Below are 144,179 nucleotides of genomic sequence, written 5' to 3' on the forward strand. Positions count from 1 at the left end.
TGCGTCTGTATGAGGGAGAGGAAGACAGCGGAGTTCACGGAAAGATATGGTGAAGAAAGAAAGCAGTAAGGATAGTCTAAATGAGGAGAATGCTCAAGACTAGAAAAAGTGGAGGGAGGGAGTGTCACCATAGAAGGCATAGCTGAAGTTCTGCTGACGTCACTATTTCTAGGAGTTTAAAGGTAAAGACTAATTCTGGTTTTGCGATTGCATTGTGAAAGAAACGTGGAATCGATCAGAAAAGGTTGATCATCTTCTGAATTCATCAAAATTATATGAAATTTGGCCCAGTCTTGGTAAGTTACAAGCACTGTACACAGTAAGATGTATATGCGACTACACGATATCTATCCAGTCCGGATCAATATGATAATTTACCAAATATATCAATCAGTAGGCACTTGTCAAAGTAAAAGAGGCACCTCTCAGATTTGAATAGGGCAATTATCAGAGGTGGAGGAGGCCCTTATCAAAAGTAAAAAGGGGCAATTCTCGAACCTGAAAAGAGGCACTTACTAGAGATTAAAAAAAAAAACTTATGATAATGGAAAATGGACACTTATTGCAAAGGAAAATGGGAACTTGTCGAAGGAAAAGAGGCACATGTCAAAATAGAATGGGGCACTTATCAGAGGTGAAAAGGGGAACTGGCACTTTACCTATGTGAAAAGGCGCACTTTTCAGGTGCTTGAACAAGTAGGGGAGGGGGGCACTGCCGACATTACAAGTACTCGGCATTAAGCCATGATCGATGCCCGACTCTGTTTTTTGAATTCCCTATATAACACTGTTTTGTGATTTATCAACATAAAAATGACCTTATCTGTGAATTCTACACCACACACACAGCAAACAATATCTTACATGGAATATTCACCTTTTGAGGAAATAATCAAAATTGTAAGGTCATCCTATACTCTCATTTAGCCATGATGCCCGACTCTTTATTTGGAATTCCCTGTATATCATTGTTTTGTGATATTTCATTTTTTCATTTCATTTTATTCCATTCATCATATAAAAACAACATAATTATAACATTGATATAATACAGATAACTAAAGAACATACAAATAACATAACGAAAGATAAACATAAAATACAAATATATATAAGAATGAGGAACCAGCAAGAAAGAACAATTAAGTCTTATTTAGGGCTGGTCCCTTGTGACATAAAAAGAATTTTAACCTATAACACTTAACACTTTACAGCTAACACCTAACAACTAACATCTAACACCTGATTGCATATATATATATATATATATATATAAAAAATGATAAAATACTATTCATAAAAACGTAATTTTTTGTATCTCCTTTTAAATGTATTCAGAGTTGATATATATCAACATAAATATGACCATATCTGTGAATTCTACACCACACACACATCAAAGAATATCTTACATCATGGAATATGCACCTTTTGAGGAAGTAATTCAGATTATAAGGTATGCCTTTTTCATGTTGACTGATTAATCTTGAAACACTGTATCAACACTAAAGACATGATTTCTCCAGAAGAAAATTGATTCATTCCATAAATTACTTATCATGTCTTAAGAGCCAAAAGGGTATTAACTATGTATGCACTTTTGGCTCCAGAAGATAATGGTTTGTGCTTAACACTCATTTTATATAATAATGATATTGATAACAGTAATGATAAAAATAAAAGTAGTGGTTTGGTGAAGATAAATGCCGGTTCATTGATAGATTAACAACAACAAAACATTGCGATATAGCCGAATTGTGCGATGATTTGACAATGATAGAGTGCATACAAAAATGGCAATTTGCTGTGACAAAAGTAGATAGATACAAATTATAATCGACATTTATAGAGTTCTTACAAAAAATGTAAACAGCATTGACAAATATAACACACATTAATCAATAATAATAATGATAATAATTATAATACACAACATTCATTAGGGGCTTAATACGGATGTCTCTAAGCGCACCATTGTCTGACTAAAATTATTTACCAAAACTTATAATAAAGACACAAATCATAAATCTGTTCTTTATTCAATAAATCATGCATATATAATAAAAATAACAATGCGATCAAACATACACAAGGTCAAACATAGGATCTAACATAAGATCAAACAAACAAGAAATAAGACGGTGTGCACCTCCTTTGACTGACTCACAACTACAATTAATCAACAAATAACATTTTGTGTTATCACAATCTTTTGTATCAACTAATATGGCATGTGATTCATTATTCTACATGAAAATGGAAAGACAAAATATGATAATCTACAGACATAAGTTGATATCTTTATTTTTACAGCTGTTATCTGTGAAATTGATAATAATGATGATTATTCTACTGCTGCTGCTGCTTCCTACGATAATGCTCCTATTTACTTTTTCTATGATGCTTTTTAAGCTTGAAATTATTAGCCGGGCCTCAGCTCCGGTATCGACCAGGGTACAAAGAGTTTTGAAGAATACATTTGATCTAGTCCTAAATTACTGCGCAGTTTATGATAGGCACTTCTGTTACTATGATGGCTTCTTGAAGAAAAAAAGAAAGAAAATATCATTAAGGATCTATTTTATGAAAAGTTTAAGAAAGGAACAAAGTACTAATGAAATGTTGATTAAAGAGACCAGTTTCTAAATTATTCTTATCTTGATAATGTGAACTTCTTCCCAAACCCCAGAAAAACTAACCCTTTTTGAGGGCAAGGAAAAAGAAAAAAGACCGTTCCTTACTCAATTTTTTTTGATATTATACATTTAAGAGTAGTAATTTTGGTTATTTGTGGGTTAACAGGATAGACTTTGGCCCAAAAAACCTCGAAGAAACAAGTTGATTTGGAATATACAGTGTATATACATATTTCGAAAGAAAATGAAGGAGTAATGGTTGAGTAGCTTTAGCACCCCAATTGCTGTCCTCCATTTTGAAATATTTGAAAAGGTTGAAAAAAATATCTCCACTGGGATTCGAACCGGGATTTAAGCTACATTAAGTGTTGTTATACTGGTTCTATTCATTTGGGATCAGATCATTGGTCCTTAGGTTGATGGTCAGATTCTTTGCCAATTCCTTCCAGAAATATTCTTGACCTCTCACATCTTCAGTCCAGTAGAGGTAAGGTCTGCCGTCACTGAGGAACAACCTCGCCAAGAAAGGTATCTCATCATCTGGGATGTCTTCGAGGAAGACAACGACTACAAATTCGGTCTGGGTATCACTCACGTGATCCATGGCCGTACGAAACTTGAGCATGAACCAGCGATCACGCACAGCGGCTCTGCTTAGTAGAATGATGGTCTTGTAACTCCGGCTCACCACGTAGTCAACGGCTTCCAAGTAGTACATACCCGGTATAAGGCCTGCGTCACCAAAGACGTTCCTTTGAAACTGCGGTAGCTGGTCTTCCAGAGTTGGTCTCAGATTTTCGCGAATCCATTCTTCGTCGTCGTCATAGGAGATGATATTTACGTCAAACTCATAGTCGTTATGGTTGCGCGCGTCTAGCCTCTCCCTATACCCAATGACCGCCAGTTTTAGGAGGAAGAGTTTGTACTTCAGCTTCCATCGCTTGTAATAGACGAGCACGAGAAAGACAACCAATGATACGATGACAATTGGAATTAAACTGAAGGTGGCATAGTTGAACCGACAGAGTTCAGTGGGATTAAAATGAAGTAAAGGTTTCTCACGGAGAGGAGCCAATGAGGCTGCTGCACATAGAGTCTGTTCCTCATTGGCAAGGCTCACTGTTCTGTTCTGATTCAGCCAATCTAGAAGCCACTCGAGATCACATGTACAAACAAGTGGGTTCTGGGAAAGATCTACCAGTGAAAGAGAAGAATAGATTGGTCTAAATGTGTTCTCGTTTAGACTCGTTAGCTTGTTGTTTGCCAATGAAAGGCTTGTAAGCCTTGAGTTGTTCAAGAACGTTCCTTCATCAAGGTTTGCTAGAATGTTTTCATCAAGTGTAATGCTTCGTATTTGCCCTAACCCTGTGAGTACACCAGTACGAATCTGGTTAAGGTTATTACCTGATAGGTTCAGCTTCTGAAGTGATTCCAAACCTGTAAACACAAGAGGGTGAAGGTTTGAAATAGCACAGGCATCTAAACTGAGCTCCTGTAGAGCAGAGAGGTTATGGAAGATCCCAAGTTCCAGGCCTAATATGCCAATGCGCAGATTCTTACTCATATCCAATGTCGTAAGGTTGAACAGTCCTTCGAAGAGAGAAACATTTGTGGCTCGATCCCACAGATTAGAGGACGACACATCTGACTCTTGTAAGTCCAAATGAACAAGATTGATCGAGTTCTTGAAGGATTTCCCAGGGTGTAAAGGATTTCCAGAAAAAAAATTGTTGTTGTTTCTTTCCATACGAAGGGACTTTAATACCGGAGTGTAAAACTGCAAATACGTGATACTGCATCCTGACAAATCAACGGTGTGAATGTTATTTAGTCCTGTATAGGATGTCAAATAAATACTAGTAAGTCGTTTGTTATAGCTTAAGTCTAAAATGGTTAAATTTTGCAAACCAAGGAATGCAAATTGCGAAATTCCTGTCATTAAATTCCAGGATAAATACAACTCAATGAGGTTGATTGTCCAAGCATGATTACCAGTATTTATTCTCCTTACCTGATTGCCATTCATGTTCAGCACTTTCAGCGCCTGCATGCCGTCAAAAAAGTTCGGTTCGATTGTAGCTATTTTGTTATGACTGAGAACAAGTTGATCGAGCAGCGTCAGATTCGAGAAGACAAATGGATAGAGTGCATTCACTTTGTTGTTGGAGAAATCAAGAAGATGGAAGGAATAATCTCGCAATGGAGTAAAGACATCTCGCGGGAAAAAACTTAAATTAACAGCAGAGACTATAAGCCTCTTGATCTGCGAACGAGCGATTCCGATTGTTACGTTTCTCAGCATCTCGGGTGTCCAAGAGTGGCCTCCGGCATATCCGAGTTTCAGTGAGTGGGTATGTAGTGCAGCAATTGCAATGGGATCAATCAACTTGATGGGGTTTGCACTAAGGTCCAGACTATCAGTTTGACACGCAAAGGTGAAAGTTTCCTTCGTGAGCTGTTCAATGTTGTTAGCATCAAAGGAAGCATGTCCTACTGAGCCACAAGTGCTGATATTAATTAAAGTGAAGTAGTTGAAACCTAAATTCAGGTAGTCTATGTGTTGGTTCCATTTTAGGGTGTCGTTGGGAAGGGATTTCAAGTTTGATGCTGACAGGTCCAGGGAGGTCAGCTTACCGGCCCATCTGAATAAACCTGTAGGTGGGAGCACAAGACGGGGATTGGCCCGTATATGCAATTCTACCAACTTCTTGAGAGGGTGGAAAAGGGTGGGTTCTATCACCCTGATGTCGTTAGCTGTAATATCCAAGAAAGTGATCAGGGGGTATCTCTCAAACGAGGAATTCTGGAGGACAGTGATGTTGTTATATGACAAATCAAGTTTCTTAGTGTCTTCTGCAAGATTTTGAGGAACCGAATCAAGACCTCTGTTAATGCAGTAAATTTTTCTTTGCTCTAAGTCTTGGTAACATCCCTGACGAACGCTTCCTGTATGTAATCCTGAGGATATAGTCCCCATCGAGTCGCCTTGGAAGGCTTGAAGCATCAATGGCAAGAGAAAAGCCATGACCAATGATGGGAAAAGAGATGAATGGTGTTTGAAATGCATGATGTCCCTTTTTTCGTCTGTAAAGTGACAGAAAGATAATATCCTCCATTTGATTTAGCTGACCAATATCAGTACAACATAATTGATAATGATTTATGATGTATTTATTAGAGAGACAATGATTTATATTTAGCTATATGACATTCGCTACGAGTGCAATACTTATTTTGAAGATAATTAGTTAAACTGATTATGAAATAATCGTATGCATAAAGCTCGAAAAGGTGCGTGAGCGGATGATTATAAAATGTTTATTTGAAGCTTATACTTAAAACTTAAAGGTTATTTAAAAGTTTGCACACGAAGTGATCTTTCGTATTAAAGCTTCGGAATGGATATTCAGAAAGAGGATTACACTAATAGAAGTCCATGATCACGAATCGAGGACACATGCCATCACATGCGGATTTAAGGGGGATGGGTGGGGGCACAACCGGCCTGTACCCCCGTTTGAAACCTAAGTGGTAGATATTTAATACGAAAGTCTAAAAATGTGCTCCATCCCCTTTGCTCTAAAAAAAAAAATCGTTTGCTCGTCAGAAAATCTTTCCCTCTTTTACAAGAACCTGGATCCGCGCCTGCATGCATGCTATTAACTAAAGCAACAATATTGCGGTTTGTCTTTTTTTTCTTCTTTCTCTCTCTTCTGTTATTCCAGATGATAAAAATTATTTAAAAAGAAGTGAAAATACCTTACAATTGTAACGTACCTCTACTTTCTGGATACCGAGGAAATCACACACCACTTGAGATGAGTGGAATTGGTAAGCGTGTAAAATGAAAGCAGACCCGACTCAAATCACTGACTTGTAGCTTCTGCTATCTGCACACTCAAGCCAGTTTACGAGATATGACAATTGAACAGTTTAACCTCTGCCATTTCTGCCAGTTTTCCTTCCTTGTCAGTGTGTACATGGTTAAATTCATTTAGTGTGAAATGAATTATTAAAATGAATGCTTTAATTGTGAAAATCCATTAAGGAAGTGTGGGAGGGGAAGGGGCAACGAGGAGGAGCACGCGTTTCCCGCAGAAATTATTCTTGTTATTGTTCTTATAATTATCATCATTATTATTATTATCATTATTATTATTGTTATTATTATTTTTATCGTTATTATTGTTATCAATATTATGACGATGATGATGATGATGATTATTATGATTATTTTTAGTAGTAATATCATCATAACGGTTGTAATTATTATTCTTATCATTTTCATCGTTATTATTATTTTCATTATTATAGATATTGTCAATATTATTATTTTTATCGTTATTATTATGATTATTACTATCATTATTATTATTTTCACTATTGTTAAGCTCATTGTTGTTGTTTTTAAAGACTTGTTTAATGATCGCTATCCCCTTCCTATCTGATTTAAAAAAAATAGATTGAAGATGTTATTTTTGTCGAGCAAAACTTGACCCTGGAAACTAGTCATGATGATAAATTCATACATGAAATTGATTAAGACGGAAGAATGTATCTGAAACCGCCCCTTGTGACATTATTCAGCCCAATTTGTCTGCCTTCGGATTTTTTGTATGGCTTCGCCGTGGATTCTGACTACCAGGAATGTCGAAAGCAACCCTTCTCTCCACTCCATGCCCCTTCTCTTCCCCCCTCTCTCTGTCTTTCACAAACACAAACACACACTCCCACTAAACGCGGTTCTAGGACACCTACCCCCTGGACAACCACCCCCGGATAACGTCCCCTAGGCAGTGGCGTAATGAGCAAAATCTTTTTTTGGGTCAAAACATCTTTATCACCACCAAGTAGCATAATGCAGGGGCGGCGTCTTCAAAAATAGGGAAACATCAACAAAACCTAGACCATTTGTAGACATTGGTATATACCCCTACATCGTCATGATTGTGATTACACTACCAGGGATTATATCAATATTTGTTTCTTTCTTGACGTGAATGCTTAATTAACCAACATACTTTGCAGTTGGATGTGATGGTCTAAATATTCATTTTTCGATCGAGCGAAGCGAGCGAGCAAAAATTCTAAGATTTATGAGACCCCAGTGCGAAAATCTTATAAAGAAAACAACAACAAAAACCCTGATGAGTATTAAGCACAATCTAATGAAGAAAGACTGAAAAATTCTTTTATAAGTAACATAATTATAACATCTATAAATGCGAGCGAGCTTTGGGAAAAATTGAAGAAAAATTGGCTCTTAGTCGCCTTGAATCGATGGTGCATGTTACGGAGAAAGGAAAAGTAGGCACTTATCAAAAGGGAAAAGGACAGTTATTAGAAAAGAAAAGGTGCTTATGTCAAAGTAAAAAGGGCAATTATCAGAGCCTTCAGAGGTGAAAATGGCACATCTTGCACCTGAAAAGGGACACTCGAAATGAAAAAAGGCACTTGTGAAAATGGAAATGTAGAATCTGTTGAAGGAGAAGGGCACCTATAACAGTTTAATAGGGGAATTTATCAGATGTTAAAAGCGGCATTTTGAAAAGGGGGAAGGGCTCATATAAAAAAAAAGGGGGGGGGGGCACTTGTCCGAAGGAAATATGGTACTTATTAGTAAGGAAAATGGGCACGTGTCAAAATAAGAGCACATTTTGTGTGTGTGTGTCTCAAAATTTGAACATTTGGTCGATTGATATTTCGTTTCGTTGGGGGGGGGGGGAGTAAGGTCAGCTTTATAGGACACCCATTACCACAATTTTTTTTGAAATAATTATTATTTTTTTTAATTAAAAAAAAAGAAGGGGGGTTTCCTCAAAAACACACACATACAAAAAGTTAAAGGGGGACCCCCCCCTTCCTCCCCCTGCGAGCGCGTCTGGTCGGTTTCGTTGGCGTGACTGGGTTATCACGAGTCCAGAATCTGGCTGGTTCTTGATATTCCGTACAATTGATTCAAGCCGCCGAAGATGGCGTTATTAACGAACTCGTACGCTCACCAGCCAAGCTAAACAAAAATTCGCCGGGCGTCCTAATTTTGATCACGCCATCTTCGGCTGGCAGCAAGTCCAGTAAGTAGGGGAGGTCGCATATTGCGTTCGGGTGTGGTTGAGAGCAAAGTTAAATCGGCCCGCACTAGCAACTATTTGCACATATGATACACACACATACAAAATAATCCAATATGCTGAAAGAGGAAGGGAGGGGCGGGGGCGGGATGGGGAGTGGGGGAGAGGGAGAGAGTGAGTGAGAGAGAGAGAGAGAGAGAGGGAATGTGATTAAAGTTCTGAATGTAAGTAGGCCTACTTTTTTTTACTTACGTTAACTTACTTTCTTACAGAAACGCATTATTTTTTTCCTAATTGAACACTAAGCTTCTTATCTGCATATCAGCAGATTTGTAATTTATTTTAGAACTAGGGTTATCTAGGTTTCATATCGATATCATTCTAAGGGGAGGAAACATCCCATATAGCAATACGACGTTGAGCCAACGTTTGGCCAACATGGCCCAACGTTGTATAGCCAACCAATAATCACTGTTTATCAGTGAAAATTGAGACGATGGCCAAACGTTTAGCCAACGTTGGCCCAACGCCGTATAGCCAACCAATATCCACCGTTTATCAGCGAACAAATAGCGACGTTGGCCCAACCAGGCGCTGATCCACGGGGGGGGGGGGGGGGGGAGCGACGGGTCCAAGACCCCCCTTAGCCCCCAATACATTAGTATTTCTCTTACCCCCCCCCCCCCGCCGCTTAATATTTTTTCACGAATCCCCCCCCCCCTCTTGCCATTGGCTGGATCCGCCCCTGGGCCCAACGTCGTATTGTTATCCGGGATAGACACAATTAAGCTTAAAGGGATAGTTGAGTTCTGTTGCAGAGGGCGCTACACAAAATAATTTGTTGTGAGATAATGAAAAACTAAGTGTCAAATTTGAAAAAACATACAATTTAAATGACAAAATAATATTTGTTTGATCGAAATCGGTTCAGAGACGGCTGAAATATCCATAATTATAACGTTTTTTAATACTTGTGTACCGCCACAAATATTAGTGATTTGAAAAAGCCGTTGAAAAAACGAAATAGCGCCTTTCACGTCGTATTTCCGCCAATGCCGTTGTTAGCTTTTTTGTTGGCAATTTCGTGTTGGTTATATTACGCGCAACCAGCCAGCCTATGTATTGTTATTTTTAACTAAATAATTAATTAACGGTCACTATATTTTTTTGAAAGTGAAGCTGAATTGGTATGATCGTATTGGCTAAATTTCACACATTTTGGGGTCTAAAATTACCTTCATAGCAAGTTTAGGTTCTAAAGGGCACTACTAGACATGTCATAGATAAGAATAAGAGCAATAACCATGCACTTTGAAGGCATTTGCGGTCTGAAAATAGAACTCAACTATACCTTTAAAATTGGTGGCGGTCGCAGTTACGTTCATTATCGGGTTATTCCCATATCTCTTTGAAACCCGTATTTATTGATAAGATACCTTTTCTACAACGTTATCAGTTAAGTGGGTGGCAACACAATGATATCCATACAGGTATCATGATCCTGCATGGTCGTCTAGGCCTACAAGGCAATCATTGTTAAAATGAGTCACTAACTTAGGCATACCAGCGGAAATAAAGCAACAGGTAACCTTTTTTCGGGTATGAATTTTAGGTCTAGTTGCAATGCAATACAATACAAGGCAATATGCATAAGTAGAGCTTATACCTCTGTCTTCAAGAAATCATCTTTCCAACCAATGATGTATTTCAGCTTGACACTAGTTCGGATGTCCCTGAATATGCAACGACATTTGGATTTGTATTTCTCTGAATTTAAACTACAATTTCCGCAGATGAAGTTGCTAGATGTTTTTTTTTTGTTCGATTTGAAATATGCAAGGTCTTACTAAAATAGCAATATATTCCTCATTCTATCTTTCAACAAACTTATAAAATTTCATTCCACATCATACACCAAGTTTAGTCTTACACTGTCTTATGCAAAATAAATGCTCTTTTTCCGATTTGGTGGGCACTCTGTGTTGCCTATGGACTTCTTTCTTTGAAGATCATTGAGGCATGCACAAGGAGTGTATGCAAAAAATCTGGATCATAAATACAATACATGAACTGCGATCCTTCCAACAATAGAATATCTTTCCTACTCTGAGACCAGGAATGAACACAGGGTATAATATTTGGCGAGGATAATTTTGTATATACATGTATAGTTCACACGCAGACAGCCTTAATCAACGCACGTTTAGCACTAAGCAAACATCTTGGTCTCTTTATGTACTTGTAGCTAAAGTCATTCTCGCATCAAGGTGCATAGTCAGATTGGAGTTTCTCCTCAGACTTGGCTCTATTTTTAGAAACCTGAACTGCTCCTTGATCAGCTTATCCGCACATTTATTTACCTGGACATGGTCACCTCTCTGGTCTAACGATATACCGCCAGGCAACTTAACTTCTGCCACTCCCTTCGCACTACTTATGTGATTGAGGGACATCACTGCTCGCATTTACAGATATTTCCGCTTTATGTACCAGGCGCCTTCTTCGATTGATATAAGAACTTAGTGTGTAACAAAACCGATATCAAACAGTTTCATCAGACGGTAGTATACACGGAAGTTTATGGCTGTATTCTAAAAGACTTCAACAAGTGAGACAAGCTTTGGAGACACTGGGGAAATTCTGCCCCAAGTAAAGGAGCACAACTATTAGACCTGTATCACAGCCTGCATGTTTTCATAATTGACTTGTGACTTTATTTGCTGACGAGAATTTTTTCGAAGTATGGAGCTGTGCAGTTACCATTTAAGTATAACAAGGACGTATGTTTGGATTTGTGTGATTTTCTTCATTTTATGTAATGGAGCAAACGGCCAGGGTAAGTGAACTTTAATTAAGACCAAAATCTTTTATTGGTTTTAGTTTAAAATTAACAGGCAATCAGGCAGTACAAGAAAGACGAATGTCTATGAAAAAAACTGTTATCGTGAATATCTGCACTAATAAGCTATTATGTTTCCTAAATCATATTTTCTTATAAGCTATCTAATCGGTAAAATTTGCTATATAGTTTATTTTGAAATGAGAAAGAGTCATATTACTATAATGGTACAGACGGATAAACTTCTTTGTGAAACAGGTTGTATAAATATATTTTAGTTTTTCATTATTCTAAAAGACGGTCTATTCTATTTGTGGGAGGGCTTTGTGTTTCATTTCCTTTCCAATAATCAAAATGGACTCAGGGCATGAATATTATGATAGAAAATATCTATGAATAAAAATAGTGAAAAAGGTGACATTTTATAATATATCTCAAAGATAGTAAGCGGAAATTCGTCAGCAAACGTGGTATCAAAAGTCTGATTATTACAGGGTAATTTATTGAAAAAGAAAAAAAAAGGCATGATGTTTTAAATTATGTTCAGAGGTGATGTACGTATAATTACTCATTTATTATTGGTGGTATGAATAAACTAATAGTAATGTTTTTGTCAGTTATTGTCAGTTTTTGTAATTTTGGGGCCATCGAATTCCTGTTCTTTTGATGCCTGTTTATATTATCATATTTTGCTGTCGCTGTAATCATAAGTTAAAGAGCTGCATGCACTTCAAGAGCATGTTAACGCTACAGCTCTTTTGCATTTTGCTATTTCAATCGTTCCTAACATTTTGTTGCATAATTGTGTTATTCATTGTGATTCGAAAAAAAAATATTACCACTATGTACAAAATGTTCATATTGTTACTGATTAGTATTGCATGAAAAATGTAGAAATCAAATCAAATCAAATGACATATTTACTTATTAATGAAATTGAGATTTCTTTCTATTTATGGCGGATAATGACGTGATAACGAGATTTTTAAAACAGATAAAAAAATACTTTGATCATGGTATTTGAGATTGAGATTTCTCTCTATTAATGGCGGATAAATGACGTGATAACGAGATTTTACAAACAGATAAAAAAAAAAAAATTTGATCATGGTCTCTCGCTTTCGGCTTCATTGCTTATTTTTCACAAGGAATTTGATGTTAAAGAGTTTGCTTGATTTTTCACGAAAATATGATTAGTTTCATTGGGTTTGAGTTAGATAGCTAGCGGTTGGAAGTGAATTTAATGAGGGTCTTTATTCCGGGTAGTCAATGTGAATAACGAAGGGGGTGGTATTGTAGTAATTGTATTTGTTCGTATACTCTAGTATGGCAAATGATATTGGATCAGTCGTATTAATATGCTTTGGATCCCCAATTTTAAACGAAGTTATGAAAATGGGTTGGCGTCCAAATGCTTTATCAAGCAAGTAAACGCATGCCGGCGAGTAGGGGAATATTAAAAGTGGATTACAAAGTTTTCGACACAGAAACAATTCATTCAAATAACACTTTCAGCTGGTATGGATGCGTGGGGAGTAGTGAACGATATTTTTTTAGAAAGTGTGATTAATTAATCGGAAAGATTTTTGTTTTACTTGAGGGGCAGTGCTCATGTCAAATGATGTAATAATGCACCGATAACATAATCGGTAACTTGCCTTTGGTACCATCCTCCCCGATTCAGCCATGTTATGTTATTTAGTAGAGAAAAATCTAAAAACAGACGATAAGCGAAAATTATAAAGATTTCAACGTGGCATTCTTATATGTACCACGATCATGGTGATATCAATTGACATTTGTTCAGATCGTTACTCCATCAACGTGTTGAATACCGAGGAATAACCAACAAAAAAACGTTTCAATATTGACTATAACAAGAGAATCAATGAGACGAAAATAATGATCGGTCCAAAGTTCCCTCAATCTCTCATTTGAAAAAGAAATTCCGCCAAGTTGAATGGGGAGAGGTGTGCCAATAACTACCTTGTACAGCAACTTGGGATCAGTGATTTTTTACGGGTCATTCCTTTTCAAAATAAAGATTATGCATGCTTTTCATTGGTGAGACATACATTTATACAATATAAAAAATTAGATGGTTTCACCATGCCACTGGAAGGGTTCATGAAACGTGCAAAAATGAAAACAAGACAGTTATCTCATCATGTAAAAAGCCAAACGTCGTCACGTACCATTATAATCACCTCCATAATCCTTGTGCTATTTCCAGTCTCTCCAAGGTAAATCCATCAGCAAAAATTGTAGTTGCATTAATATAGCAATGATTATAACTCATGATTCATGTTAAGGGTTATGACATATAATGTTTTAAAGGTAGATGATACCCTGCTTTCCAATTTATGCCTTTGCTTTCTTTCTTTCATTCTACAGATGTGACTTGCAATTCCGTGGAATCGGAAAGATCCAACGTCTTTGCCACCTTCAACGTTGCCGTTTCTGGGACCGCTAACTATAACCTGATCTATGAACCCGCTGAATACGGTCCTAATGAAAGGTTGCCAGTAGGCACTAATGAGGTCACAGTGACGGCTTACCCGACGTCATCACCATCGACTGCGACAGGGAGCTGTATATTTAATGTCACTGTTAGTTGTAAGTATAATGCTTATGGAGGAGAGTCAATCATTAATTATTGACTACTAATTATTTACTTTTGATTCATTATTGTTAATTTGTAGTTTGTACGTTATAATAATTCATGTTTTGTTTCCTCGTGGTACTTATAGCAGGATGTAACGTCCACTTGAGCCTATAGAAACAGCAATGCCTCTCATAGCAGTCATTATATCTATAATAATTCTATTTCTTAATAATTCTTGTGTGTTTGGTGAGCCAACTACACAATGTAACATGCTTGTTTCCTTTTCACCCCACATGAGGTGAATTTTAACAAAAATTTTGATAATGTTTACTCAGGTGAAGTATATAGAATATAAACACTTACAATATTAATTAATATCAAGTAAATTTATTCCATGAATGATGCTAGAGCTGCTAGTCAATATATTAGATGAGGTAATCTTTGTTTTTTTCTCCTTCTAGAGGGTAGTTATAGTTGTAAGGAAGGTCATTGCTCTATTGGGAATAGTTGTCTTAGTGTGTTATGATGGTTACATGTCCAGAATGATATTCTAGGGGTATTTGTCGTTATACACAACAAATGCTCTTCCTAATGATATCAATATATATTCTACAACCTGATATAGGTAAACACTATCTGTGATAAGAAATAAAAAAAGATGGGTTAAGACAAAATAATTCCCAAATTTTGATCGCGGGATTATTGAGAAAAGATCGATCATTTTCAGATTCATTAAATGCATCAATCTTTATGTGATTCCAACTGTGTTGCATCGGGTGTGCAATATATACATGTATCATTTAGCTTATCATACTACAAGTACTATCATCATTAATGTATAATCATTGTTTGCAGGGAAAGACACACTTTTTGTAAATAAATGTAGATTTCCATTGCAATGGACAGATTTCGTACAAGCATTTCTATCTTTCCATCCATCAAAAAGAACTTCAGCTGTAAATAATTAAGTCCATCATTTATAAGTTCCTGTTGCCAAGTCTCCTCAACGAGTGTATGTAATGTGTATGTTGCAGGATGATTTGGAGAATGATGTTTTTTATTGTTGTAACCAGTGGCACAGATGCGGGGGAGTGGAGATAATCCTCTTCCCTCTTGATAGGCATATGTTTTTAAAGATCAGAGGGACCAACAACAAAAAAGAATAATAATAAAAATGATAGGACCCCCTCTCACGCTGAACATTATTTGGCCTTGTTAATTCGCATCTCATTCCCAAGTTAGATTGAAGTTAGTTGCGATGTACGTATTAAACTTAATTGCTGAGGAAAAATAATACAGATGATAATGCTGATTGACAATTTTTTTAGTTATATTTTTATTCAAATACCCGGAAGTACATGAAAGGAAATTTGACTGTTTGTCAAGAAAAAGCACCAAGAAATTTCGTAGAACATGTGAGTATTGTTTTTCCTAATCAGGGATTTTTATTTAAAAAAACATGCCCTGAGGACAGTTGGGGCCCAACTAATAACTTTGAATGTTATTTAGGGAGGTTAAAATCATTTTAGGAAGATAAATTGAACTTATTCCAAGCCTTTTTCGTCTTACTTTATATTGTGGGTTATATTTAAAATACATTTTCATGTGGTATAACATTATCTCTTACTACTTTTATACCTACAGTACAAGAGCTTCCAATCGTCTGCCCTGAACCCGTGGATCTAAATATCGGGACAGATTCTGGTGAACCTTTCTACACTTACCAAGACCCACAATTCAACGTCACGTATCTACCTGAGTCTACGACGTATGATCCCTATGGAAGTATCACGATGATGAGAACTTACGGTGGTAGCTCTAGCAGTCCCAGACTAGACATCTCACAAACAGCACACACTGTCACCGTTACGATAACAGATGGGACACTCTCAAAGGCATGTACAGAAGCAAGGGTATCTGTAGAAGGTAAGAATTCCGATTCCTGATATGAAGTCATAATGAAGTCGGTTTTAATACACACCTTGGTTTATATTACGATGGACTTCCAATCTGTCTGTCCAAACTAATCGATTTGTTACTTACAGGATTGGATACTTGTCTAGAGAGCTATACTTCCTCGTGTGATGTGTTTCACTACCCTGGTTTAGAGACTCAGTTTTGCAAAAACACGGTCAAGTAGCTAGTAGCTTCATTACATTTTCTGTTCAAAATTGATGCTGTAGGTATAAAAAATCACACTACCTCTTACATACTACAAGTAACATTTTCTGTTCAAAATTGATGCTGCAAGTAAATATCACACTACCTCTTACATGCTACAAGCAAATGTGATCTAAAGACGAGTTTCATTTCTTGACGTCATTGGGTGTGTTAAGATATGAACAATTTCTGAATTATTAAGTGTGACATCAAAAGAAAGCGTCATAATGGAATCAGATGCTATGATAAATATGTGTTCATTGTTTCCATATCACTAACAGATCGGGAGCCCCCTGTAATCGTCTGTCCAGATGACGTATACCAGGATCACACCTCAGTTGAATCCACGGCATTCCAGCTCAAAGGCATTTCCGATAACTCTGGCGAACTATATGCTACTGCAATTCAGCCCTTCATAAATCCAAGGGATGGTTATCCTGTAGGAACGACAACCTACACTTTCACTGTCTCTGACAGAGCTGGAAACGATGCGTCGTGTTCGTTCAACGTTACAATTGAAATAGGTATGCAAAATAACTTGAACTGATCTTTAACTTTAAACGTGGTCATTTGATGGTGTGCATAGTTATTACAAAACATGTATTTTTAGAATGACATGGTTCTACTGCTAGCGTATATCACTTTTCAAGAATTATAAATAAACAATAATGATTTATTGTTATGATTTATTTCATAACCAATTAGTAGTAGTTCATTTTTGTTTTGTTGATTTTTTACAGGTCCACAGACACCTACTTTACAAGGTAAGAACTCATTGTACACGTTCATGCATTTATTCATATTCATGTACTGCTTTTGCATTAAATGTTTCTTTGCAACTAACTCATTAACCATGTCTGTTTCATCCATGACGTCTTCTTCTACTCCATTCTCGTCTTCCATTCCTGTTACATCCTCTAAAAACCATTCCTGTCACGATCACATCTTTTACCCCAGTAGGAACTACGAATTCGAATTCCGACACGTTTGTGATAATAGTCCCGTCACGTCCATGACAACCACTTGAGTCACATCCGCGACTCTTATGTGAAACGACGACGGCATCTTTGAGAATTTCACAGACTCTGGGTTCTGTCACATTGAAATCCAATGAATTCAATTTCTTCCAGAAGCTGATGCTAAAAAACTTAATTACAAGTTTAAGCGGATGAGTTTAATCTTCAGAGATGTCCGTTCGTAGAGTCTGTTCAAGGGTTTATTTCTGATTTTGCAGTGCCTTGAAGTCATCATGATTTCTGATCAGTTTTGCTTCATGTTTCGATTGTTTTTCCCTTTCCTTTCCTTTCAACAGTTTTCTCTTGGACAGGAATTCACGGCGCTTCCTGTAAGATTTGACCTTCACGATGATGCCTTGGAGTCCATCTTCATTCTTTGGACCAACACAATGACTCCTTTCGATGTCTTCTAATATGAGATCAACTTCAATCTCTTTTGCTAGGTCAGGTACAATCTTATTGGTGTCTTACCCTTTTTTCTGGGCAACCAAGGACTCTTAGGCGGTTATGGTATCTTGTTTTCTAAGGCGCACACTTGATGAGCATATTCACTCTTTTTTTTTCTTCAGGTACATCATTTCTTTTTCCTTTCCTTCATATTTTACTTGCATATCCATGTGAACGCACCCTGTCCATCAATAGTGCTCTCAAGTTCTTAAATAATTCTTCTTTTTCTTCTTCCAGTATAGTACCGACAACCGTAGGCGTATACCATACCTTGTGCTTGTAAAGTGCCAAGTGTACAGTGCAAGTAAAAAGGCTCCGCAAGAACTCTTCGTGCAGCGAAAAACAGTCTGAAGCTCAACGGAGCATAGAGTGTTGCACCTTCTGCTTGAAAAGTTCTAAAGAGGTGTAATTGATGACAGCAGATGGTACGGACTTCCACAGTAGGATAGCATATGGGTAAAATGTGGTGTGGGATAGCAGAGTTGGAAGGGGACCTGGAACTTCTGTGGATTTCCACGGGTTCGTGTACCAACAACTGGTATAAAGTTATTTCAAATTCAGTCCGTTTTTATATAATTGTTTTTCTTCAATCATCTATGTTCCTCCTCCCTAATACACGCATCCCACACACAGCACGGTGTCTCCACTCATCGTGCTATCCCCCAAAACAACCATTAGAATAAGAGGCAAGGACTACCTTCACAGGTTCAGCGTTGAATGCGTGTTTTTTTCTCAGCTGATTAGGCGCGCGACACGGAAACAATCAAGACTGTGGACTAGTATGAAGTAAGTGACTGACTGGAATAATAACCATGCAGTGATGTATGCTGTAAACCGTGCATACTTTCAACTGCGCCCTTCTTTCCTGCAGACTTGCCCTTTGAAGTTGATTCAGCACGACTGTGACGGTGCTAGTCACCCAGGACGAAGCGTTCACAACGGCGTTGCACAATTTCCACCTTTCTGATGTTCTCCTGGGTGAATGGGCAGTGAATGGGTCCCGAAATATTGCAGCATACTCCATCACAGGAATTACTAATGTCTTGCACAACAACTCCTTTATCTTTGGTGGGCAGGCCGTCATGTTTTTTTGCAGGAAGCACCGTACAGAGTTGTTTTTTGGGAGAAGTGAGGGAAAATCACCCCCGGAAGATCACCTCCCCCACTCACACCCTACCCCGAGGACGATTAACCACGGAAAATTACCCTCGTGGACAATCATATCCCTCCCCGAGGACATTACCCCCTGTCCTAAAAAATAACCCCCTTGGACAATCATTTCCCTCCCATTCGACAATTATTCCCCCCCCCCAAACAAAATGTTTACCCTCTTGGACAATCACCCCTCTCCGAGGACAGTTACCCTCGTGGGTGGTTGTCCTTGGTTGTCCGGGGATGGGGGGGGGGGGAATTATCCTAGGGGTTATTTTCAAGGGTGGGGGTAATAGTCCTCGTGGATGGTTTTCCGGGGAAAGATCTTGAATAGTGAGGATAAGTTGGGCTGTGTAAGACCGTCTCTTCCGGAATTCATGTTGAGCATCTGACTGAATGTGAAAGTCATCAAGATACTCAAGGATACTGCTGCACACGATGTGTTCCAATGTCTTGCAGAAAGTAGATGTCAGTGACACAGGTCTGTAGTTGACTTCCTGGCACCGCTCTCCCTTCTTAAAGATGAGAGCTACGTCTGCCTTCGCCTAGTCCTCTGGAACGTCTCCTTGATTCAGTGAAGTTTAAAAAACATAGAAAATACTCGAGTTATTTGTAATGACAGCTCCTTTAGTAGTTGTATAGGAAGTTTGTCCAGTCCGGTAGCGTTATGTATCTGGAGAGAAAAACGCAGTTTGTAGACATCAGCTGGTTAGATCCGGAATTAATTCATGTCTGGAAATGGACTCGGTCCTTTATCCTTCATGGCTGACATGACTTCATTCCTATTAAATACTGATGTAAACTGGTGATTTAGTATGTTAGCCTTCTCCATGCTGTCTGAATCTGTCTCCCCATAGATGTCTTTTAGTGGGGCTGTTCCGGTACTGTCGTCCATCCTACTGTTCATGAAACTCCAGAATCGTTTGTGGTTTGCCGTGGAGTCGGGGCTGATGATGTTGTTGATGTATTCTTTGGAGGCTCGTTTGCAAGCTGCTTGAGTAATTGATTTCTTGATCTGACGATACCTGTTAAAATCCTCCTGTCTGCCAGTTGCTCGGGAATGTTTGAAGGCCCGCCTTTTCCTCCTTGATAATCGTTTCAACGACCTTGTGACTACTAAACCGAATGGATCTTGAAACAGTTCCACATCTCATGCACTGAGATCTGTTCAGTATATTTGTTCAGGAAATCTTGCTGAAACAGACGGCAGGTTCTGTTTTTTTCTTCTTCCAACAGGTGAGCTTTCTTCCATAGATACATTTTTCTTTTCACCGGCTTACTCCGTTTTGCTGTTACCTAAATCAACACCAACAATGTAATGATTAATGATCACCAATATCAGTTGGTAGAGTACATTTGTTGATCAGCGTTGGTATGTTGGTTAAAAAGAGATCAAATACATTATGTCCTAGTGTTGGAATGGTAACCATCTATTGGAAGTTGCAGTTCTGCATCATGTATATGAATCTCTTGTTGATAGAAACTGGGTTACTGTGACCATTCACAAATAAGTCTTCCCAATCAACGTCCGGTAGGTTGAAGTCACCTATCCACAAGACTGCCTTCCTGTTCTGGACAGAAAGTTGTTCAATCGTAATGCGTGTTGCTGTTGGGATGGAGATACGGTTAGGCTTTTCCGAATGACAATTTGATGTAACATGCTCTCCTTTGTCTCGTATTTGCAAGGTGTTGTATTTCGAGTCACTTCTTACTGCTAGTACGACTCCACCATGACCATCCTCTCGATCTTTTCGCACTACACTGTAGCTAGGCGGGAAAATCTCTGAGATGAAAATTGAGCTGTTGAGCCAGGTTTGAGCCCCAATGATGATACTGGGTTTTGTTGATTCTTAGACTATAAGAACAGCCGATTCCTCCTTCGTGTTCCTTATACTCTGGAAATTAAAATTTTTTCATGCTACGAAGTTGTTTCTCTGGCTTGGATACCTTTTTCCTGCGCTTCATGGGTGAGGATGTGTGCTGCGGTGGGCCAAAACTAGCAGCGGAAGAGGAAGAGCTGCTGAAGAGGTCCTGCTCGGCATCACTACCACTACAGCAGGTGGTGTTGTCAATTGATACAGCCAGCGTTTCAAAGATTTTGGACGTTTCAAGGCGAGTATGATAAAAGAAAAAAAAAAGAATGCACCATTTCGAGGTAAGCCAAATCTTCATACCCTCTGATCTGATAACCATTCATTCTAGTTTCAATCACGAATCTTAAGCTTAACATTTTACTTTTCATTGATACTAGAATTAGTTCTGTTGAGTGTAAAATAATACATTTTCTTTTATGTTGTTCAACATCATGAACAGATGATTAGAACCGCTACATTTTTTCCATTAGCATGATGCTACGTCAAGATAAAAAGGAATGTATATGCCAATAACTCTGTATAGTTATTATTATTATTATTATTACTCCATTTCGGGGTTGTTGCGGGCAGATTTTTGTCGTCATTTTAGTAATAACTTAGTTTGGCCGGTGGGGGCGTTTACCACTACGGACAGCAAATTCTTCTGTGAGTGGGAAGATTTACCCAGTGATTCCGCCGACTATTAATCAAGTCAATCCTGTCGAAGCCCAATGTTGTAAGTGTTAATTTATGTCAAATCCTGTAGTTGAGATGTTAAAGAGTAGTATGATTATTAATTTGTGATAATTTAAGGTGTATTAGTAACTGTATTTGATGAAAAGTGTTGTGGAATAGCTACATGGTTGGGCATTTCAAAATGGCTGCTCGCATGAGCATGTATAAACGAGTACATGTATATGAGTTGATAAAGGCCCGTTTGAAACATAAATAATGACATGTAAGGTTAGGGATATAAATGTTATGAGGTTTACAAGCAAGATAGCCGTAGGTAAATTACTTAGTAATGTGAAAGGATGATTTAGCCACAAAAACTGGCATGGTTAATTATGAGTTGTGTAGAATTTGACTCCTGACATTGACAGTCACTGGGTGGGAATGGACGTTTTGTATGAAATGTTCATGAATATTGATAAGTCAAGCTTATTAAAGCAGTTTAGTGGTAATAAGATTCAGCTATTTGTCTTACAATAGAGCAGTATTGGATAATGCTTGGGATTGTTGATTTGTGAGCGAGGTATTTATTATTGTTTATTTTTTGTTTGTTCATGTACAGATTGAACCACACTTCATGGTTACTTCACGTCACTTCGCTTCAGAAGTTCAGTCATTGTGCATTGCTTTGTGCTTTGCGCATTAAACGTCATGGTATCATAACACGGCATTGGCAGGACTCCTTTGTTTAAATAGACAGTTGGTGGATGAGGGTGCTTGTGCTGAATTAACGTCAACAGGGGTTGTATAGAAACTGCAATGATTAAATTTGGGTGCATGTACGATTAAAAAAATTCTGGAGGGAAAATAAAAATTCCGGATCTCGCAAGATACGCCACAGATTTGCCAATTTGTGTTTGATTAATCGCAATTTGAAAAATGTATTATTTTCTTATTTTTTTTACTCGGAATTGCTCAAACTTTGACTTACCTGCTCCTCTCAATTTCGTTATACCACAAAATACTACCATACATGGCTTTACACTTTTATTTCAAACGTAAACCATCATCATTAAAACATCGAAAAATCGGGAATGAAGGTACAACAAATAGTCTGATAACCGGGCATGTATAAACATGTCAGAGGAAGAGAGAGAAGACATTTAGACTGACTAAGATTTATTGTACAAAGCGGAATCGTTTCCTATACCAAGCACATGAATTTATACATTTGTTAAAGATGAAATGTCAGGTTTACAGTTCATACTAATTTGTTGATAACACTTTTGACCAATGGTAATTCAGTTTGAGATCGTATCCATCCGATTTACTTATACAGTCATGATTTATAATCAGCTAATAAATATTTTAGATTTGATTTTTTTTTGTTCATGTGCTTTACGTAGCTTAAGAAATAAAAGTAAACTGGTTAAATTATGTCATTTTCTGCATATTTTTGGACGCGAGCTTTAATATCATCCATTCACAAGAAATACGAATCTGGACAAATCTATTTTCCACATACATGTACTATAACAATTACACAATTTGGTCACTGTACAATCTTCACTCATTTTTTTAAAGAGAATGACAAATGATTAAAAAAAGGAAATTAATGTTGCTACGCATTTAACCAAGATAAAAAGACATAGGGCAGAATTGTGTGTGTGTGTGTGGGGGGGGGGGGGGGTGACCTCTTTTGTCAGAATAAAAACCTTATACTTTCCCAATGACGATCGAACATAAAAAATTAAACAATTTATTACGATTACAATAACATTTCGTCATCAAAATATACTAGGTATATACTAAGGCCATTAAAAAAAATGTTTAGCGTCCCCGCCCGCTTCCTTTCTGGGGGCCGCCTCCTATTTTTTTTTTTTTTTAATTTTTTTTTTTTTTAAAGAAAAAGTAAATAAAAAAAGCTGCTAAAATGGATCTATTTCTGATTTAAAAAAAAAGGGTCGGCGGCCATCTTGAAAAATAGCCCGACTGTCAGGAAAAATGTCCTGAGCTGCCATTTTGAAGAAAAAAAGGACCTCCTCCTTCCTATTTTTCAAAAAAGCAGGACGCTAAACATGTTTTTTTTTTTAATTTGGCCTAAGGCATTGGAGAGCATCAATAGATCACCCCGTAGCCCGTATATAAAGTGATGAATGCCATCTATTCTTCTTACTGGGGGAGGGCTGCAACCCCCTCCCCCTTCCCGCCCCTACGCCCATGACCATGATTCATGTAAACACACACACAATAGAAACACATTTCGACATATTTGCTATTCTATAAATGCGTTGATAATAGTTATACATGTCATAATAAAAGTAATAACTTGTCGATGTTGATCATAACGATTATGTTTTTGTTTAATTCAAGGATCTTCCCTCAATGCACCATTCTCTAAAATATTGTTATATTATTCATCCTTTAATTCCATTTAACATTGCATCTCATCATTTAAAACTTGTACTTGTGTCTCATTGATCACATTTTAATCTTTCAAATCTCAGTTCGTTTGACAATGTCATGGTTATCTGTATCTTTTGCTTTTAAACAGAGTTAAATTATTGTCAGATTCCCATACATCGGGTTCCCATGCATTTATGGACAATAGATTCTCTGCTTATTATATACTGATCATGAAAGTTGTTGGAATAAATTTTGTTACAATTTGCTGCTACTAAATCAATAAATATGAAACATTCTTCATTCACGCTTGCATAGTATTGGTAAACAAATAAAACACATCATCGAGGGCATTAGTAAGAATTACCCACACAAGGTACATTTGGAACAGCCTAAGGCCAAATAAAGAAAAAATGTTTAGCGTCCTGTTTTTTTGAAAAATAGGAAGGAGGCCCCTTTTTTCCCTTTTTTTCAAAATGGCCGCTCGGTACATTTTCCCTGACCGTCGGGCTATTTTTCAAAATGGCCACCGACATTTTTATCATCATTTTTTTTTTAAATCAGAAATATATCCATTTTAGCAGTGTTTTTCTTCTTTTTTTTCTTAAAAAAAATAAAAATAAAATAAAAATAAAAAAATAAATAATAGGAGGCGGCCCCAAAAAAGGAAGAGGGCGTGGACGCTAAACATGTATATTTCTTAAATGGCCTAACATCCCCGAGGCGGTAGACGAGGGTGTTTAGACTGTTTTGAAGGTACCGAGTGTGGGTAATTTTACTATTGCCCGAACAAAATGCTGTGTATTATTTGTTTTAAATGATTATGTTTTAATTGTTATATATAATGATGTTTTATAACATTATTTTACTAATGACCGGTCATTATCTAAATTACACGTTAGGCAGAATAAATGCCTGGTCACGTGTACGCTTTCAACCAATCTTTTGATTAGGATCCACGTCATCATGTTATAATAGGTCGTAATCAATGGCTTAGCGCCAGAGGCACGGGGGCACGTGCCCCCTCCCCATCGGAATAGCCAAAGGAGGGGGGGGGGGGGGTAAAAAGAGAGATTTTGTTGAAGGTGGGGAAAGGAATATGAGAAGACGAAAAGACCCCCCCCCCCCTACCTCTTACCCCTTACTCGATAGCCTTGCTCTCTCGCATTTCATCAACCTATGAAGACCACCCCCTCCCCGGAAACCAATAACTACTCAATGCCTGGACCTTACTATGCCACTAGTCATTAGGCCGGTACAACTTCCAAAAACATATTTGAATTTCATTGGATGAATATGATTGCACAATCTTTCAAGGAATTATTGCCATAGCCTATTTTTATATATTAATATTGAGCTACCATATGTGTTAATATATTAGATATAATATATATTTATATATGTAATCAATTTGCCAATAGTTCTGTAGATAGCGCTGTCACTTTATCTTTGTACCTGTCGTCAAAGAGACTCCTGCAAATAACAAAAAGAAAAGAAAGAAAGAAACATAGAAACATATATTAAGACAAAATAAATGCAGCATTACATTAGCATACCCAGAAATTGGTAAACAGGGAGGGGTGTCACCACCTCCCATATAAGATGGCGCGTTGTGTGTTGAATAATAAATTAATTTTCAGACGGAAAGCGGCAAAACTGTTGGCATAGGCGCACACATTGGCCTAATGCCTTGCTGGATAGGCCTGTGTAATATTCTTGAATACACATGTAATAATTGGTTTCGTGTTTGGCATGCCTATTCAATTTTTTATTTTCATTTTTCTAATATGTATTCACAGGGTAGCCCATTCAAAATCGATTAGTCTCACATGGGACCATGCGAGTAAAAACAATCATACAATTGGATTGGAATTTACCAATCAAATATATATTGGAGTTTATTGAAATCAAAACATAAAAAACCAAGAGCAAACCGTTCGAAGACTGACAACTGTCTTGGGCACAAAATAAAATTTAAATCAAATATACACAAAAGAATAGCAGTAATGAATAAACACATAAGTTACATAAGTTAAAATATCAAATAATTAAACTAACATCACTAAATATTGCAAGAAGGGCATATAAACAATAACAATAATACAACGTAAATACAAGAACTATTTAATGAAGGAATTCCTATCGTATGTTTAATTCAATTAGCCTGTACTCATTTGTTTATTTACTTACTACCCATTGTTTGTTTTTTTCTTTCTCTGTACTTTGTATTATTAGCTGAGGACACTGGAGCCCAGCCTTTGAAAGGCCAATGGCCTCTGCTGGCTCCTCCATATTCTTTGTATTATTTATATTTATATATTTGCTTATATGTATAATGTATTGTTAAATGTATTTTTATACGAGAAATGGAAATAAAATGAACTTGAACAATAATAAGTTTACATCATTAAAAATCGAATCAAAGCGACTCAAATAAATTCAACGCAATAAAATCCATAATTTTGGATTACCATCAATAAACGATTAATTTCAATAAAAAGGGCATATAAACAATAACAATAAGTTTACATCATTACAAATCGAATCAAAGCGACTCAAATAAACTCATCGCAATAAAATCCATAATTTTGGATTACCATCATTAAACAATTAATTTCAATAAACAGGTTAATTACGTATTTTCAAGGTTAAATACGTATTTTCAAAGTTAATTACAATTACAATTTAGGGTGTTAAATCATTTCTTGGTTGCTAATTAAATTCAGTTTCAATCCACTTGGCTTTGAAATTACACTAACCATAAACAATTATAACAGTGCAATTTCGATTTTCTTAACAGTAGTGCAAGTTTAAAAAGCGCCCCAAAACGCTAATATACAGTGAGAACTAAGAAGACTAAAACTGAAGCTAGCAGCCTATAATAATCTTGAGCACTATTCTGCACGATATCATTTACCTTTGACACTTAAAAGATTTATGGTGACTTGACATTTTCTGTTGAATAATCGTGTGATAATCTATCGTCATAATCCACAAAGTCATTAACAGAATTAATATGCAACTAGTGGCACTTGAAGGCGTACTATAAAAAAAGATCAACAAACAAATTGGATTTGTATCAGTGAGGCACTGTCTAAACTTTGGGGATTCCTCCGTGGAATTCCCCGAGTTCAAGATGGATCAGGAAATGAGGAAGGGAGGTTGGCAATGTGGCGACTTTTTTTATAAGAATGAAATAAAGAGTCTGTCAACAATGTTAAAGAAATTACATTTTTTTAAATGCTCGCTAATGATAAGCGTATGTCGGAGGGCTGGTGATATAATGGTTTGATTTTTAATTAAATTCGAAGAAAGATCAATGAACGTCAGATGGCGTTCTATCAAAAAGGATCAAATACAACTTTAATGTATCAGTCAGGCACTGTCTGAACTTTAGGGATTTCCCCGAGGAATTCCCCGAGCCTAGGTGGATCAGGAAATGAGGAAGGGAGGTTGGCCATATGGCATCCTTTTGTGTAAACAATGAGCAAAGACTCTGTCAACAATTTTAAAGAACAAAAAAAAAAGAACCCCATCACTTGATTTTATTTTAAAGAATGCTGAACTAAAATGGCTAATATTGGGATTCCAGTTGCGGATCCAGGATTTTTCGGCGGGGGTGGAGAGTAAAGGAGGCATACGTCTGTAAAGTCAGTAATAAGCAAAATAAATGTAGAAATATTTATTGGATAAATAAATACATGAATAAATAACTAAATCTATGGATAAATAAATAAGTATACATATAAATATGTAAGTTAATAAATGATAAATTAATTAATTGATAATTAATGGAATAGATAATAAAATGGATAAATAGATAATAATTAGAGATACCCATATAAATCTGCGATAAGTAATTACAAATATAAAACGGGTGATCACTCTTTTATGTGCATTTGGGAGTCCGAGATAGCAAAAGGGAGCACAACGCAGGGCATTTTGTTTGTTCTATAAATATATGGCCTGTTATATGCTAGATTGGATTCTGCCGGGAAGGGCATGTAACCTCTGCTCCCGTTGGATTAGCCAATTAATAATGTCTTACCAGTAGTTGAGATAGGAGAATATTTTGTAGAGTCTTTCCCTCTGTTCGAAGCCCTCTGCTTTGGGTATCAGTCTGTGATAAGCTGGAAAGAATTCTTGGTTGAAGTCGACATAGTCTCGGGTCGCTACCAGCTCCAACTCGTGATGCCCGTATAAACAGGCGGGATCGAAGATCACTGCAAAATGTATTATACTAGTCATAGTACTAGTAAAACCTTATAGTACCTCTCAGGGAAGACAAGAAAAGTGGTCTTCATGTACAGGTTTCAGTGAGAAATAATTTCAAGGGAAACGAAAATGGGGTCTGAAAAGACAGAAAGTCTTCCTATACAAGTTCTACTGTAGTAGTATTAGTAGTTATAATAGTAGTAGTAGTAGTAGTAGTAGTAGTAGTAGTAAAAGTAGAATAGTAGTAGTCGTTGTGGGTAATAGTAGTAGTAGTAGTAGTAGTAGTAGTAGAAGTATTAGTAGTAGTAATAGTACAATAGTAGAAGTGGTAATGGTGGTAGTAGTAGTAGTAGTAGTAGTAGTAGTTGTAGAAGTAAAGCAACATTAAACGTTCCTATGAAAAACATATAGACCTTGTACTTTGATGACAGTTGCTGCAAAATATATCCGCAGTCAATCTCTAACGTTAACGGTTTTCCAAACTAATAGATAGCCTTACATAATTTGGATAAAATATAATCGAAACCTTCGCCCTAATCCTTTATCAGTTAATGAAATAAAACAAAACAAACAGAATACAAAACAAATAATAAAACAAATAAAACTAAAACTAAGTCATATTTTTAAAGTTTTGCCAACAACCTATACAAAATCAAACTTTCTAACAGATAATATGTTATGGAAGGACGGGGGGGGGGGATGTCGTCACATATTCCCATATCTTGTAACAAAGCCCCCCCCCCCCCCCCTGCCAATCGCAACTCACCTGGGCCAGTCGCTGTTTCGGCAACGTTTGCCCCGTGTAGGTCGCCGTGCAGCAGGGCTGGGGTGATGCGGTCGATACTGCGGAATAAGCTCGGTATACGCCGTTCTATATGCGGCCACAGTTCAATCAGCGTTCGGTTCCCCGAGTTTTGTTCAATGCAATCCCACTTAGGCTTTAATCTTTGGCGGACGAAAAATTCCTGAGAATAGACAGAAAGAAAAGTCTTTTGATTTCATGAGTTATCCTGGTTAATGGGTGATTTCGTATTTGTTAAGCTGAGTAAGGATCCCCATAATCAAAGGCGGTGAATATTTCAAGATACAATAGTCATAATATTATTTTACTTCTTTCAACAATTAGGACAGTCACGGACACCCCCCCCCCTCAATGCATCACTGAGATATATATGCCTATGATAAGCAAGTTTGCTTTTGCATACTGATTCAGTGGCGGATCGTGAAACACGTTAATTTTACCTTTTTTTGGAGATGGCCCCCTCCCCTGGCGCTTAAGAGGGAGGGGGGGGGGGGGGGGTGCAATTTTTAAAATTTTCGAGGGCAAAAAGTGCTCACTCCCCCCCCCCCCTTGCTTGGATTTCACAATGAACCCCCCCCCCTCTCTCTCTCTCTCTCTCTCAATCCACCACTCTTAAGGCGCAGGGTCGTTCAGGCATGACGCGGTTAAATGGCGGCGGATTTTTTAATTTTGTTAATGATGACGTAGTGTGTAGTACGCTTTTCATTTCTGTATCTTATATCACAGAGCTCAGTGAATAGGCGCAAGCCCTTTGTCGCCCGCGGTTGTCATTTATTCACACGTAACAAAAAACACCGCGGCGGCCATTTTGCGGCGGTTTGTCGCGTCATGTCTGAGCAATTAACCTTTACGACCGACCAACCGGCTTACCACCCAATCATCGGACCATGTATTATCCAGAGCCAAGTATCCCAAGCAGGTGGTGGTACCGAATCCAAACTGAGAGACAGATCGTTGGGTTTCCTCTTCTTCCCTATTCTCCTCCAATGTCACGTGATGAGAACCACCTATCCTTCCGTCATTCTTTTCCTCTATCAACATGAGACGACTGTTGCGCAGATGCAACCTGGGTTGGATTGATTGATTTTATTTATTGAGTATTAAAAAAAGTATTAAAAAAGTATGATAATAAATTATTTAAAAGATTCACCCTGCTCAACTGTGCCATAACAGCACAGCTGTTGAGTAGAGGTGATCTAAATATTAAACAAGCAAACGAGAGAAAATGAGGTGCGAGGTAAAAATGTCAAGGTAAAACTGTCAGAGGTAATAATGTCAGAGGTACAAATGTCAAATGTAAAAATGTCAGAAGTAATAATGTGAGAGGTAAACATATTGGGTAAAAAATAAGGTAAGAAGGAGCCAGAGAAGTGAAGATTCTATTTTTTGTTTAAGGCTTGAAAGATGTACTCTGTGATTGATGGCCTTGGCGTTGAAGTTGGGGATAACCCCCCCCCCCCCCCCCCCCGCCTCCCCTCGGCAGTAATCGGGCGAAAAGTCACAATTTTGGGCGGAAAGGTAAATACAAGTGAAAGAAAGAAGAAAATAAAGCAGCGCTGAAATAATGGCTGCAGAGAATCCTCCGTTATTCGTTTTCGATAAGCGTAATATACAACCATTACCAATATTCGACTTGTAACATGTTTTTGTTTTGATATTTTTACAACTGACATTTTAACCTCTGACATTTTTACACCGAGCCGAAAATAAAATATCACAACATAAACTATTGACATAATATCAAGTACAATACACTTTATATCAAATAAAACTTACTTTAATAACATGCCCAGCCCAATCGAACCGAAATCAGACCTCAACACTTTCATTTTTAAAGGGAAACCTATTTCAAAGCGGTTCATTTATTGCCCTTATGGATTCATTGTAAGTTGGAAATTCTTGACAACAGTGGGTAAGACGTTAAAACGAAATGCCCCGATAAGAAAAAAACATGCGACATGATTCGGTCTGTGGTTTGGGAAAACACGAAGAAGATATCTAATAGAACGTAAGAATATTGATGATAAACAGGATTAATTGAATATTTCAAGTAAGAGGCACTAAGATGAAGAGGAATTTCAAAGACCACTGAATTGATATGTTTTAATTGACGACAATCCAATATTTCCCATTTTACCATCTGATGAACATCATAATTACCCGGTTAATTCAGGTATTTTCCCGAGGGAAAACAGCAGGTCATCCCAATGTCCCGATGAGAGGTGGTGCAGTACGGTGGTTCATCTCTTAGTTTTTAGTGGAGGGATGCCCCGTTTGCCCCCCCCCCACCCCACTATACGCTTTTTACTGTTTACATGGTTTACCTTGCGACAGCTTCACCCAACGCTGCACCCTGCTGGTCTAGATCTCTGAGATCAAGATGTTCCATAACGAAGATAGACCCCGGGCCATCACCGTTGTCATAGATGTCGTTAGGACTCGGACATGGAACCGTTCCCGTGGCTATAATGGCCTCCAAGCCCGCCTTCTCGCCTTCGAACATCGTCCTTGTCTGCAAAAATGAGATGGTGGATGATTATTACGCAATAATCCATCTCGTCTAAGGTAATGTCTATTTGGTTTCATATTCGGCTATCATCTAAAATTTTTGAATCAGAGCACCTTCTTCTTAAATTCGTTCAGCTAGAGAAAGTGAATAATGCAATAAAGCTAATTATGTCGTAATTGTCGTTCATCAATGAGAATATTTTACATTAACAAAAATATTGGGAACGTATAGCTTAAAGATAAAGTTGAGTTCTGGCCATGCATTGTGACAGAAAAGGTTGCTCATGTAGCATGTACTAAGTATTGGTGTGTATTGCAAGGTTCTAGAATCTTCAAAGAAAATTGGCCCAGTCTTGGTGAATTAACAAGCACCGTACACAGGCGCGTACGCACATTGTAGGTTGTATAAATGGATTCTTTGACCCTGATCACCTAGGTATATACAAACACAAAATCACACCTCTAAGATGGATATTCATGATGTATGGCTCTTCAGAGGTATTATAGCGGCCATAGTGGACGACACTGAGTGAATTAATTGATATAAGTCCGGATTATCATTATTAGTAGTAACTGTTAGTAATAGTAGTAGTAATAGTAGTATAGTAGTAGTGTAAGTGGGAGTATCGTGGTCTAGTGCTTTAAGGCGCTTGACTGGAGATGCAAAGGTCGAGGGTTGGAATCCCTTTGGCAAGATATTAACCTGCACTTGCTACTCTCCAACCGGTAGGATGCGAACGTCATTGTTGGTCATACAGCAAGTAACGCCTGGCTGCAATGCTCCCCAGTGAGTGGAGGTTGTGCACACGGTGTGTGCGGGCAAGCACTGAATCCAATGACCGAGGTAATAGTATATTTGTAAAGCGCTTAGAGACACTGTATTAAGCCCTTTATAAAAGCTAAATATTTTAATAGTAGTATTAGTAGTAGTAGTAGTAGTAGTATAGTAGTAGTAAAATATATTGTTTATTACTGTCACTACTTTCTGTATCATTATCATCATCATCATCATCATTAGAAAGCACAATTCCAAGAAACCCTACCTGGCTCAAGGTGTTCATCTTGACAAAGAGATTTCCCCTCTCTGTCTGGAAACTCTGGCATACGTTGGTGAGCCCTCCTTCACGGGTAGGGATGTTCACCAAAGTCCTCAGCCCCATCTGATCGCGAATAATCCTCTCCATCTCCGACAATCCTGGGGTTTAAATGGGTTTAAAACCTGAAAAAATAAGTTAAGAGCCTGGATGAGATCTGGGACTGTTCCATTCTGCCCGGATATCCATCAAAGCCTTCGTCATAATTATACAGACACATCTCACTATCTCCAGTACTCTGTAAGCTTATGGAGAGGATGGTTAAACACAGTTTGGCATTGTTTATTGAAAAATATGATGTTATTAATTACCTCGTTTCAATTGGGTTTCCGAAAAGATTATTCCCCATCATAATTCACACAAATTCCTAGGAATCTGGTTTAAATACAGATTAACTTGGGCCACTCATATTGATAGTGTTGTTGGAAAATGGAAAAAAACGCCTGAATTTTCAGGCTGTATAGCTGGTACGCAATGGTGTACGCTAATGGTATATAAAGACCTTGTCAGGCCTATTATAAACGGATGCGGATTATACTCCTCGCACTACTTCTTTGCATTTTATGAAACCAAATGTTTCTTTCGATATATTACATGATCAAGTGAAAAAGAAAGAGTCGGTTCCAATACAGCAGTTGAATTGTGCATTAGAAAAAGATTTCAACTATTTGAAAAATATACAGATGAATCCGAACTTGATGATGGTCTAACGGGTGCAGCTTTTGATATTCCAAAATTTAAGATAAGTAGAGGTTATAGAACCACCCCAGTAATGACTGCCGAACTGAGCGATCATCCTAGCCTTACAATGGATAGTGGAGTATCTCCCAATATATTATGTAGACTCTAGTAATATTATCAGATTCAATGTCAGCCATGAAGGCTTTTTAAAATATGGAAAAATATAGTATAATTATAGAAATCTCGGAGAAATTGACACAATTTGGTATATACATAAACTTTGAGTGGATACCTGCGCATTGTGAACTACAGAGCCAACAGTTTAGCTATAAAACAAGCGACTCAAAATGAACACATAGATAAAATTATATTCCACATACTAAGAATTTTGCTCTATGATTGGTCAAAGGTAAATCACGTGATGAAGGATAGTTCACCCATCATTGATGGGAGAAAAAAAGGTTCGTTACACTGTGTAGATCGTACTTCTATCTACACGTACAGTGCAATTCACTTCCACTGAAGATTTTATACCGTTGCGTATACGTACGCACGTAAATACTGCATGCACTGTACGTATCGCACACCGTTTGCTAGCTGTTAATTGATGACTTGTTGCTCTAAAATGACAGAAGAAATGAAATGTTTCCGGTGTGGAATATGAAACAAATAATCACCTTTTAGTTTCAGGCGATGGCAAACTATCACTCCCTCGCCGATCTGAATGTACACGCTATCTTTCCTCAGCTTCGCTTTGGAAAGACAGCTACATCCAGATCGCCTCGGAATAGATAGTTTGTCCCATCGCCTTCACCAACGGTAATTATTTGCATACAACGCAATAGATTTGAATGACCTTGTCGCAGGCGGACATCTTTTTTCTCCAGATTGGACAGCCTTAAAACTCAACAACGACAACAACAGCAACAAGCGACCTATTTTGATCAGAATACGGCGGGTGAACTTTAAAATGGAATGGGAAATGAGGGTCACAATGAAAGAGCAAGTGTCAACGTATGCCTGGTTGGATGTGATTTCCATGAACATCTAAACCGATTTTTTTTTACTTTTTTAAATATTTCTTTTAACGATTTTTGTGTGTAATAGTCAATAGGCTAACATGTTATGCTGCGGGAATCCTACAAAAGGCGACGTTTCGAACCTCAACAGAGTATTTTCAGAACCTGAACAAAATATATTGAAAGCGTGACCAAAATAGGCATCGAACCTCAACAGTGTATTTTGAGAACCTCAACGAAACAAGTTCAGGAGTTCAAAGCAGAATCAGAAATAAACATGTTACGAACCTGAACAAAATAATTTACCTCTAAAGCAAAAATATAATAACACTAATAATACTAATATTAATACAATTATTGGAAATGTTACCTTCCTGAGCTTTATACGCCTGTCCGTGTAAATACCTTGAGCAATCTCGGGATTAAACGTATCCGATGAATACTTTGTCCTTAAAGTTCCAGTTGTGTATATTTATATAAATATATCTATATATGTACAAACAGACGTTTCTTTCTTGCCAGAATGATGATTTTGATCCAAGTATTTTTTCACGATGCCATATAATATCTAGGTATACGCATTGACTTTAGCACTTGATTCCCAATTGCCTTGAAATGTTCAAATGACATCTGCACATGCCTAAAGATAGATTGTTCAATAGGAGTATATCATAGAGATGCATCTATCGAGCGATATGTCAGACAAATCATGAGCAAATAGTCCCTAGATTGATGACTGCGAATCCTACAATATAACAACATAATGAGGTTGTGGCATCAAGCTGAGTCATATACACGTTTAATAATGATATACCTGGGATGGATTGGTTATTGCGTAAATAATAGTTTGCAGTTGGGGAAAACCCGCTCGTTTCGCAATCGCCGTAGGCGTAATTTATGTGCGTCGTAATGCTCTATGTGATGCATGATTGGATTTTACATCAAAACAAGATATGAATAGCCAAAATAGATTGCAATGACATGTGTCATATTTTGTTGGGTATAAATATGTACACTCGTTTTGATCCGTTTTGTGTGCATTATCTATCAGAGTGCAATAAATGCACCATCGCCGAAGTGATCACGTTTCCTTTAATTTGTATGGCACTTTCGCCCCCTCTTCTAATATAAAAACTTCAACCATCCACTTTGTATATAATACTACAAACGTTTTGTTGTCACTGGTTATAGTCGTCCTCCAGTTTCACAGGTCTAGAGGTCTATTCATCATAACGGTTGTAGGACAATAACCCCCTAGACAACCACCCCCGGAAAAATACCCCTGAGGACAACCTCGCCAGGACAATTACCCCCGTAAAATTACCTTATAATAGTACAATACCCCGAAGGACAATTACCCCCTAAAATGTTTCCCTTGGACAATCACACCCTCCCCCCCCCCCCGAAAAAACTGCTTTTATTAAAACCAACTTATTATTAGGATAGACTTCCCCATTAATGAACAGGGGGTAATTTACGGGAGGGGGGGGGGGGTTATTGTTTTCGGGGGATGGTTGTCCTCGCGGGTAATTTTCTGCTGAGTTATTGTCCTGATACGCATCATAGCTAGTATAACGTGAATCCAGTGTGCTATTCCATTTTACGTAGTTCCTCCCCCCTCTCTCTATCTCTCTCTCTCTCTCTCTCTCATGTCCTCACTCTTATTCTTCCGTCCACTCTTTTGTTCTTGCTCTCTCTCTCTTTCTCTCTCTCTCTATCTCTCTCTTATGTCATCACTCTCATTCTTCCATCCACTCTTTTGTTCTCTCTCTCTCTCTCTCTCTCTCTCTCTCTCTCATGTCCTTAAAGATATCAGATCAATTTGTATCATTATGCCTGACATAATTTGAGTATGTTCTGTTTATACGGAATACATTCAAAGTGTGGCAGGAAGTTCATTCAAAGTTTACCAAAAGATTTTCAGTACAATAGAAGGGAAAATAACCCAAACAATGCACAAGTGTGTACATGTATATACTTCTGTGTATCTATGTTCTAGATATTTCCTGTAACAATACCTTTCTTCCTATTCAGAGGTCTCATGTACATGAATGTTATGAGTCATAAACTTAATATAACGGTGAAACTCGATTTTAGAAGAAAGGCATTTATTTGGTCAATATTAAAGTAACTGTTTCTTCAAATCGTATCATAACAAGTGTGCTCTTTAAACATATTTGGATTAAAGTACAGCGGTTTTTAATGATTTAGTCATTGTGCTCATGACTTTGTCAGGGCATAAAAATAGCTTTGTATTCAGTGAAATGTTTGAAGAGTTAGATGTCTGGTAACAAAATTATAATTTCTAGGTTTCTTCTAGTAAAACTAGAACCATGACAGTGTTGAAGGGTGCTACAATGCACATGTTTGGAATAAGAAGAAGTAATTTATAATAATTTGGCCATGGTGATAATGAACTGGTCTGACTCTGAACTCTGGAGTCAAAAATAGGATTGTATGTGTTCAATGGGAACAGAAGTAAGTGCTATTGAAAGAACAAGTGTTTTTTTTTAGACACAGTTTGTACGAACAAAGTATCATATTTTATTGACCATATTACAATTAATGTCAGGAAGAATATTTACATACACGAATGTTTCAGAAAACTGGCAATACATAGGCGTAAAATGTTTACGTAGTGATGCGTGTACTACTGTTAAGAGGCTAGGGAGCATATAGCTGTAACACCATTTCACCCCTCAATATTTGCCTGCGACATAGGCAAAGAACTAATGTAAAAAAGAGTATACATGATGGGAATTATTAGATTTAGTCCCACTCTGTCCCATGTGCAAGAGGATTCTATCATTGAAAAGGAATTACAGTTAAAGGGGAAATCCACCCTAAAAATAAGTAGGTTTGAACAGAGGCAGACAAAAAGATTAACAGGTCACTGAAAGTTCAGTGAGCAAATTCTGATAGAGATAAGAACGTTATGAATTTTAAAAGTTGTGATCAGTCAAATATAAATTTGCATCTCTGTGACGTATCATGCAAGCTCTCCTTCCCTTTAAGACTCGTTCAAATTTAATGCGGTAAATCTTAAACGTATAAATGAATGGTAACTACTCGCAATAAAGATTGATGATTGCCATCTATTCTTCTTACTGGGGGGGGGGGGGGGGGGGAGTTGCAACCCCTCCCCCCTAGGCCCATGACCATGATAATGTAAACACACACAATAGAAACACATTTCGACTTATTTGATATTTTATAAATGTGTTGATAATAGTTATAATAATAATGATAATAATATTTTCTCGATGTTGATCCTTATGATTAGCATTTAACAAAAAATCAAGGATATTCTATCAATGCCTTATTTTCTATAACAAAAATTCTAAAACATTGCATCTCAACATTTAAAACTTATATTTATGTCTCTTCGATCGTACCATAAACTTACGAATCTCAGTTCAATTAACAATTTCATGATTATCTTTATCTTTAGTTCTAAATCGTCTCAAATTATTTTTGGGCTTCCATACATTCATTTTGTCTTTATGAAAAATAGATACTCTTCGTCGATTTAACATTTTAAAATTGTGAATTTTGTAATTAGAGCAAAATAAACATGTTTGTTATCTACTGATAATTGAGGTTGTTGGATTAAATTTGAACACGATTTGCTGCTGCTACGTTAATAAATATGAAACATTCTTCATTTACGCTTGCATGTATTATTGGTAGGTCACAACTTTTATCGTTCCCGGGGAAACACGGGGGAATTTGCTCCCCCATTGGAACGGCGTAGGGGGGGGGGGGGGTTAAAAGAGAGCAATTTATTTTGAAGGTGGGGGAAAGGATTCCTCCTCAGCATCAATAATCCGTCAATGCTTGGACCTAACTACGCCACTGGTCATAAGGCAGATATAAATTCAATAAGATATTTGAATTTCATTGGATGACTATGATTGCACAACCCTTTCAAGGAATTAACGGTATATATTTAGATATTAATATTGAGCTGTCATAATGTGCTACTTATGAATATTATACATTATATATGTAATCAATTTGCAAATAGTTCCGTGGATAGCGCTATCACTTTATCTTTGTACTTTGGTCCAAAGTGACTCCTGCAAATGACAAGAAAGAAAAGAAGAAATATGTATTTAGACTAAATAAATGTAATAGTGCATCAGCATACCCCAAAATGGTAAGCAGGCAGAGAGGGGCGTAACCCCTTCCCCCTAATATAAGGTGGTGCGTTGTGTGTTCAACGCTCAGTTCATAGACGGAAAGCAGCAGCGCTGTTGGCATGGGACACACACATTGGCCTAATGCCTTGTATTATAGGGCTGTGTAATATGCTTTAATACGCATGTAATAATTGCTTTCGTCTTTTTCAAGCCTATTCCATTATTTAATGTTTATTCACAAGGTAGCCCATTCAAAATCAGTTGGTCTCCCATGGGGGCCTGTAAAAAAAATCATACAATTGGATTGGAATGTACCAGTCAAATCGAATCAAAGCGACTCAAATAAATTTATCGCAATAAAATCAATAATTTGGGATTACCATCATAAACGATTAATTTCAATAAACATGTTAAATTAGTATTTTTAATGTCAATTAAAAATAAAATTCAGGGTGATACATCATTTCTTGGTTACTTATTAAATTCAGTTTTATTCCACTTGGCTTTGTACTTACCCTAACCTTACAAAATTATAACAGGGAAATTTTGATTTTCTTTAAAGTAGTTAAAGTTCAAAAAGTGCCCAAAACGCTTATATCCAGTGAGAACAAAGGAGACTAAAACTGAAGTAAGCATCCTATAATAACGTCTGTAAAGTCAGTAATAAGCAAAATAAATATAGAAATATTTTAATTAATAAATAAATGCATGAATAAATAACTCAATAAATAAATTTATGGATGAATAAATAGATAAGTATATACAGGCCTATAAATATATAAGTAAATAAATAAATGAATTAATATATATTAAATAGATAAATAGAAAATAAATAAAAAAATATCCACCAAATTCTCTGATAATTGAGCAATTACAAACATAAAACGGATAATCACTCTTCATCTGCCTTTGGGAGTCTTTAGGAGCACAAAGCAGGGCATTGTATTTGTATGTATGGCCTGTTATGTGCTAGATTGGATTTTGCCGGGAGGGGGCATGTAAGCTCTGCCCCTCACCCCTCTGGATTAGCCAATGAATAATGTCGTACCAGTTAAAGAGATAGCAGAATATTTTGTAGAGTTTTTCCCGCTCGTCGAAGCCTTCTACTCTAGGAATCAGTCTGTGGTAGGCTGGAAAGAATTCTTGGTTGAAGTCGACAAAGTCTCGGGTCGCTGCCAGCTCCAACTCGTGATGCCCGTAGAAACAGGCGGGATCGTAGATCACTGAAAAATAAATTACATTAGTAGTAACACTACAGTAAAACCAGTAAAACCTTATGAAGACCGTTCAAGGAAGACCAGAAAAGTCGTCTTTGAAGGCAGGTTTCAGTGACAAATATATATCAAGGGAAACGAAAACTGCGTTGTCACACATTATAGCAAAGCCCCCCTGTCAAATCGTAACTCACCTGGGCCAGTCGCTGTTTCGGCAACGTTTCCCCCGTGTAGGTCGCCGTGCAGCAAGGCTGGGGTGATGCGGTCGATACCGCGGAATAACCGCGGTATATGCCGCACAAGACGCGGCCACAGTTCAATCAGCGTGCGGTCCCCCCATTTTTGCTCAATATAATCCACTTTAGGTTTTAATCTTTGGCGGACGAAAAAATCCTGAGAATAGACGGAAAGAAATATCGCTATTGCATGAGTTATCCTAGTTGAATGGGTGATTTCGGATTCACAAAGCTGAGTAAGAATCCCCCCATAAATAAAGGCGAGGAATATTTCAGAATACAACAGTCAAGATATTATTTTACTTCTTTCAACAATTAGGACAGTCACAGACAGGTCGATGAGCCACCCCCCCCCCTCCCCAGTGCACCACTGAGATAGATAGGCCCGCATACCATGTTTACTCACTATTCAACCCTGTGTCACTTGTTTTCTTAGGTCACTTTTCTGTTGTTGGTATGTTTGTTTCTTTATCTATGTATTCCTTTGTATTTTACAATGTACATTATTTTGTATTTGCATGTTTTTTTAAAACGTGAATGTAGAAAATAAATCAATGAAATGGAAATGAAATAAAGTGAAATTAAACATTATTGGCAAACTTGTCAATTGGCCGATGGTTGGACACTTTCTCCAGCAACGTTTACTCCGGGTTTATTTCATCAAAGGTATAGGGATAGGATTAGGGTCAGTGTGGCAAAAGGGTTTTAAAGGGGCACGTTCCCGCCAGTGTAGTTATCGGAACATGCCATCTGCGTAAGAGCCGTATTCTGTTGGTGTCAATAGGCAGCTATAGCGCCGTCCGCCAACGCTTACGTATTTTGAGCGCCCTCTGGAATACGGGGAACATTTCCCTTTAAGTATCAGGTTAAAATATGGATACAATTTCGTACACAAGCCGAACTTCTTATATTGTAAGAAGTTCGGCTTGTGTACGAAATTGAGTGATTTGCAGGCACAATTTTTTTTTCCTTTTTTTCTTAGGTCTTTCTTGTAAAAAATATTTTTTTCAAAAATATCTTTACAAAAAAAAAAAGTAATATGAGGGGGGATGGGGTAGTGAAATTTCGAATCTGTGTACGGAAATTGTGTCACTTGGATTTCACAATAGACCTCCCCCCTCTCAATCCAACACTCTTAAGGGGCAGGGTTTGAACAATTCTTTACGACCGACCGTCTTACCACCCAATCATCGGACCATGTATTATCCAGAGCCAAGTATCCCAAGCAGGTGGTGGTACCGAATCCAAACTGAGAGATAGATCGTTGGGTTTCCTCTTCTTCCCCATTCTCCTCCAACGACACGTGATGAGAACCACCTATTCTCCCATCATTCTTTTTCTCTCTCAACATGAGACGACTGTTGTGCAGATGCAAACTGGTTTTGATTGAATGATTTTATTTATCGAGTATTAAAAGAAGTATAATAACATTATGAAAATGATTTATTTATAAGATTCACCCTGCTCAGCTGTGCCATAACAGCACAGCTGATTTGTAGAGGAGATCTACAAATTACACAAGGAAACAATAGAAAATAAGGTGCCAGGTAAAAAGTCAGAGGTAATGATGTCAGAGGTGCAATTGTCAGAGGTAAAAATGTCAGAGGTTAAAATGTCTGATGTAAACATGCCAGAGGTAAAAAAAATGTCAGAGGTAATAATGACAGAGGTAAACATGTCAGAGTTAATAATGTCAGAGGTACAAATGAAATATCAGAGGTACACAAAAAATGTCGGGATAATATGTCAGAGGAAAAGATGTCAGAGGTAAAAATGTCAAAGGTAAAAATGTCAAAGATAAAAGTGTCAGACGTAATAATGTCAGAGATAAAAATGTCAGACGTAATAATGTCAGAGGTAAACATGTCAGAGGTACAAAAGAAATGTCAGAGGCACACAAAAAATGTCGGGGTTATAATGTCACAGGTAAAAATGTCAGAGATAAAAATGTCAGACGTAATAATATCAGAGATAAAAATGTCAGAGGTACAAAAAAATGTCAGAGGTTCAAACAAAATGTCGGGGTTATATTATTCGAGGTAAAACAATTAGAGGTAAAAATGACAAAGGTACAAAAAGTGTAAGAGGTACAAACAAAATGTCGGGGTTTTAATGTTAGAGGTAAAAAAGTCAGAGGTAAAAATGTTAGAAATAAAAATGTCAGAGGTAATAATGTCAGAGGTACAACAAAAATGTCAGAGGTACAAACCAAATGTCGGGATTATAACGTTAGAGGTAAAAATGTCAGAGGTAAAAATGACAAAGGTAAAAGTGTCAGAGATAAAAATGTCAGAGGTAATAATGTCAGAGGTAAAATGTCAGAGGTTAACAAAAATGTCAGAGGATAATACAATGTATTACAATAATACCCCCCCCCCCGAGCAAAAAAAAGGGTAAATTTCTTGTCAAAATTACCTTTGCCCCCTTCCCCCCCCCCTTTTTTGGGGGGGGGGGGGGGGGCTAGGCCCGCTGCCCCCCTGTATCCGCGCCTGCCAGTAACATGCTTTTGTTTTGATATTTTTTTGTTACCTCTGACATTTTTACCTCTAACATTATTACCTCTGACATTTTTACATCTTGCATTTTTACCTCTGACATTTTTTACACCGAGCCGAAAATAACATATCACAACCTAAACTCTTGACATATATCAAGTACAATACACTGTATATCAAATATAATTTACTCTAATAACATACCAGCCCAATCCAACCAAAATCATACCTCAACGCTTTCATTTTTTAAGGGAAACCTATTTCAAAGCGGTTCATTTTGTTGCCCTTATGGATTCAAAAAAAGTTGGACATGATTTTGCAACAGTGGGTAAGACGAAATGCCCCGATAAGAAAACCATACGACATGATTCAGTCTGTGGTTTGGGGGAAAAAAAAGATATCCAATAGAACGTAAAGAATATTGATGATAAACAGGATTAAATGAATATTTTAAGTAAGGGGCACTAAGATTAAAAGGAATTTCAAAGACCACTGAATTTGTATGTTTTAATTGACGACAAGCCAACATTTCCCAATTATCCATCTGATGAACATCATAATTACCGGGTTAATTCAGGTATTTTCCCGCGGGAATCCAGCAGGTCATCCCAATGTCCCGATAAAAGGGGTTTCAGTACGGTGGTTCATCTCTTAAAGGTAGGCGTTACTACTGCAGCTAGAAGGGATTAGACCACACAGCGAGCCAACGAGGTCACTGTGACAGGTGGCTATCTCATTAACTCAGCTCTCATTTAACATAAGAAAAAGAGGATCATGGGGGACCAACAGGCACCGATTTGGGAAGTTTTCTATATAGAGGGAGCAAGTAGCTACAAGTAGGACAGTGTGCCTTTAAAACATTTTCTTGTACGTTTTTTATTTTAAGTGGAGGGACATCCCGTTTCCACCCCCCCCCCACTTTACGCCTTGTACTGTTTACATGGTTTACCTTGCGACAGCTTCACCCAACGCTGCAGCGTGCTGGTCTAGATTTCTGAGATCAAGATGTTCCATAACGAAGATAGACCCCGGGCCATCATCGTTGTCATAAATATCGTAAGGCCTCGGACATGGAACCGTTCCCGTGGCTATAATGGCCTCCAAGCCCGCCTTCTCGCCCTCGAACATCGTCCTTGTCTGCAATAATGAGATGGTGGATAAGTATTACGCAATAATCCATCTCGTCTAAGGTAATCTATTTGGATTGATTTTAGGTTATCATCTCACATGTCTGAGTCAGAGCAACTTCTCCTCAAATTTGTTCAGCTAGATGAAGATGAATTAGTGAGTAACGCAATAGGCTATTATGTCGTTCATCAATGAGAATCTTTTACATTAAATTTGTATTGGTATGTACTACATGGCATCAAACTGATACAAAAAATTGACCGAATGTTGGTAAAGTAACAAGCACTGTACACATAAAGATGTATACGGGAATACACAAACTTGTGGCAAAACTATTGGGGTCTCATTTTTAAGCTGTTACTTGTCATATTTAGAATATGAAGGCATTTGAAGAGCCATGCTTTTCAGGGAACATTTGTATCTCTGATCTTCTTCCACATTTGCATAATAACAATGATAACGCTCACAAATTATTTGTCCCCTCTCCCCAAAACTCAACCTTATCTATTATGACTACAAGTTGTGTTTTAATCAAGTTAAAGAACTCATGGGCGAATCTCCGGGGTGACATTTTTCCGGGAAATGTGATTTCGGGAATCCAGTCGGCCTTCTCTTCACCCTTGGAAGAAGAAAGAAGAAGAAAAAAAAATCCCTAAATTGATATTCCCGCGGGAATCCCACCAACCCTAACGGGGCTTCGAAAGGGGGTCGCTGCCCCCCCCCCCGCCCTCTATTTCTGGACCTCTATGAAGAGCAGAGCCATTTTAATCATGGCTCTGAATAGAGCATTCTAGCCTTTTTTAATTCTTGATTTGTATATGTAAATTGTATTCTTGTATGTATTTGAATTTGTATACGAAAAAAAACCCGAACCAAACCAACCCAAACTGTTGCTACTTTCATTATCATGATCATCATTAGAAAGCACAATTCCAAGAAACCTTACCTGTCTCTTGGTGTTCATCTTGACACAGAAGTTTCCTCTCTCAGTCTGGAAACTCTTGCATTGGTTGATGCACCCTCCCCCACGGTTGGGGATTTCCTCTAAAGTCATCAACCCCATCTGATCGCGAATAATCTTCTCCATCTCCGACAATCCTCAACAAAATGGTTTAAAACCTGAACAAAATAGGTTAAGGGCCTGAATGATATCTGGGACAGAGCCATCCTGCCCGGTTACATGCCATAATTATTCTAATTCCACTTTTAAAAGCTGGAAGATATCCATCAAACCCCTCATCATATACAGACATATCTCACTATCTCCAGCTTATGGGGAGGATGGTTAAAACCGTTTGACATTGTTTATTTTAAAAATATTAAGTTATAGCCCCGTTACAATCGGGTTTCCGAAAAGTGAGGAGCATAATTCCAAAATCGACCAAATCATTAGTTTAGAGACCGATATTAATACGACCTTATTACATGAATAGTATACAATCGAAGTCTTCGTAGACTTAGAGAAAGCCTACGAGGTGCTATGGAAAACAGAATTACATAGGTGTATATAATATATATATTATAACATTTACGAAGCAGGTTTGAGAGGAAACATTTAAAAATGGGTCGAAGTGTTTTTCAGCCGGAGAACTGCTTAAAGGTAATACAAAGTTTTGGGAAATTTTGAAAATTGGGTGGGTAGTGAATCTTTACAATTTTGATATATTTGGATGCCCCTGTGGATGTATTATAAGCCCTCAAAAAAATTAGCCCCTAAAACACTTCTGTTTTCGAGAAAAATTGAATATAAAAATTTACCGGTGCTCCCGGTAAATTTTGATAAATTTCCAAAAGCGCCTATAGCCGTACAATGGTAGCTGCGACCATGAAAATCTCAGAATATATAGTTGGGATACATAATTTCCAAACGGGAATAGCTAATCGGTCGATTTTAGTAAAGAAACATTGTTTTATAGCTTAATTAATATCTTGACCTTGAGAGGGAGCTAAACAACATAAAGAGTTTATTATTTATAATTTCATAACTTTAGACTCGATTTCAACCGCGACAACGATCAATTTATATTGTAGGAACGCATATGCTTCCAATATGTTAATTTGAACCAAATTCATGACCCCATACCAAAACTTTGTAATACCTTTAAGTTAGAGTAGACGGGAAACTGTCAAACAGTAAGGAAGTACAAGGAATCTCTCAGGGAGTATAATCAGTCCACTGCTATTTACATTCATGTTGAATGATCATGATTTTTCAAAAACAAATAGCCAACGTTTCATTTTATGTGGATGATATTTGTATCTGGATTCTAACCAAAACCTAAAATTCACACTAAATAAAGTTCAATCGGCGTTGAAAGAGATAGAAAACTAGTGTAAAAGATGAGGAGTGTGCATTTCCTTTTCAAAGTCAACAACGGTCCTATTCGGTAGACGGGAAATAAAAGAAGTCAATCTAAAGATTAATGATTGTATAATACCCATCATAATTCACACAAATTCCAGGAATCTGGTTTGACTACAGATTACCTTTGGCAACTCATATTGATAGTATTGTTGGAAAATTGAAGGAAAAAAAAAACGCCTGAATTTATAACGCTGTATAGCTTATACGCAATGGGGTGCAACATCCTCTGTATGGCCATGCAATATGGCTCAAGGCATGGGCACACATAATTTTTTTTTTTTTTTTTTTTAGGGGGGGGGGGGAACGGGGAGAAATTCAATGATTTATTGATAATTTATTGCATTTTCTTTGTTAGTTTTTATTTGTGGGAACTGTCCCCTACCCTAGCCCCCGCTGCGTACAGTCATGGTTCAGTGGCAAAGCGATGGCCTCGTAACTGTGAGGCCCCAGGATCAAAACCGTGTCGATGTGCTATATTAGTGCCCTTTTGTGGGGCATTAATCCTCATTACTGTAATTTATGACTTAAGGGCGTAGGTCCCCTAGTTGATAAGCATAGTAGCATACACATGCTTTAGCAGTCGCGCAAAACAAACACTGGTACATTATTATTCAATAAAATCTGAGGATGTATACTATTATCTAGATCTATTAGGAATAAATCATTGTCAAAATAATTCCATAAATTGGGGTATAAAAAAAATACTCCAACGTTATGAGTGACAGTGTATTTAAAGCCTGACCAAAATAGGTATCGAACATCAACAGAGTAGTTTTAGAGCCTAAACAAAATAGGTTTAGAGCCTGAACGAAACGGGTTTAGGATCTGCTACAAAATAGGTTTAATTCGAACCTCAACAGAGTATTTTTCAGAACCTAAACAAAACAAGTTCAGTAGTTTAAAACAGAACCCGAAATAAACAGGTTAAGAACTTTAACAAAACAATTCAAGAAGCTTAATTTAAGTTCAGAACCTCAAAAGCAGAAATAATGATAATGATATCAATAACATTATTGAAAATTTTACCTTGCTGAGCTTTATACGCCTGTCCGTTTTAATACTTTGGCCAACTTCGGGATTAAACGTATCTGATGAATACTATATCGTTAAGTATTTTGTTACGGTGCCATGTAATATTCGGGTATACAAATTGAATTAGCACTTGAATCTCAATTTCCTCGACATCTGCACACGACTAAAGATGGTTTGTTCAATAGGAGTATATCATACAGATGCATTTATCGTGCTTATGTCAGACATGTAATGATCAAATAATCCATAGATTGATGCCTCCGAATCCTGCGATATATTATGTATGTATCTGGATTCTAACCAAAACCTAAAATTCACACTAAATCAAGTTCAATCGGCGTTGAAAGGGATAGAAAACTAGTGTAAAAGATGGGGAGTGTGCATTTCCTTTTCAAAGTCAACAACGGTCCTATTTGGTAGACGGGAAATAAAAGAAGTCAATCTAAAGATTAAAGATTGTATAATACCCATCATAATTCACACAAATTCCAGGAATCTGGTTTGACTACAGATTACCTTTGGCAACTCATATTGATAGTATTGTTGGAAAATTGAAGGAAAAAAAAACGCCTGAATTTATTACGCTGTATAGCTGGTACGCAATGGGGTGCAACATCCTCTGTATGGCCATGCAATATGGCTCAAGGCATGGGCACACATAATTTTTTTTTTTTTTTTTTTTTTAGGGGGGGGGGGGGAACGGGGAGAAATTCAATGATTTATTGATAATTTATTGCATTTTCTTTGTTAGTTTTTATTTGTGGGAACTGCCCCCTACCCTAGCCCCCGCTGCGTACAGTCATGGTTCAGTGGCAAAGCGATGGCCTCGTAACTGTGAGGCCCCAGGATCAAAACCGTGTCGATGTGCTATATTAGTGCCCTTTTGTGGGGCATTAATCCTCATTACTGTAATTTATGACTTAAGGGCGTAGGTCCCCTAGTTGATAAGCATAGTAGCATACACATGCTTAAGGCAGTCGCGCAAAACAAACACTGGTACATTATTATTCAATAAAATCTGAGAATGTATACTATTATCTAGATCTATTAGTAATAAATCATTGTCAAAATAATTCCATAAATTGGGGTATAAAAAAAATATTCCAACGTTATGAGTGACAGTGTATTTAAAGCCTGACCAAAAATAGGTATCGAACATCAACAGAGTAGTTTCAGAGCCTAAAAAATAGGTTTAGAGCCTGAACGACACGGGTTTAGGATCTGCTACATGATAGGTTTAATTCGAACCTCAACAGAGTATTTTTCAGAACTTAAACAAAACAGGTTCAGTAGTTCAAAACAGAACCCGAAATAAACACGTTAAGAACCTGAACAAAATCATTTAAGAAGCTTGAATAAGGTTTAGAACCTCAAAAGCAAAAATACAAAATTGAATAATAACAATAAGGATATTGATATTAATAACATTATTGGAAATTTTACCTTGCTGAGCTTTATACGCCTGTCCGTTTTAATACTTTGGCCAACCTCGGGATTAAGCAGATCTGATGAATACTTTCTCGTTAAGTATCTTGTTACGGTGCCATATAATATGCAGGTATACGAATTGAATTTAGCACTTGAATCTCAATTTCCTCGACATCTGCACATGACTAAAGATGGATTGTTCAATATGAGCATATCATACAGATGCATTTATCGTGCTATAATTATGTCAGACATGTCATGAACAAACAATCCATAGATTGATGCCTCCGAATCCTGCGATATATTATGTATACAACGAAATAAGATAGTGGCACTGAATAGGCCTACGTTTATTAAATAATTATACCCGAGCTAGATTTGGTTATTGCGTAAATAATAGTTTGCAGTTGGGGAAAACCCGCTCGTTTCGCAATCGCCGTAGGCGTAATTTATGTGTGTCGTAATGCTCTATGTGATGCATGATTGGATTTTACATCAAAACAAGACATGAATAGCCTAAATAGATTGCAATTACATGTGTCATATTTTGTTGGGTATAAATATGTACACTCGTTTTGTTCCGTTTTGTGTGCATTATCTATCAGAGTGCAATAAATGCACCATCGCCGAAGTGATCACGTTTCCTTTATTTTGTATGGCACGATCGCCCCCTCTTCTAATATAAAAACTTCAACCATCCTGTTTGTATATAATACTACAAACGTTTTGTTGTCACTGGATATAGTCGTCCTCCAGTTTCACAGGTCTAGAGGTCTATTCATCATAACAGTTGTAGGACAATTACCACCGGCAACCACCCCCGGAAAATAACCCCTGAGGACAACCACAGGATAATTACCCCCGTAAAACTACCCTATAGTACAATTACCCCCGAAGGACAATTACCCCCTAAACATTTTCCCTTCGACAATCACCCCCCCCCCCCCCGCCGGTTAATGTCTTCGGGGGATGGTTGTCCTTGGGGGGTAATTTTCCGCGGAGTTATTGTCCTTGGGGATAGTTTTCCGGGGGTAATTATCAGGGGGTGATTGTCCTGATACGCAGAATAGCTAGTATAACGTGCATCCAGTCTGCTATTCCATTATTACGAAGTTCCTCCCCTCCCCTCCTTTCCTCTCTCTCTCCCCCTCTCTCGTTCTCTTTCTCCCTCTATCCCTCTTAAATCCTCACTCTCATTCTTCCATCCACTGTTTTGTTCTCTCTCTCTTTCTCTCTCTCTCTTTCTCTTTCTCTCTTTCTCTTTTTATCTCTCTTAAGTCCTCACTCTCATTCTTCCATACACTTTTTTGTTCTCTCTCGCTCGCTCTCTCTCTCTCTCCCTATCTCTCTCTCTCTCTCTCTCTCATGTTCTTAAAGATATCAGATCAATGTTTGGCATTATGCCTAACATAATTTAAGTATGTACTTTTTATAATACGGAATAAATTCGAATGGTGGCAGGAAGTTCATTCAAAGTTTACCAAAAGATTTTCAGTACAATATGGGGAAATACCCCAAAAACAATGCACACGTGTTTACATGTATATATTTTTGTGTATCTATGTTCTAGATATTTCCTGTAACGATACCTTTCTTCCTATTCAGAGGTCTCATTTACATGACTGCTATGAGTCATAAACTTAATCTAATGGTGAAACTCGATTTTAAAAGAAAGGCATTTATTTGGTCAATATTAAAGTAACCGTTTCTTCAAATGTATCATAACAAGTGTGCTCTTTCCACATGTTTGGATTAAAGTCCAGCGGTTTCTAATAATTTAGTAATTTTGCTCATGACTTTTATCGGGTCATCAAACTAGCTTTGTATTCAGTGAAATGTTTGAAGAGTTTAGATGTCTGGTAACAGAAGTACAATTTCTAGGTTTCTTCTAGTAAAACTAGAACCATGACAAGTGTTGAAGGGTGCTACAATGCACATGTTTGGAATAAGAAGAAGTAATGTATAATAATTTGGCCATGGTGATAATGAACTGGTCTGACTCTGAACTCTGCATGGAGTCAAAACTAGGATTGTAAGTGCTCAGATGGGAATAAAAATAAATGCTATAGAAAGAACAAGTGTTTTTTTATACACGGATTTTCCAAACAAAGTATAAGATTTTATTGACCAAATTACAATTGATGTCAGGAAAAATATTTATAAACACGAATGTTTGAAAAAACTGGCAATACATAGGCGTAAAATGTTTACGTAGTGATGCGTGTATTACTGTTTAGAAGCTTGGGAGTATAGTTGTCACACCATATCACCCCTCAATATTTGCCTGCAATATAGGCAAAGAACTGATGCAAAACAGAGTGTACATGAAGGGAATTATTAGATTTCACACTCATGCGCAATTAGATGATTCTATCATTGAAAATAAATTACAGTTAAAGGGGAAATCCACCTAAAAATAAGTACGTTTGAATAGAGGCAGAAAAATAAGAGGAACAGGTAACTGACAGTTTAGTGAGAAAATTCTGATTAAAGATATTAAAAAAGATATAAATATTTTAAAGTTGTGATCAATCAAATACAAATTGGCATCTCTGTGACGTATCATGCGAGCTGTCCTTCCATTTGCTTTGCGGTCAAGCTTAATGGAATAAATGAATGGTTACTATGCGCAATAAAGATTGATGATTGCTATATATTCTTCTTACTGGGGGATGGCCGCAACCCCCTCCCTCCCCCTACGCCTATGACCATCATTCATGTAAACAAACACACAATAGAAACATATTTGATATTGAAAAATGATTGATTATAGTTATGATAATAATAATAATAATAATTTCTCGATTTTGATCCTTACGATTAGCAGAGAATTAAGGATTGTCTATCAATGCACAATTTTCTTAACTATTGTTTACTAAAAACTTGCATCTAAACATTTAAAATTTATACTTATGTATCATCGATCGTATCTTAAACTTTCGAATCTTAGTTCACTTAATAATTTCATGAATATCTGTATCTTTTACTTATAAGTTGACTCAAATTATTTCCGGGTTCCCATACATATATTTTTGTTATCTACTGATAATTGAGGTTGTTGGATTAAATTTAAACACGATTTGCTGCTGCTACGTTAATGAATATGAAACATTCTTCAATTATGCTTGCACAGTATTATTGGTAGATCACAAATTTTATCGTTCCCAACCTTTTTGCATTAATTGTGTTATTCATTGTGATTTGGAAAAATATTGTTACTATGTGCAAAATGTTCATATTGTGACTGATTATGATTGAATGCAAAATGCATAAATCAATGAATCACATCAAATCAAGTAATTAATTGCTCAGCGCCAGAGGCATTTGCTCCCCCATTTGAACGGTGAAAGGGGGGGAGGGGGATGAAAAGAGAGAAATTTTATTTGAAGATGAGGGAAAGGAATGTGAGCAGATGCAAAAGATCCCCTTACTCGGTAGCCTTGCTCTCTCGCATTTCACCAACCTAGGAAGACCGCCCCTCCCTCCCCAGCATCAATAACCCCTCAATGTTTGGACCTCACTATGCAACTGGTCATAAGGCAGACACAACTTCAATAACATATTTGAATTTCATTGGATGACTATGATTGCACAACCCATTCAAGAGATCAACGGTATATATTTATATATTAATCTTAAGCTGTCATAATATAACGGTATATATTTATATATTAATCTTGAGCTGGCATAATGTGCCACTATTATATTTTGTACATATATATATATATATAATCAATTTGCTAACAGTTCCGTGGATAGCGCTATCACCTCATCTTTGTACTTTGGTCCAAAGTGACTCCTGCAAATCACAAGAAAGAAAAGGAGAAACATGTATTTAGACTAAGTGCATCAGCATACCCCTAATATAAGGTGGCGCGTTGTGTGTTGAACGCTCAGTTCATAGACGGAAAGCAGCAGCGCTGTTGGCATGGGACACACACATTGGCATAATCTTGCATTATAGGGCTGTGTAATATGCTTTAATACGCATGTAATAATTGGTTTCGTCTTTTTCATGCCTATTCCATTATTTATGTTCATCTATTTATTCACAAGGTAGCCCATTGCCCAGTCCCATGGGGGAGTAAAAACAATCATAGAATTGGATTGGAATGTACCAGTCAAATCGAATCAAAGCGACTCAAATAAATTTATCGCAATAAAATCAATAATTTGGGATTACCATCATAAACGATTAATTTCAATAGATATGTTAAGTTAGTATTTTTAATGTCAATTAAAAATACAATTCAGGGTGATACATCATTTCTTGGTTACTTATTAAATTCAGTTTTATTCCACTTGGCTTTGTACTTACCCTAACCATACAAAATTATAACAGGGAAATTTTGATTTTCTTTAAGGTAGTTAAAGTTTAAAAAGTGCCCAAAACGTTTATATACAGTGAGAAAATGGAGACTAAAACTGAAGTTTATAGCATCCTTTAATAACGTCTGTAAAGTCTGTAATAAGCAAAATAAATATAGAATTATTTTAATTTATAAATGAATGCATACATAACTAAATCTATGGATAAATCTATAGATAAGTATATGCCCTATAAATATATAAGTAAAGAAATAAATGATTTAATATATATCAAATAAATAAATAGAAAATAAATAAAAAATATTCACCAAATTCTCTGATAATTAAGCAATTACAAACATAAAGCGGATAATCACTCTTTCATGTGCCTTTGGGAGTCTTTAGGAGCACAAAGCAGGGCATTGTATTTGTATGTATGGCCTGTTATATGCTAGATTGAATTTTGCCGGGAGGGGGCATGTAAGCTCTGCCCCTCACCCCTCTGGATTAGCCAATGAATAATGTCGTACCAGTAATTGAGATAGCAGAATATTTTGTAGAGTTTTTCCCGCTCGTCGAAGCCTTCTGCTCTAGGAATCAGTCTGTGATAGGCTGGAAAGAATTCTTGGTTGAAGTCGACAAAGTCTTGGGTCGCTGCCAGCTCCAACTCGTGATGCCCGTAGAAACAAGCGGGATCGTAGATCACTGCAAAATAAATTACATTAGTAGTAATAGTACAGTAAAAACAGTAAAACCTTATGAAGACCGTTCAAGGAAGACCAGAAAAGTCGTCTTTGAAGGCAGGTTTCAGTGAGAAATTATATCAAGGGAAACGAAAACTGCGTTGTCACACATTATAGCAAAGCCCCCCTGTCAAATCGTAACTCACCTGGGCCAGTCGCTGTTTCGGCAACGTTTCCCCCGTGTAGGTCGCCGTGCAGCAAGGCTGGGGTGATACGGTCGATACCGCGAAATAACCGCGGTATATGCCGCACAAGACGCGGCCACAGTTCAATCAGCGTGCGGTCCCCCCATTTTTGCTCAATGTAATCCACTTTAGGTTTTAATCTTTGGCGGACGAAAAAATCCTGAGAATAGACGGAAAGAAAAATCGCTATTGCATGAGTTATCCTGGTTGAATGGGTGAATTCGGATTTATTAAGCTAAGTAAGAATCCCCCCCCCCCCAAAAAAAAAAGTCAAAATATTATTTTGGTTCTTTCAACAATTAGGACCGTCACGGACAGGTCGGTGAGCCCCCCCCCCCATGCACCACTGAGATAGATAGGCCTGTGATATAGGGATAGGGTAAGGGTCTATGTGGCAAAAGGGTTTTAAGTTATACGTTAAATCTTATATGGATACATGTAAGAAGTGTTCGGCTTCTGTACGAAATTGAGTGATTTAAGGGCACAAATTAAAAGTAATTTTTTTTCTTAGGTCTTTCTTGTAATTATCTACACAAAAAAGTTGTAATATGAGGGGGGATGCGGAAGTGAAATTTCGAATTTGTGTTCGAAAAGTGTGTCACTTGGATTTCACAATAGACCTCCCCCCCCCCCCCTCTCAATCCAACACTCTTAAGGGGCAGGGTCTGAACAATTCTTTACGACCGACCGTCTTACCACCCAATCATCGGACCATGTATTATCCAGAGCCAAGTATCCCAAGCAGGTGGTGGTGCCGAATCCAAACTGAGAGACAGATCGTTGGGTTTCCTCTTCCTCCCCATTCTCCTCCAATGTCACGTGATGAGAACCACCTATTCTCCCATCATTCTTTTTCTCTCTCAACATGAGACGACTGTTGTGCAGATGCAAACTGGTTTTGATTGAATGATTTTATTTATCGAGTATTAAAAAAAAGTATAATAACATTATGAAAATAAATTATTTAAAAGATTCACCCTGCTCAGCTGTGCCATAACAGCACAGCTGATTTGTAGAGGGGATCTACAAATTACACAAGGAAATGATAGAAAATAAGGTGCCATGTAAAAATGTCAGAGGTTATTATGTCAGAGGTGCAATTGTCAGAGGTAAAAATGTCAGAGGTTAAAATGTCGGATGTAAACATGTCAGAGGTTAAAAAAAAAAAAAAAAGTCAGAGGTAATAATGTCAGAGGTACACACAGATATCAGTTCAGAGGTAATAAGGACAGAGGTAAACATGTCAGAGTTAATAATGTCAGAGGTAAAAATGTCAGAGGTACAAAAGAAATATCAGAGGTACACACAAAATGTCGGGATAATATGTTAGAGGTAAAGATGTCAGAGGTAAACATGTCAGAGGTTAAAAAAAATGTCAGAGGTTCAAACAAAATGTCGGGGTTATAATGTTAGAGGTAAAAATGACGAAGGTAAAAATGTCAGAGATAAAAATGTCAGAGGTAATAATGTCAGAGGTAAAAATGTCAGAGGTTCAAAAAAATGTCAGAGGATAATAAAATGTGGAAAATGAATTTGAAACTTATATTTTGTGATCAGGTTTGCATATACACTGTCGCTCATAACGTTGGAATATTTTTTTTACCCCAATTTATGGAATTGTTTGACAAAGTATACATTCTCAAATTTTATTGAATAGTAATATGCCAGTGTTTGTTTTTCGTTACTGCTTAAGCACGTGTATGCTAATATGCTTATCAACTAGGTAACCTACGCATATCGACACGGTTTTGATCATGGGGCCTCACAGTTACGAGGCCATCGTTTTGCCACTGAACCATGACTGTACGCAGCGGGGGCTAGGGTAGGGGGCCTTTCCCACAAATAAAAAAAAGAAAAAAAGGAAATGCAATAAATTATCAATAATTCATTGAATTCCCCCCGGTCCCCAACAGAAAAAAATCTTCTGTGTGCGGTTCATTTTTTTGCCCTTATGGATTCAAAAAAAGTTGGACATGATTTTGCAACAGTGGGTAAAACGAAATGCCCCGACATGATTCGGTCTGTGGTTTGGGGGGAAAAGAAAGATATCCAATAGAACGTAAAGAATATTGATGATAAACAGGATTAAATTAATATTTAAGTAAGAAGCAATAAGATCGAGAGGAATTTCAAAGACCACTGAATTGATATGTTTTAATTGACGACAAGCCAACATTTCCCAACTTACCATTTGATGAACAGCATAATTACCCGGTTAATTCAGGTATTTCCCCCCGGGAATCCAGTCGGTCATCACAATGTCCCGATAAGAGGGAATGCAGTACGGTGGTTCATCTCTTAAAATGTTTACTTGCACGTTTTAGTTTTTCATGGAGGGTTGCCCCGTTCGCCCCCCCCCCCACTTTACGCCTTGTACTGTTTACATGGTTTACCTTGCGACAGCTTCACCCAGCGCTGCAGCGTGCTGGTCTAGATTTCTGAGCTCAAGATGTTCCATAACGAAGATAGACCCCGGGCCATCACCGTTGTCATAAATGTTGTTGGGCCTCGGACATGGAACCGTTCCCGTGGCTATAATGGCCTCCAAGCCCGCCTTCTCGCCTTCGAACATCGTCCTTGTCTGCAATAAAGAGATGGTGGGGGATTATTACGCAATAATCCATCAAGGTAATCTATTTGGTTCGATATTCGGCTATCATCTCACATGTCTGAATCAGAGCACCTTCTTCTTAAATTCGTTCAGCTAAATGAAGTGAGTAACGCAATAAGCTATTATGTCGTTCATCAATGAGAATCTTTAACATTAAATTTGTTTGGGGAACGTAAAGCTTAAAGATAAAGTTGAATTCTGGTCATGCGATCGCATTGTGAAAGAAACTGTGTGGAATCGATCAGAAAAGGTTGATCAAGTAGCATATCAGTATTGGTGTGTATTACGAGGTTCTGGAGTGATCAAACTGAAGAAAATTGGTCGAATCTTGGTAAAGTAACAAGCACTGTACACTTGCATAATAACAATGATAACGCTCACAAATTATTTGTCACCTCTCCCCAAAACTTAACCTTCTCTTTATAGACTACAAGGTGTGTTATGATCAAGTTAAAGGACTCAGGGGCGAATCTCTAGGGTGATATTTTTCCAGGAAATGTGATTTCAGGAATCCAGTCGGCCTTCTCTTCACCCTTGGAATTTTTTTGTTAAATCCCTAAATCGATATTCCCGCGGGAATCCCACCAACCCTCACGGGGCTTCGGAAGGGGGTCGCTGCCCCCCCCCCCCCCGCCCTCTATTTCTGGACCTCTATGAAGAACAGAGCCATTTTAATAATGGCTCTGAATAGAGCATTCCAGCCGTTTTTAATTCTTAATTTGTATATGTAAATTGTATTCTTGTATGTATTTGAATTTGTATACGAAAAATAAAACCGAACCAAACCAACCCAATCTGTTGCTACTTTCATTATCATTATCATCATCAACATCACCATCATTAGAAAGCACAATTCCAAGAAACCTTACCTGTCTCTTGGTGTTCATCTTGACACAGAAGTTTCCTCTCGCAGTCTGGAAACTCTTGCATTGGTTGATGAACCCTCCCCCACGGTTGGGGATTTCCTCTAAAGTCATCAACCCCATCTGATCGCGTATAATCTTCTCCATTTCCGACAATCCTCAACGAAATGGTTTAAAACCTGAACAAAATAGGTTAAGGGCCTGAATGAGATCTGGGACAGTGCCATCCTGCCCGAATAAATGTTACATGTCATAATGATTCTAATCCCAGTTTTAAAAGCTGGAAGATATCCATCAAACCCCTCATCATATACAGACACATCTCACTATCTCCAGCTTATGGAGAGGATGGTTAAAACCGTTTGACATTGTTTATTTAAAAAATATTACGTTATAACCCTGTTACAATCGGGTTTCCGAAAAGTGAGGAGCATAATTCCACAATCGACCAAATCATTAGTTTTTTATTAAATAAATAGTATACAATCGTAGTCTTCGTAGAGAAAGCCTACGATGTACTATGGAGAAAAGAATTACATAGGTGTATATATATATATATATATATTTATATATATATATATATATTTATATATATATATATATATATATTATAACATGTACGAAGCAGGTTTGAGAGGAAACATTTTAAAATGGGTCGAAGTGTTTTTCAGCCGGAGAACTGCTTAAGTTAGAGTAAACGGGAAACTGTCAAACAATAAGGAAGTACGGAATTTCTCAGGAAGTATAATCAGTCCACGGCTATTTACATTCATGTTGAATGATCATCATTTTTTTAAAACAAATAGCCAACCCTTTATTTTATGCGGATGATATTTGTATCTGGATTCTAGCCGAAACTTAAAATTCGCACTAAATAAAGTTCAATCGGCGTTGAGAGAGGTAGAAAACTAGTGTAAAAGATGGGGAGTGTGCATTTCCTTTTCAAAGTCAACAACGGTCCTATTTGGTAGACGGCAAATAAAAGAAGTCAATCTAAAGATTAATGATTGTATAATATCCATCATAATTCACACAAATTCCAGGAATCTGGTTTGACTACAGATTACCTTGGGAAACTCATATTGATAGTATTGTTTGAAAATTGAAGAAAGAAAACGCCTGAAATTATTACGCTGTATAGCTGGTACGCAATGGGGTGCAACATCCTCTGTATGGCCATGCATTATGGCTCATGGTATGGGCACACAGAGGATTGTTTTATGTTGGGGACCGGGGGGGGGGGGGGAATTCAATAAATTATTGAAAATTTATTGCATTTTATTTGTATTTTTTTATTTATGGAAACTGCCTCCTACCCTAGCCCCCACTGCGTATATTCATGGTTCAGTGACAAAGCAATGGTCTCGTAAGTGTGAGGCCCCAGGATCAAAACCGTGTCGATGTGCTATATCATATAGTGCCCTTTTGTAGGGCATTAATCCTCATTACTGTCATTTATGACTTAAGGACGTAAGTCCCCTAGTTGATAAGCATAGTAGCATACACATGCTTTAGCAGTCGCGCAAAACAAACACTGGAATATTATTATTCCATAGAATCTGAGAATGTAAACTATTATCTAGATCTATTAGGAATAAATCATTGTCAAAATAATTCCATAAATTGGGGTATAAAAAAAATATTCCTACGTTATGAGTGACAGTGTATTTAAAGCCTGACCAAAATAGGTATCGAACATCAACAGAGTAGTTTTAGAGCCTAAACAAAATGGCCCGAATTCACAAAGCAAGGTTTGAGCTCAGACCAAGGTTTGAGCTCAAACCTCCTTTTGTTTCGCCAAACCTCCTTTTGTTATTTACAAACCTGGTTTGTAAATAACAAAGGGAGGTTTGGCGAAACAAAAGGAGGTTTGAGCTCAAACCTTGCTTTGTGAATTCGGGCCAATAGGTTTAGAGCCTGAACGAAACGGGTTTAGGATCTGCTACAAAATAGGTTTAATTCGAACCTCAACAGAGTATTTTTCAGAACCTAAACAAAACAAGTTCAGTAGTTCAAAACAGAACCCGAAATAAACAGGTTAAGAACTTTAACAAAACAATTCAAGAAGCTTAATTTAAGTTCAGAACCTCAAAAGCAGAAATAATGATAATGATATCAATAACATTATTGAAAATTTTACCTTGCTGAGCTTTATACGCCTGTCCGTTTTAATACTTTGGCCAACTTCGGGATTAAACGTATCTGATGAATACTATATCGTTAAGTATTTTGTTACGGTGCCATGTAATATTCGGGTATTCAAATTGAATTAGCACTTGAATCTCAATTTCCTCGACATCTGCACACGACTAAAGATGGTTTGTTCAATAGGAGTATATCATACAGATGCATTTATCGTGCTTATGTCAGACATGTAATGATCAAATAATCCATAGATTGATGCCTCCGAATCCTGCGATATATGTAGACCTCTATACAACAAATAAGACTGTCGCACTGAGCTGTATAGGCCTCCGTGTATTATATATACCCGGGCTAGATTTGGTTATTGGGTAAATAAAAGTTTTTAATTTGGGAAAACCCACTCGTTTCGCAATCGACGTAGGCGTAATGGTTTGTGTGTCGTAATGCTCTATTTGATGAATCATTGGATTTTACATCAAAACAAGATATGAATAGCCAACAAACAAACAAAAAGACAATAGAAATTGCAATGACGTGTGTCACATTTGTTGGGTGTATGTACACCGTTTCGTTCCGTATTAGAGTGTAATTATATGCACAAACACATAGTGATCACGTTAACATTATTTCTTATGGCACTTTCGCCCCCTCTTCTAATTTAAATACTTCAACCATCCATTTTGTGTATAATATTATGAACGTTTTGTTGTCACTGGATATAATCGCCCTCCTCTTTCACAAAATAGAGGTCTATTCATCATAACGGTTCTAGGACAATTACTCCCGGGACAATCATCCCCGGCCTATTACCAGCGGGACAATTACCCTCCAAGGACAATTACCCCCGGAAAAAACCTCACCCCGAGGACAATTATCACCGGAAAATTACCCCTAAGACAATTACCCCCAAGGACAAGTGCCCCTCCCCCTCTATCTCTCTCTTATGTCCTCACTCGCATTCTTTCATCCTCTCTCTCTCTCTCTAATGTCCTCGCCCTTATTCTAGTTTTCAGTCACAAACCCATGTGAGCCGTTGTGCGTAACAGTGTCTGCATTTTGAGACTAGGCTGATGGCAAACTTCATGGGCTCTGTACTGTGATCCACCCCCTCCATTAGACCACAAGACCAAGTCCAGGCAAGGTATTTGACACAGCCAGACCGACAGGCGACAGAGTTATATATATATATATATATATAGGCTCTACTTCTATGCCTGCAGACTACTTTCCCTCTCTCAATGTCCTTCCCCTCCCCTCCCCCCTTTTTTTCTCTCTCTCTTTCTCTATTTCTGTCTTTCGTCCCTGTTTCTCTTTTGTACTCTCTCTCTCTCTCTCTCTCTCTCTCTCTCTCTTATATAACCTCTCACCATAGTTTGCAGGCACAAACCCGTGTCACTTGCTATCAATGGCATAGAAACCGGCGGGGCAGGGGACGGTGTGGGGGGGGGGGGGGGGGGGGAGGTAATATCCTTCCGCCCCCCCCCCCCACTTTCCATGGCTGAAAATCCCTTACTTTGTGCATTTTTGTCATTCTAGATATCAGATCAATTTCTAGCATTATGCCTGCTATAATTTGAGTATGTTCTGTTTATTATGGCAGGAAGGTCATTTCAAGTTTACAAAAAGCTTCTCAGTACAATAGATCGGAAAATACCAACAAACGATGCACAATGTATTTATGTTCTAGATAGCTAACGTATTTCCTGTAGAAATGCCTTTCTTCATATTCAGAGGTCAAATCTACATGTTTTGAGTGATATACTTAATCTAATTGTTAAACTCAACTTTAAAATTTGTCAATAAGTAACTGTTTTTTTTTCAAATAAAAAATTATATCATGACGAGTGTTACAGGGGAAGTTCACCCTGAAAATAAGTATATTTGAATAGAAGCAGACAAATGAGAAGTACATATCAGTAAAGGCTTGAGAAGAAGAAAAAAATCGGGGAATAGAAATAAATGACAATTTTTAATTTTTTCAAAAATATATATATAGGCGTAAAATGTTTACGTAGTGATGCATGTATGACCACTGTTCAGAGGCTAGGAAGCAATATTTTAACACCATTACACCACTTAATATTTGCATGCAACATAGGCCAAGAACTGATACAAAACAGAGTGTACATGAAGGAAATTGTTATATTTTTACACTCTGTCCCATGCACAAGAGGATTCTATCATTGAAAAGAAATTACAGTTAAAGGGGAAATCCACCTAAAAATAAGTACATTTGAATAGAGGCAGAAAGATAAGAGAAACAGGTCACTGAACGTTTGAGCAAATTCTGATTAAAATAAGAAAGGTATACATTTTTGAAATTGTGATCAATCAAATACAAATTGGCAACTCTGTGACGTATCATGCGAGCTCTCCTTCCATTTGCTTTGTGCATAATATTCCATAAAATCACCTTTTCTTCGTTATTGACGATGGAATATATTTGTTAATTTCAGGGGTAGTATAGAAACATTTTTCCCCTTTTTTTTCTTCTTTGCCTTATCAGAGGATTTATTGATTATATATAGGTGGTTACATTCAAAGATACAATGTACTACAAATCAAATTTACATAATCACAAAAACATCATTATTGTCATGACAAAGAATTGAAATTAAGTTTCGCTTTGCAAAGCGATTGAGTCATAATTAACATAACAATTATACTGATAGTTTTGTTTCCCTCTCTTTTTTAGTATAGAAACATATTTGCAATTATTATATTTAGGGTGCATGTATGATTGAAAATTTTCTTGAGGGAAAATGAATATTTCTGATTTTTTTTAAATTTTAGTGCTGAGCAAAAGGGAGGTGAGCTCGCATGATACGTCACAGAGTTGCCCTACTTGGTATTTTTAATCCATAATGAATTGCTTGTTAATTGCTCTGAAAAGAATGTCCTAAAATGCAATAAAAATAAGGCTGATTATTGCACTAGAGCTTATTGCTCCCAGAGCTTCCAGGGCCCTTGAGCGGGCCGCGAATTTTTTTTCCGTACTCGAGAGAGCAAAAATCCCATGTGCGCATGCGCGTGGACTTATGATTTCTCTGCTACTTCCCATACGAAATGTACATGTATTCGCATGTACTGTGCACGATTCGCGTTCTACGAGTAAACGATGGCATAGTAGTCTTCAAACACAGACTCTGATTTGCCAGTTTGACAAATCAATATGCGTATGTGTCGCGATGTGCTTATTCAAGTCTGTGTAGTTGTATGATTCAGACCCAGTAGTGCATATGGAAATACATTGCAACTTGTATAGAATGGTATAGTAGTCTGCAAGCACAGACGCTAATCTGACAGTTTGACAACATACTAGTAGTGTGCTGAGAAGTACTTTATTCAAGTCGCCAACTTGTATAGAATGGTATAGTAGTCTGCAAGCACAGACGCTAATCTGACAGTTTGACAACATACTAGTAGTGTGCTGAGAAGTACTTTATTCAAGTCTGCGTAGATGTATGATTCAGACCCTACTGGTGCGTGCGTTAGAAATGCATCTCAATGTGTAGAGTGTAGTATAGTAGTCTGCAAGGACATAATAATATATTGTGTATTGATGAGTAGTGATTTTATGCAAGTTTGTGTAGTTTAATGATTCCAGACCCCATGGTAGGCCTGCAAATTTTTTTTCCGTACTCGAGAGGGCAAATACCCAGTATGTTGTCAAACTGTCAGATTAGCGTCTGTGCTTGCAGACTACTATACCATTCTATACAAGTTGCAATGTATTTCCATATGCACTACTGGGTCTGAATCATACAACTACACAGACTTGAATAAGCACATCGCGACACATATTACGCATATTGATTTGTCAAACTGGCAAATCAGAGTCTGTGTTTGAAGACTACTATGCCATCGTTTACTCGTAGAACGCGAATCGTGCACAGTACATGCGAATACATGTACATTTCGTATGGGAAGTAGCAGAGAAATCCACGCGCATGCGCACATGGGATTTTTGCTCTCTCGAGTACGGAAAAAAAATTCGCGAGCGGGCCCTGGACCCTAGTCTGTAAATCAAGACCCCTTTTTTAAAAAAGCCCCAATCTGTGCCGCATAAAAAAATAACGCACCCCGGCGGCAAATGAACTCGCGCTTGCTATGCGTAAATGTGTTTACACAGTGAGACTAGGCTAACATCATACTGCATGTGCTGTATTAAGCTGCTGACACAACAAGAGTCTGTGCCTGCAGACTACGAGTCTCACCCCCCTTCCCCTTATCTGCCTTTTAAATAAACTTCATGAAACTGAGGAAAATTAAATATATAACAAAACAATCATGGCCATCATTTCCCACTATTTATTTCTTCTTGCATATCCATCCACTTGTAGAGTTTGCATTTTCTTAAAAGAATTGATCTATTTATCAACCTCTGCCTGACCAAATGAATGTTAGACTTTAACAAAGAACATTTTTATTGCCACGAAGAGTATGAGCTAGGAAAGAAATGCAAAGAAATGCTTAAATGTTTTAAGCGGGAGAGGTCGAAGAGGGGGAGGGGGGGGGGGGGTGTGTCTTCAGATTATCATTCCACCGCCCTAAAATTACAGTGGCGTATCGTGAGTCCACCCATTAAGGGGGTACGTAAATATGGGGGCACATACCTGTGGGGGAAGGGCCCGGCGGGCGGGGACACGGGTCTTAAGACTTTTAAATATACTGCGGTAAATCTTAAACGTATAAATGAATGACTACGCTCAACAAAGATTGACGATTGCCATCCATTCTTCTTACTGGGGGAGGACTGGAACCCCCACTCCCCCCCCCCCTACGTCCATAACCATGATCCATTGTAAGCACACACACAATAGAAACACAGTCAGACTTATTTAATATTTTATAAATGCGTTGATAATAATTATAATAATAATAATGATAATAATAATTTCTGGATGTTAATCCTTACGATTAGCATTTAACAAAAAATCAGGGATTTTCTATCAATCCATAATTTTCTCGACTATTGTTTTCTAAAACATTGCATCTCAACATTTAAAACTTATACTTCTGTCACATCGATCGTATCTTAAACTTTCGAATCTCAGTTCAATAAACAATTCCATGAATATCTGTATCTTTCACTTTTAAAACGTCTCAAATTATTTTCGGCTTCCCATACATTCATTTTGTGTCTTTATGAACAATAGATTCTCTTCGTCGATTTAACATTTAAAATTGTGAATTTTGTAATTAAAGCAAAATATATATATTATGTTTGTTTTCTAATGATAACGCTTTGCTGCTAATACGTCAATAAATATGAAACATTCTTCATTCACGCTTGCGTAGTGTTATTGGTAGGTCACAACATTTATCGTTCCTAACATTTGTTTGCATAAACTGTGTTATTCATTGTGATTTGGAAAAGTGTACAAAATGTCCATATTGTTACTGATTATTATTGTATCGGAAAATGCAGAATCAATAAATCAAATCAAATAGTCATTTGCCCAGTGCCAGAGGCACGGGGGCATTTTCTTCCCCGTTAGAACGGCAAAAGGGGTGGGGGGGGGGGGGGGGTAGGTGAATAAAGATAATTTTTGTGAGCAGATGAATAGATCCCCTTACTCGATCGATAGCCTTGCTCTCTCGCATTTCATCAACCTAAGGGGACCGCCCCCTTCCCCAGCATCAATAACCCCTCAATGCCTGGACCTTCAGGGGCGGATCCAGGGGGGCGGGGTCCCGGGCCCCCTCCCCTGGGAAAAAATACAGTTAAAAACACGTTAATTTTACCTCTTTTTTTTTGGAGAAGGGCCCCCTCCCCTGGCGCTCAAGGGGGGGGGGGTGCGATTGTTCAAATTTTCGAGAAACAAAAAATAGTGCTCACTACCCCCCCCCCCCCGCCTCCCCTGCTTATTCACCGGCTGGCTGTTTAGCCGCTAAATATTCTCTCACGAATTGGGCCCCCTCCCCTGCCGCCGGCTGAATCCGTCCTTGCCTTACTATGCCACTGGTAATAAGGCAGTTATAACTTCAATAACATATTTAAATTTCATTTGATGAATATGATTGCACAACCCTTTCAAGGAAATAACGGTATATATTTATATATTAATATTGAGCTGTCATAATGTGCCATATAGATATATGTACTCAATTTGCTAATAGTTCTGTAGATAGCGCTTTCACTTCATCTTTGTACTTTGGTCCAAAGTGACTCCTGCAAATGACAACAAAGAAAGAAAGAAAGAAAGAAGTATTTAGACAAAATTAGCATACCCAAAAATTGATAAGCGTTGAACGCTCAATTTCTAGATGGTAAGCAGAAACGCTGTTGGCACGGAACACACACATTGGTTTCATACCTTTCCTGATAGGCCTGTGTAATATTTTTGAATACACATGTAATAATTGGTTTCGTCTTTTCATGCCTATTCAACAATCAAATAAATCAAATAAATTTATCAAAATCAAATCCACAAATTTGGACTAAGGGGATTTTGGATTTTCTGTTTGATAATCGTGTGATAATCTATCTTCATAATGCACAAAGTCACTGGCAGAATTAGTATACAACGAGTGGCACTTGAATTGGAGGGCTAGGGTGGATTGGGCAGTCTGAGGGCGTCCTATAGCAAACAGGATCAAGTACAAGTTGACTATAATATATGTATCAGTCAGGGACCGTTTTGAGTATGGGGATTCTCCCATGGAATTCCCCGAGTTCTAGGTTGATCAAGAATTGAGGGAGGGAAGGGGGCAACCCCCCCCCCCCCCCACTCAGTGTTATTTAGGGTACGCGTATGCATGTTCCCTCCCTTTGAAAGCATCCCCTATCTCTGGTGTGTATGAGTCAATACGAGACGGACTTTGTTGCGTGAAAAGTACCCCTTTACCGGAGATTTCGGGAACAAGAATGTGGTCCCTCCGATCCAAGAGTGAGGGGGGGGGGGGGGGGGGGGGGATATGACACCTCTTTCTGAACCATGAGAAAAATCTACCCACAATAATAAATAAATTGGAAGGACAAAAATGTAATTGCCCCTTATGCTTAACGCATGTTGGAAGGCTAGCGGTACAGAACATTTTCAATCAAACCAGAAGAAAGATTAATCAATGTCGAAAGGAAATCAATGTTTTTAACGAGAAGTGAGCACTCTTTGGAGTCTTGTACGAGCAACTTATATTTGCCTGAATTAGAGTTCGTTGATTAACTGATTTTTTTGCATTAAAGGTAAAAACCGGTTCTGGTCATGCGATTGCATTGTGAAAGAAACGTTGTGGAATCGATCAGAAAAGGTTGATCATCTAGCCGCAAGTAGTGATGTGTACTGCAAGGTTCTGGAATTACCCAAATGATAAGAAATTTGGCCCAGTCTTGGTAAAGTTACAAGCACGAACTGTACACAGAAGGATGTAAATGGGACTACACGTCACGTGCGCGATATCTATCCGGTCCGGATATAGATATAATAATTTACCAAATATATCAATTAGTAGGCGGTTTCCCGGCAAAATGTGTATCATTACGTATTAATCAAAACATATTATTTCACATGATTGGTAATACAAGCTTCCATTTTATTTTTTGAGAGGGGGCGTTTCCAAAGCTGGTTTATACCTTTAACCTAATATATATATATAAATATGTAAATGAATAGTAAATGAATAGATTGTTCAATTTAAAAATACAAGAAATAGATAATTAAATAAATAATTATATAAATGAATAAAATACTCCCCGAATTCTCTGAAAAGCAATTAAAAATGAAAGAGGTAGTCACTCTTCATTCAATGACAAATGACAAAAATCAGTGACAAATCTGTTGATAACCAATCAGAAGCAAGGATTTCAGTACCTTATAACAAAATCTGTCATTTGTCAGGTGTCCCAGGTGTCTTTGGGAGTCTGAAATAGCTCCCAGGAGCACAATGCGGGATACTTTATTTGTTCTATAACTGTATGTTATATGGTTTTAAAAAAAATGTTGTTGTTGTTGATTAGCCAATAAATAATGTCTTACCAGTAATTGAGAAAGAAAAATATCTTGTAGAGTTTTTCCCGCTCTTCGAAGCCCTCCGCTCTAGGAATCAGTGTGTGATAGGCTGGAAAGAATTCTTGGTTGAAGTCGACAAAGACTCGGGCTGCTAGTTCCAATTCGTGATGCCCGTAGAAACAGGCGGGATCGTAGATCACTGCAAAATAAATAGTAGTACAGTAAAACCTCATAAAGACCGCTCAAGGAAGACGAGAAAAGTGGTCTTTGGAGGCAGGTGGTCTTTCTGTCCAAGTTTCAAATAATTCCCAAGGGAAACGAAAACTGTGGTCTGAAAAGACAGATAGTTTTCCTATATACAAGTGGTCTCTAAAGCAGGTTTTACTGTAGTAGTAATAGTAGTAATAGCAAAAGTAGTAGTAGTAGTAGTAGTATAGTAGTTGTAGTAGTAGTAGTAGTAGTAATGGTGGTAGAGTAGTAGTAGTAGCAGCAGCAGCAGCAGCAGTAGTAGTAGTAGTAGTAGTAGTAGTCGTATTAGTAGTGATAGTAGTAGTCAGGGGCGTACGCAGGATTTTTTCAAGGGGGGGGGGGGGGGTTTTAAATATTTTGCTCCCGAAAATCGCAACGACTCAGCCAGCCGAAATGTCGCTCAGTGGGGGGGAGAGGGAGGGGGGGGGGGGGGGGGGGGGGGGGGTAAGCGGACACTTTTTTTTTTTATTTTGGTCTCGAAATTTCAAAATTTGACATTTTTCTTCGTTGAGGGGGGGGGGGTAGGGTCACCTTATTTAGGTTAGCCGTGGGTATAATTTTTTTTTTTTTTTTTATAATAAAAAAAAAAAAAAAAAAAAAAACCAAAGGGGGGGGGGGGGGAGGTGGGGTTTTCAGGTTTTTTTAGGGGGGTTTACATACATAAAAATACCCCCCCCCCTGCGTACGCCCCTGGTAGTAGTAGTAGTAGTAGTAGTAGTAGTAGTGGTAAAGCATATTCAATTGACCTGTTCCTATGAAAACCATATAGAACTTGTTTATCTAACGATAACGGTTTTCCTAAACTATATAGCCTTTAACCTATTTTGGATAAAACAAAATTTCAACCTTCGCCCTAAATCCCTTATAAATAAGTTGGTTTAACTAAAACAAAACAAACAAAATACAAACAAAACTAAAACAAGTCATATTTTTAAAGTTTCGCCGACAGCCTATACAAAATTAGATTTTGACGACAGGTACTTTTTTTATATAGAAAGGTGGGGGTGGGTTGGCGTATTCACGAGTTCCCAAATCACTATCCCCGTGTAGCAACGCCCCCTGTCAAATCGCAGCTCACCTGGGCCAGACGCTGTTTCGGCAACGTTTGCCCCGTGTAGGTCGCCGTGCAGCAAGGCCGGGGTGATGCGGTCGATACCGCGAAATAACCGCGGTATATGCCGCACAAGACGCGGCCACAGTTCGATCAGCGTGCGGTCCCCGAATTCTTGCTCAATGTAATCCACGCGAGGTTTTAATCTTTGGCGGACGAAAAATTCCTGGGAATAGACAGAAATAAAATAGTTATTTCATGAGTTCTCTCGGTTGAATGGCTGCGTTTATATTAAGCTGATAAGGGATTTTGACAACAGGTTAAGGCGGGAGATATTTCAGATTATTATTTTACTTCTTTCAAAAGGGACAGTATAGGTCGATGAAATTTACCGTGAAAGGATTGTTGACGAAGATTGTCATACGATCCAAGATTGTGTACAAGAGGAGGCGGAACATTTGTAACATTTTCTGATAGGTAAGTATATAAAATAAATATAAAATAAATACGATTTTGAAAAGTAACCATTTTTCTCAGGGCCTACTTAATAATAATATATTTTTTTAAGTTAATACATGGGGGGGGGGGGGGGTCAATTTCAGCATCGTGTACTAAAAGTGTGTCACTTTGATTTCACAAGGGAATCCCCCCCCCCCTCCTCCCCCATCTTAATTCACCACTCGTAAGGGGCTATCAGGCATGACGCGGCAAAACTATGGCGGTTTTTTAAATGATGACGTAATGTGTAATACGCTTTATATTTGTGTATCTTATAACACAGAGCTCAGTGAATACGCGCAAGTCCTTTGTCGCCCGCAGTTGACATTCATTTACACTTAAAAAAAAAAAAAAAGGGTGGGGGGAGGAAACACCGCGGCGGCGGCCATTTTTGCAGCGGTTAACCGCGCCATATCTGAACAAGTCTTTATTTTTTTCCTTCTTATGTACGTATTATTCAATTAATAAATGATGGGGAAAAAAAAGAAGAAAAACGTCTTTACGCTCGACCGTCTTACCACCCAATCATCGGACCATGTATTATCCTGAGGCAAGTATCCCACGCAGGTGGAGGTGCTGAATCCAAACTGAGAGACAGATCGTTGGGTTTCCTCTTCCTCCCCGTTCTCCTCCAATGTCACGTGATGAAAACCACCTATCCTTCCATCAGTCTTTTCCTCTCTCGAATTGAGACGACTGTTGTGCAGATGCAACCTGGTTTTGATTGATTCATTTTATTCATCGATTCATACAAAAAACGAGGATAACGACTGAATATTAATGATAATAAATTATTACAATATAAATTTGGAAGGGTCACCCAGCACAGTTGTTTTATTACAGCACAGCTCTTCTACTGAGGGGATCAAATAATAAAACAAGCAAACGAGAGAAAATAACACATCACAACATAAACCATTGACATAGGCCTGTAACTACGGCAACGCTACCTCTACAAATGATGTCTGTTATGTGTTGGTGTTTGTTGTTGGCATGCTGCCTCGACTGTGTTGCCCCCCCCCCCCTCTATATGCCTACAAGGTTTACCTTGCGACAGCTTCACCCAACGCTGCAGCGTGCTGGTCTAGATCTATCATATCAAGATGTTCCATAACGAAGATAGACTCTGGGCCATCACTGTGATCATAGATCTCGATAGGCCTCGGACATCGAACCGTTCCCGTGGCTAGAATGGCCTCCAAGCCCGCCCTCTCGCCCTCGAACATCGTCCTTGTCTGCAACAATGAGATGGTAGATGATTATTACGCAATAATCCACAAGGTAATCTATTTGGTTTGAATTTAGGTCATTATCGCACATGTCTGAATCAGAGCAACTTCTCCTTAAATTTGTTCAGCTAGATGAAGTGAGTAACGCAATAAGTGTCGTTTTTACATTACACAACATATTTTGAACGTAAAGCTTAACGACTACATTCGTTGTGTTATGACCAAGTTAAAGGACTCAGGGGCGAATCAAGGGGGTGAAACTTTTCCGGGAAATGTGATTCCGGGAATCAGGTCGGCCTTCTCTTCACCCTCGGGAAAAATTCCCAGGACTTTATATTCCCGCGGGAATCCGACCAACCCTCAAGGGGGTTGAAAGGGGATTCCCTTACCCTATATCTCTCTAAGTAGGAGAAAGGGGCAACCGTTTCGCGTCTCCCCCCCCCCCCCCCGGCCCCCCACTCCGGGGTCGGAATGACCGCATGCGTGTCCGGTAAAGGGGCTCTTACCCGGCCCGTATTGACTTTACACACCGGACTTAGGGGTGTTGGAGGGAACGCGCATATGCGTACCCTAAATAACACTGAGTGGGGGCCGGGGTCTTCCCCAGCCCATTTGTGCCGGGCCCTTGCATAATAATAGATAGTTGCGACCAGAAGAATTTTAAAACTATACACACAAGTTCTAAAATGATAAGCGATATAAATGTGTTTAATATAAAGTTGCGTTTGCTTTTTTTAGACGCGTGATCTCGTCGCCGTTTTCACGAACCGGCACAGCCCAACGCGCAACCGAAATAAGTACATTCTGAGAAAAACACGTTTTACGTTTAGCCCGTTTTGAATTCGCCAGAAACATGCCTTATGTCAAATTTTATATCACAAAATACATATCAATGAAAGGAAAATATTCTGTATTTTCTATACATTCCATTTGTTAAGCATAATGACAATTACTAATAATATTACAAAGCTTTGGACTCTCGTGCCGGTTCGTGAAAATATTATTTTGCTGTTTACGTAGCAAAAATATTTTCACGAACCGGCACAAGCCACTGTGTCGTTTTTCCTATGTAACTTTACGCGCAAGACAAAAGCGCTCGCGCTGTCTTAGCGCGTATTTTATTTTCACGAACCGGCACAACCGCCTGTGTCACGTCGTCTAGGTCTTGTAAGCGCAAAGATATTTTCACGAACCGGCACAGCCCATTGACTTATAACGGCGCGTGCCGGTTCGTGAAAATATGAATCGTGCTTTTTGGCTCGTGTGTCGTTTTTGTCATTTGTGTAACCATGGATATCTCAAAAACTAAAGCGTTTTGGATGCTGAAATTTGGTGAAATGAAAGATTGTTGATAACTTATGCTAAAAATGCAAAAAAAATAAAAACTACATTTTGAAGGGATTTCGGTGGCTTGTGCCGGTTCGTGAAAACGGCGACGATCTGATTTGCAACTATTTTATGTCAGTTATTCATTCTATTTCCGGTGTAGACACCGAAATTACATCTCTAAAATGGTTATCACACGATTTATGGCAAATTGCTGTTTCCGGCGGCCATCTGATTACAAAATAGTGGCCATCATTGGTATTGCTTTGAGGGTAAGGCTGTTCTAAACTTAATGCATATACAAGACTAGTGAATATCGCGACCTCTGAATATCCCGACCTCTATTAAACATACTTTTAATATTGCTAATTACAGCTTTAGTGTAAATAGTAACTCACTTCCTGTCATATTTAGGAGACTGCATGGCGGCCATTATGGAGGCCATCTCGAATTTCCAGGTTTCCTGGTGGCCATAACCCCATTGTTAGTTGTATGAATGGATTCTTTGACCCGGAAAACCTAGGTATAGACACAAATATCACACCTCTAAGATGGATCTTGGACGCCATTTTGAAAATAACCATTTGACCCGGCTATTTTTGAGAGCTATAATGGGCGCATTTTTGTGGTCTGCCCAAGTATATAATAACATATAGAGCATTCTTGCATCGTTTGTGAAAGAAGTCTACAATGTAAAAGAAATAGCAGAGCTAGTACGGTTAATTAAGCCACTATAGAAAGTGATATTCACAAGTGTGATGCATATACACCATGTACAGTGTACAGGGAATAGTTTGGCTACCATCGGGAATACAGCGTACTATATTCGTGATAGCAGTGATGGCAATTTACAAAACTACACACTTGGGTGTATTAAGTGCTACATAAGACCAGACTATCATTATTATTAGTAATTGTTAGTAGTAGTAGTAGTAGTAGTAGTAGTAGTAGTAGTAGAGTAGTAGAGTAGTAGTATTATTAATAGTAGTAGTAGTAGTAGTAGTAGTAGTAGTAGTAGTAGTAGTAGTAGTATTAATAGTAGTAGTAGTAGTAGTAGTAGTAGTAGTAGTAGTAGTAGTAGTAGTAGTTGTAATAGAAGAGTAGTATAGTAGAGGTTAAAATATCTATTGTTTATTACTGTCACTACTTTCTAAATCATTATCATCATCACAGTCATCATCATTGCAAAGCAAATTTTCAAGAAACCTTACCTGGCTTCTGGAGTTCATCTTGACAAAGAAATGTCCTCTCTCAGTCTTGAAACTCTGGCATTCGCTGATGACTCCTCCCCCACGGGTAGGGATGCTCTCCATATTCTTCAACCCATTAGATCGCGAATGATATTCTCCATCTCCGACAATACTCAACAATATAGGTTTAAATCCTGAAGAAAATAGGTTAAGAGCCCCAACGAAACGAGTTTACGATCTGCCACAAAACAGGTTTCGAACCTCACAGAGTTTTTTTTGAGGACCTGAAGAAAACAGGTTCAGAGTCTGAACTAAATTATCATAGGTTCGGGACCTGAAAAATAGGTTTAGAGCCTAAATGAAACGGGTTTAGATTCTGCCACAAAACAGGTTTCCAACCTCCACAGGGTATTTTCAGAACCTGAACAAAATGTATTTAGAGCCTGACCAAAATAGGTATCGAACCTTAACAGAGTATTTTCAGATTCTAAACAAACAGGTTCAGAAGTTAAAAAACAGAACCCGAACGAAACACGTTAAGAACCTGACCAAAAGAAAAAGCTTAATAGAGGTTCAGAATCTCAAAGACAAAAATAATTATAACACAATTACACAAATAATACAAATATTAATAAAATTATTGGAAATGTTACCTTGCTGAGATTCATATATCGCACGTCCGTGTTATTATACTTTGAGCAATCTCGGGCCTGTAATAGATCCGATGAATACTATAATATGTCCTTAAAGTTCCAGCTATATATACACACAGACGTTCCTTTCTTGCCAGAATGATGATTTTGATCCAAGTATCTTGTTACGGTGCCATGTAATATCCTGGTATACGCAGTGACTTTAGCACTTGACTCTCAGTTGCCTCGAAAGTTTCAAATGACATCTGCACATGACTAGAGATAGATTGTTCAATAGGAGTATACAGATGCATAATTTTTATATCGTGCTCTAAATTTATGTCAGACAATTCATGAACAAAATTTAAACCGTAGATTAGGCCTAATGCCTGCGACTGAATCCTGCGATATGAAAACAACGAAATGAGATTGTGGCATGAAGCTGAACCATGTGTACGTTTATAATATATACGCCGGTTAGATTTGGTTATTGGGTAAATAATGGTTTGCACTTGGGGAAACCCACTCGTTTCGCAATCGACGTAGAGGTAGTGATGAGTGTGTCGTAATGCTCTATAATGTTATTACGATGAATCATTGGATCGTACATCATGACAATAATATGAATAACACACAAACAAATAAAAACGAAAACGAAATTGTAATGACGTGTCATATGATTTGGGTTTACACCCATTTCGTTCCGTGTTTGTGTGCGTTAATATATATCAGAGTGCAATACATGCATCATCGCCGAAGTCCACATGCTCACTGGCGTACGGATGGGGGGGGGGGGGGGGGGGGGGGGGGGGGGGGGCAAATTTGAAATTGTGCGAGCCAAATATTGGTATGTATTGGTGACCACCAAAGCAGTGGCGTAATGAGCAAAATCGTTTGGGGGGGGGGGCAGAAACAAATTCCGCACCAGGGGTTTTATGCATTAAATTACGGTCAGATTAGCATTCAGGGGCCCTAGGTGGCAGAGCCCCTGGAAGCTCAGGGGTTTTAGGTATTAAATCACGGACAGATGAGCATATTTTGTTACCTCATTATTTTGTGACACTGGCAGGTAACTATTCTTTTTTTTTCTTTCTCTTTTTCTTTCTATTTCTCTGTAATATACTTTCTTTTTTTTAAAGGAGGGAAGAGCTCCAGCCCCCCGAGCCCCGCCGTTCTACGGGCCCTGACACGTAGGCCTCTAAATAAGCATATTTCTTGCCTGACTGTAAATTTGGGAGATTTTCATTTTCAAACAAGCGCATAAAAGCATAATTTACTAAAAAGTGAGGAAAAATCCCGAAAAATTATTTAAATTTCAGCAGAATGTGTAAATCACTAATATCGAATTAGAAATAAACCATGCTTGAATTCTAATTGGGGGCAACTGCAGTAAATTGCACCTGAAATTGCATCATGCGCATTATAAGTTTCAAGAGCTTTCTTTCATACAAATACACAAAATGTAATAAAACATTATGAATAGTTCTAATGGTACACTTACGTGCAAATGCATGATCATTTTTGCGTTTCTTTCTGCCTGCAAAATAGTTTTCTTTCGCATTTTGTTTTGTTGCTGCTATGAGTTTATATTCATATTATTGAATATGTGTCATTTATTTTATAATGTTGTGCGAGAACATATTGATCAGTCCCTACCTACTAAGACTATCAAATTTCATGAAAGTGATAAACCTTGGATATCTAGTGAGATAAAATCGTTAATTAAACGAAGACAGCAAGCTTGGCACTCTGGTAATAAAGAGCTGTGGAAATATTTTAGAGACAAAGTTATAGATGCAATAATATTAGCTAAGGACTCATTTTATAATAAAAGAATTCATACACTTAAAATAAATAATCCCGCTGATTGGTATCGTCATATAAAACTCATAACTCAAGGACCTCAAGATCAACCATCCATCGACATACCAGGTATTGCAACTGATCAGCCTGAACATTTTAAGGAAGCAGCCGATTGCATTAACGATAAGTTTTTATCTGTGGCAGCAGACCTACCGAAACTTGATAAAACAAAGTTACCAGCATATTTACCTTCACCTGTGGATTGCCCAATAATAGAACCGAAAGAAGTGTATGATCTGTTACGTAAACTTAATTTACAAAAATCGACTATTTTAGGCGACTTACCTGTCCGAATATTACGTGAATTTGCTTATGAGTTATCTTTTCCATTATGTTATATTCTTAATTTTGCATTTAAGCAAGGGGTGTTTCCACAAGTATGGAAGTATGCTGAGATAGTACCAGTACCCAAATCATATCCACCAACTCTACTTGAATTACGGCCCTTAGCCCTAACTTCTTACTTTGCTAAAATAGCTGGAACTTTCATTACTAAGTGGTTGTGTGAGGATATTGGTGATATTATTGATAAAAACCAGTATGGAAATCGTCGTGGTCTTTCTACTTGCCATTATTTAATTGCAATGTTACATAATTTATACAAAATGCAGATAAACAAAAAACAATTTCAACAATAGTTTTAACCGATTTTTCTAAAGCGTTTGACCGGATTGATCATAATATTTTAATTTGTAAACTTGTTAAATTGGATGTACGACCATGTGTCATTTCATGAATAGTAGATTTTTTAGAATGCCGCCAACAAGTAGTAAGGTATAAAGGTCGTATTTCAAATGTAAAAATAACAATGTAGGAGTCCCTCAAGGTACAAAATTGGGGCCTATATTATTTTTAATTATGGTTAACGATGCGTGTCATGATTGTTTACTCCCTTTTTATAAGTATGTGGATGATTTAACTATAGTAGAAAGCCGGACTTGTACACAAATATCAAAATTGCAATCGGAATTATTGTTATTAGAAAATTGGTCTTTACTCAATAATATGAAACTTAACCCAACTAAATGCATTGCTATGACAGTCTCTTTTATGAAAAATCAAACTCACCAACTGTTGTATATTGATGAGACACTTTTAAATGAAGAAAATATAATCAAAGTTCTTGGAGTTTATATTCAATGTGATTTAAAATGGAATACTCAAGTAAAGGAAATGTTAAAGAAGTGCAATAGAAAGTTATATATGTTACGTACCTTGAAACGTTTTAATTTACCTATTATTGATCTCGTTATTGTTTATACTGGATACATAAGACCAATTTTAGAGTATTGTGCACCACTTTTTCATTCCAATCTAACACGTATACAAACAGATAATATTGAACGAATACAAAAACGGGCATGTAGAATTATTTTGGGACTTAATTATGAAACATATAATCATGCTCTAGAACTGTGCAATTTGTTAACGTTGGAAGAACGTAGGAATAAACTTTGTTTTGATTTCGCCATTAAATTAGAAAAGCATGATTTGTGTTCGTTATGGCTACCAAGTCAAAGAATTGTTAAATTTAATTTACGAAATGTACAGAAATATTCTCAATTTATTTGTAAAACTAGTCGCTTTAATAACAGCTCTATTCCCTATTTTGTTCGTATCTTAAACGATTATTATTAAAAAAAGTAAGCTTCATATATTTGTGTATATGTTTATGTTTAATGATGTTGCCTATTATGTGTATAAATGTGTCCAGTATTTTTATCCTTTTATATGTCATTAATTTTATTTTGTGTCAACATGTATAATGCTCAGTGTATTTTAAATATCATGATGTTTTTACCTTGTACAAATGATCTGCAATGCAGCTTCGGCTGCCAGAACATCATATGAATAAACCCTTATTGAATTGAATTGAATTGAATTGTTATCAAACAGGAATAAATAAATACATTTGTACAATGATAGTTGTACAATGATGTTAGAAGAAGCGATAAAAATCTCAACTGGTCCTATCTTATTTCCCCCTTTTCTTTTCTTCTTCCTCTATAATTCTTTCCCTTTCTCTCCTCTTTCTCTTTACCTTCCCTTCCTTCTCTCTCTTTTAAGTTTGCTGGGGTGAGGGCAGTGGCCTTTCGGTCACCCCGATCCACACGTTGTTTGCCGAATTAATCGCAACTGATCTCCCCTTCTTTTCATCCTTTTCTTTTCTTCTTCCTCTATTTTGTTCCCTTTTAGCCCTTCTCTTTCCCTTTCCCTCCCCCTTTTTTGGCGCGGGGGGGGGGGGGGGGAGGGGAGAGGCAAGGGCCTTTTGGCCCCCCCCCCAAATCCACATTTTGTTGGCGGGAAAATTGCAACTGATATACTCTTCTTTTCTTTTCTTCTTCCTCTTTATTTCCTTCCCTTTATCTCCTCTTTTCCTTTGTTCTTTCCCTTTCCTTCCTTCTCTCTCTCTTTTTTTGCTGGGGGGGGGGGGGGGGAGGCAACATCCTTTCGCCCCCCCCCCCCTGATCTCCTTCTTTCCCCCTTTTCTTTTCTCCTCCTTCTTCTTTTTTCCCCTTTCTCTCCTCTTTCCCTACCCCTTCTTTTTCTTCTCTCTCTCTCCCTCTCCCTCTCTCTCTCTTTATCTCTCTCTTTTTGGCGGGGGGGGGGGGGGGGGGGCCAATACTATTCAAACGTGGTTTATTTCTATTTCGATATAATACCAGTGATTTAGAAATGTTGCTGAAATGACATGATTTTCCGGGATTTTTTCTTACTTTTTTGTTAGGTTCAAAATATGCTCATCTGACCGTAAATAAATGCCTAAAACCACTGAGCTTCACGGGGCTCAGCCCCTTGGACCCGACGCCAATTTACGCTCCACTCGCTTCGCTCGCTACGCTCTAACTGATCGTAAATATTTCAACCCCCCCCCCCATCCACTAACTTTGTGTATAATATTATCAACGTTTTGGAGTTTAATTGTCCTCCTCTTTCATGAATTAAAGATTTATTCATCATAACTGATCTACTGTGAATCCAGTGAGCGTACTCCCCCCCCCCCTCTCTCTCTCTCTCTCTCTCTCTCTCTCTTTTCTCTCTCTCTCTCTCTCTCTCTCTTTCTCTCTCTCTCTCTCTCTCTCTCTCTCTTGTGCTAATATAAATACTTCAACCATCCACATGCCTACCGTTTTATATTCTCTTCAACTTTGTGTATGATTATTATCAACGTTTTGTTGTCGGTCGATATAATCGTCTTCCTCTTTTTTTTTCAAATTAGAGATCTATTTATCACAACTAGTCTACTGTGAATCCAGAGAGCTTTTCCATTATTACGTACTTCCTAGCTCCCCTTCTCTCTCTCTCTCTCTCTCTCTCCCATCCTCTCTTCTGTTCTCTCTTTCTCTTCCTCTCTTATGTCCTGGCTCGCTCTTACTCTAGATTGCAGTCACAATCCCTCGTAGTTAATCGTAAGTAACAGTGTCTAAACTGTCTACACTTTGAGACTAGGCGGATGGAAAGTTTCATTGGCTCTGTGCTTTAGCACCTACAGACTAGGAATAATCAGGGAGCTGGAGAACGGAAACTCCTTGGTGTAATCATGGATTGTGTTAGGCAGGCGCGTACACAGGGGGGGGGGGGGGAGTTAACCCCCCTTTTTGGTATTTTTTATGAGTATAAACCCCCTCATAACCCCCTAACCCCCCCCCCCCCTTATTCAGCAGCTGGCTGAGTCGTTGCGAAATTTTCGGTCAGATTTATAAATGTTAACCCCCCCCCCCCCCCCCCCTTGAAAAAAAATCCTGCGTACGTGCCTGGTGTTAGGTATGGTATAGTTGACACAGCCAGGCCGACAGAGCTATATAGGCTCTACTACTCAAGGCTTTATGAATTGTGGCAAAGAGTCTTTGTCTGCAGACTACTTTCCCTCTCTCAATGTCCTTACCCCCTCCCCCCTCTCTCTCTCTCTTTCTCTCTCTCTCTTTCTTTCTTTTGTCTCTCTTTTTAAACGAAATTTCCGTGAAATTCAAGTGAGTGAATTGACTTCTTCTATATTATGCGATCGCTTACATGAAGTATTCCTTCCACCCTTTCTCTCTCTCTCTCTCTCTGTATGAAATGTTTTATAGTTTGTTTATATATCAGTTTTTTATATGTATATTTTGTGTATTTGTATGTGTATTGTAAGATATGTGAAATGTAATTTGTTTGTTACAGCAGGGCTCCCTTGTAAAGCAGGCCTTAATTGCGGCTTGAATGAGACCACCCTGCTTTTATAAAGAAGACATGAATAAATAAAAAATCAATATCTCTCTTGTCTTTCTCTCTCTCTCTCTCTCTCTCTCTCGTTTACTCTCTCCTCTTCCATTTTCATCTAATCTCCTATTTGTATGAAATGTTTTATAGTTTGTTTATATTATGTTTTTTATGTATGTGTATTGTAAGATATTTGAAATGTAATTTGTTTGTTACAGCAGGGCTCCCTTGTAAAGCAGGCCTTGCGGCTTGAATGAGACCACCCTGCTTTTATAAAGAAGACATGAATAAATAAAAATCAATTTCTCTCTTGTCTTTCTCTCTCTCTCTCTCTCTCTCTCTCTCTCTCTCTCTCTCTCTTTCTCTCACTCTCTTACATACCCTCTCACCATAGTTTGCAGGCACAAACCCGTGTCACTCGCTATGCGTAACCGTGTTACTTCACACAGTGAGCAGCATACAGCAGTGTACTACATGTATGTCCCATTCGCAGGCCAAACAAATTCCACCCGCATTTGAAAAATAATACTAATTTAGAACTTTCCTCAAAACGAAAGGGCATGAACATTTTTGTGGGAAAATAACGAACATTAGTCGTCGAATCGACTTTAGTGATTGCAATCCTTTAAGTAAATAGTCTGATTTTCAGACCCTTGCACCGAATGGTCGTACGTTTTTGTGCTGCACAAAGATTCAATCAGTTTAATTTTGGCCATAACGAGAAGTGGGTTATTGATATAAACAAATGCTCATGTACCCTTTACAGCTCATTTTATGAATTGTATTACCAAAGAAAAAATGAAGTCAGCCAGTCACTCGATAGCGGATGACAGTTAAGTCAAGAAATTTAAACGGGTTTTCTTGCATAATTTGAATGTCACAGATAAGGACATACGTGCCATATTCATAATTCCTGCAAAGTTGTACATAATTTGATGTGAGCTGCAAATGGGACATGGTACCTTTAAGCTAGAGTATGTGCCTGCAGACTACGAGTCTCATCCCAACCCTCATTACTTCCCCCTCCATCTTATCTGCTTTTTAAAGCCCCACTGCACTACTTGTAGCTACTTGCGCCCTCTATATAGCAAGCAATGCCTAATCGGTAACCGTTGGTCCCCATGGTCCCCTTTTTCTTATGTTAATTGAGAGCAGATTTGATGAGATAACCACCTGTCAGTGACCTTGCAGAGAGGTCTTATCCCTCCTGGCCAAACTAGTGCAGATAGGCTTAAATAAACTTCATGAAACTGAGAACAATTAAATATTTAAAAAATAATTATGGCCAGGTCTTCATCATTTCCCACTATTTATTTCTTCTTGCATAGCATTCCACTTGTAGAGTTTGCATTTACTTAGAATATATCTATTTATCAAATTTTGCATGACAAAATACCCCCCCCCCCCTTCCACAGGGTTCCTTTATTAAATGATATCGTTCACATAATGTATACAAGAAGAGATATATACATGCAGAATTCCAAAATGATATTCTTGGCCATTCAAAATATGATAAGAACATACATTTATAGATATCAGTTACAAATTGTAGTTCATTTTTAAAATATCACAGATTTACTTGGCAAAATAATTTAGAAGAAATAAACAATCAGAAACACTTTGTAAAAGAAATAAATGTTAAATTTTAACAAAGAACATTCTTATTGCCACAAAGAGAGCATTTGCGCTAGGAAAGAAATGCTTAAATGTTTGAAACAGGAGAGGCCGAAGGGGGGGGGGGTCTTGAGATTACCATTCCACCACCCTTAAATGACAGTGGCGTTTCGTGAGTCCATCCATTATAAAGGGGGTACGTACTTTTGGGGGCACATACCTGTGGGGGAGGAGCGGGTGGGGACGTAAACGTAAGACGTAAAATCGTAAACGGGGGTCTTAAGACTCGTTCAAATATACTGTGGTAAATCGTAAACGTGTTAATGAATAGCAATTACGCGCAACAAAGATTTTGCACGTATTCACTGAGCCATGTGTAATGTTTCAATTATGCTTTTGTATTATATATATATATATATATATATATATCAGTTTAAAACAAAACGGCAAATCTTAACAAGGCTTTACTCGGAAAATAAAAATTTAATTTCACAAGAGGACTGAGTCTAGTCCAGGCATCTAGGCCCACATTTTGTGTTTTTAAAGATATTTCTTACAAATATTACAGATGAACGTCTGGTATAGAAACATCGGTATGGATAAAGTCGTACACTGTCCTCCACATTAGAAACATTCCGTTCGGCTCCTTTGCCCTGGGAGGGAGGAGAGCTAAAAACACAGGGGTATCAGCGCCCTCTGCCGGAGTAATCTTGGTCAATCCTATTACGTTATCCGGCCTGTGAGCAGTCATTTCAGTGCGTACTAAAGCCGGGCAACACTGAAAACGAAAGAGGCGAATATGGACTGTTAAAGTTCCCTGATAAAGAAAATTAAACTGAAAAGAGTTTTAAAAAATATATTAAAAAAAACTTAATTGCAGTTGTAATGCTCTTCCCTGATGAAGGGAACTATTTAGTTTACGAAAATTCGGACGATAAACATGAGATTTCATTCATTTGCAATATAATTAATGTGGTATTACCGTCTTCTCCTTTAATATAACAGACTACTTGACAAAGGCTTCAGTTGGTATCACCTAAGCACAGTTTACACTATGCTCCCTCGTCCCTCGCATTTCGTTCCTCCACCCCCCCCCCCGGTCATGAAAAGAAATCGCCTCCCCTGTTTATAGCCTAACGTTATTTTCTCTCTTCGACGGTTTATTAATGTATCATTATTCACTTATTATCCCATACGCAAATATATGATACATACTGAATTGAGGAGTATATCCTGTTTCGCGTCATCCTGTGAAATCTTCTCAGCCAGTAACTTTGACAGTGTGATCACACCGAGTTTAGAGATGCCGTAAGCCCATTCTGGGACTGCCCAACCCTTCTCTGCCGTGGTACCTCTGAGACAGCATCTGTGTTGCGTAAAAGATTTGTATTTTGTATAATATACCGTGCCATATTGTGAATAATAACCACGTACGGTATCAACTTATAATAATAATTGTTGAAAGATGCGTGGTCACAACAGCAGTTCCTGTAAGGAGACTAGGAGAGTCCCAAATAGGCCAATGGAATTGGTTCATTGCATCTCAGATGATGTTCACTATAGGCTAAAAACGAACAAGTGTTTGCATATGGACATTTCTTAAATGAAATGAAAACTCGATCGCAAACACTTTCAAGAAATGCATTTAAGTCAGATGTTAATGCATTACTGCATTTCCTATTAAGTCATCGTGTAAATAAATTTTGGCTGGGACCCAGTAAGTAAAGATCGACGCGTGCTCGATCTTATAATTAAAGCCGACATTTCTTTACAACTTGAAATCACTCCCAGGAAGCATTCAAAGCTTTAGTCTATTCACTGGCGGACTGATAAATATTGATAAGTCAGAATCGGGCAAGCCGGGGTTTTTGTTTTTAGTTCACTGTGGATACGCCATGGACCAGTGACGGCCTGGTGGTAGAGTCATTGTCCAGTAAGCAGTAGATGGCAGGTTCGAATCACGCAGGTTCCAAGACATTTTCTGACTTTCAAGTTTTTTATTACAACACATTGCTTTTTTGTTTTACTGGGTGCAAGCCGAAATCTTTACAAATTGAAATTACTCCCAAAGTGGGGGGGGGGGGGGGGGGGGGGGGCACCAAGAGAAAAGGGCACTTTCTGGAAGAAAAAAAAGGGTACCTACAAAGGGAAATCTCAAAGCGAAAACATACAATATTTTAGACGTTGATTCATTGTGATTGCATTATCAGGGATGATTTTAATATTTGTTTCACTTTATACACCATACAAGATATTGCCTAAGCATCATACTTTGCAGTTGGGTATGTTGGTCTGAAAAATCATTTGTGAGGTCGCAGTGCGAAAAATTACATCTTATAAAGAGGAAAAAACGCAATTCTTATGGAGTTATAAGCACATTCTCATAATGGAAGACTGAAAAGACCTTTGGTAAGTAACATAAGTATATCATCTATAAATGCGTGCGAGCGTAGCGAGCAAGCTTAGGGGGAAATTGCGCGTTTAATGATAAGAGGAAATGGGGACACTTATCAGAAAAAAAAGGAGCATGTGCCAATTAAAGTACAAAGAGTAATTATCAGAGGTGAAAATGGGGCACTGATCTTACACCTTCAAAACGAGGCACTCGCCAGGGATGAATAAAGTCACTCATGAGAATAGGAAATAAATAATATCATGAAATAAATGAACCCAAATTAAATCTTGAATGGCTTTAAATGGTGAAACTTACTTCAGATATTCATTCATAAGATCTACGACGCCTTGTTCATCTTTAGCTTGTCGAAATCTGTTCCTGACTTCATCATTTAACTGTTCTCTGAACATTAGGTATCCCGTCGTGCTAGCGACATTCACAATCCTACCAGGAGAGAAAGTAATGTTAAAAATAATTAATTTTGATAACTTGGGTTGGATTTTTTTTCTTCATGTTTCGCTTTATTAATTGTGCAGAATTTCAATCCACTTGCTTCATAATTTCCCTGCAAACACAAACACGGTCCCTTCTTTTGACCTATTCATCTAAAGAAAAATACAAGCAACGATTGCGACCAATTACTAATTTAGATTCTAAATATAGACATCAAAATCACGTCTCCTAAATTGTTTGCATGCATGGAACAAATCGGATGAATATGGAGGATGGGTCTCAAGTTAACTTTTGTAAAAATGCGTTGATTCTGTAATCTGTACCGTCAAACAGTGTATTTCTTCCTATGCCCAGATGGGTATGACGATGAGGCAGTGGCGATCCAGGGGGGGGGGGAGGTCCGGCCCCCACCCTTGAAAAAAAAAACGTGATTTTTACCTTTTTGGGGGTTTGGGCCCCCCTCTCCCTGACGCTCAAGGGGGGGGGGGGGTGCATTTTCGGGAGCAACAAAAAAAGGGCTCACTACCCTCCCCCTCCCCCCCCCCCCCCCCCCCCCCCCCTCCCCCACTGAGCGACTTTTCGGCCGGCGCGGTTTTCTGATTTTCGGGAGCAAAAAAAAATAAAAAAATTGGGCCCCTCCCCTAAGAAATCCTGGATCCGTGCCTGCGATGAGGTGCCTAGCTGTAACAGTTACTATCGCCACTTGTCACTCTACTGAGGCTGCTATAGTACTGGACATCGTTTGTTTAAGAGAACATAATTTATTATAGGCCTACGATACCTCAGTCACACCGCCAAAACGAATCCACGCCAATTCCAGACCGACAGAATCTGTTTCCATTAAATCAGGGCATGCATGTAGATTCTTAATCGATTTGTTGTCGGTCTGGTGTCGGTCTCATTGGTATGAATGTGACATAAGTCTTGCTCGTTCTTGCGACTGACTTTGAGTTTTTAGAAACGATTCAACTGAAAGAAATTGAAAGTCTCTCACCCCTCCCCCAAAAGGGGTCTGAGATTATCAATGTGACGTACCTTCCACCAGACCGAACCAGGGGTGTAAGACTGCGGCAGACAGCAGAGAGACCAAAGTAGTTTGTGTTCATGATCCGGACTGCTTTCTCATGTACAGGGATGTCAAACTCATGCTGAAACAACAAGAAATACACCTATATTTTGAACAACTTACTGCAGGACGAGACTGTGCTCATGTGACAATTGCTCCTTCGACAATTGCTCCGAGGGAATTTCCTCCACTAACTGAATTCCTGAATCCAACCCTGGACCAAACACCCACACTAAGAAATAAGAGTGCAATTGGGGTGCAGATTGCATCCACCTAGGCGCATTCGGCAACGGGTGAAGAAGAATTGTACACTTATTGATTAGTGTGTACCTCACCCTAAATGCCTAACACTAATGCTAAACCTAACCTTAAAACCGTCTGCTAACCTAACGTCAACATACTTTTAACGAAATAAAGCCCTAAGCAATTATTGTCGACGGAGCAACTACCAAAGCACCATTACGACACAATTATACTGTGGCCGTCGAATGTTGAAATTTCGAAATTAATCGAAAGCAATAACCCCAATCCTGATCCAAACTCTAAGATACCTATCTCTCTTACCCCAATCCTAAATCTAGCATTATACCTATAGAACTCGTTGCACAAGAGGCGTCATTTCGATCGCCTTGATATCTGCGCTATTTATCCCCCCTCCCTCCCTCCAGAAAAAAAAATCGACAAACAATTCAAAAGTTTTTTTTAAACGGTTTACATAATAAAACTCACCAAAAATAATATTTAAAAAACTCAAAAACTATCAATAATTGTTCACTCAAGCATAACAATGATGTTGCGATGTCTAAAGATAACCAGAGGACGAAGCAATCGTCTTCTAATGCTCAGCAAAATTAAAATTTCTAAGCCTTTTCCCGAGATTCAACTTTCCTGCATGATACCAGCCAGAACAAATTCTTCTCCAATGTGGATTTTGCACCCTTTCTCAAAAGTGGCTTTTGCCCATTTGAGCATAAATTTGTATCGCCAGCTCCTTTTGTCGGCGTCAGGTGACAGAACAGACCGTAAGCTTTCTACGGGTATGACAATCTCCTAAAATATTTTGAAATATGCAACCAATTGTCGACCACCTCATAATCATTCATGCTCTTTCAGTGAATACACATGGTAATGTTAATTACTAACCTATTGCTATTCACTTCACTGTAATCCTACGATAAAAATATTTGAATCTCAACCGGTAGTAACGTCATTTAGGAAGACCTTAATCTACATTTGCCACTCTCCACCCAGGTGTAAATGGGAACCTCATTGTGCCAGAGCGGTACATATCTGGCCCCTCGGCTATGACCGGGTAAATAAAGTTAACGGGGCGTGACGGACATGAGCGCCATGTAAGATACCATCATTATTTTTAACCAAATGGATATTACTTACTAGATCCCCCACACCGGCATTGTTGATTAATACATCAATGCCACCGTGTGTTTTCTCCAAGTAAGCCCGAATCTCATCGATGGTCAATTGGTCAGTAATGTTAAGAAGATGAAACTTGGGATAAAGTCCCTCTTTTGGAGGAGCTCAACAGCGGCACGACCACGCCCTTCATTGCGCGCGGTCAGGTAGACGACGCCATCTTGTCCAAAATGGCGACACAGAGATCGAACGATTTCTAGACCAATACCCTTGTTAGCGCCAGTTACCTAGGTTGGAAATAAAATTATTAGTAAATAGATAAAAGATGATGATGAGACCTTATGTACAATGTATTCTCAGATATTTCAGCCTCGGCATCTACACGTTTATCTATTTGATTATCTTATTTGGATTATGAGTCGAGAAAGGTACAACGAATCGTCTTTTTTCAAAGCTTCTGCCCTCCCTGCACCCACTCCCCTAAGTGATTTGCACGCTTCGCGGGCTCACTACCGCCCCCTAAAATGAAATCCTGGCTACGCGCTTGACATAGAGCCCTTTTTAAGTTCTTTCCCCTATCCCAATTTCTTTCAAACGTCGTAGGCGTAGTCACTACCATCCCATGAAGGTCACTGTTGAGGCCTTTCTTTCGCCCTATCTCCAGTATCACAGAAGCTACAGACTTCGTACAAATTGCTCTGGATAGTCCGAGAGGAGCTCTTTCGTTTGACACGTAGAAACATGGCGTCATTGCACGCACATCGTTGTGACACGATTGCATTTTTAGTTTTTCTTTCTTTTTCTTTCCCTCTCTTTGTCCCCTCCCCTTCTCTCAATTTTCCCGACGGCAGCGCAATTTTACCGACAATATCCTGCTAGGTTGGGGGGGGGGGGGGGGTCGCACCCCCACTCTTAGCGACGCCCCTGACTGCAGTTACTGCGGCTCAGCGTAAATTGCAATGCGTGAGCGCCGTGATCGACACCGGGGGAGTTGGCTGCTGGAGACATTTCAAATCCTGTGCGCTCGCTGAATTTTCAACTCCCACATAGGCCTCTATATATCATAGGGTTCTGTGTGGGCAAAAGTCGCGGAGGGGTTAGGCGTACTATCACAGGGTTTTGGCGTTCTATCATTTGACCTTAGGTCAATTGATAGAATTCAGTGAATAAGAATCTATGTATAAGGTAATAGTAGTATTAGTAATAATAGTAATACTAATAGTAATGAAATTATTATATAGGCCTTATTTTGTGCTTACCACTGCAACTTTTGCTTCGATTCCGTTTGAGGTGCTCATAATTAAATACGGTAGGCCTACTGGTGAACGTGGATGGGTGTGAGTGTGCGTGTGGGTGACCGATCAAAGAATAATTCAACGGTACATGACCGACCAAAGAATAATGCAATATAGGGTCTATTGATAATCTGTGGGCAAACTGCAAAGTTCAGCAATAGTATGCAAATATTGACTGCTCATGAGGATGATGGTCACTCCCAAGGTGGTGTTTACACTCCCTCGGCTTCGCATCGGGGTGAATTGATTACGGGCAACAAGCGAGTGGGGTGGAAGGGAGGAAACTACCCCCATGATTTTCTTTTTTTGTGTGATGGACTTATATCTTAAGCTACCCCCTCCCCACCGTCGAAAATATCTGTTGGTGTTGTTTTGTTTGTTTATAATATACGATCAAGATAATTGGGCAAACAGTATGAGGAGAATAAAGAAAGATTTTTTTTTTTTTAAATAAAAAAATACAGGTTTTAAAAAAGCCCAACAGAAAAATAAGATACGAGCATGAAAAAGACAAAAAGACAAGTTTTAATATGACTTTTCATGCATGCCAGTATATTTTGCCTGTGTACGCATACGAGGCGGGATGGAGTTGTAGGGGGGCGGTAGCTCCTCCCCATTCAGAAAATGTTGAAATCTTTAACCCATTTGGGTCATTGCGGTAATGTTAATGTTTGTTCGGCCTAAAGTTGGTCTGGTGACGACCTCGTTGGTGGGGCTGAGGTATCAAAAAATTACATTATCGGAACATCAAAAATCGGTATTTGTCAGTGAGTCGGTGTGAAGTTTGTCGGTGTGACTGAGGCGTAAAATTAACGATAAAGGTTACTTCTAGATCACCATGGGCCGAGGCCTGTTTTCTTGCTTAGTTTTTTAGTTCAATGGTCCCCATCTGGGAAGTACCTACATGTACTAGATATCTTGGAAATGTGTATCTGAAACAAAAATGACGTTTGAAACTTGAGCAGTAATTAATAACGGCAGAAAACAAAAAGTTAAGAATTGATTGCTAGGGACCTTTCTTCCCTATCAACCATAATAGGGGAGATATTTGGAATATTTTGCAGCAAATATGGTTATTGTGCTTAAAAAATGGCGTTTTGAGAAGTGTGATGTTATGAATTGATGTTCAATCATATAAAAGTTGGATGTGCATATTAATTAGTACCTTATTTAATATCAGTACGTGTATACATATGGGTAAAAAGTCTCATAAAACCCAGGCTGATATCAGTATGAACATAGAATCAGATGTATTTGTGTATTTATCAAGTTTTTCAAAGGGATGGCATTATTAGTCACATGCCTCATACCCACTACCCCCCCCCCCTCGAAACCAGCTCCATTAGGGGAAAACAACATAAACATACAGTAGTTTCCAATCATACGATCAGCAAAAAATGTTTTCTGACCAAATTTCATACCATGCTCATTTTATTATTCACACACAGCCACCCCTATCACACTAGATCTACATATATATATATTATATATACACACATGTAGGCAAGCCCCCCCCCCCACACACACACACACACACATACACACATACACAAGGTAATACCAAATGAAATAATGAATAAAATTAATTACAATTTAAAAAAAAATTATGACATGTAAATTCAAATGCCCCTCATGCATATGAACACACAAGTAACACATACCCCATCATATATACCCCCCCTCCATTTTTCCTCTCTCTGTGTGAACCTCGCATGAAAGCAATGACAGAATTATACCAAAGAATAATGCAGTGTACGGACCGACCAAAGAATAAAGCAATATATCAATAATCTGTGGGCAAACTGCAAAGTCCAGCAATAGTTTCTGTTCTAATGGCCTAATTGCGATTGATTACGGGCAACAATCAGCGAGTGAGGTGGAAGGGAGGAAACTACCCCCATGATTTTCTTTTTGTATGATGGACTTATATCTTAAGCTACCCCCTCCCCACCGTCGAACAATATGTGTTATTGTTGTTTTGTTTGTTTATAATATACGATCAGGATAATTGGGCAAACAGTGTGAGGGAATAAAGAAATAATATTTTTTCAAATCAGGGAATTACAGGTTTTTTAAAAAGCCCAAAAGAAAAATAAGATAAGAGCATGAAAAAGACAAAAAGACAAGTTTTAATATGACTTTTCATGCATGCCAGTATATTTTGCCTGTGTACGCATAGTACGAGGGGGGTGGTTTTTATAGGGAGCTGTAGCACTAGCCCCTCCTCATCCAGAAAATGGTTGAAACCTTTAACCCATTTTGGCTATTGCGGTAATGTTAATGTTTGTTCGGTCTAAAAGTGTCTTAAAACCCAGGCTGATATCGGTATGAACATAGAATCAGATGTATTTGTGTATTTATTCAAAGGGATGGCATTATTAGTCACATGCCTCATACCCACTACCCCCCTTAGCTTCCTCCCCCTCCCCGAAACCAGCTCCATTAGGGGAAAACAACATCATATAAACATACAGTAGTTTCCAATCATACGATCAGCAAAAGATGTTTTCTAACCAAATTTCATACCATGCTCATTATATTATTCACACACAGCACCCCTATCACACTCAGGGGCGGATCCACGTAGCGACTATTCCGGCCCGGCCCTCCCCCCCCCCCCCCCCAAAACGATAAAAAATAGGATAATAACGTAAAGTTAACCTTTATAAAACAAAAAAACAAAAACGCCCCCCCCCCCCGCTTATTCGCCGGCCGGCTGAGTCGGCACTAAATTTTGTATTAAGGTTTGGCTACCCCCCTCCCCCTTGACGCCGTCTGGATCCTCTGCAGCCACGGATCCACGGGGGGGGGGGGGCTAACGGGTCAACAACAAAATTTTTTTTTTTTTTAATTCTCACGAATTAGGTGAAAAAACAAAAATAGTGGTCCACCCCCACCCCCCCCCCCCCCTTTTCCACCGGTGACTGAGTCGCAACTCATATTTTCTCACGGATTTGGCCCCCCTCTTCCCGCCGGCTGGATCCGCCACTGATCACACTAGATCTACATGAATATAAACACATGTAGGCAAGCCCCCCCCCCCCCCACACACACACACACACAACTACACACATACACAAAGTAATACCAAATGAAATAATGAATGAAATTAATTACAATTTTTGTTTTAATTGTGACATGTAAATTCAAATGCCCCTCATGCATATGAACACACAAGTAACACATACCCCATCATATATCCCCCCTCCATTTTTTCCTCTCTGTGTGACCTCACATGAAAAGCAATGACAGAATTATTTTCATAGTATAGTATGTTCTATTTACAACAAAAAAAAGAAATAAAAAGGTTCACAGTACAAGTTCCAAAACACTGTTGACATAATAAACCACGTTTTAGGTATTTCCTATTAGAATTATATACATGTATCATACATGTATCATACATAATGTATGTACCATCAAGTTTCATTAAAAATGTTTATAAATCACATTGTTAGAATATTAAGCTCTGCCATATTAAAACGGTACTTCTCTGGATGTATTCATACTTCCATTAAATTAATTCAGCCAAAGTAAGCAGAAACGTGTATTGTAACTTCTAAGCTCTTAAAAACTATACTCTACTATACTCACTTTAATTCTAAAGTGTAAAACTCGGTAGTGACTGCCAAACTGTATAACTCATAGACATGGGTTGCACATGATAAAATATGCAACAGTCCATAACGATATAGATCAGAGATTCGGCACATTTGGCACCTATGGTTACTTCAAAATACCAAAAAATTCAAGTTTTTAAACCTCATTTCGACCTTAAAAAGTCAAAGTTAAAAAAACAAAACATGACAAGGGCAGTCCAAATGAAGATTTAGATCTCGAACTGTTAATCTAACTATAGTGTACGTTTATTATTATAGAAATTCTGAAGAAAAAAACAACATTTATATTGACACAATATCTGTACCTAATCCTTTATTTTTTTAAAAATAGGATTACTTTTCATGTAATACATCTTTAAAAAAAATATATTGCATATTCATCATAGAGCATCTTTAATGCTTCCACTCCAAATAGTAAAGGTATAAAAATAGAATTGTCTATACTGATCAATGGCGTACGCAGGATTTTTGCAAGGGGGGGTTTTAAAATTTAGAATTGCTCCGAAAATTTCGCAACGACTCAGCCAGACGGTGAATAAGCGGGTGAGGGGGGAGGGGTAAGAGCACATTTTTTTTTTGTCCAGAATTGATGGAAAATTCCGCAACGACTCAGCCAGGGTTGTCCCGGAAATTATGAAAATTTGGTTCGTTCAGTTTGGGGGGGGGGGGGGGGTGGGGGGTAACGTCATTTTTTGTGTCATCCTTTAGCACAATTTTTTTTTTTTGTTATTAAACAAAAATGGAGGGGGGGGTCCTCCAAATCATACACATAAAACAAAAATTGAGGGGGGTTTGACCCCCGACACCCCCCCCCCCCCCCCTGCGTACGCGCCTGGGCTCCTGGCCAAATGAAAGAAAGATATTAAACACATCCTCTCGTTCTCCCTGTTCCTACTGATCCTTTATAATATTCCAAATGCTTGCCCATTTGGCAGCATATGAATGACTAAACTTGTTTTTCCTTTGTGCAATGTCAGGTTCAACAGATTCGAACGCCGCACCGACACCTGGAAATATATTGTTTACCTTACACTTACAGCAGCCGAAAGTTCGAGAGATAGATATTTCTAGACTTCCGGTGCTCATAAATACCCAAGATAACATGCATTTCTATTAAAAAGGGTGCTAAAGTCATTCCAGAATCTTTTAAACGACTTGACAGAAACGGGAAAGAGTGACCTTTAACAAAGGGGTCACTCTAGCAGGCGCGGATCCAGGATTTCTTAGGGGTGGGGCCCAATTTGTTTTCTTTTTGCTCCCGAAAATTTGAAAAATCGCGCCGGCCGAAAATGCGCTAAGTGGAGGGGGGGGGGGGGGGTGGGGGGGGGGGGGGGTGGAGGAGCACATTTTTTTTTTTTGGCTCTCGAAAAATTGAAAATTTGCACCCCCTCCCCCCCCCCCCCCCTCCCCCTTGAGCGGCAGGAGGAGGGGGGCCATCTCCCAAAAAAGGTAAAATTAATGTGTTTTTACACGTTTTTTTTCAGGGGGGCGCCACTGCACTCTAGATCTGAATATGTAACTTTGTGAATTCAGAAAAGCCCAAACTTTGGTAGGGATCAAATCATTAAGTATTTCGAATGGCGAAGCTCGTAGCTTTGTATCTATGGTAATACGAAACGGAAAGATCTTTTATTTGTTTTGTTGTAGTTATATAGGTATATACTTTCTTTGGAATATCTGCTGCGTCTTTGGAAATGCCATCGATAATAATCTTTGAGGTTGATCCTATTGGTTTAACAAGAAAGTTTTGATGCAGAAAATAAATCCATACCGATGGCATTTTCTTATAGCAATCAAGGAGTAATCAAGTATTCTTCAAATTATAATCCTTTTTTTGGAGTCTTTCCATCGTAGTAGTATTCCATAATCATCTAACATAATTATGTGACACATTAGAAATCCCTTTTCTTATTACTAAACTTAAACACTGATTTCCGTCTTGTAATCTACACTTATTATTCCAAATTATTTGGTCTTGTATTTTGATATGCTTCTGCACCACTGTAATCCAAGTAGTCATAACCTCTCTATACCAATCAGGGATTACAAGATTTAAACTCCGAAGATCATAATTACAACAACAACAAAAAGTATCCACCAACGTTTTTCAGCAAAGAGAGAGGAATTGCTTTCCATCCATGTGCCTGAGATGTAAAAATGCTATTTTTCCACTTTATTTTGTGGACTTGTTGGAGAGACTTTAAACAAAGCTTTTTAGTCTCCTATCTTCATACTGTATGACCATTACTTCCCGTTTAATCTAATAATTTTTTTTTTCCTTAACGTACCACTCAGGTATTTTCAACATGCTTGCAAGGTATAATAATTGTGAGAAAGCAAATTTTTGACAATTTGTACTTTACCGATTAAAGATAGGTTTCGGAGTCTCAATAAATTCAGTTACCCTTTCATTTTCGCAAGAATATTTATTGATTGTAAGGAAAAAGAATTAGGGGGAGTAAAATATGCTCCTTGCTTTGACCTTACGATGTGACCTTGTGTTATTTAGTCTAAATAAGGCTCATATTGCTTATGAACTTTATTTCATCCTCCGCATATTTTCTGCCGTCTATTTACGTTTTCTTTCCATATCCAATCGTCTGTCTCTATTTTCTGTGCCTTTTTCCCATCCTACTCTGAAATCATCAAATTGTGAAATATCTTTAATCCATTAGTCAAGGTTTCATGACATTTAAGAGCAAAATGACTCGACATCACATAGGATGTTATTAAACCTCCAATCGTAGCCTTACAGCTTCGTTCTGCACTGTAACTATTAAAATCATGATCTGAACCTACCCTGGACCCTGGTATCATATCAACATTATTTATGTAGTCTTGTAAGATTCCGGATACAAATCAGATGTCTAGTCTGTTCTGGATTAGAGGGTGCAAAATGTTTCCGCGTATAATCTCGCTCTATATGAGGGGCTATGGACGCGCCGTATGTAAACTATACTTATTTATTACTTCCAAGGAGAAATTGGAACAGCCACCTTGACTGTCCAGGCGCGGATCCACGAGGAGGCCCATCGTTCTTGCCCCCGGCCAAAAAACAGGTTTAAAAAGGATTTTAATTTTTAACGACAATTTACCTTTTTCTAAGCAAAATATGAAAATGGGCACCCCCCCCCCCCTGGCAAAAAAAGAAAAAAAAGGAAAAGGGTGTTGAGAAGAACAAAATATTAGTGCTCCTCCCCCCCCCCTCACCTGTTCACCGGCTACCTGATTCGTTGCTAAATATTTCCCATGAATTGGGCAAAAAAGTGCTGCTTACCCCCCCCCCCTTGGCTCATTCGCAGCTGAATATTTTCTCAAGATTCGGGCCTCCCCCCCCCCCTTTGCCGCCGGCTGGATCCGCCCCTGTGATTATCTACATTTGAATTCATAATCACGTTGAAGCCGCCTGATATTGTCGGGATCGTCGCTAGATCATCAAAAGAGTTTAGAGAACAAGATAGATTTTCAAAAGAAGATTTTTGCTCGATTCTTTGATCTGCAGTTGGTGCATACGCTTTGCAGATAATGAGTTCATTTCCGTCTATAACATTCTCAAGATTTTATATCTGCCATTTCCTGAAAGTTTCTTGGAAACACTTGGAAACAACTTCATAATTTAGTTTTGAATCTATAATTATCATCAAGATTTTATTTTAGGTCCATTAGTTTTTATTAATGAGTTTTACATTTCCTCAACAACCCTGTCCTTCACTTTGTTTGCTCAGTGAGGACTCTAACATTTTCTTTTCTCAATTACGAGTAGTTGCTGAATGGGTCAAGGCAAACAAATTGTCATTTAACTTTTAAAGATGATGTTGAGTTATCGTCATGCGATTGCATTGTGAAAGAAACGGTGTGGAATCGACCGGAAAAGGTTGATCATCTAGCATATTAGAAGTTGTGTGTATTGCAAGGTTCTGGAATCATCAAAATGATAAGAAATTTGGCCAAGTCTTGGTAAAGTTACAAACACTGTACACAGAAAGATGTATATGGGACTACACGAACACGTGGCGTAAAAATCCTACCCCCGAGTTTTACGATGTTACATGACATATTTAGAATATGAAGGCATTTGAAGAGCCATGCTTTTCAGGGAACATGTCTTATCTGATGTTCTTCCACACACTTGCATAATAAGAATGATTACGCTCACAAATTATTTTTCACCTCTTCCCAGAACTCAACCTTCTCTTTAACTTACAAAAATCTAATTGTAGGCTCTTTAATAATATTATTGATAACTTACCAGGAAGTTGAACTTGATAATAATAATATAATAAAAAAAAATCTCTTCTACGAAGCCCCTGGGAATGAAAGTAGATGATTAAGCATCATGAAAGCTGCATGTTGATAATGCTTGTAAAATAATATCTGAAAATGTAAAAAGCGTTAAGTTTAAGTATTCTTTAGCGAACCTACACCTAACAAGCAGTGCTTCCAAGTACATGTAGGTTAGTTTTTCATTTCCTGTAACTAAATAATTTCGCATTACAAGGCTAAACAGAAAAATGTCAAAGATATTTCTATGCTATTTTTCTGTTATATCATTACTTTTGTTCTATTAATTCTTTATCTTCAGAACTTAATGTTGATTGTAGGAAAACATTGTCAACTTCTTTTTCGTGTAACCATTCCAAAAACCTTTTGTCTCCGAAATCCTGCTTGATCTAAATCCTCTGTTTAGAGACAGAAAATGCATGCGTGTATCTTTAAAAGCCATTATAATGCACTCATTCCTGTGACTTCGTCTTTTAATATGAAACAGAGAAAGTAGATCTCATCCATGTCAACCGTCTGACTTTTGCTGACGTATTAAAAATATTCAGTACATACATATTAACGAGCATGTAAACATGAGCCATGAGTGCAGGTCCTTTGGGCAAATATAAGATTTGTTACGTCATCCTGTACCTGTGTATTAATTATGTATGAGTGTACACTCGCGTTATCGGTATGATTGAACATTCCTGAAACCCATTCCTATTGAAGCTAATGTAAATGTTGGGCTTATGAAAAGACATGAAGGCAGCTGTAATACAGAACCAACGTTGTAGTATTTGAATACATCATTTTGTCGTATCAAGGAGTTTTAAGAGCTGATGTCATATCTAGCTCATTCCCTTTGTACCATCTTCGATGCCGCCAGGAGAAAATATGTCAGGCATGACTGTGCTTAAAGATGAAGTTGAGTTCTGGTCATGCGATTGCATTGTGAAAGAAACGGTGTGGAATCGATAAGAAAAGGTTGATCATCTAGCATACAAGTAATTGTGTGAATTGCAAGGTTCTGGAATCATCAAAGTGATAAGAAATTTGGCCAAGTCTTGGTAAAGTTACAAGCACTGTACACAGAAAGATGTGGGACTACACGAACACGTGGCGTAAAAATCCGTCCCGATTTTTACGATGTTACATGCCGTATTGGGAATTTGAAGGCATTTGAAGAGCCATGCTTTTCAGGGAACATGTCTTATCTGATGTTCTTCCACACTTGCATAATAACAATGATAACGCTCACAAACCATTTTCACCTCTTTCCAGAACTCAACCTAAGTTAACTGGATCTTCCTTGCAGATACGTGGACAACAGATTCCTGCCTAGCTGCAAACTAACGGCAACGTTCATAGGGAAATATGCTTACTTTTGCTACCACTCGTCTGATAATACGAGCAGTACACAGTGCTTACCTTTACAGGAGGCAAGCGAAAGGAAATGGAGCAAATTTTCCTGAAATATTAATCAAAATTACTCGACTGGGCATGTGTGGGCACTAATCTGACACATAACATCATAAAGAATTGTACTTGAACAAATTCACTTTTTATTTTCGTGAGCCGGAAGTAATCGGAAAAGTGTCAGATTGTAAAATTTTACTATTTTCACAAATTAAAACTGGTATTATTGAATGTAAGCAAATTTCTTGACACAATCAGGCTTTTGTGTTCATATTTTATCATCTATTCGATTTTTTCCCTTATTAGTTCAAATAAAAAGTGAAATATTAACGATATTTCTTTGAGAAAAAAATCACTACTCAAGTTTCCAATGATTTTGGCGGCATCGTACCTCGGAAATCAAAGATAATAGCACACCTGTAAATTCTATTGTGCAACCTTAGAAAACGGCATGATCGCATTGGGGGAGTCAACGTAAGGTAACCCAAGTAGGAATGCCTGGATTACATTTGCCCCGGGCGCCGTACGATAAATAAGTCTACGATTTTTCGTAGACATCGTAGGAGGCTATGGGCTACGATGTTTGTGTTTACATTATCTACGAGCATTGTGCCATTTATTGTATTGGCCCTCGGGGGCAGGCCGGGGCAAATCCGTACAGAGGCTGCTCGGAGATTTACGGAAATCGTGCAATTTGCATGCAGTAGCCGTGCAGTCTCCGCAGCCTCCGCACGGAAATCATACGGAGCCCGTGCAGCTTCCGTGCGCGGAGAAGGCGCGGTGACCGTACAGCAACCTTGCGATAGCTGTGCAATTGCCGTGCGAATGCCCCATGAGTCTACAATCTCCGTACGATTTTCTTGGCCCCCATGTTCACCGAAAAATCGTACGTTTGCTGCACAATCAGTGCGAGGCCTCCGGGCGATGCCCGTGCGGGGATTGTGCAATGCCACCTACGACATGTGTACGGGCTACGGGCTTACGATTTTTTTCAAATTTGTTTAACTTCTCGCGAAACAAAATCGTACAGGCTGAGGAGCCCGTGAATCCGTACGAAAATCTCACGGCCGCCTCCTGCCACCGCACAGAGGCCGCACGGAAAAGGGGATACGAGCAGGATACGGGCTCCGTAGACTAATCGCAGGCCAAATGTAATCCAGGCATAAGCTTTCAAAACTTCGTGTGTTTTTTTTTGTTAATTCAAGGGCAGCACAGTAGGGAATGATTACATGTGAACACGATTCCAATTGGTAATTCAACTGCCCATTAAGTTCGAAAGTCCCCACGATCATGATTGTGTTTTTAATTTAGTCAATATTAACGAGAAGACTTTATCCAAAAGTTGGACATTATAAAGCATACCATTAAAATGTTATTTTACAAACTTATTTGAGTTTGTCTTCAAACATTTAACAAACAAACCGTGTTGAGCGCTAACAATGTACATGATTATTCTTTTAAAAGTAATGTGTGACCAAAACAAAAAAAACCTAAATTTTGCCAGAGATATGAGGTATTTTGTGCGGAGCGTTTTCTAGTATTTATATATTTCCCATTTTTGATACCCTTTTCTTTGAAAAGGAACATTTTTACCGTAAAAACAGATAATCTTGGTTGACAAATTCTTGTCTTTCCTCAGCCGATGCCATTTTGCCCAGCTCGCTTATAATACTCAAAGCACTATTTCAAGAACAAGCTATTAAAAGGAATGTCTTAAAACCTATTAAAAGAAGAAGACACCCTTCAACTTTAAAGTTTGGAAACCTCAAACAGAATTGCAGTCCTCAAAGACATATCCAACTTGTGAGAGAGTGTACGAAAAGAATTTGACAATTCTTACCCCCCCCCCCAATCCCAATCAACGCATGTTTAAACAATCGTAGTTAGAACATTTTTGTCAACCGTAAACCTAATCTATGTTATAATGACGCTTATAAACATTCCCAAAACTAACCTGCATCCACATGCACTCCGACCTAACCATCAACACCCGTAAAATGAAGGGGGAAATGGTGCGCAGGAACTACATCTGCCCTGCCCCCCCCCCCTACTCAGTGTTTTTAGGGTACACGTATGCATGTTCCCTCCTTTTGAAAACATCCCCCTAAGTCCGGTGTGTAAAGTCAATACGGGCCGGATTTTGGTGCGTGAAAAGTACCCCTTTACCGGACATTTTGGAAACACGCATGCGGTCCCTCCGATCCCGGAGTGGGGGGGGGGGGGGCGGGACATCTGCCCACACAGGACACTTTCTCTCGATTAGGTTTACTTGAGAGTGTAAACTCGACTTCGCTAGTCGACCTCCCCCTGAATTTTCTGTGGTGAATTGGTCGAGATAAATACTCATCGTTCACAAGTTAAGGAATACCTTGACCTTTACCTCGAATTCATTAACCTCTGAATAGATCGGTTTACTAACATATTCAAATGGATGGATGTTTCTTCCCTAGGGAACGAGGAACGAGTTATTTCATTTACCTGTTATAAATGAATAAACTACAATACTCTGAAATGTGGATCAATGTCTTGCCAAAGGACCCTCAACCATTGGATTGAGTGCCAAGTGAATGAACCACTGTACCACTATAATATTCTTTTCTATTCTTGTATTCCACTTGTAGTACCCTGCCATTTTCAATATATTTACGTGTTCTGAGAAGTAATAAACCAATTGACTCGTTTAAATACCCCTCGTATGACTCGATATTTACAGAGAGATACTCTCGTTTCAATTGAGTGTATACCATTAATCATCACAAACATGGCTTCTATATTTATATATAATATATTTTACGTGTTTTGAGAAGTAATAAACCAATTGACCCGTTTAAATACCCCTCCTCTGCCTCGATATTTACAGAGAGATACTCTCGTTTCAATTGAGTGTATACCATTAATAATAAAAAAGGGCTGACATGAACAAGACAAACATGGCTTCTTTATTTATATATAATATATTTTACGTGTTTGAGAAGTAATAAACCAATTGACCCGTTTAAATACCCCTCCTCTGCCTCGATATTTACAGAGAGATACTCTCATTTCAATTGAGGGTATACCATTAATGAAACGAGCTGACATGAACAAGACAAACATGGCTTCTAAGGTAAGGTAAGGTAAGGTATTTATTCATCAACATATCGCAGCCAATGGCTGAATTGCATGCATAATATAAAGATATTTGGTAATATATTTAAAATATATTTATTTTATTTTTTATATATTTAAAAAACATCATATTAACAATTCATTATTTAACAATAATTCGACGAAAAAACTCAGTAGAACTCAGATAGGGAAGACAGGAATAAAGGAAAAATGTGGAGGAGGAAAATAAGGAGAAAGGGAACAGAGGGAGAGGGAGTGGGAGAGAGAAGGGGAGAAGAGAAGTGAGAGAGGATTAAAGCGAGAGAGACACTAACGCAGAACTGGTATAATATAATACAAATTGAAAATGTAATTGAAAAAAAAGGTTATTTCATCCTAGTTAATGGGAATGCACTTCGAAGGAATTGATTTACAAAAAAGAGTACATTTCCACATTTACAGGCAACATTCATCTTCAATTCACTATTTTGTGTGTTCTAAACTCTATGTTCAGATTTTCAGCATTAGATTTGAACAAGACAAACATGGCTTCTATTTGAATTTCATCCCATTCTCATGAGACGAATCAGTTTCAGAGAAGACCGACCGTTTCCCAATACTAGATGATGCATCTTCAGCGACGCCTGTATCATCACAGGTTTACCCTACTCCACTTATACAGACCAAATTAGAAAAATATTAAGATTTATGTACGCTTCGCTCCCAGGGGCCCGGTGGCGACCTATTGCATGCGCTCGGTATTCCAATGGTCAGAATACAATTTGCATTCATTAGTTCTATATTAGGGCATTCCCTGACTTTATGTGTATACATTGTTTTAGAGGACTGCATTGCAGTTGAAAAGTGTCTATTCTTACAAATTTGAGAATAGAAAGAACAGCGTGTGTAATAACAATTAAGAGAAATAAGCCATAATAGGCCATTTTCGTAATGTAACCAAATGTAATGCATAAGTGTTTGTTTAGTGCCTCAATACAAGTTATTTCATTCACCTGATAAGAATAATAGTATTTCAATAGTCAGAATGCAACTGCATATATTAAGTGTTGCTAGGTAGGTCAAGCCATAATGTTTGTCCAACAACTAATGTATTCAATTCGGATGCTGTCTATTGAAATACTATTATTCGTTTCAGGTGAATGAAATAATATGTATTGAGGCACTCCACAAAGACTTATGCTTTAAATTTGGTTACATTACGAAAATGGCCTATTTCAGTGCCTCGTTATGAATTATTCCATGCATCTGTGTTTCAAAATTCTGAATGCAAATTACATAGATAACGTGTTATAATATTGGGGGGGGGGGGGGGGGGGGGGGGGGGGGGGTAAGCGGACACTTTTTTTTTTTTTTTTGGTCTCAAAAAAATCGCAACGACTCAACCCCCCAAACACCCCCCTGCGTACGCGCCTGATACTGATTGAGATGACATGCATGCAAATGAGTTAATAATTCTTTTTTTCCAATAAAACATAAACAATCAAGAAATATTCAAATTCAAACTCATAAATAGCAATGAGTGATCTTAACGCCTATAAGTAAGCTATTGGTAATAAAATGGGATCCCATCAGATTTTGATAGGGGCGTTTATAAGAGGTGAAAAGGGGCATTTATGAAAAGGGGATAGGTCCCTTATTAGAAACGAAAAGGGGCACGTATCATTGTTAAAATAAAATTATCAGAGGTGAAAAGAGGCACTTATCGCACCTGAAACGGGCAACGACCAGATATGACAAGGGGCACTTATATGAATGAAAAAGGGGCACTTATAATAAAGGAAAATGTGCATTGGTTGAAAGAAAATGGGCACCGATCAGATTTTAAAGGGTCATCTATCGGAGGTGAAGGGGGCACTTATCTGAAGTGAAAAGGAGTAACTACTCGTGCCTGAAAAGGATCATTTGCCAGAGAAGGGGCACCTATGAGAAGGTGAAGGGGCTCTTTATTTAATCGGGCTCTTATCTTTTGGAAAAGGAGCACTTGTGAAAGTAAAATAGGCACTTCTCAGATTTGAAAAGGGCAATTATCAGAGGTGAAGGGGGCACTTATCAAAAGTGAAAAGGGGCACTTCTCATACCTGAAAAGGGGCACTATTCCTGTAAAATGGGGGCACTTTTTCTATGTAAAATAGGGTACTTTTCCTTCGTAAAAAGGATCACTTTCTGGGTGCCTGAAAAAGTGGAAGGGTATTGTATCCCTCCTGCTCCCCCCCCCCTCCCCTGGGAGGGCCGCCTCTGGAAATATCCATATGGCCGGGTCAACCTTCAACAGTTTATCAATATCGTATATGTATGAGCACAGAGATTCAGCACTCGCAGTACTACACAGAAGTGAATACAATGAATAAAACTGGGACAGTTACCAGGAGTGACCGTACAATCAATTAGATTTAATTTTCTAAAGTATTTTTTCCCCAACATCCGTGAGTGAACTTTATTGTACGATATTGTCATTCAGATGTCACCAATTGTAACTTATTGGAGTAACTTGTAAGTGGACTCGGAGTTTTTGAGTGAATTCAAGTATTCTACAATGATGTTGGCAAATCTTAGAATCTATAGAGGTGGTCATGTTTTCACTTCTGGTAATTATAAAACCCCAAGGCTAACTTTTAGGTTTTGCGTGCGTGTGACTGTGATTGTGAAAATGATTTTTGCAACTTTGTATCAAAATTGTAAGAAAATGCTCAAAATTTGGAGATGTGAACATTCACCCTTTTTCTAAAATATAATTTGGTCCATTGATCATTTCGGACAAAATAAAGTACTTCCCACGTGGGGACCACTTACTTGGCTCATTGTCTATTCGTCATTTTAGTCTACCAATAAAGAATAATGTACGTATTGACCGTCTGCTAAGTGCATTTTTTTTTTTTGGGGGGGGGGGGGCTGTTTTTTGTTAAATGGGATGGGATTGACACACAATAATACAGAGTGACTAGGCAAGGGGAAAGGTCGTGAAGGACTTGATTTATTTTTATTTCATTTTTATCTGATGAAAAAGGGAATATGGTCTCCTTGTAATGTACCACAAATGATCCCTGCGAATGGCAAGATTCGTTAGGAGGACAGTGGCCTAATCACCGCTCACCGTCGTGCCCTGGCTGGGAAGGGTCAGTCAGCTCCACCTTCCGGTGCCGGTGGCCAGCGATCGATGGAGTGTGCACCGGTCAGGTTCCCATCGACGCCCATGACGAGCCGAGCTTTAACCGACGATTATCCATTCAAAAAGACCCAGATATTGATCAAAGTCCTCTAGTAAACCTTGGCTGATGTAAGTATTTGAAGTATGGTATGCATTGTATATTTTAACTTGAACGAATGAAGTCTAGAGGTTCTATTAACTAGAATATAGTTTGTGGAGACCATATCGGGTACAGCTCAGTGTTGACTGCTGTCCCATTCATCTATTTCCGTGTAGTGTCTCGGCTTACCAGACTAGTGCAGTGTCTCCACGACCACGTCCGGACAGATTGTGCAATTGTGTATCCGGGTTGTTGTTTGTTGACATGTTGTTGCTGTTTAGTGCGTTCATACAATACACGTCAAAAATGCCCTCAACATGATTTCACAATTCAAAATTTACAAGATTTGATTGCTCGCTGGAATACTGTAACAATATTTTTATTAGACCTAACTAAGTAATAGGGTCTACGATTCGTCGAAATTGTAGATTTAAAATTCTAAATCAGTTTTGTGTAGACATATCTTGTTGTATTGTAAAATTACACGATGGATATACGAATCGTGTAATTGGCCTGTGCACGAACAAGCGAGTCATAGATCGCGAAGTTCATGACAATGACACTGTATTGTTAAAGATGCTGCTTGTAAGTGTCGGCTTGCATGGTGATGTAGATATACAGTAGGTTTGCGGGCCGGTGCACAATGTGAGAGAGAGAGAGAGAGAGAGGGTTGAGGAGTCTTGAAAAAGGACTCTGACTTGGTAATCTTTCTTGGGGGTGTGTAGTCCTGAAAAGGACTGTTGTTATCTTTCTTAGCATATAGTTCTGAGGAGAACTATAGCGCTTGGAGAGGCCGATGAGTGGCTCAACGTTTCGAACAGGTTGACTATCTGTATTGTTATGAAACCATAGATCTATCCTGTTGGTAATTGTATATGTTGGAACAAATGGGAAAGTTGTCCACCACTACATACATCACAGAGACATTACTGACTTAGCCAATTTTAAGAGCCCATAGTGATTACAACTTTCAAAAATTCATAAACTTTCTCCTATTTTTTCTTAAAAAATTTATTCAAACTTCTGCTTCTCTTATTTTTTCTGCTTTATTTAGTCAAGAGTAGTTTACTCTATAAAAGGTTTCAATACACTGACCTAAGTATAAATGGAAGAATGGCATGTATTGTTTGGGAGAATATAGGCAGTCCAATAGTCACCATTTTTACCTTTTACCATTGACTAATTGTTTAACTTCTACCTCTCTCTCTCTCTCTCTAGTTCTGTAAAAATCATTTGACTTGTATTTCACTACTTAAACATCTTCTCATTATGATCTCCCTTGCAGTGCAAGAGATTCAAAGTGAGATGCGTGCAGCTGAAGATCTTGGTGCTCCTTCAAGTTTGCTATGACTTCCGAGACATGTGAAATATGTGGTCAGGAAGGGTTCGTTGGCGAGGCAGAGGTCAGGACACATATGCTTCTGGTTCACGAGGAAAACTCTGGGTCATGCCCTTTATGCGACCTTGCACATGTGTCCGTTGAAGAACTGGCATACCACATGAACACAGCACATCGCCATGTACTCAGTCCGACCTATGCTGCAAAACTTAGCTCCAGTAGTTACAGGACGGAGAGTCATGCACATGACACCAGGGATGATGATGTTGTGGTAGCGGAAGAAGTTCAGGAGGAGAATTCCTTGATTTATATTGAAGACTACTTTGCTGAACCATCGGGTATAAAACTTAAGAATGGTGATTCTGTTGATCAGCACAAGAAAGACATACATGTAGCTAGCGTAGATGATGCAGATGTAGCACAAGAAAATGGAAATGAAACTGATGTGAACCACAATATGAGTGATAGGGAAGACGGAAGTCATTTAAGACAATCAATGGATGTGAACGGCAGTTTACATGATTTGTTTGCCGAGTCATCAGTGTCTGTAGGCGGAGGTGAAAGTAGCCTTTTGAATGGCCATGAGAATGGTCAAGAAGAGCCAGAGACGGAGTGTATGATTATTGATGAATCAAAGGAGGGTTTCAAAGAGAGGAAAATCATCAGCCTGGAGGCAGGCAGAACGGGGCCAGGGGAAGAGACACCTCAAGACCAAAAACAGAATGACCGAAAGAGAGGGAGAAAGGAACCTGATGTAAGACCCAAAGACACCCGCCAGTCACAGATTTTGCAATATGCAGAGAGACGGAACAGCCACCAGTCACTGGATACTCAGGCGTCATCCAGGAGTGGGAACGAGAGTGTGGCCAGTGAGACCAGCAGCCCATTTCGTAAGCTCTTCAGAACACTCACAGGAAGGACAGCAGAAATTGACGTTGAGGACAGGAAAGAAAAGAGTGGGATATGGGTCGACCTTACCAATGATTCTGAGCCTGATCTTCTTGATGATGACTCATTTGAGTTTATCGAAGATGCCCTGCCCGCAGAGGAGATCCAGTGGGACAATATCCCCAGCACGAGTAGCGATGCCAATCCATGCTCTACCTCCACTCCGACCAAAGCCAAATCGAAATCGGCAGAGGATGCAAAAGCAAAGACCCAAAACCCTGATAAACCAACTCTTCTTAGCCTTAGCCAAAGTTCCAAGAATGTGCAATCACCTATCCTCTGTCCAATCTGTGGACTTGGAAGCTATGATACTGATTTCCTGTATAGCCACATCAACACAGAACATCCGGAAGGTGCAGTGGGAGAAACGAGCACCGGGAATAGACCACATGACAATGGAGCTGTGGGAGGTGGTGACATCACTTGTCCTGTATGTGGGCTAGTTGGGCTAGGAACTAATGAAATGAATGCACATGTCGAAGGCCACTTTGTAGAGGGACCATCAGCTGGAGATGATGGTGCCAGTACCAGTCGTAGTGGACAAACTGAAATGACAGATATGGACAGAAGGCTGGCTGAGCAGCTGGCTGAGGATGAGCGGCGAGAACGGGAAAGGAAGGAGGAAGAGGAATTCAAAAAGTTACAGGTACTTTAAGATTCTCTATCACTGCTTGTTATTCTTTTAATCTTTTACTCATATTAATTTTACTATGTGAATTTAAGATAATGTCAGTACAATACTCCTGGCTGCCATGCATCAATCAGTCACAGAGATGCAGAAATATAAAGTCTTAAAGAGAAGGTTAAGTTCTGGGAAGAGATAAAAAGTAATTTGTGAGTGCTATCATTGTATTATGCAAGTGTGGAAGAACATTAGATAACAAATATTCTCTGAAACGCATGGCACTTCAAATGCCTTAATATAAATATGGCATATAACATCATAAAAGTCGGGACAGATTTTTATGCCACATGTTTTTGTGTTCCCATATACGTGTACATCTTTCTGTGTACCCAAATTTCTTATCATTTTGACGATTCCAGAACCTTGCAGTAAACACCAATACTTATGCTAGATGATCAACCTTTTCTGATTGATTCCACGTTTCTTTACAATGCAATAGCATGATCAGAACTCAACTTTATCTTTAAGCTCACTTCATGCAGTATGACTGAACTGCAAACTAATTTGAAAGAATTTGCAGTAGCATTTGATTTGAATATTGAAACATATCAATGTTCAGAATATAGCCATATGTATGAATCATGAAGTAAAAACATTTTTAAAGGAGGGAATCTCAAAATCGGCTAAGAATTGTCACTTCAGTCGTGTGATTGTCTATGATTTGAAGCTGATTTAGCTTTTACTGGAAGACCTACATGTAAATGCACTCATAGTTTGATTGTCGGCATTCATAATTCAGAATCTCAATCAGGAAGTTGAGATTTGTTTTCATTTCTGAATCAAATGTCAATGAAATTTCTTTAAAAAGTCATATTGCAGAAGATCGTACAGTTTACAATGGGCTTTGATGTTCTCTTTTTGTGTCCCTAAAAGGCCAAGTATGGGACTGATGGTAAGGGAAACATCAGAAAACAGAGTGAGCGCAACTCATCAAAGGCAGTGTGGCGAGGTCAGATGACCCCTTTCGACTACCATCAGCAGAAACAAGCGCTTCAAGAAACGATGGCTACGGGAGTGGACTCTGGACAGTCTAGGACAAAAGGTACGATCTCAATCAAAGTTGTGTAAGACTCTTCAGTCTCAGAGAAACTAACTTGGTCCCCTTGCAAATATTTAAAGTAATAATGTGCTGACAAATTTTCCAGGATGCATGAAGGGACTTGTGTTGGATGATGCCCTTGCCTGGCTCTCAGTGTCTTTGACCTTGATGTGTCCGTATAAGCTGTAAAACATCGTTAAGAAAGAGACGTGTCAATTGAATTTATGATAAGGGTGAGGTCTGAACCATTTGTCAAGGAAGTAAAGGCTCATTCACATTGCTGTGTTTTTGTGTGTACTTAATGAACGGCAGGTGGTGATTAAAAAAGGTAGCTCAATGCTGCAAGGCATTTGCATACATGTACTCACGTATCTGTGTGTTATAAGATACAAAGATATGATGCGCACTATGTTAACCCACCCTTTCCCCTTCTAAACTGCAGCAGTTTACCATTACATGTGAACAAAGCCTTAATTATTGAGCATCATTGATTTCATCGAAATACCACATGACAGTTCACATTGAAACGTTTAAAAAACATCAACTATTATTATTTTTTTCTTCAACAATCAGATATCATTCCCAGACTTCTTGACTACTACAACAACAAGGTCCACGGCGTGTCCTTTGCACGTCTCTCTTACAACTTGGACCATTTCTCCTCCTCCATGGGTGATTCCGGGTGGGGCTGTGGATACCGCAACATCCAGATGATGCTATCCGCTCTGGTAGAAGAGCCTCGCTTCAAACAGGTGGTATTTAATGGTGAGTAGTATCCTTCCAAAATCGGTTTTTGAAATTGGTTCATTATAGTTTTGGTTTTGTTAGCAGTAAATTGGGACCGATATTCAATTGAATTGAGTCTTGTAGTGAATACTGGACCAGGGTAGTTGCTATTCCAGATTCTGCCTGTTTTTATATATTTTTTATTTCTCATTTATCTATGTCCTCCTCCCTTACATGCATCACACACACAGCGCAATGTCTCCACTCATCGCACGATCCCCCAAACAAAAAAACCCTTTAAAAGTTGGGGTAGAGAATGATAGGCAAGGTCTGTCTCCTGTTCAGCGTTTAGGGTGTGTTATTTTCTCAGCTGATTGGGCGCGCGACACGGAAACAGTCCAGTCAGTGGACTAGGGTGTTGCTTGAGCGGGTGAGAGTGGGCAGAGGTATGACAGCATCCAGATGATGGATAGCACAGTTGGTAGAGCAGTGGTCTTGTTAGTCGGTGACCCGGGTTCGAAACCAAGTCGATGCGCTTGTGCCCTTTGGTAAGGCATTAATCCTCATTACCAGGTCTCTTGGAGAGGACCTAAAGCCGTCGGCCGTCTGGTTGCTTACTAACAAGCATTTATGCTTTCTTAGCAGCCAGGTAAAAAAAAAATAACCACCACCACCACAATGGTGTCCGTCCTAATAGACAACTCTCTGTTTGTATTATACAGAGTTTTATGAGGGCTACAGTAGGTGAGAAAAAGAAAAAGAAGGTGAAGAAGAAGAAGAGGAACAAAAATAAAAACAAGAACAAGAAGGGTGAGATGGATGAAGAGAAGGAGAATACAAAGGAGGAGGAGAAGGTGAAGGCAGACAAAGAAGAAGAGGAGAAGGAGGAGCAAGGGGGCTTTGAATTTTTAGCTCCTTAATCCTTCCCTTCTATGGTTCAATATCATTGACTTGATCAATCAAATATCTACCATAGTTTATTTTTTCTCCTCACAGGAAGAAAAGATATTCCCTCTATTCCTCGGATCCAGCTACTGATCGAGGACGCTTGGAGTAAGGGTTTCGATGCCCAAGGTCGTGACCAGCTGAAGGGCAAAGTTCACAACACCAGGAAGTGGATCGGGGCCACGGAAGTGGTGGCCATGTTCTCAGCGCTCCGCATCAAGTGAGTTTATAGACTCTCTGCTGAGTGAAAGCCACATGGGTGCTAACTCCCTCATTATTCATTCGGTTAAGTAAAGACCAGTTTTGGAAACGCCCCCCTCTCAAAAATGAAATAGAAGCTCTTATTACCAATCATGTGAAAGAATATGTTTTGACTAATACGTGATGATACAAATTTTGGCCAGAAACAGCCTAATAATTGATATATGTGGTAAATTATTATATCTATCCGGACTGCATGATAGATATCCAGTAGTTCCATATACATCTTTCTGTGTACAGTGCTTGTAACATTACAAGCCAAATTTCTTATCATTTTGACGATTCCAGAACCTTGACATGCTGGCGCCGTCAAGTCTGGTCAGGCGACATAATTGTCGCAATCCATGAATTTAAAGAAGACACAGATATGTAAACCATACTATGCTTTCCCATTTTCTCTTTTGTTCGTAAGGGGTTATGGCCTCATTCACATAGGAACTGTGCTTTAAAGCTAAAGTTGAGTTCTGGTCATGCGATTGGATAGTAAAAGAAACGGTGTGGAATCGATCAGAAAAGATTGATCATCTAGCATATAAGTCTTGATGTGTACTGCAAGGTTCTGGAATCATTAAAATGATAAGAAATTTGGCCTAGTCTTCGTAAAGTTACAAGCACTTTACACAGAAAGATATATATGGGACTACACAAAAAAAAATTATGCTGTTACCTGCCATATTTAGAATATGAAGAGCCATGCTTTTCAGGGAACATGTCTTATCTGATTTTCTTCCACACTTGCATAATACAATGATAACGCTCACAAATTATGTTTCACCTCTTCCCAGAACTCAAACTTCTCATTAAGCTTGGATGATTTTTCTCTTCTTTTTCAACCTGTAACAGATGCAGACTGTTTGACTTCCATGCACCCAGCGGCCAGAACGGTACCCATCCACGTCTCTTTGCCTGGATCAGGGATTACTTTGGTAAACCATCAATGCTCTCTATGGAAAGCTCTGTGAGATCCAACAAGTTACCACTCTACTTCCAGCATGAAGGTAATTCTGATCGTAACTAACATTTAAAGCAACATCGTAGCCGGTGTCTAGTCTGCAAGCACAGACCCTAATTTGACACTTTATCAAAAAATCATTGTGCCTTGAGAAAAGCCTAGCCCAGCTACCTACTATAAGAGGCCTATGGTACTCTTATAGTGCAGACTCTCTTTTACGACTGACCAGGGTTTGTGCCTGCAAACTAACCGGTGTCCATGTGTTTCCCATCATAATTTGCTGAAGCCAGTTGTGGGTGAATTACCAATGAATGTGTGCACTGGTCTCCCAGGCAGCAACACAGTCGACCCACCAGAAATTGACTCCAGCTTGCCTTCATATCTCGAGAGCGAGGGGAATTTGTTGTTATGTTGAGAATGCCTTACGGTGGTTCTGGACACAGTGCATTGCATACGACCTGTCGGACCTAAAAGTGAAATCCACGTTTGGTGGTTGACATCACCTGCTACTGAGTAAACACCGAGTGGTGTCCAGTTTCCCATGAGATCCTACAACTGTGAGCCTTTAATTAAACTTCAGCCCAATTAAGACATTGTTTTTCATCAGCTGAGAACCAGAGGGACATTAAAGGGATTGGGTATCTTTGTCTCAGATTCTAAACAAAATCCTGGATTTAGCTCAGGCTGCAATCATAATTATAAACCTTTAGCTTAGTCAGGAATCCCATGACGTTTACAAGATGATTGCCTGTCTGATTATCAAGATAGTTATGATTGGAATTTGAAATTTCGAAAACAGTTTTCCCAACGGTTTTTATAACACTACAGTCTATAGGGGAAAACGAGTATGGTATAACCGGTCACTCAAAGATTTTTACTTTTTTGAGGCACTTCACGATATCATCATTTTGAAGCGCAATTTTTTAGGGCTTCAATATTACAAAATATCACAGATGCTGATAACACGTAGGGCCATGCATCTCACATTTGGCATTGTTAAACGATCCCTTTAATACTTAATATGAGTTAATGCCTTCTTTCTCTCAAGAGATTACAAGTGTTTGGTCTTACACAGAATGATGTTTATCACGCAGATCTGAATCAAACATATTTGGAACCAACATAAACAAATTACGACCTGATAAAAACACTGACTTTGAACCATGATTGGTTTATATAATTGTATTTTTAATAATCTTGTACATGTATGTCATGTAATAATGTTTTTTTCTGTTTGATATCCTCTGAACAGGCCACAGCAGAACAATCGTTGGGTACGACATGATGAAAGATAAGTCGACCAGAATTCTGCTCTTTGACCCCAGTCACCGGGTCGCTGATGCCAATGCTCTCAGGTAAGAGCCGTGTAAACTGTGAGAGGGCTGAATCAGTACAATATTCCCTTTAAATTGGCAACAGTTATTTCTTTCTTTCACTCAGAGTGGCCTAGTGGCCTAGATCCGAAGGATTGATAAGCTCGCTCAATGTACGTAGCAGGGTTGGCCGGGATGAAACATTCCCCAGTAGAGGACCAGCGAGGCACAGGCGCACAGAGTGAAAGCTAGGAATTCTCACGACATGACTAAAGAACTAGACTAGGTGTAACTAGTCAAATTTGACTGAATGCCACAGATACAACCAACAACAACTTTCTTTCACTTAGTATTCTTCAGACAAAATCTGTTAGATCAAACTCAATTTTAGGAATCAATTGCATTTTGTGTAATACTTAGCTAAAACAATTCCAGTTTGTTGGCACAAATACACTATCAAGCTCTCTGTTTTCAGTTTTAATATCTCTAATTCAGCAACATAGTATATTTCTCATATTGTAGACTCAGTTTATCTAATAGTCATAAAGGGGAAGTGCCCATTCCAACTAAAAGGCCAACTTGTCTACCGTTGGTGTTAAATAGTTGTGGAAGTCAGTAAATCAGCTTTTCATGTTAAATATTTATACAGCGAATTTTAGCAAACATAGAAATCTATTTCCAAAAGATGATCAGGATCACTTTGCAGTTTCTTGGATACTGTTACTATTGTATTAACCATCACTTTATGTGATTCATGAATATGTCTTCGATATTGCTCATTTTAATTCTTCGTTTTTGCTGGTTGTTGTTGTTGTATCTCTTTTCAAATTTTAATCTTACAGACTAGAAATTGACTGCTAATGGAAAAAAAAAAATATTAATTGAAATTGTAATGTTTTAGTTTTAGGAGAGGGGACATCACTGGTCGCTCTCTTAAGCCATTGAGGAAGACATTGAATCATACAACATCAGATCTTCTGAACAAGATAAACATGTCTTCAAATTATCTTGAGAAGGAATCTGATATTTTGGAGATACACTTGAATGTTGTTCAATTTTCAGGAGAGGGGATATCACCGGTCACTCTATAAAGTCAATGAGAAAGACATTGAATCAGAAAAAAGCCAAACAATATTTTATTGTATGCGTCAAGACAAATATGTCTTCAATTACCTTGAGAATGAAACGTACATTTTAGAATTAACAAGATATGTTTGAATATTGTTCAATTTTCAGGAGAGGGGATATCACCGGTCACTCTCTAAAGTCAATGAGGAAGACATTAAATCAAATGAAAGCCAAACAATATCAGATCGTCTGCATCGAAGGAATCATCACATCTGACCAGGAGTATGAGGTAACTTTATGTCGCCTACAGACTAATAATATGAACAATGATAAATCGTTATTAGGCGTTAAAAAAAAATGATGTTGTATTGCCCTTTGCGACCGACCCAAAAAATCTTGAAATCTATGGTTGGTCTTTAAAAAAAAAGAAAATAAGTATAGTTTTTTAGAAGAAAAAAATGTATTAAAGCATTCAAAACTATTTTTATTTTTTTTTATATATAAAGAAATATCAGCCTAAAGAGGGAGTAAAAAAAAAAAAGTAAAAAAAAAAAGATTCCCGACTGACCAACCCATGTTTTAGCACCTAAAGGGCAATACAACATCTGTTTTGTTTAAGCCTTATACTGTAGGTACTGTTTAATGTAAACTTCTAAGTAAGAGGGTTGGCATGATGGCTCAGTGGTAGAGCAGTGGTCTCATAACTGGGAGGTCCTGGCTAAGAAACCAAGTCGATGCGCTCATGCCCTTTTTTAAGGCATTAATCCTCATTACCAAGTCCCGGACTTAAAGTCTGGTTGATTACTTACAAGCATACACATGCCTTTTAGCAGTCAGGTAAAACAAACAAACAAACAAGCAATAAGAAGAAGCCTTATTTTGCCAAAAGAGAATTGCCACCTTTTACAAATGTTACTTTGTTTTCTGAGTGGATTTAGTGAGCACACTTTAAAGAAAGTTCTACCTTCACAATTTATTTGTTCAGTCAAGTACGTTACAAAGTAGTAGGAAACAATATTACATAGTACTTGTACATTTTTATAGCACTTCCTACTAAATTTTGAGAACGTTATACGTTCTACATATTGGTAGTCATTTTTCACCTTCGGTCACTAGATTCTAGTTTCTCTCTGCTCTTACATGAACATTGCGCACTGTCCAATCCTCGGGGCATCCCAACAAGTGGCTATTTCTCCGGGTTGCATACCTGTTTGCTATTAAATTCAATCCTTCGAGATGGCGACTTTCTTCATGATGCATATTTTGATATACACCCCGGTAGAGAGACCCAATGCAGATAAAAATGCCTTAGCTATGACAACGGTTTGTTGCCAAGGCTCTAATGCCAAGATCAACATGCAGGGTATATTTAGTCTGTTGTTCAATTTCTTGACCACAACACCTCTGCTGTAATTTAATAGTTTTCTACTTTTTCTTTTCTCTATTTCATATTTTTCTTTGTTTGAGTTTACAAAAGCGAGGTTTTGACGTTTTGGCACATTCTGTACCAATAAGAAAATGAAAAAAAATGTAAAGCGTCGGTCACAAATGCCATTACTAACTGCTACGAACGCCGTACGAACGATTTTCAGACAATGGCAATTCTGGAAGACAATGGAAAAACGGAGATTCGTACAAAATTATCATTCGTACAAACCTTTGTGACCGTAGCATTAGGAAGCGCGTCTTTACTTTTTATTTTTATTATTTGAATTTTCTTTCTTTTACTTTTTTAGAAATGTAAGTTGTTGACCTCTCAGCGCATTCTGTGAGCAGAAGTATAAGAGAACAATGAGATTGAGTCATCATTAGCATCTCATTTCACCTCAGGGACTACAATTACATTCTACAGGGTTTGTGGCAGCATGAACAACAAAAATTAACTTTTCTTCTGCATTGAATGAATATTAAGCTCACTTGTAAGGTCCAAGGCTTTTGGACAAAAGGCTGGAGATCACATCACCAACTAGACTTTCAACTAGACTGCCTTATCATCTTTTATACCAGTCATTTATTTTGTTTTTCATGCAAGAGCAAAGTAGCTTTGTGGAAGAGGTTAAATGGAAGTAAGGATGAACAAATTTCTGTAATAGTTCTGAAGTTCTGACAAGGGACAGGAAGTGTATGGCTGGCCATCTGCAAGTCTTGGACTTCTGGTCGTATTGTACTTGCTGTAGTTGGTCCTGGGCCCCATTTCACAAAACTTGTCATCAGTGACAAATGAGAGTTTTTGTTATAAGCTAGTGAAAATCCTTGCTTCTGATTGGTTATCAGCAGATTTGTCATTGAAAAAAGGCTTTGTGAAACCGGTCCATGGACATCATGTGAAGAGAAAGCAATGTCCGGATCTGGCATGTATATTTGGCTTACTTTGAATCCTCTGGCAATCGCTTCCAGTTGGGTGGTCGCGTTACCCAAACCTGCTGAGGATAAACGCCCCTTCATTTACAAAATGTTTGGGGAATGTTTGCAAAATAAACCCCTCTCATCTACAAATGGTCTGGTCCTATTTACCTGACATTTTGTGGAGACCCTACAGCAAATCTACGAAAGATCGCGTCATCTTCCGGTATCGTTTCACAAAAGGTCATGTTATGTGCCCAACAGACCAGAAGCGATGACCGATGATTCAAAGTGAGCCTGTATATTCTATTATTGTCCCTGCCTTCTCTCATACTTTCTGACATACACAAATTGATTCTTCAGTACCTGAATGAAGATTTGAAATAGAGACAAGAAAGTGATAGGATTTATTTCATAAACTTTGCCTGAAAATTGAATAAATTCATCCATGCCGTCATGCCTACACTTTACATATTTTTCTGTCAAGTATGTTGAAACAAATCATTTTGTAACTTTTCTTCATAGATAATACTACTAATAATACAGAACGAAGAAACATCATTCGCTGTGTAGCAAATCATGAAATTAATAACCCTTTTGCATAAATTTTTAGAAAGATGACAGTTTACTGGTCAGTGTCAAATACAGGGTATGCTCACAGACTATAGTTTCTGTTCCAACTTCTTCTACTAAGCTAACATTTTAAATATTAAAAATGACATACATATACAGGTAAATATCACAGGGTTCATTATATGCAAGTATAGTTTCTTAAAATGATTTTTTGATGTGTATTATACAAAGGTTCATTTTTCCGGTGGGTCATTTATTATCATGACATCATGAAAATATTTTGTTCTATTTATATGCAAATGTGTGCCTTTTGTGAGAACAATCTTTATTGTGAAAGCAAGGTAAAAGATCAATCCGTCAAGCTCCTGACATAGATTTACTATGCATTATACAAAATGGAATTATAGATTACATCGTCTTTTGAGAGAAAGATGAGTGTTAAGTCTATGGTTAATTCAGTTCGGTTCATTCAGTTCAGTTCATTTTATTCAAAACCACACAAAGCATGATATAATCTGTTACATAAAAAGGGACTGATAATAGTACATCAATCAACATATTCTAACTTGATTACATCATAAACTGAATAGTTCTAGGACCCCTTTAGAAGCTGATACAAGTTAAAGCCCTTCTGGCTCCAAACGGATGAGATGATGTTCTCCTATTGTAAAATATTGAATCATGGTATCCATGTCATTGTTATGTTATCAGTGATTATAAATTTATCTCTTAAAGCGCATCAATACTAGTGAACAGGAGGGATTAGACTACCCTGCAAGGTCACTGGACAGGTGGTTATCTCATCAAATCAGCTATCAGTTAACATAAGAAAAAGAGGATCATGGGGGACCAATGGTCACCGATTATGCATTGTTTGTTATATAGAGGGAGCGAGTAGCTTTAAGTAGTGCAGTGTGGCTTTAAGAGTCAAAAGGGAATTAACTTTGTGTTTATACTGCTGTAGTACTGGATACTCGTCAATCTCGGCAGATTCCATTATTCTCAAAATATTGATCGTGTTTATCCATAAGGATTTTAAGTTATGAGTAATGTGAACTTACATGTATCTGTTGAGAGCCAGTAGGGCATTAACTCTGTATGCAAAATGATGTCAGTTAATGCCCTTCTGGCTCTGTTCGAATGAACAGGGGAGTGTTTCACAAAGACTAAGATCGACTTAAGTTGGACTTGAACTATGGCAGGCCGTTCATGCCACTGGTTGCTCTCACCATTCCTGGCATTGGTCTCTCAAGTGATGTACAAATCGTGTTCACAAATCCATAGAATTCACATTTTTTCATAGCTCATTATCGAAGGAAGTAATATTGTATAAAGATCATAATTTTTAAGGGATTTTCCTTCTAATTTTACATCTGATTCAAAACTATTTAAGGGCATAAATCACCTACCCTAGTATAAGTCCAAGTCTTAAATATAACTTACGTTTACAATGTAAATTCCTTTTTTTTTCTTTCCACAATGAACTATCAACAAATGTAAATTCTGTAGATTTGTGACGTCCCTTGAGAGACCAGTGGGGGTGAGAGCAACCAGTGGCATGAATGGCCTGCCATACTTCTAGTTCATACTTTAGGTGCTCTTAGTCTTTGTGAAACAACCCCCAGATGTTACAACACTGAATTTCAGTCAATGAACAAAGTCTTGTTCAACTCCTGTCATTATCAAATAGCTGTGTCTTTTCTCAATCACTTTTGCTGGTCATGGATTTCTAGATAATGACTTTCTGATGAGCAAACTGATAAATGTATGTTACGTATCTGAAAAAAAGTAGCTAAAATTCAGGTTGTTATAAAATGTATTTTGCTGTTATTGTGCCTTATAGTAAAGTTTTTGTATCTTTGTAAAAGAAACTGGTCCCCTTGATTGCCAAAATAATTTGAAATACATGACCAAATCTATATTTACGTAATTTATAGATGCTTTATACTTCACTTTCACATCTTCCTCTGTATTCATATATGTAGATATATATCTAGTTTATTGTTTTTTATCTTTGTTTCTTGCAGCTGGTGATATAGTAAGGGTCATCTTGAATTCTAGTGGTGTTAATGGGGAAAAAAAAGTAACACAAATTTTGCATTAACAAAGTGCCTTTATCTTTCATTGTGCTAGAATAAAGGATTATAGAATCAGATAATACTTTGAATGATCAAGGTGTAATTTTATGATATATTACACAAAATACTATTGGTAGAATGTGTAAACTTCTTGAGAAATGACTAAATAAATATAATAACATTGAGCTACATGTACAGTTAACAACTGAATTATTCATAACCCTTGCAGCTTTGATGTTCCTGGGACCCGTTTCACAAAGCCTTTTTACAATGACAAATTACAAAAATCAGTGACAAAACTGCTGATAACCAATCAGAAGCAAGGATTTCAGTAGCTTATTACAAAGACTGTCATTTGTCACTGATGACAAGTTTTGTGAAACACCCTCTGGTGTTTGTTATCTAAACTCAAGAATGAAAGGTGGACTGGTTGAATTGGGGCCCTCGGTGAATACTTCTAAATGCAAGTTTTAATATGTCCCATTCTCAAAACAACAGAAATCAGGACAAATACATTTGTGACATACTTAAATAATTACAAAACTTACAAAAGTTATTTAGTTGTTTAATGTACTAGACCATACTGTTCAAAAATAGCCCTATAGGCTCTGAATAAAATGATTATGAGGAATGCCATCCTGGCTTTTAGCAGACAAGCATGTCATGCTTTTCAGTGAATGTGGTTGCTAGCCAAGTTTTGGTAATTTTTTTCTTGTGGGTGGGAGGAGGAGGGGGGCAAAATATTACTTCTAAGTCGAGATAACCAATTCAGAACGAGTTAAGCCATCTAATGCTATTAATTTGCTCATGTATTGGTTCCCATACCTGAGTTCTGGATTAGGTTTACACTGGTCATGTGGTATTTTTAGTGTACACATTTATTGTTCTTCAAAGGATATTACTGTACAAATCATTATACTATGTAATTATATTATATATATATGTATATGTGTTGATGTTTTCAACTTAATTTTTATTTGAGAATAAAGGGTATCAACTTGATTATTGAATGTCACAAAGCACCATGATCAAAATATATTTATGTAGAAATTAACTTGTTCGTATGGTATCTTTTGTAGAGATCAGCAAAGTTTGCAATGAAAGGCTAGAATTGATTGTTGAATACATGTTTCATAATTAAATTATTTCTGAAAGTATCTCAAATTCACCATGAATGAAATCATGTGTTTTACACATTGAGGTTTGTTTAAACATGTCACAATTGCTATTTATTATTTATTCCTATTCATGATAGCAAATCAATTCTGCTGCCATAGATATTGTAATTTATGGCGGGTCAAGTTGATATGATAAGAAAAGAAATTGAAGATGTATTACATGGTTCTAGGACACCTACCCCCTGGACATCCATCCCTCGGATAACCACCCCCAGTAAACTACCCCCTATGACGACTACCCCCTGGGACAGCTACCCCCCCATAGACTACCTCCTAGGACGACAACCCCCTGGACAACTACCCCCTGGACAACTAACCCCTGGACAACTAACCCCGGACATCTATCCCTCGGATAACCACCCCCAGACAACTAACCCCTAGGAGGACTACCCCCGACATCCACCCCTCAGATAACCACCCCCAGTCAACTACCCCCTCTGACGACTACCCCTGGGACAGCTACCCCCTCCCCCCCCCAGTAAACAACCTCCTAGGACAACTACCCCCTGGACAACTACCCCCGGACATCCACCCATCGGATAAATACCCCGAGTCAACTACCCCCTAGGACAACTAACCCCTGGACAACTAACCCCGGACATCTATCCCTCGGATAACCACCCCCAGTCAACTAACCCTAGGATGACTACCCCCGGACATCCACCCCTCAGATAACCACCCCCAGTCAACTACCCCCTATGACGACTACCCCTGCGACAGCTACCCCCTCCCCCCCCCAGTAAACTACCTCCTAGGACAACTACCCCCTGGACAACTACCCCGGACATCCACCCATCGGATAAATACCCCGAGTCAACTACCCCCTGGGACAGCTACCCCCCAGTCAACTACCCCCTGGGACAACTACCCCCGGTCAACTACAACCCGGACAACCATCCTCTTGGAAAACTACCCCCCCCCCCCCCCCGTTGTCTGGGTGGTAGTTGTCTGGGGGGTAGTTGTCCTAGGGGGTAGTTGTCCGGGGGGTAGTTGTCCCGGGGGGGGGGGTAGTCGTCCTGGAGGGTGGTTGCCCTAGGGGATAGTTGTCCTAGGGGTAAATTGACTGGGGGTGGGTGTCTGGATACGGTAATACACATTGGATATTACTTGCTGTAGACAAAATGTGAAATGTACATTTATCAATATGCAAATGAAAAAGTGAAACTTTGTACATCTCACTATGAATATGACTGACAAAGAAAGCGGACAAAATATACAGTTCCTCAGGTAGACAAAGGAACATATCCCTTCACTGCTATTATGTAAAAACGTGTAGAACAGGTGAATATGTAACTATGTGGCACCTGTTCTACAAATTTTTACATAATAGCAGTAAAGGGATGTTCCTTTGTCTACCTGAGGAACGGTATATTTTGGCCGCTTTCTTTGTCAGTCATATTCATAGGCCCGAATTCACAAAGCAAGGTTTGAGCTCAGACCAAGGTTTGACCTCAAACCTCCTTTTGTTTCGCCAAACCTCCTTTTGTTATTTTCAAACCTGGTTTGTAAATAACAAAGGGAGGTTTGGCGAAACAAAAGGAGGTTTGAGCTCAAACCTTGGTCTGAGCTCAAACCTTGCTTTGTGAATTCGGGCCATAGTGTCTGTACCGGACACAGTTGGATGAAGTGGCATTTATAACTCGTGCAAATTTTAGTTTAAGATTCATGTAACTGTTCTCACTGTTATTGTAAAATGACTTGACGAACTCGCATATGTATGTATGAATATCTTCTCTTCCAGTCCATCTCATTAACCTACCCCCTTCTCTCTTTCTCTCTTTCTCTCTTTCTCTCTCTCTATATATAATACATGTAAACACTCGGGATGGAAAGTATTTATAGTAAGATTTCAAAAAAATATTTAATATATACTTATCTTTCCGACATGATAATAAATTTGAATTAATCCTCTTTAAGATGATATGTAATTGGAATCGACCCATTAATGAATATGAGTGAGTATAGCCATTTAATAATAAACGAGTCTGAGAGAAAGTTGCAAAAATGGGGCATCTGGCCTTTCAAATGTTGATGAGCATTGGAGGTATCCCATGGCTCGTCCACGATCTTGGTGGAGACAAGAGGCATCTTGACCTAATTGCTTGTCAAAACCATGCAGTCCTGAGACTGCAGTTGACATCCAGAGCTCAATTCTCCTAATTTTTGTTTATTGCTGAACGAGAATGTCTTACAGATACACATGTTCATCAACACTTTAATGGCTTCATGCCCTTTTTTGACCTTTTTCGTTTAATCAGACCTTCTAACGTTAAAATGATTGAGCCCATCCAAGCATGAAAATGTCAAGACTTGACCCTTACTGATGTTGGAAGAGAATTAACTCTTTTAATTTATATATTCTTATATTTCATTGACGGTTTATAAAAACAAATTTAAAGTTTTGGGAGTTACCCCCCCCCCCCCCCCACCTCATTTTTTTTTTTTTTTTTTTGCTGAAGGAGGAGGGGGGGGGGGGGGTGCTGAGTAGAAGAAAGCAAAATTCTCTCTAACACCCTCCCCCCCCCCCCCCCGCACTGAGCGAAATATCGGTCGGCGCGATTTTCAATGTCCAATTTCCATGAATCTTATTTCCCTACTAATAATGAATTACCAGAGTGGAAAAGAGAGAACAAGGGTGAGAGAGACACACGAGCAAATTCTAATGCACACACGCCGGAACATTGCACACAAAATTTGCACCTGCTAGGCCACCGTACGCAGGATTTTTCTTTTTTTAATTAAAAAAAAAGAAATTGAAGGGGGGGGGGGGGGTTCCTCCAAAACACACTCATTAAAAAAAGTTGAAGAGGGGTTTCAACCCCTCCCCCCCCCCCCCCTGCATACGCGCCTGTAGACAGATAATTATCGAGAGAGATAGAGAGAGACAGGAAGGAGGGGGATGTACGTGTAAACTACGTAAGAACGTTTTCATGCTGCCGCTTTTGTAATTCCCAATAATTTATCATCGTCTGAACCCCGTGACGTCATGGGACTTAAAGTTCATTTGCCGTGTGGCCCGTTGAAGATGAAGATGATGAAGAGAGGGAGAGAGAGAGAGAGAGAGACGCGCAAGTGCACACATAATTATACACACACATGCATCATTTGCAAATTTTAAAGCACACCCGTTAAAACATTGCACAAAAAGTTGTACCCACTACCCCCTGCCAAAGTGAAGAGACGGATAAGGACAAGAGAGAGAGAGAGAGAGAGGAGGGGGAGGGGTGTACGACAACAATACTAGGAAAGTTTTCATGCTGCCCTTTTAATTACCAATAACTTATAATCGTGTGCACCCTGTGAGGTCATGTTGCCGTGAAAATCGACAGTAATGAAGATGGAGAAAGAGAGAGAGAGAGGCGTGCGCCCACCCACACACGCACACACATACTTGTAAGGAATCGGGGACATGGTTTTGTCACCGGGAAACGGGGACATTTTACTTAATCAATAATTAATTGAATTCTAATTATCAGAATTTTATCATAAACAATTCATTTAAGCTATGGTCACAAATCAGAGCAGCGACCGACCGATTAGTAGCCTGCTCAGTCGCTGCTGGAATAAGGCATCGCCCAGCGATTAGGTCGGTGCCCGGGCGGCGACCGCCCAGGCACCGAGCGTATTTTGGGCGGCGAGTGAAAAGTGAGCAGGCGCCGCCCAAATTTTAACTCCGCGCTAAAACTTCAGCGGCGACCGAGCGATGCCCTAAAAACGAGCGGTGCCTGGGCGGCCGCCGCTCGGCCGCCGAGCAGGCAACTTTTGGGTAATGTGACCATAGCAGGCCTATACCAAAAACAATTTGCTTTCACAATAATTTTGATTATTTTCATTTGGGTTCGTTTGCATTCAAAGTGGGGGAGATGGGTTCTCAAACATATTTGTGTTCTTTTTAGGAAATTCCAGATAAACGAGTGGAAGCACTGGCGGCTCTGTTTTTTTAAACTGTAACAGTTCTCCTTGGATCAGATATAGACCTAATCAATTTCTGTATAACTTTGCAGGAATTATGAATATGTGTCCTATCTGTAAAATGTAAACGTTAGCAGTGTCCTAGTATTCACACTCTCAATCTCTATCTTTTCCCTCTCCCCTCCTCCCCATCCCTCTCTTTCTTTCCCCATCCCCTCCCTCTCTCAATCTCTCTCAATCTCTCTCAATTTCTCTTTTATTTATTTTTTGTTATGTATACCTTTTTAATAGTTTTGTGGGACTTCTGTAGATTCTGTTGATCCGTAATCATTTGAGGTAAGCTCTGCTCCAGGATGAGGAAAGAAAGATCAAGAGAGTTCAAAATAACAGGAAATAGCACCCACCTCTTATCCGGCCTAGGCCCATTTTGTCATAAGATAAGACCAAAATATGGGATTGCCAGATGATTTTCTTTGAAAGCAACACGGATTTGGTTCTTCTATGATTATAAACACAACGATATAGTTTTTCATATATATATCTTATGTATTTTTACAATATGTGACCAAGAAAATTTCCATGTGTTCTTGTTAATAACGATGAATACAAATAATTGAATTGAATTTAATTTAATTTAATATAATACATTTAAAAAAATTGAAACCAATAAACAATAAATATCAATAACAATGTAATATAAAGTCACAGTTCAGTTGCACAATTACAAAAAGCATGCAAACATTTTGAATAAACATACATCTGCACTTGAATCACAGGTTCTCCTCCTCTTCCGCCTGCTACATCGGGTGTCCATGTCTGGAGTACGACCCTCTACTGAAATAAAATATAGATATAAATGGGAAAACCTCTTTTTGATACATGAAATACATGAACCCATTGATTTACATTAATTATTTTCGGTTGTGAAAGTTTATCAGAAAAACACTGGGGAAAAAAAAAAGAAATATATATTTTGTAGTAAGTGATCACACGACCCGCTCCCGTCCCCCCCCCCCCCCCCCCACTGAACGAAATATTGTTAGGCGCGATCTTCACATTTTCGGGGTCAAATACGAAAAAAAGTTTATGCTCACTACCCCCCTCTCCCCCCCCCCCCCCACACACACACACTGAGCGAAATATTGGTCGGCGCGATTTTCACATTTTAGCCCCCCCCCCCCCTATCGGCAAATCCTGGATCCGCCACTGGAGGATAAGGCCATGAAAACAGGAAAATAAGTAATTCACAGAAATTCAGAATGCGTCTTTTTTAATAAAAGTATTTGTCCCATTTGCAGTCCTAAAAAATGAAAATGTTAAATTCCAATGGCATTTGAAAGATAATACTGATTTAGAACTTCTTTCAAAAGGAAAGGGCTGAAAAATGTCTTTTTGTGGGAAAATAACGACGATTTGTTGTCAAATCGACATAAGGGACTGCTATCACTTATGTAAATAGTCTGATTTTCAGACCCTCGTATGTTTTGTGCTGCGCAAAGATTCAATCAGCTTGATTTTGGCCATTACAAGAAGTGGGTTATTGATGTAGACAAATGATGCATGTACCTGTTACAGCTCATTTTATATATTTTATTACCAAAGAAAAAAAGATGTCAGTCACACGTCACTCAGTAGTGTCTGACAGTGAAGTCTAGGAGGTAAACGGTTTCCTTGCATAATTTGAATACTAGGACACTGCTAACGTTTAAAATTCACAAGTAGGACATACATGACATATTCATGATTCCTGCAATGTTCTACATAATTTGATGTTGGCTGCAAAAGTCTTTAAGGTAGCTTAATTCCATTCGATTTTCTCAGGGCTCTATACAGGGGGCCATCAATAGTCTAATTCTAGTATTATTCTGCTATTCAATCACTTACATTTTACTTTTTATTTAATATAATATATTGTATATAATATTTTTTCCATAATTACCAGGGTGGGGCTAAACATTTGTAATGACGCGCGCGATCACTTATTCCAGCCAGTTTGGAAAACGGGTACAAGCCCGGTACCAAGTGTATCTCCGGTTTGTTGGTGTATGATCATATGAATATCCCCGATTTCCGGGGCATAATAATACACTTACGCAGACACAAGCACAAGTGCACATCTTAATTCACACCCGTCCAAACATTGCACAAAACGGTTCCACCCACCATCCGCTGCCCCAAGAGACGGATAAGGACAACAGAGAGAGAGAGAGAGAGAACACGAGAGGGGGGGGGGGGGGTAGAGTGTGTAGGTCTACGTTAGTGGGGAGTTTGCGACTGGCGCTCCTAAAGCCACGGTCACAAATACCACTACGAACTGCTAAGAACGCCGTACGAACGATTTTCGGACCATTTTGTAAGATCTTCTTAAGGAGGCAGTACGAAACCAGCGTTCGTAGACCGTTCGTAAGTTCGCAGATCCTGGTCGATGGTCTTGACCAAAATTTTGTCAACCTCGTACGAAACCCTCTTTTCGTAAGGCGGCCGTACGAACGACGTAATAACATCGTAAGAACCACGCAAGATCTTCGTACATTCCGTAGGGTTGAGAAACAATTCTAGACGCCTGAAATGTCTTACAATGATCGTAATAACGCCTTAACTTGTTCATAGAGGGCTCTTTCGGCGTTCGTAAGAACGCCTTACGAATAGAGATTCGTATGGCCTTCGTACAAACGACTTCTGGCGTTCATAAGGCGTTCGTACGGTGCTCGTAAGGTGTACGTAAACATTTTATACAGCGCTTTTGTGCATCCCGACAAAACATACAAACAAACCGTTAGATCTTCTTACGAATGACATGAGCCTGCCGTCAGTTACACGTACGACCATCTGGCGAGAACAACAACTTGCAAGATGGCCGTAAGTCTGACGTAAGAAGAACTCAAGGCATTCTTACGAGAAGAAAAAAATACGAAAAATTAAACTGCGGTCGTACGAACTCCGTAAGAAGGACGTAAGAACCTATGCCCCATCTACGAATCTCTATGATCTCTGGAACAGGGAAATTCGCACGAACGCATTGTTCGTACGAACCTTTGTGACCGTAGCTTTCGTTATATATGCCGACCTGTACGCTTTTCCCCCTGTTTAAGTAACATTATTTCAAACTTCACTTACCCTTTCTCTCAGAAAATGCAACATTAACATTTACTTTTCTCAAATAAAGTTTTAGTTATAGCTTATATATGCATTGTATTTTTTTCTTTCTCAAATAATTTTCTCTTTTATGAAACAACAACGACAAAATAGTGAGCTCATTTAATAAGTTTTCTCTGTTTTAACGCCGTAGCACATGTGCGAAAACTGGTTTGATCTTGTGCGTCGTGCGTGCCGATCAATTATATCTATGCAAAGCATTGCCACCAAACCATCACTCTCCTCGCCGCCTGATTCGAGAACAGTTCGGTCGTGTTTGCAAAACTGTGATTGCGGTATAGGTTACTTTCTGCTATATAAAGCCATGATGAATAGCTGCGTGGAAGCTTAGTTTCCACCATTTAAAGCTGCAATTTCTTCACATAGTAAAGGTAAGATATCACCAAAGGAGATAATATGTTGGGAACCTTTTCAGTCAGCTTTAACTCACCACGATACTAATTTCATGCAAACTTTTGGTTTACCCCCATAGGAATACTTGCGCTTTATTCCACAAGGAGGCTGAATCATCCTGCTATAGCAGCAACCATCCTTGTTCTAATTTCTTTTAGAATAGAGCGAACGAAGAGAGCTAGTACGAATATAAGATGTATATTGGTAATTGTAAAATGCTATTTCGTCGTCCAGATACACTAGACAGGATACAAGAATCATGTATTCTGGCATTTTGCTACCCGAATAAGACGATATTCAGGCAATTAACTCACTTTCAAAGTATGAGAATACTTCATATTGTATGTCACAGAGCGGCGAAAGTTTTGCAAAGGCGACGATTTTTTTTTAATTCGACCCTTTACTATCTGAAAAGTATTTGCAAGTCAGTAAAAGTCCAAGTCTGAATAATTAATGAATACTTGGTGCCATCTTTAAAAGCGATATTTTGATGAACACCAGCGGAAAATAGTGAAGCCAAGTTAAAGAAAAACTAAATTTGACGAATAGTTGACGAATTGATGTTGGATATGTTTTACGTTTCATATCTGTTATATCTGTTGAAATTCATATTTTGCAAACTCTAGATGAATAATATTAAATGCTGATCATAAACTACTGCGATTCTTATATTAAAGATACTATGTCCCTTTTGCAGCCAACCTCAAATTCTGTAGAACTTTGCAGGAATTTTGAATATGTCATGTATGTCCTATCTGTGAAATTTAAATGTTAGCAGTGTCCTAATATCAAATTATGCAAGGAAACCTGTTTACTTGCTAGACTTCACTGTCAGACACTATTGTCAGTATTGAGTGACCGACTGGCTTTTTCTTCTTCTTTGGTAATAACATACCGGTACCTAAAAAGGATTTGTCTACATCAATAACCCACTTCTTGTTTTATGGCCAAAATTAAACTGATTGAATCTTTGCGCAGCATAAAACGTACGACCATGCGGTACAATGGTCTGAAAATCAAGACTATTACTTATTGGCTCTATAGCTCCTAAGTCGATTTGACAAGTAATAGTCATTATTTTCCCACTTAAAGACATTTTCAAGCCCCATTTTTTTAAAGGGGTGTTCTAACTTAGTATTATCTTTCAAATGCCATTGGAATTTACCCTTTTCATTTTTTGGGCCTGCAAAAGGGACATAGTACCTTTAATAGTTGTTTTAATGATCATTATAATGCTAATGATGATTATAATAATAATGATAATAATATCAATAATAATACAAAATAACAATAATAATAACAATTATAATAATAGAATAACAATGATAATAGTTTTATATGTCTTTCCTATTTTATTGTTGTACTTTCACGACTATTCCTCGTCACTGTTGAAATTAATCTATTATTCTAAATCTCAATTCATAATGTGAACAAATCTTAATAAACAAATTGTCAATGCCTGAATTGGAATACCTGACTATATATTTGAATCATAATGGTTCATGCAGCAGTTCTACATTAATTTCCTATTTTTCCTCCTGACTTTTCCTATTTTCCCTTCTATATTTAATATGTCTAACCCGGATGTCTAATCTGTCCTTTTCATTTCTCTGTTGACGTTGATCCCATGCATGGTTGATCCTCGAAACACGCGGATTAGTCCTCCTATCGTGGGAAGTCCAATCAGGCCTACAGCTTGATCGACCATGCATATCGGACTGATAGAGCAGTGAACTCTCCGTGATTAAAAGCTAATATTGATTTTAATATTCAATGTTATTTGTATTTGCATAGAACTGTATTTCATTGAATCAAATATTATAAAATGCTTTGATCTTGTGCATCATGCGTGCAAATCATATATCTATGCAAAGCATTGTCACCAAACCATCACTCTCCTCGCCGCCTGATTCGAGAACAGTTCGGTCGTGTTTGCAAAACTGTGATTGCGGTATAGATTACTATCTGTTATATAAAGTCATGATGAATAGCTGCGTGGAAGCTTAGTTTCCATCATTTAAAGCTGCAATTTCTTCACAGAGTAAAGGTAAGATATCATCAGAGGTGGAATGTTGGTAACCTGTTCAGTCACCTTTTAACTCACCACGATACTTATTTCATGCATGCATATGCAAACTTTTGGTTCACCCGATAGGAATACTTGCACTTTATTCCACAAAGGGGCTAAATCCTCCTGCTTTAGAGGTATTGTGGTCTAGTGCACAAGTCACCCGACTGCAGATCACAAGGTGCGGGGTTCGGGTCCCGCCGCATTACTAATGTCCTTTGGCAAGACGTTAATCTACATTTTCTACTCTCCACCCAGGTGGTAAGTCGGTACCCTGTAGGATGCGAAAGTTAATGTGGTTATATGAGCAAGTGTGCGCCAGTGCCTTAAAAGGACGTCACATTGCCTTAAAAGGATGTTACACGTGGCAGTCCACGTTCTCGTCTAATAGAGAGTTTTAGGTTTGCACGTTGACATAGGACTGTTACGTGTGGCGTCCTTTTAAGACACTGCCTAAAAGGACGGCACACTTGGACCAATTGGCCCAATTGGCCTAGGCCCCATTGGACTTTAATGGGACCTCAATTGGTTTCAATTGGACCAGTTGGCCTTAAGTTGGACTTCAATTGGTCCAATTGAAACCAATTGAAAACCTTTTAAAGTCTAATGGGGCCGATTGGTCCAATTGAAATCCCATTAAAATCTAATGGGGCCAATAGAAACCAATAAGGCAATAGGACCAATAGAAACCAATTAAGACCGATAGAAACCAATAGGACCGATAGGACCAATAGAAACCGATAAGACCAATGGAACCCAATGGGACCAAAAGAAACCAATAGAAACCAACAGATCTATGTATCTCATGCATATTCATTATTACTTTACACGTGTCACAGAAAGATACATTTATCATGATTTGTTAAACAAATTATGACAATGCACATCAATTTTGTGATTTCTATTTTACTTCGACAATTATTGACTGATAGATTATTTGTCTGATCATGTTACAATTATACATTCACGTTTAAGCTATAGATATATTGATTATATGATTACTAACCACAAAACAACATTATGTATTATAGTGTGTACGAGACTATACCTGTTCAAAAGTTAATCTTACATTCACTTCAAATGATATATGTGATGGAGTTAATGCAATTGAGATTAGAATATACCTAATTGGTGGACAGTTGCCAATATCGATTATGAATTATCAGTTTATCACTGGTTCTTCTACCTTGATCGATTTACCAATTGAATCCCCATTGAATCCCAATCGAATACCAATTGGCAGTTGGTTTCAATGGGGACCAATAGTGCCAATTGGTTTCAATAGCCATTGTTTCACTTTCCATGTACTCCGAATTGCCAATTGGTATTCAATTAGGGTTCAATGGGGACATTCAATGGGGATTCAATTGGATTTTCGTTTTGGGTAAAAGTCCCAACTCAAAGATGACAGTGCCCGGTCTGCATCTGAGGGCTAGAAAATTAGAACTATTTTGAAAAAGTAGCCTTTTTTCTTGAAAATGGCCCAAAATGGACCTTTTTGAAACCCTTAATGCGGCACCGCACGGACCGCGTCCAATCTAGAAAACAACCCCTTTATAGTAACCCTCTTCCTCTTCAAACAAATACAGTGATAGGAAAAATAACACATCAAATCTACTAAATAAACAGTTTAGACCACGGGTGGCCAACCCGCGGCCCGCGTGCCGCATGCGGCCCGCGAGCTCTTCTAGATCTGGTGCGGCCCGCGGAGCAGTGAAAAAATACTTATAAAAAAAACATCATAAATGAAATGCGGCCGCCCCGGCCCCCCCCCCCCCCACTCAGTGTTATTTAGGGTACGCATATGCTCGTACCCTCTTTTTGAAAGCACCCCCTATCTGAGGACTGCCAACATTTCCGAACCCCCCTTTCTCGGGCTTTTCGCGGGCTTTTCGCGGGCTTTTCCTGCCTTGGAGACCCCCCTAAATCAGGAAAAATGCTTAATGTACCCCCCTAAATTCGGAATAACTTCTCAGGAGTCCAAAGAGATGAGAGAAAAAAAGATACAACACCCCTTTTTCAAGAAATCTCCGGGTGAAAAGTCAAATACACCCCTTTTTTTACAATTCTCGGGCCGGACTTTGTCGCACGAAAAGTACCCCTTTACCGGACATTTTGGCAACACGCATGCGGTCATTCCGACCTCTGAGTGGGGGGGGGGGGGGGCCGGGGCGGCCGCATATAGCAGCGATGAAATAGGGTAAAACATTTACACGCAGCTATCTCTAATATTTCCATAATTTGTTTTCATCATTCATAACATATTGACTCGTTACTTGGTGATACACTGACTCCTCAAATTCCCTCCCATTACATTATACTAACGACATTAATACCCGCATTAATATCACTCGCCGTGTAAATTTCAGTTTGTAATTTCCGCACCCAGTAACAACTGTTGTGAATCGAGAAATAATGTTTGGAATGCCATACTTGTCTTCAAACTTACAACTCTTTTCTCCCGCCGTAGAATTTTCTCATGAATCTTAATCGTAAACTAAATAGTCAGTCCCTTTCCCTCTACACCGCGTTCAATTAGATGTACAGTGTACAAGTAATACATTTAGGATATTCTTTCTGCTGTGTCCTTGATTTTGATTGAAATAACAACCAACATGGCAACGACTTCGAGACCTGCGAAGAAAAGGAGAGTTTCTGATGAAGGCAGAAACTTTAAATCAGATTGGTCTCTAAAGTACTTCTTCATAGAAGAGAAAGGTGAACCACTTTGCCTCAATTTTCACCAGAGTGTGAATGTAATGGAGGTTAACAACATAGTAGAAAGGTGCAAGCCCCAAAAATCACACTAAAAATAAGCCTGATTTGTTTTTCTCACTGATTTTGTTGTTTGCTTGTTTGTTTTTGCAAAATGTCAGGTGTGTACACGTATTGCATGAATGTGTGTGTGTGGGGGGGGGGGGGAGAGAAGACTTTCTATGGCCCGCCAAGTTATGCCAATCGTTAGGTGTGGCCCCCGAGCTTTAAAAGGTTGGCCATCCGTGGTTTAGACGAACAGTCTTTTAATTGTACTTGTATGGTTAATTCCATTATGTGTGCAGTGTGCACAAGCCTCGATAAATGATTATGTTAACACAGAATCGTCGTATTTTAAAACTACAAAGTTTTCAAAACCTCGGAGTTTTAAACAACGACCTGATATCAAGAATTGATTTCGTGATATCAAGAAATATGTTTTAATGATAAAACGGCTTGCCATAAGCTCGCGCCAGCTCGCCACAACTTGAGGCTCCAACTCGGCTAATTGGGAGCCCTGCTTAAGGATACGTAAAAGGAGAGGCAAAATTTTTGACATGTCAAAAATCTTCTTACGATTGTCCACGGATTGATTTTTCCGTAAATAGCTCGTAAATAGCTCGGATGCTCGGATGCTTGCAATTGACTACAAGTTGGCGATTCGTAATGACTCGTAAGAAAAATCAATATCTGCTGCTGCTGTTCTAATTAGATATATTTTATTAAATGCTGATAAGGTTTTTTTAAAGCAGATCTCGACCTATTCAGACAAGCTGGATTAAAAGATTATCTATCCGTTTCCCCACGCCTTTGGAATAAACTCTGCATTTCTAAGAAAAACTCCCTCTAATGATAACTTCAGAAAACATGTGAAAACATACCTCAACAATTTATTCTTCTTAATTTTTGGAATGACTACGGAAAAGTGCCTTGTATCCTCTGGGAAATGTGCGATTTAAATTCGATTATAATTACAATAACAATTATTATTATAATCATTATCATTATTATCATAAATAGAAATATTTATATCTTATCAAATCATCAGTTTTTTTTTAATAATTTGAACCCCAGTGGCGTGGACGGAAAGAAAATGGAGAAGTGTTTCGTAAAACCCCACTCAGTTTTCCAGCTTCTTCTCATTCTTTGGATGACATCCCTCATCCACATTGCAGTTGGGGGTAAGTTACATGAAATAAACATATACCGGTGACGAATTTATCTGTTTATCAATGTTTATAGGCCTAGATTTTCACGAAAATTTAAATGTTCATCTATCACTGTTTATGTATTCCACGTGCACATGAATGACATGTAAAATAAAGAAATATTATACATTGGAGTAAAACAGGAGTAGTTTGAAGATTTTCGACAAAAAAACTTGCTATAATAACAAAAAAGGAGATCATGTTTTTTGTAATTTTTCGTTCGTTCTCCTGTAATTGGTGATGCTTTTAAAAAAAAGATAGAGTGTAAGAACCAACATTTGAGTACATATTGCATTTCATTAAACAAAATATAAAGAATAAGTGTAGTTATAATAAGAAGCAAGTAAATAATAACATTCATCATTCTCTTTATGGTTTAAGATTTCTTTCCTTGTTCGGGATCGAACATTAACGTGTCAGTGACGCTGGTTTGCAATGGATATTACGACTGTGACAATTATGAGGATGAATCCTCATGTAGTAAGTAACAGAATACCTCCGTCGTTTTGATACTGAAATTCCTTTTAACTACGTCCCCGTTTTCTGACGCATTATGTTCCGCCGCTGCATACTACCATATATATGATGATATAGAATACAACTTAGGCAAATTAGCAGAAATCGCAATTAACATATTCCCTAATGTGTTACCACAGGAGTTTGTTTCATTAAACTAGTTATTATTAACGAATTCCAAAATTCTACGACGTATTTGCTCTCGGCCAATTATACAACAGTTCTTGTAACTTGTTATTGATAACATGTTTCATGAATCAGGGCCAAGGTACACGAACACTGGATTGTTGGAATACGGATGCTGAAATAGGAAGCCATATATTTTGCATTCTCTTCTCCACTGTTTAATGAAATTTTGAAATACATTACTGTCTTACATTTTTACGGTAATTGTCTCCATGAGTTTAAAGACAGACTCATATTGTATGTCTCGTGGACTTTTCTTGTATATTTAAGTCACTGGGGTCATGGCTTTTGTGCTCACGGCTTATTAGGTTAAATCCCAATTGGTTCCAACAACTTGGTAAAAGCCAGAGACTGGTTTTGAACAGTCACCCATTTCACTCACAAGATTTGACCCCTCAAAAACCGTGTTAACACAGTGACTCGGCTCGGGGGTTCGACACGCGGGTCGAGCTCATCACGGCAATTTTATGTCATGTAAACGGGATCACTGTACGTGATCCGAGAGCCGTGCCAAACTCGCCTTTTTCGATCCGCCAGATTAACAGGTTTCAAGCCGCGTGGCGTGCTGAACACGTACACGGAATCACTGTGATGTAGGTTGACCTACGGACATGTTTGAGTGACAAATTTCCTGCATTGTGACGTCAATGTGATCCACGGGCCGTGTTGAACACGTCATTGTTTGTTTCCGTATGAACACGATCACAGCAGCGTAGCGTTAACCCTGCTTGAGGATCAACACTCGAGCCGAGCCACTGTCTAAACACGGTAATCGTTACAGATGTTATCTAACAAAAAAGTACCACGGTAACCATGATTTTTGTCCAAATCACCATCCACCATGGTAACTATGGTTATCATGGTACCAAATCGTCCCTATTTTCACGAAGTGACGGTAGTGAGGAAAATCGTAACGCAAAGTGAATGCAATTTTTTTTCACTACCGTCACTTCGTGAAAACAGCGACGAAATAATGAAATGCATTGTTTGATGACCCTATGTTTATCATTGTTTGATGACCCTATGTTTATCATTGTTTGATAACCATGGTTACCATGGCGGATGGTAATTTTGACCAAAAAACATGGTTACCATATGGTACTCTTTTATAGGTCGTTGATGAAAAATGTGTTATTCTGAAGTGAATGCAGCTATCGGGACACCCCCCCCCCCCCCTCCCACCCTATACCCCACAGTCAGGTCGAAACATGATGTCGTACGTCTGTTTATCAGGACAGGCGATTTTTTACATTTTTATAATGAACAGAGAATGTTTCGAATCAAAATTGTATCCATATGATCTAAGGGGGAAAATGTAAAATGCTTTGTAATGTCCGTTTATAACTTTTAGGAATCATCTAGAGATACGAAAGGTACTTGTATTTTTTTTTTAATTAATTTTTTCTTTCTTGTGTTGTGAAAATCTTTTTCTGCAGATTATTCAGCAACATATCTTCAGGAAGGCGAATCACATATCATCTCCTTATTACCAGACACCCGTCCAAGAGGATTGTATAACGCGACCTTGATACAAACAAACGCTACGAATGGATTCCAGGTTGTGTTCAAAGATTTGTTGCTCATTAATGATGATTTAGTCCAAATAGGGACTGGTAACGATCCGTCTGACATACAGTCTGTCATCGCAACTATCCATGGATATCGGTACCAAGCAAGTGATATCTATATAAATTCCAATGAGATGTGGTTTGCTGCCATAATAGGGTGGCAATACGGTAGGTACCGTGTGGATGTTGGTGTTACTGCCATTGATATGCTGAGTAAGTATATTTGCATCAGTCGGACTTTAATTTACTGTTCAATTTCTTGTGGCTTTTGTTACTAAAAAAATTACCCAAGATAATACAAGTGATATACAAATGCATTGATCAACCTGTTTTAATTAAGGTGTCCCCAGGTCGAAATTCCAATAGGATCCGATAGCCTATTGGACCATCAGAAACCATTAGAAAGTGGAATATTGGACCCACAGAAACCAATAGAAATATATATTGGACCAATACAAACCCACAGAAAAAAATGCTGATGGACCAACAGAAAGTTTCTATTGGACCAACATCCACCCACGTCTTCTATGGGTTTCTGTTGGTCAATTAGATATTTTCTTCTATGATGGATTTCTGTTGGTCCATTAGATATTTTCTATGGGTTCATGTTGGTCCATGAGAGATGTTTCTATGGGTTTCTAATTGTCCCATTTTCTGAATTCCCTATTGAAACCAATACGCCTATTGGTTTTTAATGGTTCAATAGTCCATTGGCTTCTATTGGTAAATCAATAATGATAAATCAAAAATTGATTTTAGCAACTGTCCACCAAAAATTATAATCCTAATCTAATTCTAATCCCCATTGCATTAACTCCATCACAAAGATCACTTGAAGTGAGTTTAAAGACCGTCAATACTACTGGGCCAGAAGAGATTAGACCACACAGCTAGGTCACTGACAGGTGGCTATCTCATTAACTCAGCTCTCAACTAACATAAGAAAAAGAGGATCATGGGGGACCAACAGGCACCGAATGAGGAAGTTTTCTATATAGAGGGAGCAAGTAGCTACAAGTAGGACAGTGGGGCTTTAAGAATATCCTTTATTTAACTAAAGGCTTATACTATTCTATATAATAAACATACATGTTGTTTCTTGGTTAGTGATCATTATAATCAATATATCTATTGCTAAAACGTGAATGTAATTGTAACATGATCAGACAAATAATCTATTAATTGTTCATTAATTGCTGAAAGAAAATAAAAATCACAAAATTGATGTGCATTGTCATAAGTTGCTTAACATATTATGATAAATGTATTTTTCTGTGAGAACGTGTTATTAAAGTAATCATGAATATGCATGAAATAGATTTAGATGTTGGTTTCTATTGGACCTATTGGTTTCTATGTTTCTTAATTCGATTGGTCATATTGGTTTTTATTGGTCCCATTGGGTTCTATTGGTCTCATTGGTTTTCTATTATTCCTATTTGTCATATTGGTCCTATTGGTCCTATTGGTTTTTATCGGTCTTATTGGTTTCTATTTGTCCTGTTGGTTCCTATTGGTCCTATCGGTCTAATTGGTCCTATTGGTTTCTATTGGTCTTATTGGTTTCTATTGGTCCTATTTGTTTCTATTGGTCCTATTGGCTTCTATTTCTATTGGTTTATATGGGTGCTATTGGTTTCTATTGGTTTCTGATGGTTTGAATGGTCTCTATTGGATTCAATTCTATGTGTCCAACAGAAACCAATAAGACTCCTAAAGAAACCACTAGAGACCAATATAATGTTTCTAATGGTCTATATTGGTCTCTATGGGATTTTCGACCTGGGTCGGCTTATTCTTCTTTACTTCCAATCATCTGTGCTCAAATGTTCTGCCAGGCTTCAATTTGCACACTGAAGAGCCTTATCATTTGCTGCCACTAGGTCTTCCAGGTAGCATTGGTCATCTAGGAGTGGGCGTCTTAATAAGTGTGACATAGATTGCACGGATGTTCCACACTCTCAGTCGGTGTCTTTGTCATCTGTGTATCCCCATTTATGCATGTTGTAATTTGCATTGCCCCACCCCTGTGCGAAGCCTTTTGAGGGACTTCCACGTCTTTCAGTCACATATATATCCAAGCAGCAGCTGTTCCGTGGTCGGGATCATGGTTGCTTTTCATGGTTGTGGTTTTCGCAACGTTTCTCTTAGTCCAGAATCTGGCCTATTTAATTTGGATCTCCACCACACCAACGCTACCTCCCCCTACTTACTTGCTACCAGCCAATGATGGCGTGATCATTAAATTGTTACGCCCGGCAAAAATTTCTAGGCCTCAGGCTCAGGCTGGGCTGGTAAACATAAGTATGAGTTTCTTGATAACGCCATCTTCGACGGCTTGAATCAAGTGTGTAGGGAATTATATAAGGACCGGGCAGATTCTGGACTACGTTTCTCTATCCACAAGATCACTCTGGTTGAATGAGGAGGTTGTGACAGTGGCTGGACTGTATGAAGGAAGCTCTTCCTTGACTTCAGGCGGGTAGGGGCCGGTTGATGAGAGTAAAGAGGGTGGCGTGTGTCCTCAACCTGTCTGCTTTATAGTTAGACAGTGACTTCGCTAGATATAATAGGACATGGAGAGTCGAAGCTGCCCGAATATTATAATTCCCCTCACTTTGACAAAAATGATCCAACAAGCGTTAGAAGAACGTGAACATCGCTGTAGATTAAGCACTACAATTCAACATTTGCCGCAATAAATCTCTAATAAACGGGTGTCCCACCTTATACCAATATCAACGGCCCTTTTTAACTGATATATTAAATCGGGTTTCCCTTCGTTAACAAGTATTATAACTATTACCCCGAAAGAGCATATGCAATAGTCTATGAGCAAGATCAATTGTAACTGAAAAGGTATCTGTTGATCTCAATTGTTATTTTAAAGGAACATAGATAAGGGTTTTTATTATTGAAAATGTATGTTTATAATCAGCAGTAAGTGAATACTCCTAAAACACGTCGTTCTTATTGTGTTTCAGATTTATTTCCTTGTTCGGGATCGAACATGAACGTGTCAGTGACGTTGGTTTGCGATGGGTATTACAACTGTGACAATTATGAGGATGAATCATCATGTAGTAAGTAACAGAATACCTCCGTCGTTATGATACTGAAATTCCTGTTGACTACGTCATCATGTTCTGACGCATTATGTTCCGCTGCCTACTACCATATACATATGATATAGATTACAACTTACTAATTTACCTAATAGGTAAATTAGCCGATATCTCAATTAGCATATCCCCTAATGAGTAACCACAGGGGCTTGTTTCATAAAACTTGGTATTATATAAAATAAAAAAATTCTAAAATTCTACGACAAATGTGTTTTCAGCCAATTAAATGCCACCATTTCAATACCTTTTAACAGTTCTTGTAACTTAAATTGTTATTGATAACATGTTTCATGAATCAGGGCATAGATACATGAACACTGAATTGTTAGAATACAGGTGCTAAAATATGATGCCATATAGCCTATTTCTCATTCTCTCACATTCTTCTCAACTGTTTAATGAAATTGTGATATTCATTACTTTGTTGCATTCGTGCGGTTAATTTTCTCCATTAAAAGAGAGGCAGACTCGTTTTGTATGTCTCGTGGAGTTTTTTTTTTTTTTTTTTTTTTTTTTTTGGGGGGGGGGGGTATATTTTATCCATAGGGGTCATGGCTTTTGTGCCCACGGCTTATTAGGGTATCCAAATTTTTTCCAACAACTTGGTAGAAGCCAAAGATTGGTCCTGAACAGTCACCCATTTCACTCACTAGATTTGACCCCTCAAAGTTACTGATGATATCTAGGTCATCGATTTAAAAAAAAAAAGTGCTTTAGTTTGAATGTAGTTGTCGGCAACCCCCCCCCCTCCCAACCCCAAAGTCGGGTCTAAGCACTAGATTTGGTCATTATGATGTCGTACGTCTGTATTTCAGGACGTTTTCGTAATAAACAGAGAATGCTTCGAATCAAAATTGTATCCATAGGATCTAAGGGGAAAATTGAGAAAAAAATGTCAGTTCATAACTGATTGGAATCATCTACAGATACGAATGTTACTTGTGTTTTTTTTTTTTCTTTCTTTTTTTTCTTGTGTCTTGAAAATCTATTCTTGCAGATTATTCAGCAACATTTCTTCAGGAAGGCGAATCTCATATCATCTCCTTACTATACACCCCTTCACATCGATTGTATAACGGAAGTGTGATACAAACAAATGCTACGAATGGATTCCAAGTTGTGTTCCAAGATTTGTATCTCAGCAGTTATCTTGATTTAGTCCAAATAGGGACTGGTAACGATCCGTCTGACATACATTCTGTCATCACAACTATCGATATATCATATTACGGAGATTATATTTATATAGATTCCAATGAAATGTGGGTTGCTGTCATAGGAGGGCTGCAATCCAGCCGTATTCGTATGGATGTTGGTGTTACTGCCCTTGATTTGCTGAGTGAGTATAATTTGCATCAGTCGGACTTTACTGTTCAATTCCTCGTGGCTTTTGTTACTAATAATATCCCCCTAGATAATAGAATTGATATAACAAATGCATTGATCAATCTGTTTTTATTAAGGTGTCGGCTTTACTGTTAGATCCAGTGACATCACTAGATGTAAATAGGACGTTGGTCGGCTGCCCGAATATTAGATTTTTCCCCACTTTGACAAAAATGATCCAACAAGCGTAAGAAGAGCAATGCACCGCAGCGGCGCAGCCCTCCGGGAGTGGGGGCAGGGGGATACAGTGCCCCCACTTTTTCAAGCTCCCGAAAAGTTCCCTTTTTACATAGGAATAGTACCCCTTTTACTTTGACAAGTGTCCCTATTAATTTTTAAAAGTGCCTCTTCCCCTTTTCAACTCTGATAAGCGCCCCTTTTATTTGGACACGTGCCCCTTTTCCTTCGACAAGTTCCCTTTTTCCATTTTCCATTCTCATTAGTGCCCTTTTTAATCTCTAAGTGCCCCTTTTCAGGTACGAGAAGTGAATCTTTTCACTTTTGATTAGTGCCCCCTCAACCTCTGATAATTGCCCTATTAAAATCTGAGAGGTGCCTCTTTTACTTTGACAAGTGCCCCTTTTCCTTTCTAATAAGTGCCCCTTTTCCTAATGATGAGTGCCCCATAAAAAAGAGCCCCTACCCCTTCTCATTAGTGCCCCTTTTCTAGGAAATGACCCTTTTCAAGTACGAGAAGATACTCCTTTTTACTTCAGATAAGTGCCCCCTGTGACCTCCGATAAATGCCCCTTTAAAATCTGATCGGTGCCCATTTTCTTTAATTATAAGTTCTTCTTTTCATATCTGGTCATTGCCCCTTTTCAGGTGCAATAAGTGCCTCTTTTCACCTCTGATAATTTCCCTTTTAACAATGATACATGCCCCTTTTCCTTTCTGATACGGGACCTATCCCCTTTTCCTATTCTCATAACTGACTTTTTTTTATCCCTGGTGAGTGCCTCTTTTTGAGAGTGTAAGAAGTGCCCAATTTTCAACTCTTATTGTAACTCTTTGTACTTTGACACATGCTCCTTTTCTTTTCTGATGAGTGTCCCCTTTTCCTCTCATCATTAAACGCGCCCCAAATTTCAGGTGACTAAGAGCAATTTCTCCCAAAGTTCGCTCGCTCGCTATCTATAGATGATATACTGATGTTATTATCACAGGTATTTTCAGTCTTCCGTTATGAGAATGTGCTTATAAGCCCGTCAGGATTGGGTTTTTTCCTCTTTATAAGATGTAATTATCCGCACTGCGATCCCAAAAAAATTAAAAATTGACCTTGCTCGCTTCGCTCGCTCGCAAAGAATTTTTCAAACCATCTCACCCAACTGCAATCTTGTATGGTGTATAAAGTCAAACAAAGATTGATGTAATCACAATGTAGGGTTATATATTAATATCTATTAAAAAGATTGTATATTTTCGCTCGGCCGCCCCTGTGTAGATTAATCATTAAATTTCAAGATTTGCCGACATGATAATCTTTAATAAATTAGTGCCCTACCTCTAACCAATATCAGCGGCTCTTTTTAATTTAACTATTCAGTTGAGCTCCCTTCGATTAAAGATAAAGTTGAGTTCTTGTCATGCGATTGCATTGTGAAAGAAACGTTATGGAACCAATCAGAAAAGGTTGATCATGTAGCATATAAGTACTGGTGTATACTGCAAGGTTCTGGAATCATCAAAATGATAAGTATTTGACCCAAGTCTTCGTAAAGTTACAAGCACTGCACACAGAAAGATGTATATGGGACTAAGCTAACATGTGGCAATAAAATCCGTCCCGATGTTTATGATGTTACATGCCATAATTTAGAATATTAAGGCATTTGAATAGCCATGCTTTTCAGGGAACATTTTTTTATTTGATGTTCTTCCACACTTGCATAATACAATGATAGTGCTCACAAATTGTCTTTCACCTCTTCCCAGAACTCAACCTTCTTTGTAACAAGTATTAGAACTATTAACGCTAAAAAACATTTGCAATAGTCTTTGCGCAAGATCTATAGTAACTGAAAATGCATCAGTTGATCTCATATGTCATTTCAAAGGCAGGGGCCTACATGGATAAGGGTTATTATTATAAGGTGATTATGTTTATTACCAGAAGCGACTGAATATGAAGAAAAAAAACATCATCCTTTTTCGATTTTAGATTTCTTTCCTTGTTCGGGATCGAACATCAACGTGTCAGTGACGTTGGTTTGCGATGGATATTACAACTGTGACAATTACAAGGATGAATCATCATGTAGTAAGTAACATAATATCTCGTTAGTTTTTATTAACAAATTCTGAAAATTCTACAACAAATTTGCTCTCCGCCAATTATATGCCACCATTTCAGTAGTTCATGTCACTTGTCTTTGATAACATGTTTCATAGATCAGGGCCTTGTTATACGAATACTGAATTGTTGGAATACAGGTGCTGAAATATGAATCCATTTATTTGTTGCATTCTCTCACATTCTCCTCCAATGTTTTTATGAATTTGCGAAATTCAGTACTTACTTGCATTTTCGCGATAGATTTTCTGCAGTATTTTAAAGACAGACTCATATTGTATGCCTCGTGGATTTGTCTTGAATATTTTAGTCACTGAGGTTATGGCTTTTGTGCTTACGGCTTATTAGGGTATCCCAATTTGTTTCAACAACTTGGTAAAAGCCAAAGACTGGTTTTGAACAGTCACCCATTTCACTCACAAGATTTGACCCCTCAAAGTTACTGATATATTCTAGGTCACTGATAACAATTGCAGTTTGAGTGTAGCTGTCGGGATACCCCCCCCCCCCCCCACCCACCGCCCCAGCCCCGAAACCCAAAATTGGGTCGAAGCACTAGATTTTCTTAATATGATGTCGTACATGTATGTCCATATATCTGGACATGACCGTCTTTACATTTTTGTAATTGTAGTGGTACGCTGATTTGAGCAACACATTTACCTAAAGGGGGCGCTAGAGCCATAAGAGGAGCCGGGCTGGGTTGATTAATTGTACGGTCATTAGTTTGACTTGGTAAACATTTAAAAGTTGAATAGCTTTAATTATGTTTCCAATAGTGTGCCGGGAACGGTTAACACCTGGGCCCTGTCTTACAAAGAGTCCTCTAATCAATCACAAGTTTGCAGTCTCCTATCTCTTATGTACATAGTTGCGATTGATATCAATCGTAAATAAGTTGCAATTAATATCAACTTGTAAGACAGGGCCCTGGTCTTGAATTTCGATAAGCATGTTGGAAATTAATTCCTGCATTAAGATGTACAGGTGTTTATTTCCGATAAACACGTTAGACAATAGTCTGTTTTTTCCGGGGACCTGACATTCTCGCGAAGATATAGACTCCTCCCATATTTGTCGGTCACTAGTTCAAGTCACTCTCAGAGGCGGCCCTCCCCGGGGGGGCAGGGGGCACAGTGCCCCCACACTTTTTCAGATACCCCAAAAGTGCCCTTTTTTACATAGAAAAATTTGCCCCTTTTACATAGGAAAAGTGCCCCTTTTACTTTGACAAGTCCCCCTATTACTTCCCCCTTTTCACCACTGACGAGTGCCCTTTTTATTTTTGACACGTGCCCCTTTTCCTTCAACACATCCCATTTTTCTTTGCAATAGGTGTCCATTTTCCATTCTAATAAATCTTGAAATTATCTTGAATAAGTGCCCTTTTTAATCTCTAGTAAGTGCCTCTTTTCACCTCTGATAATTCCCCTTTTAATGATACGTGCCCCTTTTCCTTTCTAATAAGGGACCTATCCCCTTTTCACCTCTTATAAATGTCCCTATCAAAATCTGATGAGTGCCCCTTTTCCGTCAACAAATGCCTATTTCCCATTTCCGTAAACGCCTCTTTTTCATCAATGGTGAGTGCCTCTTTTTAGGTGAAAAAATGCCTCATTTTCACCTCTTATAATTATCCTTTGTACTTTGACACGTGCTCCTTTTCTTTTCTAATAAGTGTCTTATCCCTTTCGATAATTGTCCCCTTTTCATGTAATCATTAAACGTGCCCCTTATTTAAATCGACTAAGAGCAGTTTCCCCCAAAGTGCGCTCGCTGCGCACGCTCGCATTTAAAGATGATATGAGTATGTTACTTATCAAAGGTCTTTTCAGTCTTCCGTTATGAAAATGTGCTTATCACCCCATCACGATTGGCTTTTTATCTCTTTATAAGATGTAATTTTTCGCACTGTGACCTCACAGATCTTTAAAAATGTTCTCGCTCGCTCGCAAAAGCATATTCAGACATTACCCCAACTGTAAAGTATGATGCTTAACTCTTGGCCTGCCATAAGGCTGCATGCACGCTACTGTTACTCTGCTTCTTGCATGCTAGCACGCATTCGTAATAGCAGTTATTGTTCATGCCCAATGGACTGTGCCTAGTGTTTTGCACGCGCTATTGTTAGTACCATCGCGTTAATCCGATTATGTCGTTATAAATCTGGCACTGGGGGGATTAGCCCTGTGGCAGGATAAGAGTTAAGCGATATCTTGTATGATGTATGGAGAGAAACAAATATTGAAATCATCCCTGTAATGTAATCACAATGTAGGAGTATATATCAATGTCTAATAAAATGGTATATTTTCGCTTTAAGATTTCCCACTGTAGATGCCCTTATTTTTTCCAGAAAGTGCCCTTTTTTGTTGGTGCCCCCCTCCCCCACTTTGGAAGTCGCTCGGCCGCCCCTGGTCACTCTTATCTATTATGCCTTATCATTGGTTACAATTATTAAAATGTATAACTCCTCTCTTAATTGGTCGGATGACCTAAGGGTAATTTTATATATCCCATCTTGTTATTGTTTGCCTTCGTAAGGGTCCTCCTGGTTTAGCCGGTTATATTATGTGATATGTAAGCCTCGTCGGGTGCTGGAGTATTTAAATGCCATGTGCGGGATTTTGTGGTGAATTTTATTTCTTTCCGTTATCATGTTTAGGACGTGCTGCTAGTTTAACTGTCTATAGAGCCGCCCAGCCTCTGAGAGAATCAGCTAGTTTGAAATGTTCTAAAATGATTAATCTTCGTCTGTAACTACTGGAGCTTCGGCTGACTTTTATAATTAATAAGGTGGATTTCAACTGTATATTCGAGCTTTTTTCGTTTTCATTTTGTTTCTAAACTTGTCATCACCGACCCTTTAACTCTTATCCTGCCACAGGGCTAATCCCCCCAGTGCCAGATTTATAACAAGATAATCGGATTAACGCGATGCTACTACCAATAGCGCGTGCAAAACATTAGGCACAGTTCAATGGGCATGAACAATAACTGCTATTACGAATGCGTGCTAGCATATGCAGGAAGCGGAGTAACAGTAGCGTGCATGCAGC

The 144,179-nt window shown here is 38.4% G+C and overlaps 10 protein-coding genes across 11 annotated transcripts in view; 3 read left to right on the plus strand and 7 right to left on the minus strand.

Moving 5' to 3' along the window:
* Positions 1–2,827: 2,827 nt before the first annotated feature.
* Positions 2,828–5,703, minus strand: LOC115928020 (slit homolog 3 protein-like). Its single transcript, XM_030994521.1, has one exon. The coding sequence runs from the start codon at positions 5,701–5,703 to the stop codon at positions 3,019–3,021; it is 2,685 nt and encodes an 894-aa protein (XP_030850381.1). The 3' UTR covers positions 2,828–3,018.
* A 5,650-nt stretch (positions 5,704–11,353) lies between these two features.
* Positions 11,354–19,170, plus strand: LOC115928296 (hyalin-like). The gene is made up of 5 exons (XM_030995384.1): positions 11,354–11,543; positions 13,941–14,162; positions 15,796–16,077; positions 16,593–16,835; positions 17,052–19,170. The coding sequence occupies exons 1-5, from the start codon at positions 11,450–11,452 to the stop codon at positions 17,336–17,338; spliced, it is 1,128 nt and encodes a 375-aa protein (XP_030851244.1). The 5' UTR covers positions 11,354–11,449; the 3' UTR covers positions 17,339–19,170.
* Positions 19,171–25,111: 5,941 nt separating this feature from the next.
* On the minus strand, positions 25,112–29,912 carry LOC589866 (ketosamine-3-kinase-like). The gene is made up of 4 exons (XM_030994242.1): positions 29,742–29,912; positions 28,836–29,034; positions 27,903–28,077; positions 25,112–25,327 (listed from the first exon to the last, which is right to left on the minus strand). Exons 1-4 carry the CDS (start codon positions 29,910–29,912, stop codon positions 25,261–25,263), a joined length of 612 nt encoding a protein of 203 aa, XP_030850102.1. The 3' UTR covers positions 25,112–25,260.
* A 1,279-nt stretch (positions 29,913–31,191) lies between these two features.
* On the minus strand, positions 31,192–32,592 carry LOC115927905 (ketosamine-3-kinase-like). Its single transcript, XM_030994244.1, has 2 exons — positions 32,423–32,592; positions 31,192–31,383 (listed from the first exon to the last, which is right to left on the minus strand). Exons 1-2 carry the CDS (start codon positions 32,561–32,563, stop codon positions 31,192–31,194), a joined length of 333 nt encoding a protein of 110 aa, XP_030850104.1. The 5' UTR covers positions 32,564–32,592.
* A 5,980-nt stretch (positions 32,593–38,572) lies between these two features.
* Positions 38,573–47,050, minus strand: LOC585587 (ketosamine-3-kinase-like). Its single transcript, XM_030994245.1, has 7 exons — positions 46,780–47,050; positions 44,335–44,507; positions 43,210–43,397; positions 40,946–41,141; positions 39,724–39,922; positions 39,364–39,538; positions 38,573–38,594 (listed from the first exon to the last, which is right to left on the minus strand). The coding sequence occupies exons 2-7, from the start codon at positions 44,473–44,475 to the stop codon at positions 38,573–38,575; spliced, it is 921 nt and encodes a 306-aa protein (XP_030850105.1). The 5' UTR covers positions 44,476–44,507; positions 46,780–47,050.
* Positions 47,051–51,924: 4,874 nt separating this feature from the next.
* LOC115928276 (ketosamine-3-kinase-like) lies at positions 51,925–56,095 on the minus strand. The gene is made up of 5 exons (XM_030995354.1): positions 55,843–56,095; positions 54,146–54,341; positions 53,411–53,609; positions 53,052–53,226; positions 51,925–52,012 (listed from the first exon to the last, which is right to left on the minus strand). The coding sequence occupies exons 1-5, from the start codon at positions 56,019–56,021 to the stop codon at positions 51,946–51,948; spliced, it is 816 nt and encodes a 271-aa protein (XP_030851214.1). The 5' UTR covers positions 56,022–56,095; the 3' UTR covers positions 51,925–51,945.
* Positions 56,096–67,043: 10,948 nt separating this feature from the next.
* On the minus strand, positions 67,044–73,623 carry LOC589710 (ketosamine-3-kinase-like). The gene is made up of 6 exons (XM_030994246.1): positions 73,217–73,623; positions 72,585–72,757; positions 69,866–70,053; positions 69,337–69,532; positions 68,348–68,546; positions 67,044–67,219 (listed from the first exon to the last, which is right to left on the minus strand). Exons 2-6 carry the CDS (start codon positions 72,684–72,686, stop codon positions 67,044–67,046), a joined length of 861 nt encoding a protein of 286 aa, XP_030850106.1. The 5' UTR covers positions 72,687–72,757; positions 73,217–73,623.
* A 7,225-nt stretch (positions 73,624–80,848) lies between these two features.
* On the minus strand, positions 80,849–87,516 carry LOC592403 (carbonyl reductase [NADPH] 1). Its single transcript, XM_791929.5, is given in 7 exon segments — positions 80,849–81,647; positions 82,085–82,235; positions 83,580–83,708; positions 84,753–84,865; positions 86,179–86,312; positions 86,315–86,444; positions 87,417–87,516. Coding segments are annotated over 7 exon segments (912 nt in total). The 5' UTR covers positions 87,456–87,516; the 3' UTR covers positions 80,849–81,431.
* Positions 87,517–102,982: 15,466 nt separating this feature from the next.
* On the plus strand, positions 102,983–116,459 carry LOC100889729 (zinc finger-containing ubiquitin peptidase 1). Of its 2 annotated transcripts, XM_003723510.3 has the most exons (9): positions 102,985–103,133; positions 104,390–106,037; positions 106,950–107,118; positions 107,689–107,880; positions 108,838–109,006; positions 109,891–110,045; positions 111,252–111,354; positions 112,549–112,669; positions 114,117–116,459. In XM_003723510.3, exons 2-9 carry the CDS (start codon positions 104,451–104,453, stop codon positions 114,150–114,152), a joined length of 2,532 nt encoding a protein of 843 aa, XP_003723558.2. In that variant the 5' UTR covers positions 102,985–103,133; positions 104,390–104,450; the 3' UTR covers positions 114,153–116,459. The 2 variants fall into 2 exon arrangements, with proteins under 2 accessions (XP_030851246.1, XP_003723558.2); XM_030995386.1 differs by lacking the exons at positions 112,549–112,669; positions 114,117–116,459 and adding an exon at positions 112,375–112,535 and having other exon boundaries at positions 102,983–103,133.
* A 15,435-nt stretch (positions 116,460–131,894) lies between these two features.
* LOC105441054 overlaps positions 131,895–144,179 on the plus strand; it is a 13,833-nt gene continuing 1,548 nt past the window's right edge. Inside the window, exons 1-4 of the mRNA XM_030994247.1 lie at positions 131,895–132,016; positions 132,425–132,523; positions 134,182–134,526; positions 137,298–137,396. Coding sequence (XP_030850107.1) covers positions 131,929–132,016; positions 132,425–132,523; positions 134,182–134,526; positions 137,298–137,396 — 631 coding nt within the window. The 5' untranslated portion in view covers positions 131,895–131,928. The remainder of the gene's footprint in view (positions 132,017–132,424; positions 132,524–134,181; positions 134,527–137,297; positions 137,397–144,179) is intronic.

This window comes from Strongylocentrotus purpuratus, unplaced genomic scaffold (genome assembly GCF_000002235.5).
Source record: "Strongylocentrotus purpuratus isolate Spur 01 unplaced genomic scaffold, Spur_5.0 spur5_scaffold_21, whole genome shotgun sequence".
Lineage (NCBI taxonomy): Eukaryota > Metazoa > Echinodermata > Echinoidea > Camarodonta > Strongylocentrotidae > Strongylocentrotus > Strongylocentrotus purpuratus.

Bases quoted from the DNA above. Each gene is read 5' to 3' on its own strand.
- LOC115927905 (XM_030994244.1), bottom strand. From the start codon at position 32,563: ATGGAGAGGATTATTCGCGATCAGATGGGGCTGAGGACTTTGGTGAAC. The intron at 31,384-32,422 runs GTAGGGTTTCTT...TCATTTTTGCAG, and splicing joins AGATGAACACCTTGAGCCAG to ACAAGGACGATGTTCGAAGG.
- LOC589866 (XM_030994242.1), bottom strand. From the start codon at position 29,912: ATGTTGATAGAGGAAAAGAATGACGGAAGGATAGGTGGTTCTCATCAC. The intron at 29,035-29,741 runs GTAAGCCGGTTG...GTCTATTCTCAG, and splicing joins CATGGTCCGATGATTGGGTG to GAATTTTTCGTCCGCCAAAG. The intron at 28,078-28,835 runs GTGAGTTGCGAT...TACATTTTGCAG, and splicing joins CGAAACAGCGACTGGCCCAG to TGATCTTCGATCCCGCCTGT.
- LOC585587 (XM_030994245.1), bottom strand. From the start codon at position 44,475: ATGGAGAAGATTATTCGCGATCAGATGGGGTTGATGACTTTAGAGGAA. The intron at 41,142-43,209 runs GTAAACCATGTA...AATCAAAACCAG, and splicing joins TTGGGTGAAGCTGTCGCAAG to TTTGCATCTGCACAACAGTC. The intron at 38,595-39,363 runs GTACGACATTAT...TTTTTTTTACAG, and splicing joins TTCTGCTATCTCTTTAACTG to GCCCCCATGGGAGACCAACT.
- LOC115928020 (XM_030994521.1), bottom strand. From the start codon at position 5,703: ATGCATTTCAAACACCATTCATCTCTTTTCCCATCATTGGTCATGGCT.
- LOC115928296 (XM_030995384.1), top strand. From the start codon at position 11,450: ATGGAGCTGTGCAGTTACCATTTAAGTATAACAAGGACGTATGTTTGG. The intron at 11,544-13,940 runs GTAAGTGAACTT...TTCATTCTACAG, and splicing joins TAATGGAGCAAACGGCCAGG to ATGTGACTTGCAATTCCGTG. The intron at 16,078-16,592 runs GTAAGAATTCCG...TATCACTAACAG, and splicing joins AGCAAGGGTATCTGTAGAAG to ATCGGGAGCCCCCTGTAATC.
- LOC589710 (XM_030994246.1), bottom strand. From the start codon at position 72,686: ATGGAGAGCATCCCTACCCGTGGGGGAGGAGTCATCAGCGAATGCCAG. The intron at 69,533-69,865 runs GTAAACCTTGTA...AATCAAAACCAG, and splicing joins TTGGGTGAAGCTGTCGCAAG to GTTGCATCTGCACAACAGTC. The intron at 67,220-68,347 runs GTGAGCTGCGAT...TTTATTTTGCAG, and splicing joins CGAAACAGCGTCTGGCCCAG to TGATCTACGATCCCGCCTGT.
- LOC100889729 (XM_003723510.3), top strand. From the start codon at position 104,451: ATGACTTCCGAGACATGTGAAATATGTGGTCAGGAAGGGTTCGTTGGC. The intron at 107,119-107,688 runs GTACGATCTCAA...TTCAACAATCAG, and splicing joins TGGACAGTCTAGGACAAAAG to ATATCATTCCCAGACTTCTT. The intron at 112,670-114,116 runs GTAACTTTATGT...TTACTTTTTTAG, and splicing joins CATCTGACCAGGAGTATGAG to AAATGTAAGTTGTTGACCTC.
- LOC115928276 (XM_030995354.1), bottom strand. From the start codon at position 56,021: ATGTTCGAAGGCGAGAAGGCGGGCTTGGAGGCCATTATAGCCACGGGA. The intron at 53,610-54,145 runs GTAAGACGGTCG...GTCTATTCTCAG, and splicing joins CATGGTCCGATGATTGGGTG to GATTTTTTCGTCCGCCAAAG. The intron at 52,013-53,051 runs GTACGACATTAT...TGTGATTTGCAG, and splicing joins TTCTGCTATCTCAATTACTG to GAGTCACTTTGGACCAAAGT.